At 47.7% G+C, this 134,971-nt stretch overlaps 48 protein-coding genes across 48 annotated transcripts; 21 read left to right on the top strand and 27 right to left on the bottom strand.

Moving 5' to 3' along the window:
• Positions 1–514: 514 nt before the first annotated feature.
• On the top strand, positions 515–1,944 carry Aspvir_008110 (putative phosphatidylglycerol specific phospholipase C; the record flags this gene model as incomplete). The annotated part of the gene is made up of 2 exons (XM_043271286.1): positions 515–1,093; positions 1,141–1,944. 2 exons carry the CDS (start codon positions 515–517, stop codon positions 1,942–1,944), a joined length of 1,383 nt encoding a protein of 460 aa, XP_043127221.1.
• A 198-nt stretch (positions 1,945–2,142) lies between these two features.
• Aspvir_008109 (uncharacterized protein) lies at positions 2,143–3,120 on the bottom strand (the record flags this gene model as incomplete). Its single annotated transcript, XM_043271285.1, has 2 exons — positions 2,143–2,397; positions 2,455–3,120. 2 exons carry the CDS (start codon positions 3,118–3,120, stop codon positions 2,143–2,145), a joined length of 921 nt encoding a protein of 306 aa, XP_043127220.1.
• Positions 3,121–3,363: 243 nt separating this feature from the next.
• Positions 3,364–4,453, bottom strand: Aspvir_008108 (uncharacterized protein; the record flags this gene model as incomplete). Its single annotated transcript, XM_043271284.1, has 4 exons — positions 3,364–3,699; positions 3,754–3,965; positions 4,017–4,306; positions 4,359–4,453. 4 exons carry the CDS (start codon positions 4,451–4,453, stop codon positions 3,364–3,366), a joined length of 933 nt encoding a protein of 310 aa, XP_043127219.1.
• Positions 4,454–4,881: 428 nt separating this feature from the next.
• Aspvir_008107 (ketoreductase sphI) lies at positions 4,882–5,946 on the bottom strand (the record flags this gene model as incomplete). Its single annotated transcript, XM_043271283.1, has 1 exon — positions 4,882–5,946. The coding sequence occupies one exon, from the start codon at positions 5,944–5,946 to the stop codon at positions 4,882–4,884; it is 1,065 nt and encodes a 354-aa protein (XP_043127218.1).
• Positions 5,947–6,442: 496 nt separating this feature from the next.
• On the bottom strand, positions 6,443–8,187 carry Aspvir_008106 (cytochrome P450 monooxygenase sphH; the record flags this gene model as incomplete). The annotated part of the gene is made up of 3 exons (XM_043271282.1): positions 6,443–7,597; positions 7,657–7,929; positions 7,984–8,187. The coding sequence occupies 3 exons, from the start codon at positions 8,185–8,187 to the stop codon at positions 6,443–6,445; spliced, it is 1,632 nt and encodes a 543-aa protein (XP_043127217.1).
• A 418-nt stretch (positions 8,188–8,605) lies between these two features.
• Positions 8,606–10,508, bottom strand: Aspvir_008105 (transcription factor sphG; the record flags this gene model as incomplete). The annotated part of the gene is made up of 3 exons (XM_043271281.1): positions 8,606–9,215; positions 9,362–9,939; positions 9,999–10,508. The coding sequence occupies 3 exons, from the start codon at positions 10,506–10,508 to the stop codon at positions 8,606–8,608; spliced, it is 1,698 nt and encodes a 565-aa protein (XP_043127216.1).
• Positions 10,509–13,139: 2,631 nt separating this feature from the next.
• On the top strand, positions 13,140–14,368 carry Aspvir_008104 (uncharacterized protein; the record flags this gene model as incomplete). Its single annotated transcript, XM_043271280.1, has 5 exons — positions 13,140–13,169; positions 13,215–13,281; positions 13,335–13,468; positions 13,551–13,839; positions 13,911–14,368. The coding sequence occupies 5 exons, from the start codon at positions 13,140–13,142 to the stop codon at positions 14,366–14,368; spliced, it is 978 nt and encodes a 325-aa protein (XP_043127215.1).
• A 76-nt stretch (positions 14,369–14,444) lies between these two features.
• On the bottom strand, positions 14,445–15,989 carry Aspvir_008103 (acetyltransferase sphE; the record flags this gene model as incomplete). Its single annotated transcript, XM_043271279.1, has 1 exon — positions 14,445–15,989. The coding sequence occupies one exon, from the start codon at positions 15,987–15,989 to the stop codon at positions 14,445–14,447; it is 1,545 nt and encodes a 514-aa protein (XP_043127214.1).
• A 610-nt stretch (positions 15,990–16,599) lies between these two features.
• On the top strand, positions 16,600–18,372 carry Aspvir_008102 (MFS-type transporter sphD; the record flags this gene model as incomplete). Its single annotated transcript, XM_043271278.1, has 2 exons — positions 16,600–16,857; positions 16,921–18,372. The coding sequence occupies 2 exons, from the start codon at positions 16,600–16,602 to the stop codon at positions 18,370–18,372; spliced, it is 1,710 nt and encodes a 569-aa protein (XP_043127213.1).
• Positions 18,373–18,461: 89 nt separating this feature from the next.
• On the bottom strand, positions 18,462–19,442 carry Aspvir_008101 (monooxygenase sphC; the record flags this gene model as incomplete). The annotated part of the gene is made up of 1 exon (XM_043271277.1): positions 18,462–19,442. The coding sequence occupies one exon, from the start codon at positions 19,440–19,442 to the stop codon at positions 18,462–18,464; it is 981 nt and encodes a 326-aa protein (XP_043127212.1).
• Positions 19,443–20,047: 605 nt separating this feature from the next.
• Positions 20,048–27,723, bottom strand: Aspvir_008100 (reducing polyketide synthase sphB; the record flags this gene model as incomplete). The annotated part of the gene is made up of 4 exons (XM_043271276.1): positions 20,048–21,859; positions 21,925–22,218; positions 22,280–27,020; positions 27,083–27,723. The coding sequence occupies 4 exons, from the start codon at positions 27,721–27,723 to the stop codon at positions 20,048–20,050; spliced, it is 7,488 nt and encodes a 2,495-aa protein (XP_043127211.1).
• Positions 27,724–28,068: 345 nt separating this feature from the next.
• Positions 28,069–29,601, top strand: Aspvir_008099 (aminoacyl transferase sphA; the record flags this gene model as incomplete). Its single annotated transcript, XM_043271275.1, has 3 exons — positions 28,069–28,912; positions 28,978–29,120; positions 29,176–29,601. 3 exons carry the CDS (start codon positions 28,069–28,071, stop codon positions 29,599–29,601), a joined length of 1,413 nt encoding a protein of 470 aa, XP_043127210.1.
• A 416-nt stretch (positions 29,602–30,017) lies between these two features.
• On the bottom strand, positions 30,018–31,574 carry Aspvir_008098 (uncharacterized protein; the record flags this gene model as incomplete). Its single annotated transcript, XM_043271274.1, has 2 exons — positions 30,018–31,289; positions 31,350–31,574. The coding sequence occupies 2 exons, from the start codon at positions 31,572–31,574 to the stop codon at positions 30,018–30,020; spliced, it is 1,497 nt and encodes a 498-aa protein (XP_043127209.1).
• A 1,796-nt stretch (positions 31,575–33,370) lies between these two features.
• Positions 33,371–33,793, bottom strand: Aspvir_008097 (uncharacterized protein; the record flags this gene model as incomplete). Its single annotated transcript, XM_043271273.1, has 1 exon — positions 33,371–33,793. One exon carries the CDS (start codon positions 33,791–33,793, stop codon positions 33,371–33,373), a length of 423 nt encoding a protein of 140 aa, XP_043127208.1.
• An 11,059-nt stretch (positions 33,794–44,852) lies between these two features.
• On the bottom strand, positions 44,853–45,206 carry Aspvir_008096 (uncharacterized protein; the record flags this gene model as incomplete). The annotated part of the gene is made up of 1 exon (XM_043271272.1): positions 44,853–45,206. One exon carries the CDS (start codon positions 45,204–45,206, stop codon positions 44,853–44,855), a length of 354 nt encoding a protein of 117 aa, XP_043127207.1.
• Positions 45,207–46,626: 1,420 nt separating this feature from the next.
• On the top strand, positions 46,627–48,440 carry Aspvir_008095 (uncharacterized protein; the record flags this gene model as incomplete). Its single annotated transcript, XM_043271271.1, has 4 exons — positions 46,627–46,660; positions 46,829–47,113; positions 47,170–47,547; positions 47,608–48,440. 4 exons carry the CDS (start codon positions 46,627–46,629, stop codon positions 48,438–48,440), a joined length of 1,530 nt encoding a protein of 509 aa, XP_043127206.1.
• Positions 48,441–48,738: 298 nt separating this feature from the next.
• Positions 48,739–49,644, bottom strand: Aspvir_008094 (D-alanine--D-alanine ligase family protein; the record flags this gene model as incomplete). The annotated part of the gene is made up of 3 exons (XM_043271270.1): positions 48,739–48,882; positions 48,927–49,499; positions 49,624–49,644. 3 exons carry the CDS (start codon positions 49,642–49,644, stop codon positions 48,739–48,741), a joined length of 738 nt encoding a protein of 245 aa, XP_043127205.1.
• A 1,113-nt stretch (positions 49,645–50,757) lies between these two features.
• Positions 50,758–52,326, top strand: Aspvir_008093 (KamA family radical SAM protein; the record flags this gene model as incomplete). Its single annotated transcript, XM_043271269.1, has 4 exons — positions 50,758–50,934; positions 50,985–51,357; positions 51,404–51,954; positions 52,009–52,326. 4 exons carry the CDS (start codon positions 50,758–50,760, stop codon positions 52,324–52,326), a joined length of 1,419 nt encoding a protein of 472 aa, XP_043127204.1.
• A 1,985-nt stretch (positions 52,327–54,311) lies between these two features.
• Aspvir_008092 (uncharacterized protein) lies at positions 54,312–54,701 on the bottom strand (the record flags this gene model as incomplete). The annotated part of the gene is made up of 1 exon (XM_043271268.1): positions 54,312–54,701. One exon carries the CDS (start codon positions 54,699–54,701, stop codon positions 54,312–54,314), a length of 390 nt encoding a protein of 129 aa, XP_043127203.1.
• Positions 54,702–57,193: 2,492 nt separating this feature from the next.
• Aspvir_008091 (putative MFS maltose transporter) lies at positions 57,194–58,969 on the top strand (the record flags this gene model as incomplete). The annotated part of the gene is made up of 4 exons (XM_043271267.1): positions 57,194–57,412; positions 57,467–57,945; positions 58,001–58,338; positions 58,389–58,969. The coding sequence occupies 4 exons, from the start codon at positions 57,194–57,196 to the stop codon at positions 58,967–58,969; spliced, it is 1,617 nt and encodes a 538-aa protein (XP_043127202.1).
• A 644-nt stretch (positions 58,970–59,613) lies between these two features.
• Aspvir_008090 (GNAT family N-acetyltransferase) lies at positions 59,614–61,392 on the bottom strand (the record flags this gene model as incomplete). Its single annotated transcript, XM_043271266.1, has 5 exons — positions 59,614–59,836; positions 59,883–60,370; positions 60,660–60,680; positions 60,732–60,804; positions 60,848–61,392. The coding sequence occupies 5 exons, from the start codon at positions 61,390–61,392 to the stop codon at positions 59,614–59,616; spliced, it is 1,350 nt and encodes a 449-aa protein (XP_043127201.1).
• Positions 61,393–66,263: 4,871 nt separating this feature from the next.
• On the top strand, positions 66,264–68,054 carry Aspvir_008089 (ferric reductase family protein; the record flags this gene model as incomplete). Its single annotated transcript, XM_043271265.1, has 1 exon — positions 66,264–68,054. One exon carries the CDS (start codon positions 66,264–66,266, stop codon positions 68,052–68,054), a length of 1,791 nt encoding a protein of 596 aa, XP_043127200.1.
• A 380-nt stretch (positions 68,055–68,434) lies between these two features.
• On the top strand, positions 68,435–69,133 carry Aspvir_008088 (SDR family NAD(P)-dependent oxidoreductase; the record flags this gene model as incomplete). The annotated part of the gene is made up of 2 exons (XM_043271264.1): positions 68,435–68,516; positions 68,592–69,133. The coding sequence occupies 2 exons, from the start codon at positions 68,435–68,437 to the stop codon at positions 69,131–69,133; spliced, it is 624 nt and encodes a 207-aa protein (XP_043127199.1).
• A 130-nt stretch (positions 69,134–69,263) lies between these two features.
• Aspvir_008087 (putative dUTP diphosphatase Dut) lies at positions 69,264–69,779 on the bottom strand (the record flags this gene model as incomplete). Its single annotated transcript, XM_043271263.1, has 1 exon — positions 69,264–69,779. One exon carries the CDS (start codon positions 69,777–69,779, stop codon positions 69,264–69,266), a length of 516 nt encoding a protein of 171 aa, XP_043127198.1.
• Positions 69,780–70,259: 480 nt separating this feature from the next.
• Aspvir_008086 (uncharacterized protein) lies at positions 70,260–72,167 on the top strand (the record flags this gene model as incomplete). The annotated part of the gene is made up of 1 exon (XM_043271262.1): positions 70,260–72,167. One exon carries the CDS (start codon positions 70,260–70,262, stop codon positions 72,165–72,167), a length of 1,908 nt encoding a protein of 635 aa, XP_043127197.1.
• Positions 72,168–72,478: 311 nt separating this feature from the next.
• Positions 72,479–73,149, top strand: Aspvir_008085 (glyoxalase family protein; the record flags this gene model as incomplete). The annotated part of the gene is made up of 3 exons (XM_043271261.1): positions 72,479–72,913; positions 72,960–73,032; positions 73,082–73,149. The coding sequence occupies 3 exons, from the start codon at positions 72,479–72,481 to the stop codon at positions 73,147–73,149; spliced, it is 576 nt and encodes a 191-aa protein (XP_043127196.1).
• A 295-nt stretch (positions 73,150–73,444) lies between these two features.
• Aspvir_008084 (uncharacterized protein) lies at positions 73,445–73,777 on the top strand (the record flags this gene model as incomplete). The annotated part of the gene is made up of 1 exon (XM_043271260.1): positions 73,445–73,777. The coding sequence occupies one exon, from the start codon at positions 73,445–73,447 to the stop codon at positions 73,775–73,777; it is 333 nt and encodes a 110-aa protein (XP_043127195.1).
• A 593-nt stretch (positions 73,778–74,370) lies between these two features.
• Aspvir_008083 (glycosyltransferase family 69 protein) lies at positions 74,371–75,750 on the top strand (the record flags this gene model as incomplete). Its single annotated transcript, XM_043271259.1, has 3 exons — positions 74,371–74,973; positions 75,041–75,266; positions 75,335–75,750. The coding sequence occupies 3 exons, from the start codon at positions 74,371–74,373 to the stop codon at positions 75,748–75,750; spliced, it is 1,245 nt and encodes a 414-aa protein (XP_043127194.1).
• A 981-nt stretch (positions 75,751–76,731) lies between these two features.
• Positions 76,732–78,014, bottom strand: Aspvir_008082 (polysaccharide lyase family 1 protein; the record flags this gene model as incomplete). Its single annotated transcript, XM_043271258.1, has 4 exons — positions 76,732–77,292; positions 77,354–77,450; positions 77,497–77,622; positions 77,671–78,014. The coding sequence occupies 4 exons, from the start codon at positions 78,012–78,014 to the stop codon at positions 76,732–76,734; spliced, it is 1,128 nt and encodes a 375-aa protein (XP_043127193.1).
• Positions 78,015–81,698: 3,684 nt separating this feature from the next.
• On the top strand, positions 81,699–85,213 carry Aspvir_008081 (putative rhamnosidase B; the record flags this gene model as incomplete). The annotated part of the gene is made up of 5 exons (XM_043271257.1): positions 81,699–81,942; positions 82,001–82,197; positions 82,757–83,233; positions 83,283–83,998; positions 84,043–85,213. 5 exons carry the CDS (start codon positions 81,699–81,701, stop codon positions 85,211–85,213), a joined length of 2,805 nt encoding a protein of 934 aa, XP_043127192.1.
• Positions 85,214–85,381: 168 nt separating this feature from the next.
• Aspvir_008080 (uncharacterized protein) lies at positions 85,382–85,930 on the bottom strand (the record flags this gene model as incomplete). The annotated part of the gene is made up of 1 exon (XM_043271256.1): positions 85,382–85,930. The coding sequence occupies one exon, from the start codon at positions 85,928–85,930 to the stop codon at positions 85,382–85,384; it is 549 nt and encodes a 182-aa protein (XP_043127191.1).
• A 68-nt stretch (positions 85,931–85,998) lies between these two features.
• Positions 85,999–86,376, bottom strand: Aspvir_008079 (uncharacterized protein; the record flags this gene model as incomplete). The annotated part of the gene is made up of 1 exon (XM_043271255.1): positions 85,999–86,376. One exon carries the CDS (start codon positions 86,374–86,376, stop codon positions 85,999–86,001), a length of 378 nt encoding a protein of 125 aa, XP_043127190.1.
• Positions 86,377–89,613: 3,237 nt separating this feature from the next.
• Aspvir_008078 (uncharacterized protein) lies at positions 89,614–91,044 on the bottom strand (the record flags this gene model as incomplete). Its single annotated transcript, XM_043271254.1, has 1 exon — positions 89,614–91,044. The coding sequence occupies one exon, from the start codon at positions 91,042–91,044 to the stop codon at positions 89,614–89,616; it is 1,431 nt and encodes a 476-aa protein (XP_043127189.1).
• Positions 91,045–92,027: 983 nt separating this feature from the next.
• Aspvir_008077 (uncharacterized protein) lies at positions 92,028–93,928 on the top strand (the record flags this gene model as incomplete). Its single annotated transcript, XM_043271253.1, has 2 exons — positions 92,028–92,236; positions 93,160–93,928. 2 exons carry the CDS (start codon positions 92,028–92,030, stop codon positions 93,926–93,928), a joined length of 978 nt encoding a protein of 325 aa, XP_043127188.1.
• Positions 93,929–94,234: 306 nt separating this feature from the next.
• Aspvir_008076 (uncharacterized protein) lies at positions 94,235–94,732 on the bottom strand (the record flags this gene model as incomplete). Its single annotated transcript, XM_043271252.1, has 1 exon — positions 94,235–94,732. One exon carries the CDS (start codon positions 94,730–94,732, stop codon positions 94,235–94,237), a length of 498 nt encoding a protein of 165 aa, XP_043127187.1.
• Positions 94,733–96,258: 1,526 nt separating this feature from the next.
• Aspvir_008075 (MgtC/SapB family protein) lies at positions 96,259–97,098 on the bottom strand (the record flags this gene model as incomplete). The annotated part of the gene is made up of 1 exon (XM_043271251.1): positions 96,259–97,098. The coding sequence occupies one exon, from the start codon at positions 97,096–97,098 to the stop codon at positions 96,259–96,261; it is 840 nt and encodes a 279-aa protein (XP_043127186.1).
• A 1,018-nt stretch (positions 97,099–98,116) lies between these two features.
• Aspvir_008074 (uncharacterized protein) lies at positions 98,117–98,485 on the bottom strand (the record flags this gene model as incomplete). The annotated part of the gene is made up of 2 exons (XM_043271250.1): positions 98,117–98,295; positions 98,368–98,485. 2 exons carry the CDS (start codon positions 98,483–98,485, stop codon positions 98,117–98,119), a joined length of 297 nt encoding a protein of 98 aa, XP_043127185.1.
• A 1,604-nt stretch (positions 98,486–100,089) lies between these two features.
• frdA (putative FAD dependent oxidoreductase) lies at positions 100,090–101,550 on the bottom strand (the record flags this gene model as incomplete). Its single annotated transcript, XM_043271249.1, has 1 exon — positions 100,090–101,550. The coding sequence occupies one exon, from the start codon at positions 101,548–101,550 to the stop codon at positions 100,090–100,092; it is 1,461 nt and encodes a 486-aa protein (XP_043127184.1).
• Positions 101,551–102,720: 1,170 nt separating this feature from the next.
• On the top strand, positions 102,721–105,110 carry Aspvir_008072 (Zn(II)2Cys6 transcription factor; the record flags this gene model as incomplete). The annotated part of the gene is made up of 6 exons (XM_043271248.1): positions 102,721–102,832; positions 102,884–102,964; positions 103,009–103,574; positions 103,619–103,821; positions 103,929–104,593; positions 104,641–105,110. 6 exons carry the CDS (start codon positions 102,721–102,723, stop codon positions 105,108–105,110), a joined length of 2,097 nt encoding a protein of 698 aa, XP_043127183.1.
• A 130-nt stretch (positions 105,111–105,240) lies between these two features.
• Aspvir_008071 (glycoside hydrolase family 154 protein) lies at positions 105,241–107,443 on the top strand (the record flags this gene model as incomplete). Its single annotated transcript, XM_043271247.1, has 3 exons — positions 105,241–106,111; positions 106,165–106,381; positions 106,426–107,443. 3 exons carry the CDS (start codon positions 105,241–105,243, stop codon positions 107,441–107,443), a joined length of 2,106 nt encoding a protein of 701 aa, XP_043127182.1.
• A 62-nt stretch (positions 107,444–107,505) lies between these two features.
• Aspvir_008070 (glycoside hydrolase family 88 protein) lies at positions 107,506–108,964 on the bottom strand (the record flags this gene model as incomplete). Its single annotated transcript, XM_043271246.1, has 2 exons — positions 107,506–108,786; positions 108,842–108,964. 2 exons carry the CDS (start codon positions 108,962–108,964, stop codon positions 107,506–107,508), a joined length of 1,404 nt encoding a protein of 467 aa, XP_043127181.1.
• A 290-nt stretch (positions 108,965–109,254) lies between these two features.
• On the top strand, positions 109,255–110,847 carry Aspvir_008069 (hexose transporter protein; the record flags this gene model as incomplete). The annotated part of the gene is made up of 1 exon (XM_043271245.1): positions 109,255–110,847. One exon carries the CDS (start codon positions 109,255–109,257, stop codon positions 110,845–110,847), a length of 1,593 nt encoding a protein of 530 aa, XP_043127180.1.
• A 431-nt stretch (positions 110,848–111,278) lies between these two features.
• Positions 111,279–114,051, bottom strand: Aspvir_008068 (uncharacterized protein; the record flags this gene model as incomplete). The annotated part of the gene is made up of 3 exons (XM_043271244.1): positions 111,279–113,539; positions 113,602–113,776; positions 113,809–114,051. The coding sequence occupies 3 exons, from the start codon at positions 114,049–114,051 to the stop codon at positions 111,279–111,281; spliced, it is 2,679 nt and encodes an 892-aa protein (XP_043127179.1).
• A 1,365-nt stretch (positions 114,052–115,416) lies between these two features.
• On the top strand, positions 115,417–116,472 carry Aspvir_008067 (uncharacterized protein; the record flags this gene model as incomplete). The annotated part of the gene is made up of 1 exon (XM_043271243.1): positions 115,417–116,472. One exon carries the CDS (start codon positions 115,417–115,419, stop codon positions 116,470–116,472), a length of 1,056 nt encoding a protein of 351 aa, XP_043127178.1.
• A 395-nt stretch (positions 116,473–116,867) lies between these two features.
• Positions 116,868–118,179, bottom strand: Aspvir_008066 (putative integral membrane protein (Pth11); the record flags this gene model as incomplete). Its single annotated transcript, XM_043271242.1, has 5 exons — positions 116,868–117,183; positions 117,241–117,716; positions 117,773–117,840; positions 117,886–117,942; positions 117,993–118,179. 5 exons carry the CDS (start codon positions 118,177–118,179, stop codon positions 116,868–116,870), a joined length of 1,104 nt encoding a protein of 367 aa, XP_043127177.1.
• A 1,424-nt stretch (positions 118,180–119,603) lies between these two features.
• Aspvir_008065 (O-methyltransferase) lies at positions 119,604–120,998 on the top strand (the record flags this gene model as incomplete). The annotated part of the gene is made up of 5 exons (XM_043271241.1): positions 119,604–119,789; positions 119,834–119,957; positions 120,002–120,125; positions 120,187–120,638; positions 120,691–120,998. The coding sequence occupies 5 exons, from the start codon at positions 119,604–119,606 to the stop codon at positions 120,996–120,998; spliced, it is 1,194 nt and encodes a 397-aa protein (XP_043127176.1).
• A 907-nt stretch (positions 120,999–121,905) lies between these two features.
• On the top strand, positions 121,906–123,250 carry chi3 (putative class III chitinase; the record flags this gene model as incomplete). The annotated part of the gene is made up of 6 exons (XM_043271240.1): positions 121,906–122,011; positions 122,058–122,123; positions 122,168–122,181; positions 122,231–122,358; positions 122,411–123,110; positions 123,170–123,250. 6 exons carry the CDS (start codon positions 121,906–121,908, stop codon positions 123,248–123,250), a joined length of 1,095 nt encoding a protein of 364 aa, XP_043127175.1.
• Positions 123,251–124,816: 1,566 nt separating this feature from the next.
• Aspvir_008063 (WD40 repeat domain-containing protein) lies at positions 124,817–126,091 on the bottom strand (the record flags this gene model as incomplete). The annotated part of the gene is made up of 1 exon (XM_043271239.1): positions 124,817–126,091. The coding sequence occupies one exon, from the start codon at positions 126,089–126,091 to the stop codon at positions 124,817–124,819; it is 1,275 nt and encodes a 424-aa protein (XP_043127174.1).
• Positions 126,092–134,971: the final 8,880 nt, after the last annotated feature.

The following is a 134,971-nucleotide window of genomic DNA, read 5'->3' as shown; positions in this document are numbered from 1 at the left end:
CAGCCAAATAAAGCCATTAAAGCTTAGCAGGCCCACTTCTGTGTATACCTTCCTGTTCCTGATCGGCTCTGGATATTATTGAAAATTTAGACGGTGACAACATCTGGGCCAATCTGGGGTTTGACTGTAGCGATGCTCCCTCGAGTACACATTGGTGATTAATGAAGCAATAAACACGCTGATCTCAATAGAAAAGAATCTAAATATCCCCACTTCCTTGATCAAACCCGGAAATCGGCATTAACTGCAAGATCCGACTGTATTACTGGCCATGAGGACATATCGCTTACCAGTAGATATCTCCGATAGGCTGTACTAACAATAGTAGGTGCACAAGTCCTGCCTGTAGGATGTGACGATCAGCGCATGTGCTGGCGAGTGTCACTCTTCATTTGTTGATCCTGACAGCAGTATGTTGTGGTACCAACAGGATAATCAAGGTACTTGCATTAATATAAAAGGATGTCGAACTGGCCAACAGGTGATAATGAGCAAGGACTAACTTCCATTCATCATGAAGGCCAACACTTTGGTGCCCTTGCTGGGTCTCTCTGGCAGCGCTGCCGCTGCGGCCGTGGCTGCGTCCAGCAACACCCCCTTTGGGTATGCCTCTGGCTCCAAGGAGTCCATTGCCAACCTGAAGGACAAGGTCGAGAATGTCGTGTGGATTCTGCTGGAGAACCGTAGTTTCGACAACATCCTGGGTGGTGTGAAGCGCAAGGGTCTGGACAACGTTGTCAACAACGGCCCCTTCTGCAACCCCCAGAATGTGAGCGATCCCAGCAGCACCAAGTGGTGCAGCGTCTACAAGGACTTTGACTCGGTCAAACACGACCCTGATCACTCGATCACCGGTTACAACATGGAGTTGTATGGTACGTACACTCCAAGCACCGCGGCCATCGCCAACGGGACCCTGAAGCCCAGCATGAACGGCTTCGTGGAGCAGCAGCTGGTGCACCACAAGGGCATGGATCCCAAGGTGGCCAGTGAGGAGGTCATGGGCTACTACTCCGAGGACGAGATCCCCACTCTCGTCAACCTGATTGACGAGTTCACCACCTTCAACTACTGGCACTCTTGTGTCCCTGGTGTAAGTCACTATTCCTGCTGAGAGTCCAACGATACTGACGAGAATAGCCCACCAACCCCAACCGCCTGTGCGCTCTTTCCGGTACCTCCGATGGCCACGGCAACAACGACAACAGCTTCGACGTCTCTGGCATCGACATCTCCAGCATCTTCCAGGCTGCCAGCGAGAAGGACATCACCTGGAAGAACTACGACGGCACCAACGGTGCCTTCCTTTCCGATGCTCTCTTCTTCAACTGGACCGTCCAGAACGCCAAGCAGAACGTCGTCCCTCTCGAGAACTTCTACCAGGACGCCTACCTCGGCCTCCTGCCCCAGCTCTCCTACATCAACCCCTCCTGCTGCGACCTCGACACCAACTCCATGCACCCCTCTGGCAACGTCTCTTTCGGCCAGGTCCTCGTCAAGCAGGTCTACGATGCCATCCGAACCGGTCCCCAGTGGGACAAGACCCTCCTGCTCGTCACCTTCGACGAGACCGGCGGTTTCTACGACCACGTCCAGCCCCATCTGGCCGTCCGCCCAGACAGCAAGACCTACACCGAGAAGGCCGCCGACGGCAGCTCCTACACCTTTAACTTTGACCGTCTGGGCGGCCGTATGCCTACCTGGCTTATCTCGCCGTACACGCCCAAGGGACACATTGAGAACTACGGTGTCGACCCTGCCACCGGCAAGTCTGCCTCGTACAGTGCCACCTCTGTTCTCAAGACCCTTGGATATCTCTGGGATCTGAAGGACTTTACTCCTCGTGTTTCGCACTCGCCTGCCTTTGACCATCTGATTGGTCCTAAGAAGCGCGATGCGCCTCCAACCTTGGCTAACCCCCATCCTTTCCCTGATGCCGTTTAAGAGTTGATTGCGAACCTACTCAAAATTATGAAGATGCCTTAAGAGATTTAAGCATTGGATATTGCTCTTTGCCTTCTTGTATATGATGTTCTCATTCTGATCTTATAAAATATGACCTTATCTACTGAAGCAATTCATGTTCGAGGATATACGAGTTTGATTTCTGAACCACGAATGATTTTACAAGTGGTGGCGGAACTAATGCACCGTCCTTTTCGCATCGGTAGGTTTCTGTCCAGTAAGCACGTGGAAATAAGAATAGAGATGCAGGTTCTCCAGCTGCAGCTCTTCACGAACACGGGCTAGGAGCGCATCTGTATCCTCTTTCGACCAGCCTAATGTACGAGTGAACAGTCGCATAGAATACACCTCTAGACTTTTCAACAGCTGGTAGGTGTAAGTTCCTCCAACTCTCTTCCATTTGGGGTCCTCGCTCCATTCTCCCAGTGGGACCTATAAAGCTTAGTACGGCTCTTACACATGACAGATGGGTAGGGGAAATGAGCCTACCTTGAATACCTGCTCCGTTACCTCCACAAACTCAGCACTCTCCATCCACTCCCTCTGCTTCCCGGCAACATTGATCCTCTTCCCAAACTTCTCTGCCGCTTCCTCCAACAGCTCCTGCCACTGTCGTACTGCGTCTGGAACACCGCTATCACCATCATCAGAGCAAAGCCGAATATCATGTTCCTTGACTTCCAACCATCCACCAGGGACCAGATGCTTGTAGGCATTCTGATAAAAGCCCTCCCAATCTGCAAGCAGCCCACCCAGGGACTGCGCGTGGATGAGATGGAACGCCTGCTTAGCCGAGAACGGCCAGTCCCCTTCGAGATCATGGTGCACAAGCCAGGTGCAGTCAGACCGCTGCATGTAGGTAGGATCCATAGCGGTGAGGCGAGCCCCGGCATGCTCACTATCATGGAAGTTTTCAACCCAGACGGCACTCCGTGTAGCAAAGTCAAGAACCTTGTGGTTTCTCTTCAATGGAGTTGGGAGCGGCGCGACGAAGAGCTTATCATCTAGCACCATGCGCCAGACATAATCGACTGCGCCATGGCTCGCTTGGGCGTCCTTATCATCCGGAAAAGGGAATTCGGCCTTGAAGCCATAGTACCGATGTCCGTTCTCGTAGGTGTGATTGTTTCGGGCTTCCAGCCAGCTTTTCTCCATTTGTGCCGTATCGTGGGTATAATTCCATATCGAATAGGACGGGTGTGAGAGTTGAATTGGAGAGGCAGTGGGTATATAGCTATATATAGATGCCTTAATACTAAAGCCTTGGCTAAGCTTGGCTTACATTAAATGCTTGTCTGGGTGGGGGGGTACTGTTTATCATTTTTTTGCATATAAACCCTAACTTAAGGAATTACAATTTGCTATGGAATGTTCATTGTGCTCTGCAAATCTAATCCATTATGCCGCGAACCACTTGTCTTGCAGAAGCTCTGCGGCGGAAGGTCTCTCTCTTGGATCAAGCTTCATTACTTTTAAAACAAATTCCTTGTCCTCCTTGGATATTTCCTGTTCTGAAATCCGGGGGAAAAGCTTTCTCCTTTCGGGGGGAATGCTTTGCATGATATATGCGAGGGCATTCAACTTCTCCTGAGGGCAGATGTCGTGATATGTCAACGGGAATGGCCCAAAGAACTCACACTGCCTCTGAAGAATCTTTAGTTCGTAATCATCATGATCTGCGGGAACGTCTGGTTTGAATATGAAGAAGTTGCCTCCATATAGCAGGGTTATAAGCTGGTGGAGAGTCAGTGTTGCTCGATAACTTAAAAGAGGTTGGAACGAACATACTAATGCTCCAAAGGACCACATGTCTGTTGGTGTACCCCAGCCGATTCGGAGCTGTGCTTCAGGGCTCCTCCAGATAGGTGATCCAATCAAGTCACCATCCTTGGCATATGCAGAATCCGAAGGGACCGTACTCCCACAGTCTGCTACTTGAACATCTGTAAATCGCACATCCCCCTGGCCATAGTTGACAAGAATGTTGTCGGGCTTGATGTCTTCAAGAAAGATAAGATAGTGAATGTAGCCCAGATGATGATTGCACTTACCTGTGTGCACAAAATTATCCTCATGGAGAACCTTGAGGGCTTCTAGAATCCTTCTTGCAACATATCTGATCTCCAGATTCGTCAGTCGTTGAGTGACAGACGCGTTCAGAAGATGGTCGTCTAAATATCTCAAAACTATGGCTGGTGGATCAGATGGCCCGACTATTTCATCGATTAAAGGGCGTAGGAAGGGGGTACGAGATTGAAAGCGGTTCAACACGTCACGCTCATTCTGGAGGCAAAAATGATGGATGCTTTTCACAATCACGGGTTCATTGCTTTCGCACCTGCTAAACAGTCCATCCATTATAAACTGATCTTTAATGTTTCGTGCGTTCGTACCTTGCAAGCCAAACTGTCTCTTGTAGTTGTTTGCTAACGGTGTATATTCCATTCTGACCCCGAAGGAATTGGCCTATTCGGAGGGAAGACATCATAGCGACTTGCTTGGATCTGAGCTTTATCGTCTTTTCTTGCTCTTTGCTCTTGGTTTCTTGATGGAAGTGGAAGAGCTCTCACCAGCAGGCCCAAGGGGCAGATCCAATTATGCCAAGGACCAAGGTATCCGGGATCGGACTTTTGAGCTGGCGGGTACGGCGGACTAATTTATACAAAAATCTGTTAAATTCCAATGGCCGTAGCTGCCCATACAGAGTTACCTACTTGTATACCTGAAATACCGGGCAAGTGAGATTATTCATCCCACATCTCTTTTCTGCGGTGTTCCTCACCCACCCGCAAATTTCCCACACCGGCAAATTTTAAACGAGGAAGTTAGTTTCTCTAGGTACAAAAGTGTGACTCTATTCCCAACTCATCCCAAATCAGCTCAGCGAGCGTTTAGTCCCTGATTCAAGTCCTGCCCCTATGATTGAAGTTTTCTGAACTCCAGTTGCTGGTCTACCACATCCCGCACCATCTGGTCCCACGAGCGCCATCGCATCCCCAACTCTGCTTCTGCTTTGCTACTATCTGTTGAGAGAAACTCTTCCTCAATGTCTGGTGTGATCTTTGCCCCAAGGTCTGGATAGTTCCGCTGAATGATGTCTGCTACTTCTTTCCAGGTCCCGCCCTTCGCTGAAAGCAGATACCTTGACCCATCTGGGATGGCTGGATCCAGGGCCTTGAGGTGTGCTTCAACAACATCATCAATATGCACACCAGGAACCCGGGAGTAAGAGTGATGAGGGATGCCTGCCATGATAGCATACCACAGAAGACCATTTGAGGATGCTTGGATCTCCGCAGCATCGGTCTGCACCGGGTTGCGTCCGTACACAAACACAGGATGGAGTGTTACCAAGCCATACTGCGGCTTTGTGGTCTTCCAGAACTCCCATGCTGTTTTATTAGCGAGCAGTTTAGATGCGTGGTACAACCGCATAGGTATTCCCCGTGGGTCATTAGAGGCTGTAAAGTCCTCAGTCTCATCTACATCAAAGTCCCAGTCATTGTCCTCTGCGATGATGTCAGTCCAGTTACGATATAGGCGGCCCAGGAACCCTAAAATCTCACCTTTGATGACGCCACCAGATGGTATTCCGTCCAGGGGCATCAAGGCCGCAACCGATGAGGTGATCACGACCTTCTTGATACTTGGCACTCGAGCAGCCTCCTTGAGCAAGGCAGTCGTTGCTTTCACAGCGGGAGTGAAATAATACTCCTGATCTGTGCCACTGGGAATAGGATGTGCGAGATGGATGACATAGTCTGCTCCATCCAGCTGTCCTCTGAATTCGGCTTCAGCCGTCCAGTCGGAAACAGTAACAAATTCCACGTGTTCGCTATACCCAGACAGCAGATCCTGTAACTTGTCCGAGGGCTTTCGAACACAGATTCGCAATCGATATCCCGCTTTGAGTGCTGCGATGGCGGTGGCACTGCCAATGAAACCTGTTGCGCCGGTGATGAAGACCAATTGACGCGCCATAATGTGTAAAGCCAGGACTCAAACAATTTGGACAGTGTAGAATAGTCAGGTGTTCTTCTATCCTTTTGCGTGGATTTGGTCCTGGAATTACCACAGATTTATCTCCGACTGAGGCGGAGCGTGTTGGAGATGAGTCAGATGACGGATCTATAATCTTACGCCCCCCATTTCAACCATTGTAGGAAAAAGATCCACTCAGATGGTAATATTATACATCATGTGGAAAGACTTGAGGCTTATGTTTCGTGTCGGGGCGCCGGATCCCGCTCGCTGTTGCATCAGATGGTCAGACCGCTGCCGATTCGCCGTCCGCCTGGTGATGTTTGTGCTCTTTGTCTACACTGGTAGATTATGTAGATCTTCTTATGATAAACGATTGGATGACTGTTCAATGTCTCGATGCACTCCCAGACGTCCATATTTAGAAATGCCTTTGATCCATAGGACAAAAGCAACCAGAAAGAACTGAAACAATATCAGAGACTCCCTCACGGCTTCACCATCCTTCCAAATGAGTGAATTTGGCCAGGACGCCGTCCTTCGGCGCAATAGTCGCTCCCTCTCGCACCTCCAGTGGAGCGTCGGGGTATTGCAGTTCGAACTCAAAGCTCCCGACCACCGCAGCGAGGAGACACGCCAGTTCCGCCTTGGCGAACCCCTGCCCAATGCAACTGCGGGGACCGTGGAGGAAGCTCAGGAAAGCGTAGTTGCTGGTTGCGCCGCCGGTGTTGGCCTTCCCGGGGCCCATCCATCGATCGGGGTTGAACTGTTCCGCGTCTGTCCCCCAGAGCGCCGGCATATGATTGACAAGTTCCGGCGAGATGACGACTTGCGTGCCCTTGGGGATAGGCTTCCCCATCAGGGTGGTGTCTTTTAACGCCACGCGGACGGTATTTGGTACAGACGGGTGGAAGCGAATGACTTCGTTGCAGACGGCATTCAGATATTGGAGGCTGTCGATGGTCGCCGCGTCGATCGCACCGGGGGTCTCGACATTGATAGGCGGCAGGTTGGCGCGGACTTCGTCACGCAGGCGGGCCTGCACATCTGGGTGCTTGCAAAGCGCATATATGGCCCATTGAAGAGCGCCGGCGGTCGTCTCGTGGCCGGCGCCGAGGAAGGTCATCAACTGGTCGACGAGGTTCTCATCGTCAAAGTTGCCGCTGCGCATTGCGACGGAAATGATGTCGACCTCGGTGTCTGCGTCTGGATCTTCCATCTTTGCCTTTTGCTCGCGGATCATCCGCCGCGTGGCATCACGGATATTGCGGCAGCCCGTGTCAATGAGCTTATTCTGCTTGGTGGGTAGCTTTGCTAGCCATGTCGTATTCCCCAGGAGCATTCCAAGTATAAAAAGGATCTTTGTTCCCAGACCCGGTGTGGCGAAGATCATTTCGTAAGATTGGCTGAGACTGTTTTCAGGGTCGTGCAGGGAGCCGAAATCCCGGCCCATGCCCGCCAAACCAATGATATCCAGCGAGGATCGGCTGGCCCAGGTTCTCACTTGGATTGTGTTATCTTCGGGGGCTTCTCTGCTCTGCAGATCCTTTCGAATCAACTTGGCCATCTCGGTGCCCTTGGACCAGAAGACAGGATAGAGATCCTTGACATGGCGGTACGCAAAAGCTGGCTTGAGATTCTTCCGTTGAAACTACACGACTGATTGTAAGATTCAAAACGAGAAATAAAATGCACATTGCTGTTTCTTACCTTGTGCTCCTCGCCTTCGGCAATCAGGATTCCATTGCCCAGCACACGCCTCAATGTTTGCTGTATCACCAAGGGCTTTGCAAAGTCGTAGGCCTTGCTCACCAGAATCTCGCTCAGGACAGCAGGACTGGTTATCGTGAGCCTCTCCGTGTTTCCCACAATGTAGTAACGAAGAATTCCATCATTGGGAATAGTCTTGGCCCACTCCTTCATTAGCGCATGGGGGGTGTCGACGAGCAGACTACCCGTATTGCCCGTGAGCCAGTGCCGATTCTAGATGCAGTTAATTCGGAGTCAAGTGTGGCAACGGTGGATTCGATGGCTCACTGGTGGGGCCGGAAAGTGTTTCAACGGCGTGAAGAATTGAGGGTAGATAAATAGCTGATATAGCAGCTTTGATATGGTGATGCCTGTGATTAGAACGGCAATGGCCGCGATTCTGGAGCCGTGGATGGCGTATTCTGGCCGGAAGTAGACACCGGCTGCTACGCCGAGGCAGAGGACACCAAAGCAATTGTTAATACGTCCCATAATGGCGGTTGGTCTTCAAAGCCAATTCCGACAAAGGAAGTGAGGCCACCCTACTTCAATGATCTAGAGGATCAAGTCGCTGACCGACGGCTTGGGCCAACGCCTGAGCCTTGTCGCCACCTGAGACGAGTCGTATGATTGGTTTTTTGGTGTCACTTCTACCACAACCAAGCCTTGACACCCCTTATGCCACCGGGGCTCGGGCGCCGTCTCCGCGCTCGACTGTCAGGCAGTTACTCGGTATCTATCAGGATATGACAAATAGGGAGCAGAGTGCTGGGGCCCACTTTAGGCAGCTTGTCTATGAGCACATATTTGATTGCGCGACTAGTCTCTTGTAAGAGACTGCATTGGTTGCCCTTTAAAATTCTTCGCTGCCCCGTTTTCAGTGCCTACAAGTTCGTTCTAAGAATTCGTCTCATATATAGTTTAACCTCTCCCCCAAATCGCACCTGACTGATGGGCTATCAACCCTGGCACCTTGATTGACGCCCTTCCAAAAGAGAACAGACTCCCCCAAGGCTTCCATGGCCAGAGAATTGAAGTTTTCGTTCCCGGGAGCCGTCTTCGCGAAGCTCCTCAATTGCGGCAAAAACTCATCTGAGCCTCGAGCTAACTCCCCGCTCGTCGAGGTGATTGGGCCCATGGAGGCAAAAGAACCATCTGGATCTTGGAAAACAACACCATCGAAGGGTGAATCGTAGGTTTCGTGAGCCTCTGAATCCATGTAGTTGTAACCGCTTGTTGGGGGCGAGGGCAGCTCTGACATCAAATAAGGATTTGTTGGTCCTTCCGAGGTCGGCTTCTGCCGTTTGTGCTGAGTCTTCCTGGCCTCTATCACGTCGGTGACAATAAGTGACAGCTGGTATAGCCGTCGATTGTATGAGGCTTCTGCGCGGCAGTCGGTGATGGTCTGGAGCATCTCCACAAATTCTTGAAGCAGGTCGATGTCCCAACTGGACGCCTGACCGCAGACGATGGATGACAATACTTCGTAAAGGTATAGTGACGGAAGCGAGGCGAGAAAGCTATATCGGAACCAAACGGTCAGTCTCAGCCATCTGTGGTTCAAAATATACAAGGCAGTAGGAAAAAGTATCATTACAATGAGAAGACAGCCTGGCTCCCTTGGTCGGGTGGGGAATGCCACAGGCGTAACAAGAGTTTCAAACACATTCTAGCTACCTCGGGAGCCCGTTGAAACATGGGATCGGGATGGTGCTTGTGGGGCCAAATCAGGAGCAGCTGAACGGAAAGATATCTGATGGCCAACTGGAGATTCGAAGCGGAGCCTTCAAACGATTTCTGTATCTTGTCCAAGTCAACTCCCGATTCGGTGAGACAGTCTTGCAGTCTTGACAAAATCGTGGCTGCGAATTCTCGAACTTGCTCTTCGTCTCGCGCCTGCACATGAACAGCGTATATCTCCAAGTATACGGTCTCCTCTATCCTAGCCATCTCGGCCTTTGCAGCAAGGCAGGATGGGATACCGTTTTCCGAAGGCACCAGGTGTGCGTCGAAATAGACTTCGGAGACTGGTATACTGGGAGACGACCCAGCCGTCCAGCAAACGGCCTTATCAAGAACGTATAAGCAGTATGAAAGGTTTTGTCTTTCTTTGATGTCGTCGTCACTCAGTTGACCTTGAAAGGAGTGCCACTGGTGGATGCCAACGGACTTTGCACATCTGGTTGCTAGAGCAAGCAGCGTCTCGGATAGACCTATAGAGAGGTACACTTGCGCGACGATGTGCTTCTTGTTGTCAGTGATTCAGTGCAACCAGGAAAGGTGGGTAGTAGTCGGAGACGTACCAGAGATAAGAGTGCCTGCACGTTGATGAGGTACGGCGACACAAGTTGGTCAATATTGCTGACAGCGCGCTTCGCGTTTGTCAAAAAGCCCGCAATGAGGTCAAAGTCGATTGACGAGGTCTTGCGGGTCTGCTTGGACATCATTGACTCCCGCTGGTGGGAGCCTAGGGAGTCCGCTGACATGGCCAGGAGGATGAGGTTGTTGCAGCAGACGATAGAAGCAAGATCCCGTTCGGATGGCGCTGATTGCCGCAAAGTAGTAGCCAGTCGAGCGAACCTTTTCTTTGTCCAGATAGGAAAATGATCATTGGTCGTTGTAAAGTAGGGCTCGATCATTGCGTCCAAAATGGCAAAGGGAGGCATCGCGGGCGGTGACTTTTCCCCAGGAAGAATCACTTCCCCCCGGCCAACCAGAAGATCAATCTTGCGTTGTGCTTGCATCACGCATTCCTTCACGGAGTGCCTTTCGATGTCAGGACTTTGAGAGAGCTCATCCTTGATGTTGAGCATTAGTGACTCGAGAGATGTCGGGCCAAAGCATCTCTCGTCACTGTTTTGGTCCACGAGAAAACGACCAAGCGGCCTCGTGAATACGGGCGATTTTAACGAGTCAGGGAACCGTTGATCAGTCAATTGCGGTGTAGGGCTCGCTGGGCTGGCTGGGCGCCTTGAGAAAGGTGAGACAGTCGATGAACCCTCGAAAAGGCGCTTCAAGGACCTTTGAGTGTCCGCCAATGAAGTCTTCAAAAGCCGTCCGTCATTTAGAAATCGTCTACAGATGTATATGGACAGCGTCCAGCTTACCTCGAGTTGTTMAAGGCGACTACCCATTCCGAGGATAGTATGGCTTCTATGAATCATAAGCTCGGAACAACAGTGCATATAGTAGTGACTAGTACACACAGAAGAGTTGTTTGATTGCACTTTTTGCCTTGACCGGACCACTCACACTGCAAGCCCAGGCGGCCACAGTTCCTGCAAGAGGGCTTTTCTCGACTGCAGCGTATCTTCCTGGCCCGGCATTGGTCACACACTGCTCGAAATGATTGGTTACCTACCTATGGTTTGCTTGTTTTGGGGCCGACGCTCGCTTACCTGTGTAGTCGTCTCTACTAAGTTCCTTGGCCATTGTCGCAGTTTTGCCAGGAAGGAGTCGTAGGCCGCGCGAATCTTTGATTATCCTCGGGATAGGTAGAGATCGGGTCTAACGTACAGCTTGACACTTTACAATGACTGGGGTAAGAGCATTTATAGGGGAACAAGGCTCCGTTTGCCAGCCGCAGTAGGGATTACCACCATCCATTTCCTTTCTGCATGCTGACGCATTCTTACCGGGCCACTTGAACATCACCAGCGACTGAGAACCAAGGCCAAGTATGCACAGGGCCAACCAGGGCCCGTCAATGGAGAGTGGTTCGATGTCCCAACCCAATTCGACAACATCAGCCTGTTAAGAGGCTGAGGAAAATGTACTCTCCCCGTTCTAGACTTGCTGCTCATTTTTCAGTGTAAGCGCGGTTGGCATTAACACACTAATATATTAGATTACCGTAGTATCAAAGCCGAAAAGGGAAACGAATATAGTTTGAAAATATTAGACATGGAGGCGATGTAGTCACGATGTACATCGGGATCTGCTGGATAAATATGCTGTTGTAGTTGTCGAGTTTCGGCTGAATCCATCAAGCCATGATCGAATTCTCTTCTGCCGTTGTCCGCCATGGCTGATTGACCGAAATCTTATTTTGATAGCATAATAATATTCTCATACAGCTTTCCGGAGCTTGTACCGGTGCAATAATTCGGCAATTACTTTCTGAAGTGGTTGAGTTTCGTATATGGTTTAGGTCTGACCACCATTTGGATTGGCTGTATGAAATAGGTAGGAGGATAGACTGCCAACTCCGGAGGAGCTGCTGATAATCTACTGGCAAGACAGGACCTTGTGTGGTTCGAGTTGGAGGTATTTTCCGGGTCGCTGCTGGCTCCACGGGAGAGAAGTCATTCAGTCCTGAGCTACAGAGTATATTCACATATCTGTCTCGATAGACCTGACGGAGCTCAGTTAAGATGCGGGACACACCCAGGTTACACTGCGAAGTCACACCCCAAACAGATTCTGCAAGTTCGTCACACCAAAGAAGACTATCAAAACAAAAGTATTTGGTCAAGTGGAACCAGCCCAAAATGCAACGGCGCCATGCTGCGTTGTGGAACCTGCTAGCAGTTACAACAACCCTATGCATGATATAATACCAGACTGAAGGCAGTAAGAGGTCTGCAGAATGGTGACACTAGCATGAGGGGGGTGGCGCATCTCTTAGCAGATTGACGCCCGTGATGGCGTGTGCTTACTGCTTAGATGCAATAGCGCCCAAGCACGGACAACATCAGCCAATTGACTTCCGCCTCTGGAGAAACAAGACCTACGGCACATTCCGGCGGCGATCTTCCGCCGATCGTTAGTGAGTCAGTTCCCGAGCACAGTCAGCCTCTATCTCAGCTGGTGGAGGCGAACGGACGGACGTAAGCTTATCTGCAGGAAGGGTATTACCCCTCACCTGGCGCCAATATGTTCTTTGGTGTGGTTCCCATGCCCTCGGCCAAGCCAATTGGTCATGCTTATGATGCTTGCCTCGCTGGCACTCGGTTATTGTGCCGGCCGGTTGACTGGGTAGAGTGAGACTGGAACGGAGGGGTAAGTGTGAGCTAGATATTGGGGAGAGACTAGGTGCAGTAGCCTGTGAGGCGGATTAACCCCTTGAAGGGGAGACTAAGGAGTCTGGAATTCAACGTTGCTGTGCTTGAAACGAAGATAACGCGCTATCAGCTCAATAATTCTTAAGAGCGACTAGACCTTATTTGAAGACGCTGGAGCGATCCGGGTAATATTCCGTAGTTCCCTCATCTCGGGGACGGGACCCGTCATCAGCGCCCACTTGGTCAGGCCGGTGAAGGCTCCGACTGGCTCCTTGCATTGTCTGGCATCTCTAGCATAATAATTCATATTTCCCATAGAGCTTGACAAGATCGACGGGACGAGGTTCAATTGATCGTGACTTCGCGAGGCGTTGGTTGAATGTTCAATTGCGCCCTAGCAGAATCTACCTCACCTGGAAGACTCCGGAGTAGAAAGAAAGCATGAAACCAGATCAGGACTTGTCTGGCAAGGTATGTACGTCTTGCGGATACTGGTCTCGCTGACAGATCTCGTAGACTGCCTTTATAACGGGTGGCTCCGGTGGATTAGGAAAAGCGATTGCCAACATACTTGCTGCGCGTGGTTTGTGAATCCTCCCGCTGGAAAACCTAGATTTTCACTGATCCCAAGCTAAGGTGACCATGTCACAATATTCGCGCGACGGCCGGGTCCTCTAGAAGATGCGAAGAATGAGATAGTCGGGAATTGTGTGGATGCGGATCGGCAAGAGATCAATGCCGTGGCTGTGAATATGGCTGATGCCTCTGCGGTATGGTTGCTCCGAATCCAGAAAACCCAAATGCTCAGAGAGACTGCAGCATGCGAGTGGGCTTTCCCTAACCAACACACAGGTCTCGGAAGCATTCAGGTCCCAACCCCGAATGGCGGATTTCATGTATTGCTGCGCGGGGGGAAACCATGCTGAGAACGGGTTTTTCATCGATCTCAAAGCCACGCAGCTCGATTCTTGCATGAAGAATAATTATTATTCCACTGCTTATGCTGCCAAGGCCATGTTGGATATCTGGGTTGAGAACGACAAGAAACCTACCGCCATCGATATACCCAAGACCAGAAAGATTGTTTTCGCCAACAGTGCGGCGGCGTTCTTGGGGTTACCAGGGAGCGTTGCTTATACGCGTAAGCCGATGATCTTGATATGTTGATTCGAGTCTGTTGTCATCTTCTGGCTAACACTATCCAACTCAAAGCCGCCAAAAGCGCAGTCCGAGCCCTTGCAGACACCCTGCGCTTTGAAGTCCTCCGCCACAACTCCTCCAGTACCACCTACACAATCCACATCGCCTTTCCGGCCGACTTCATCTCCCCTGGGTTCGTCCTCGAACAAGACACCAAACCTGACCTCACGAAGCGGATACAGGGGACCAACGTCGCCACTTTCGCGGAGCTGGAGGAGAAATTGCCTTCTTCGGAGAATGTGGCTCAGGGGATAGTTGCGCGGGTAGATAAAGGGGATTTTATTATCTGCCAGGATTCCTTGGCTGCGAGCCTTTTGTTTACGAATATGGTTGGATTGAGCCCGAAGAGAGGACTTGGGATTGTGGATTCGTTGTTGAGCGTGGTGATGGGGTGGTTTATCGTGCCGGTGTTGAGGAGGAGATGGGAGAGGATGTGTAGGGAAGATGGTAGCAACAACCGGTCACGATGAGGGGAGGCTCACCAAGGTCCTAGGGGCATCTCGTTTGAGATTGAGTGCCAGATTTGTCAATTTATACATTCGATGATTATGTTGCATCTTCAGGCATAGAAAGAAGTTGTTGCTCTACAGCCGGCCAGACTTCTTTCCGCAAACTGTACAACAACCAGAAATTACCCGCAGCGTCTTTTCCAATCACCACGCCAGTGTTTCGCGTTGCGTAGCCTTTCGTCCCAGTTCCTTGGATGCAAGATGGTCTGCCCAGCTGATTGCTTCGCTTGTCCGTTGCCATTCCCTTTCTTTCGACGGCGGCGGAGAAATCAACTTGAAACAGTTTTGCTTTGACCCAGTTTGACATCATTACCGTGTACATACTCGGATTTCCGAATAGGGCTGGATGATGTGCATTGTCCAGCGTATCTCTTTGGATGGTGTACAGTGCCTGGAGTTGTTCGGCATTCCGTTGCTGTATAAGAGACTTGCGGATTTCAGATGCGGTGAAGCTTAGAGGTTCTTCGAGGACCTGGCGAACGGAAAGGAATGTCAGGGTTGCGAATACGGCATTGGTTACCAATGCACATGTAGCGGATGGTATGTGGCCAAGCTCTGCTAAGATTGACCGGCAACAGTATGTATTCCGCATGTTAACTGTGCGGCTGGGGCAAGGCTTTTCGGCTCGGAGAACGACGCGCGTCCACCAGGCAAACAGAATGTCACCCTCGCTGACGAAAAGGGGTTTGTCGCCGTCGTTGGCGTCGCGCGATGCAAGCTCCCCCATCGCCTTATATCGCATCTGTTGCAGGTATTTTGCGGGCAAGAAGATAATCCGTTCCTCCTCCCGGCGCTGCCAAAACAGCTCAACCGTCAGAATATACCGCAATGCAAACAAAAACCATGTCCACCCTATGAGTAGCGTGTCGGCAAAGACGTATTTTTGCAGCGGTTCGGTCTTCGACTCGGCGAGGCCAGCTAAAGGATCATGAGCGAATCCCACAAACGGCTTCACTTCATCTTCTCGTCCTCGCAGCACTGAAGACCAGGCGTCCAGAACGGCATCCAGGCCCATCATGTCCGTCAAGCTATGAAGGAAAGAAACGGTAACAAGTGTCGCGTCTCGGAAGGTGATAATGCGAACCCCCAGCTGGGGACAGTCTGAACAAAGCCAACCCTCCAAGCGATCGGGGAAAGCAGGAGTCCGGATTAATGATCTGAACTCGGGTGTAGTCGTATATGTAATGCCCAGAACGGACGGGCGACCAGCGGCATCAAGGTGGTGAGGTTGAGCTAAACGCGATGCTTGTGGATGGTCGGCCACCTTCATGTTATATGCGACCGTGGAGTATGCGAAGCCAGGCCGCTTGTCGTCGAAACATTGTGGAACATGGTATTCTAGTCCTCCCTCTGCATTCCTCCGGATTCGAGCACCGAGTTTCCGCCAGTCTCCTAACTCCAGCAGCCGGGATAGCGCACACCGAAGCTTCTCCGGGTCCAGGATGTCATCGAAGCGGAAAGTGACGTCGAAGGAAAGGCCTCGTGTATGATGGTCATCATCCCAGTAGTGGAAGGGAATGATTGTGTCGGTTGGTACGGTCGGCGGAGGGGCAGACTCTCTCCCAAATCCAAGAAAACCCATGACAAGTTGCCTCTTGGAGCCTCTGGGTCGACAACATAGGTATTCTGGTTGTGATTGTGATTGTGGTCCTGATCGTGGTCACGGTCGCAGTCACTGCCTTTCATGATAATGCTGCCTAGGTGAGTTTGGCGGCTTTGGCCCACCAACCGGGCCGAGCCTTCGAGCCCGGGGCCGGAGCCCGGAACCCGCGCGGACCGGCGCCTCATCGAGTCATCCACCAAACTCAGGTTACGCTTGGGAAAGAGAATTCGAAGGTTCAGTCAGCATCTTGGGCCACCCACATCTCTGTTACAGAGAACATACTCGTTCATCCTGTCATTTGGCTCCTTCATCCTCAGGGCACGTGATGGTCTGGATCTGCTGAGTAATATCGACCAGCGAACCAAGGGGTCTCTCTGCTTCCAGCTTCTTTGGCCTCTCAAATACAGAATTTATCACTCTCATAGACACGCTTCCATTACCTTATCTCCAGCACACTGCGGTGGACCAACTATTCGGTAAGCATCTCATCTCTGCAACTAAAAACTCGACTACTACTTTGCGAGTGTGTCTCTGATTGAGCTTGAGCCCTAAGCCGGCGTGGCCCGAGAGTTAAACTATCGTGCCAAGCATGGGCCAGGCCGAGATATCCGCATTCGCAGGTCGACAAGAATCCAACTCGGAACCCATATCAGAAACACAAGGAAAGGCAGAAACAGACACAGAGGCAGAGGCAGGCGGGACGGAAGTTCCTGCAGAGAAAAATGGCGAGGATGATGTCGAGCGGACACCAAAGAAATCACTGGCCTTTAAACTCGCTTTCATAGGCCTCGCTGCCAGCATGTTTGTGTTCCAGTTGGATGCAACGGCCCTCGGTATCGCCCTTCCAGTGAGCAATACCACATTTTCTCATCTGATGCTGAATCGCCCCCAAGACTAACCTCATCGGTAGACCATAGCTGCTGATCTCAAGGGCGAGAGTTTAGAGTCCTTCTGGGCGAACTTGTCCTACACCCTATGTGGTCTCGTCATGCAACCGGTGTGGGCCAGTATCTCGACCGCGTTCGGTCGGAAACCGCCTCTCTACGTATCCATGGCGTTATTCTTCATCGGATCCATCGTCTTTGCCGTGGCCCAAAATATGAACACGATTATCGTCGGCCGCGTACTTCAAGGGTTCGGTGGTGGAGGAATTGACGTGCTGGCGGAGGTAATTCTCGCAGATATGACGACGCTACAGGAACGCTCGAAATATCTGGGCTTGATGGCCGTTCCCATGGCTATTGGCAATATCATGGGGCCCTCGGTTGGTGCACTGTTCGCGACTTATGCGAGCTGGAGATGGATTGGATGGGTGAACTTGCCGTTGCTAGGGATCGGTACGCCGTTGGTGTTCTTCTTCCTCAAGCTACGACCGGTCCCCCTCGATGCATCGCTGGCCAAGAATTTGAACCGCCTCGATTGGATTGGTATGGTGTTGGTCGTCGTCGGGATCACGATCTTTGTGTTACCCCTCAGTTGGGCTGGCTCCTTATTTCCATGGTCTTCCTGGCAGACTCTCGTCCCAATGTTCTTAGGGGTTGCGGTACTGGTCATATTTGCTTTCTACGAAGCGAAACCCGAAGCCCCTATTGTTCCGCATCGACTCTTCCACTCGAAGACTGGAAACATGACGTTAGCCGGAGGCTTCCTCCATGGCGCGGTTCTGGTCTCGCTTTTGCAGTACTTACCCTTGCTTTACCAAGCCGTACAACTCGAAACAGCCATTTTGTCGGCCATCTTCCTGCTGCCCACCGTCATTACTAGTGTGGTGGTCGCAGCTGCCTCCATGATGATGGTTCCGTTGTTTGGTGGATATGTATGGATCCTTAGGCTGGCATGGATCATACTCACGCTGGGAACTGGCTTGCTGGCCCTGTTCGACGTAGGATCGTCGTCATCCATGCGGCTCGGACTTCCCATCCTCTGGGGAGCGGGAGTTGCCTTGCTGCGTCTCAATCTTCTTCCCATGCAAGCGAGCGTCAAAAACATCGACGACACAGGCCTAGCGATCGGACAATTTCTCACAATTCGCATGTTTGGAGGTCTCGTCGGCCTCACGATCTCTTCAACCATTTTCAACTCTGTCTTCTCGACATCCGTCTCCGCCACTACAGTCCAACTTACCGGTCCTCTGGCCCCTCTCAAGGACGTCGCCAATGCGGTTGCCTTTATTGACAAGCTAAGATCACTAGACGTTCCTGTTGAAACGCTTGATCAGGTTCTGAGGGTCTATCTAAAGTGCTTCCAGACGATCTTTTACACAATGACGGGGCTTAGTGGACTGGGGTTGGTGACTTCGCTGTTCGTGGATGAGATTGATCTGAAGTCGCAGGGTCTCGGGAATCAGCGCTTCGAGGAATAGTCGGAAAAAGGATGGATAAAGCGTTTGCAAAATATCAAGCAGAGTATATCATCCAAGTAGCCTGTACAATATAGCTTTATGTACCACTCCTAAATCTTGTCATAATCAATTGTATCCCATTGTTTGGGCTGGTTGAGAACATCCTGCAAATCATCCATCGCACCCGGAAGATCATCCAAACCCAGATGCAATGCCAACTCGATATAATCCTTTGTCCACAAGCCAGGCGAGCCCCGAGGGTACTGCGACCTAAACCCCACAAATCGCTGCGCGCGCTTCGACAACTTCCTCACGGTTTCCAGCGTGATGATGAAAGGATGTGCTTCCGCCGGAGTCAGGAAACTGGGGATGACGGTCAGCTGTATACATTTCCTTTCCATCTCGGTTTTGTTCTCGCCCATTGCATGGATGACCTTCCCCCCGATCAGGAGACAGTCCCCAGTCTCCATCTCGGCCGGGATCGTCTGCTCCATGTTCCCGCGTTGATGAAACGGCCATTTGTTGCTGCCGGGGATGATGCGCGTTGCACCATTGTCATCGGTAAAGTCCGAAAACGCAAAGAGGAAGTTGATCTGCGGTTCTGTGCCTTCCGGTCCGAGCTGGGCGTAGGGAGGGTAGGAGGTCAGATCGCGGTGCAGGACCTGCGCGGGCTGCGGTCCGGACGCGTTGAGCGTCGTCGCCGCCGAGAGCCAGTAGTCCCCGTTCTGCCCGCCTTCGCTGTAGCAGCGTCTGCAGATGGCGTGGACGAAGTCGTTTTCGAGGATGCGCGCGCGAAACGTCGCGCTGTGGTTGATGAGGTCGCCTGCGCGCTTGGTTTTGGGGCCGTGGAAGGCTGCCAGGTCTGCGTGGGGCACCCGGGAGCCCCGTTGGACTGACTCGATGCGGGCCTCGAGTTCGGTGGTGATCTGCTTCGCCTCAGTGGTGGTGAGCATGTGTTTCAGGATGACGCCGCCGCTTTCTTGCCAGTGCTTGAACACTTCGTCCAGGGGTGTGTCGGCTGTCACTTCTGCGAGCTTGAGTAGTCCATTGGGGACGGCGACCTGCGGGACGTCTGTTGGGACTCGCCACATTTGGAGTTCTGGAACGATGTATTGATGGTAGAGAAGATGGGAGTGGTGAAGATGACTGATATCCTGTTGCTTGCATACAGTTTATGAATAGGAGGTCCCATAACTTCATATGGCCTGGTCGTCAGACTCGGATCCCGTCCACTGATGCCTCCCGGCTTTCGGATTCCGATCGCCCGGTTGATGCACGCAGCATTTATGACATGCTCGGTTCGTTCTATCAGTCAAGGTCGTATGATTCAATCAGCCCTTTGCTTAGGGACAATAGAGACCTGGATGACCAGAGGACATGTGGCCTCCAAGACGTAGGACAAAGGATGAACTGAGACTTGTAGAACCATGATCTTTACGAGCGAGCTCGTTCCTACATCGTATACAGAGGCATTGGGTTTCCTATCCTGGGTACACAGAGGAGCCCATTATTCACTCCTCATAGACGCAGAAGATTATTATGAAGTCTCTGAGAACAAATAGATATAGATAATTGGCATTTCTCATAAAATGTACGGTCTTAGCAGGATGCAGAATGTAGAAAAGCATTAATAGATGCAAGAAATACTGTAACCGACCCTGTGCTTGATCCAGCTGCAATCCGCATGAGAGATGGCTTAGCTCTCGTTGTTTTCTGTCGCAATTCTATAAACCTCATTTGCCGCATACTGACCGAGAATGTCAAGCGAGCCAATACTCATCATCTCCAGCATGGGAAGATCAAACAAGAAGACCTGTTTGATCCAAGCGCGCAATTCGAGAGCCACCAACGAGTCAAGGCCGAGATCGAGCAGTGGCCAGCTCGTATTAGGCTCCTCATGAGGTTTGAGCAACAGGTCGAAGAGTCTCTTGCCGATCTCGACTGCAAGGAGCTTCGGTGCTTCTGGCGACTTGAGAATGGAAGGATCCGCTTTAGCACTGCTCAAGTAGGACTTCAGCACATCCGTCGAGGCTGCGGTTGCGGCCACCGTAGAGTTGTTGTGATACGAGGCCATGCGGCGGTCTTTCTTCCAGATCACGTAGTTGCTGGGATCGTGCAAGGGAATGAGCAAGGCAAGGCCGACGAGGAAAGTATTTTTGTGCACGAAATAAGACGTGGCGTTTGAATCGGCCGCAGGGGCTTCGTCGACGGCTTGACCTGGTTTGCTGTGGACCAACATGGATATTGCCATTGCGTCAATGACCTCCTGCTCCAGGACAGGCTTGAAGCCGCTCCTGGACATTTTCCCCATCATCCCTTGGTGCTCCGAAATCCATCCCACGTCCTCGACAGCTCCCATATCAACCACAGAGGCCGCCAAACACAAGCCGTTACGGTATTGGGCGAACGCGTCTAGGAAGCTGTTACCACTGGCATAGTTGGCCTGGCCAGCTTGTCCAACTATGCCCGATACCGAGCTGAACATCACAAAGAAATCCAGATCGATGCCCGCGGCCACAGAAGCATCGTGGAGGTTCCAGGTTCCCTGAACCTTGGGTGCCGTCGACGCCGTCCACTCGTCGAAGCTCATCCTGGTAAAGTTCTCATTGGCGACCACCATAGACATCTGTACAATACCTTTGAGGGGATATGTTGCCGCAGCAATGGCTCTCTTAACGTCCTCGAGCTTGGTGGTATCTCCGCTCACGAGCTTGACAGCGCAACCCATGCTCTGGAGCTCGGTGACAAAGTCGTCATCTTTGGGCGTCAGGCCAGCGCTACGCGACAGGTAGACGAGCTCACGGGCGCCGTGATCGACCATCCAGGTGGATACGGCACGACCGATACCGCCAAGGCCACCCACCATGAGGTATGAGGCGGACCCGTTGAAGGCAATCGTCAGAGCTCTCTGGGTGGTTTCCAATCCCAGCTGGGTTTCCCCTTCGGCCGGCTTGAACGACACGCCCACACGGCCGATGTGTTGTCCCTTCTCCATGAATCGGAATGCATCCTGGGTCTGGGCTGCGGGGAAAATTGTCATGGGTAGCGGGGAGATGTATCCTTTGCTGTAGAAATCCAAGATTGAGAAAATCAAAGCTCTGGCGACATGGATTCTCTTCCAGAGCCCGTCGATGTCGACACAACAATAATTGCGGTTCGCCAGGAAAGGCTTCATGTCGAGTTTGCCATCTCCGATCAGATCGCGTTTCCCGATCTCGAGTAAAGTTCCAAATTCAGCAACGCAGCTCCACGTGGCGTGCAAGAGCTCGCCGGAGAGGGAGTTGAGGATGAAGTCCATGCCACGGCCTTCCGTTTCTCGCATGACACCATCCACAAACGACTTGTCACGAGAGTGGAAGATCCTGTTTCGCGGGAGGTGGTAGTTCTCCATCAGATACTGGACCTTTTCTTCGCTGCCAACCGTGACATACACATCGGCCTCCAGCATCTGGGCTACCTGGATAGCTGCCAGGCCCACTCCACCACACGCGCTGTGTATCAGGACGGACTATGCAGGGACGATTGATCAGTAATGTACTTGCACAATAGCCTTAGGTCTTCCGTGCCGCTTACCTGGCCTTTTGTGACGCGTCCAACGTTGACCATAGAGTGAATCGCGGTGAAATACGGTATAAGCATCGTTCCAGCTTGATCGAAGGTGAGGCTGTCGGGAATACGCACGCAGACAGCAGCCAACGTGGTTGTATATGTGGAAAAGGCGTCCTTCCTGCAAAAGCAAACGACCCGATCACCTACCTGAAGGTCGTCCGGGCTGACGTCTGCCCCCACGCGCGTGACGATGCCTGCGGCTTCGATTCCGAAGAGACGGACCGGCAGTTCAACAATGCCCAGTGCGACCAGAATATCCTAGACGTGTCCTTTCAGTAACATGACACTTGCTCTGGGAAAGTCCCTTGGATTGACTTACTCTAAAGTTCAAACCGGCGGAGTACACCTCGACCTCCACCTCGTCCTTCTCGAGGTCCTTTCGTTCATGCCGCGCATAGTGTAGACTGTTAACCCGCCCCGGCGTACGGACATTTAGTGTGGCCATCTCGTTTGACCCCTCTGAAACCAAGAGCTCATCGGCCAGGATGAACGGGTGGAAGCGTGCGACTTGAACTCGGCCATCGAAAATGGCCCATTCGAACTCGGGGTTGAGTTCCTCGTCACCTTGGCGAGTCTGAAACCTGGCAAGCACCTGAAGGAATCGGCCAATGGACTTGCGGTCGTCAAAACTGTCGATCTGACAGGTTCCCAAATCGGCCAGCTGCTCTGTACGGATAGTTCTGGCGAGGCCGAGAACTTGTGCATATCGGGGATCACGGCATCCTATGTCGATGAGATGGGTTGCCCAGAGCATCCCAGCGTCGCGATCCTGAAGACCGAGAAGGAAGGCCTTGAATGATAGGAAGCGTGGTTCGTCGATCTCGTGGAAAAAGGGCTGTTCGACGTCCAGGAGCGAAATTACATCTTGGCCAGCCGGTGGGTCATCCTCTAATCTGCATCTGGTCACCTGGTAGCCCTCCTTTTCGAGCTCGCTCAAGATGTGTGTGACAGCAGGTCCTTCCTCCTCCAGAAGCACCGTGACCTTCTTCATGGGCGTCTCACGGACCTGCCTTACTACCATGGTGGTCGTAACTTGATGGGGTACTTCTGAATCCAGAGCCATGGCCTCGATATCGCCAAACCCTGCAGCTGCAAGCTTCGACTCCCACTCTTCTTGGCCCAGGTAGGGCGCCTCGATTGGCCCATCGGCAGGGCCCGACCACCACGTCGGGAGCACACCGAGCACATACTGGATCCATCTGGATGACGGGCAAAGCTCTTGCAGAAGCAACCGACCATCGGAACGTAGGAGTTTCCTCAGGTTGGCCAAGCTTTCCTGGATATTTTTGCACTCATGAAGAGCGTTGACAGCTATAATGAGGTCGTACCCGACTTCCTCGAATCCTTGTTCGAACGGATCCTGGCTGATGTCCAAGCTGGCGAACTCCATATTTGGGAATATCTTCTCCTGGGTTGTCGCCACAACGTAGCCTGGGGCAGTCAAAGTGTACTTGGCGCAGAGAATCTCCCCATCAGGTCGTGTCAGTTCCGCGAGGATATCTCGGTGCAACGACACGCCGTTTCCAGTTCCAATCTCTAGAATCCGGAGATTGGGCTTGGAGTGGCTCAACATTTGAATAAATTCCCTTCGGTCTAGCTGTCCAAGGAATTCATGGACGTGTGTTAGCGTTCCCCCGGCGAGAACACTCTCTAGGCTTTCGCCGGACATGAGGGAATCCATCTCTATGCAGACTTGACGCATGGCACTGGCGACTGGGGCTGCCGGAGTGTTTGCTAGCTGGCTCAATATATTGTCGATTCGAGCGGAGATAGCCTCGTTATCGAGGCCTGTCCAAGTCGAAGGCAATCTGAAGGCAATCGAGCTGGATTGAGACCCGATCCAAGCCATGTATTTCTGTAGATGGGGCAGAACTGGGTTGCTTGCTGATTCTGAAAAACGCCATTGGGACAAGAGCAAGCAGATGTCCCCGAGCTCCTCCAGGAGACGCAAATGGTCTGTTCGGCCTGCCGGTGGGCAGAAGAGCTCATCCACATCGAGGAAGTCAATGTCGGGTCTCCATTCACACCTGGATGCGGCATGTGTGTCCGAAATGTCTGTTGCACCAGCACCGTCCGCAAGTGACATCCGGATACCGACAGCTTCAACGACTGTGGTGCCCCCGGATGTACAACGGCCTTCTCCAACAACCGAAAAGTTACTCGACAGCTTAGCGGAAACGCTGGCGATCATATCTGACGAGCACCTATGGACGGTGACTTTATCGATGCTGGTCGGGAGCCAGGTCTTGGTTTTGCGTGCGTAGCCCTTGACTGCAGCAGCGCCCAGAATCTGCAGGGTCGCATCGAGGACGGTAGGATGAATGTGGTAGTTGGCTTCATCTCCCTGCCTTCCATTGACAACGTTGCCAACCGCCCGCTGTTCTGAAGTCGAGGTCGTCATCGTCTCAAGGGTCTGGAAACATCCTCCCAGATTGAGGCCACCTTTGCCCATTTTTTCATACCATTTTCTAACATTGAGCTTCCGGGGCAGGTCAGCAGGATCCTGGGTCTGCTCGGGCGCCGACGACTGAGCACAGGCCTCTCCTGTACAGTGCTTTGTCCAGTTGCGCCCGTTGTAGGCTGAAACAGTGAACTCCCACCACGCGCTATTTAGGGAGTTTGTCAGGCGGTGCGGCCGGAACGTGGCCATCATCTCCGTCGGCTTTCCCTCGCTGAGCACAAGCGCGGTGCTGACAATGATATTTCGAACGCTGAATCCCTCCTCAACATTGGTCAATTGTCTGATGGCCTCGCCTGCCAGGGCAATGTAGCCACAGAACGGGAAGACGATGTTCTCCCCAACCTTGTGGTCACGAATCCACGGCGTGTTTGTAACGTGGAACATGTTACGCCAGGCAGGTTCACTGTCACTGCTCTCAGCCACCCTAGCACCAAGGAGATCATGGTATGGGAATTTGCGGTTGCGCCACTCCTTGCTGAGACGAGACTCGTACCAGTAGCTCCCTTCGTGATTCCATGGGTACCGGGGAAGATCCGAAAGACAGCAACCCGTGGGAAAGAGGGCCTCGAGATTGACATCGACATTGAGTGAGTGAAGTGCTCCAATGGCGGACAAGAAAGATGCAGTGCAGTCCTGGTTGCGCGCCATGACCGACACATAGGGAGCTGGAGATGAAGCCTGAGTGAAGATCTGTCTCAATGGACCTGCGAGAGCCCCGTGGGGCCCAACCTCAAGGAAGACTGCATTCTTTCCCACGTCGTGTTTCAAAATGGCCGTGACGGCCTCGCGGAACCGGACCGGCGATTCCAAATTGTCCTGCCAGTACTTTGACCATGTTCTGTGCTCGGGGCCTAGGACACTTCCGGTCACACTGGAGAAGAAGAGCGCCGATGGTTCTCTCCCGACCACTTCGTCGCCGATCAAGGACTGGTAATCCTCTCCGATCTCTTTCATATGAAATGAATGATAGGCTTTGTCAACCTGGAGCAGCCTAGCCAGCATCTGTGGCTGTGCCTCTTTGATAGCAGCCACAACGGATTTGACGGCGTCGATGTCGCCTGAGATTGTAACGCTCTTGGGTGAGTTGTCACAGGCAAGCGTGACGTTCGGGACGAGGTACTTTTCCGTTTCCGCCCAACTCATTCCAATAGCCGCCATCGTTCCTGCTCTCTTCTGTCTGCTTGTCACTGCTCCACGGTGGTGGGCAGCGGTGATGGCCTCTCCAGCCCTGAGAGCCCCGGCGGCGTATGCTGCAGCAATCTCGCCACTGGAATGGCCCACGACTGCGTCTGGGCGGATTCCCGCGGACTTGAGCGTGTCGACCAGTGCAATCTGAACAGCAGTGCAAAGTGGTTGAGAGAACTCGGCCGATGACAGACGGCTCTTCTTCGCTGGTTTCTTGAGCTCCTCTTCAATCGAGTACTGCGACTTCTCCCCAGCAATGGTCTGCAGGTGTTGATCCAGAGATCGGATGCTAGACCTGAACACTTCATTCGATCGCAGCAGCTCCCGTCCCATCTGGGGCCATTGAGCGCCCTGACCGGTGAAGACCATAACCACGCCCGGCGGCTTCGCAGACTTGGAGTTTACAGGTTGTGAGACACTTTCAACCACACCATTACTGAATATAGCAAAAGCTCGGTGCGGCAAATGTTCCCTTCTCCTTGCCAGCGTGTAGGCTAGATCACTGACTTTGTCCGGATTTTGTTCCACCCATGCCTTGTAGTCGTCGATCATCCTCGTGATTGACTTTGACGAGTTGGCTGTGAACAACAGAAGTTGCGGTGTCTCCGGTGTTGTGTGAACCGCAGCTGGGATGTTATAAGTAGCGGCAGATTCAAGAATGACATGGGCGTTTGCGCCACCAATCCCAAACGAATTCACACTGACCCGTTCGAGTCTGTCCTTCGGCCACGGCAGGGGATCCGTAGGGACCGTAAGCTTACCGTCCGCGAACGGAATGTTTGGGCTGGGGCTGGTGAATTTGATATTTGGCGGGATGATGCGATGCTCGAGTGCTTTCACCATCTTCAATAGTGATACAAGGCCGGACGCAGCTTCGGTGTGTCCGAGATTGGGCTTGACCGATCCAATGTAGACGCCTTTGTCTCCAAACACCCGGGCCACAGCTGTCGCCTCGATGGGGTCCCCAGTCGGCGTACCTGTCCCATGGCATTCAACCATGGCCGTTTCCGCGTAGTCAGTAATACCTGCGAGTTCGTATGCTCTCCTCATCAGAGCCTCTTGTGCGTCCGTGCTAGGTTGCGACAGTGTAGGGGTCTTTCCGTCCGCGTTGTGGGACGTGGCTCTCACGACAGCACGAATTGGGTTGCCATCTCTCAGGGCATCCGCCAACGGCTTGATGAAAATCGCCGTAACCGCCTCTCCACGGGCATACCCATTGGCGTCGGCAGAGAAGGTCTTGCACGAGCCGTCACTGGATAGAACCCCCTGTTCCTGCATCGCCATCGACATTCCTGGTGCGAGAATCAGATTGACGCCGCCCACCAGAGCGGATCCACAGTCGCCTCTACTAATAGCAGCACACGCCTCGTTCAAAGCCACCAGGGCGGAAGAACAAGCTGTGCGAATCGTCATGCTATTGAAAAGTGATCAGCACAGAGCTGGTATTTGGAACAACTTTCCAGCAGAAGATCATACCTTGGCCCTTGCAGGTCAAACTCGTACGAGAGCCGATTCGCAACGACAAAATCTCCCGAACCGGAAATGCGATGGATACCCCATGGCTGGGTCTCCTTCCCAAACATCTCCAGCCAGTCTTCTCCAAAATTACCAATATACGTGCCGATAGTCTTGCCTCTCCAATTTGTCACGCCGGCATCTTCGAACGCCTCGCGTGCGACTTCCAACATAAGCCGTTGCTGGGGGTCGGCTCGCTCTACCTCGGTTCGCGTCATGGTGAAGAACGACGTATCCAACGCTCCGACGTCGACGCTCCCATCGAGGAAATATCCATACTCGGTCGAGACGGTCCCTGGTTGCTTCGTATCCGAGTAGTATGAGTCGATGTTGTAGCGCGATTGAGGGACGCGACATCGACCATCTTTCTTTGCGAGGAGGAAATCCCAAAGCTCGTCGGGCGTCGTCAGGCCTCCTGGGAGACGACAGGCCATACCACAGATGGCGATGGGCACTTGACCACTGCGAGGGACCCCATGCGCCAAAGTACCATTTGTGCCGTTAGTGTGCACACCGGTGGGATGCCCATTGAGAGTAGCCCCATTGATGATATCCGGACCCATTGTTACCCCCTGGCCATTAGTGCCGCTACTTTCGTCCATAGTCATTGATGTTTCGAAGTAAAAGTAAGTTGCTTCGCAGTCACCTGGCGGACCATCTCTGCATTTGAGTTTAAAATGACCGTTAACATGATTGTTGGCATGCATTTCCCATGTGCTGGGTTCCGCAACGGCCATGCGCCCCCCGTCCGCTCGCAGGCCGGAACCCGTGTTGGCGACGACCTGCAGCACCTCGGCCCGGTACGCCGATGGGCGACTAGATCATCTTTAAATGGATTTATGAATTGACTTGATGTATTCTTGAGCGTAGTTTCTTTCTCTTTTAGGTGACACAACGCTGGCCGCTGCACCACTGTCGAAGACTATACCTTCCGCAACCTCACCACCATGGCAGCTAACGGCAAGATCGTCTCGGAGATGGTCTCCTGGATCAAGAGCCAGAAACTGGTTGCTCCCCGCATGAAAGATGCCCCCACATTCTACCGAAATCTCGAGGAGGCTCTAGATGTTCGACGGTCGACCCAGTCTCTGATGAGCCGCGGACAAAGCACATGGAAAACAGGAGACGCGATAGACTTCTGCTCCAACGATCTTCTCTCTCTCGGGCTCACAGGAGAACTGCGACGGGAGTTTCTGGCCGAGTTGGCAAGACATCCCGATTTCTCGCTGCATTCCGGGGGTTCTCGCGTGATGGGCGGCAACTATGACTATATCGAGGAGGTGGAGCAGGAGATCGCCGACTTCCTCGGGGCAGAGACGGCTCTCATGTTCAACTCGGGCTCCAACGGAAATATTGCCATCTACACGTCTATCCCACGGCCGGGAGACGCCATTGTGTACGATGAGCTGGTTCACTTCAGCACGCACACAGGCATGGCCGCCTCGTTGGCCACGACCAAGGTCGCCTTCCGGCACAATGACCTCGACGCCTTTCGAGAGGCCATGTCCTCCACCATGGACTCGCAGCCCATGCTTCAGGACGGTTCACGCTCGATCCTCGTGTCTGTAGAGTCGGTGTACAGCATGGATGGAGACATTTGCCCTCTGGTGGAGATGCTCGAGATTGCTCGAGAGATCTGTCCCAAGGGGAACTTTGCCTTCATTGCGGACGAAGCTCACGCCACTGGAATCGTGGGTCCTAGAGGTGTCGGTCTCGTCAAGCTGCTGGGTCTGGAAAATGAGGTTGCAATCCGACTGAATACCTGCGGCAAGGCCTTGGCCTGCACTGGATGTAAGATCACCAGCCCTGGCAGTAACTGCTTGCTCAAGCGGTATCACTGACGCAATTGTATGAAGCTGTGGTTCTTGGAAACGCCACGGTCCGGAACATGATGTTGAACTATGCTGGGTCCCTGGTGAATACCACAGCCCCATCCTTCCCGTCGGTTGCCGTCATTCGCGCAGCCTATGACCTGATGAGAACTGGTGCCACGCAAAAGGTATGCAACGATTGGGTGAAATGACTGAAGAGTCCATAATGACAGAAGAATCTAGGCTCAGGATAACATACAACATCTCGTCAAATACTTCTTCAAATCCATCACCTCTAGCGACATCTGGGACAAAGCCACCGATATGGGTATCTTGTCTATTCCCGTAGCCGAGGACTATGAGTCGCTGGACTTTGTGACGCACATTGTACCAATCTGGACCCGGCAAAAGTACAACTGGTGGCTCTTCTTTCACCTGCAACTGGCGAAAATCGCAGTCGTTCCCATTGACTATCCCCAGGTTCCCAAAGGCAAGTCTCGCGTCAGGGTCATGATCCATGCCGGAAATACGGAGAAAGAGGTGGATTATTTGGTAGCCACGCTTTGCGACTTTGCGAATGAGATGATCGATATCGAGGAGGGTGGCGAAAAGGGCAAGGTACCAAAAGCCGCGCAGGAGATTTACGCGCTGATGGCGGCGAATGCATGAAGCTGAATGTTTGTCAGCATAGACTGCAGATGAGGGCTTTAGACGTGTTGTCGTAGGAATAGACGTTTGGATTATATCATACTACGAGACGGCTACAGTACCCAAGCGAAGCCTTTCAACCCTTCCTATCAGACCTACAAGGGGTCGCAATTTTTTTCCAGGAATGGCTTCTCAATTAGGAAACAAGGGACCTATTACTACACTGTTGCAGTTTTCATGGGATGCCGCATTCTTGCTTGAAGTCTTCTGGAAATTCATGCGAAATAACATATGTCTATAGTCATATGTACGTTTAAATAACTCCCGGATTCAGTCACCAAAGGAGGAGGGAGATGTTATATCAGGAGAATAAGAAGCAGCAGCTGATGCTGAACAGCAGGTCCAGCCACTGCTAGCATCCTAAGGGCTAATCGATATCACTGGGTCTTTCTTGCGCCTAGCGCATTCAATTCCTGTTCGATGCCAGACCAGGCACTCGTCCTCACAGTGCACGATAGCCACCAGTTCCCAGCTGCATCCTTGCCAATGATGGGCCCCAGGTTTCGCAAAGCAAGGCCACTCGAATGATGGAGAGGAATCACGCACGATGGCCTGCCCAGCGGATGCACACGGTCGTGGGGCGGCGGGGCAAGAACCGCAGGTGAGAAGTCTACTTCAAAGAACCGACCTCGGTGCCAGTTACTACAGCAGACAAGAAGGGAGGTCGGTTCGCCGAACACTGGTAGATGTTTCTGCGAGGCGGATTTGCGCAAAGCAAAGAATGCTTCGATCTGGGGTAGAGTGCGCTGTTGGACGAGCGAGCGGCGGATGTGGGAGGCCACGAAGCTGACTGGTTCGCGGAGAATCTGGTGGGTGCGAAGAAAGGTCATGGCTACAAGGATAGCGTTCGTGATGAAGGCTGTGTTCTCAGATGGTGATTCCTGGAGAGCAGTCGAGCGGATGTCGAACACGTTCCAAAGGGAGACCAAGCGGCCGGGGGATGGATTCAGAGCCCTAACCAAGGCTTTGAGCCACCATGCTAAAAGCACGTCACTTTCACTAAGAAAGGGAGCAGGCCCTTCCTTGTTTTGCTCGGCTAGCTTTTGCTCGGCTAGCTCGTGCAATGCCTGTTCCCGCATCTCATCGATATATCGCCCTGGGATGCAGATTATACGTTTATTCTGGCCGCGGTGCCAGATGAGCTCGAAGAGGTAGCAGGCGATGAAACCCAAGAAACGAACGCCGGTTAGCAGAAAGGAGCCGTTCACATAGGTGTCGGCCGGGGTTCTATCAGTGAAGCGCGCTGCTGGATCTTCACCAACCTGCTGAAAGGTTGGGACCTGATCTCGTCCATTCATGATAGCAGTCCATGCCTTGAGGAAACTTGAAAGGCCCATAGCATCCATGAGCGTGTGCATGAAGGTCACAGTCAGCAGGGTCGCATCGCTGAACAACACCACATCGATGACAAGTTGCGGTCGATCTGAATAGAGCCAGTCATCGACCCTTGTGGGGGTATCCGCAGACAGACATACAGATGTGAGATCCGCGGGGTCGCCAAGCAGTGATGGCTGGCCAGTTGCTTGGGGGAAACTGGCAGCTAAAGGATGCTCCTTGATGCCCATAGGATGCTTAATAACTGTGTAGTTGAAGCCAGGCCGTTTTGCATTGTACTGCGCTGGTATGTGGTATTCTAATTTTCCGTCATCCTAATGTGTGTTAGGTGCCAGCGAACTACCATGTATGATGTGAGTGATTTCGATCCATACCTTCTTGCGAAGTCGCGCTCCTAGTGTCCGCCAGCCGTCCAACTCCAACAGACGTTCCAGTGATTGGCGTGGGACCTCTGGGTCAAGAACGTCGTCGAATCGGTAAGCAAGATGCAGGCACAAAGCGCGCAAGTGATGTTGGTCATCCCATGCTGGGATAGGTATTACAGTGTCCGTGGGGTTCCTCGGCGGCGGAAGCGGTGCCTTTTTCCCGAAAAAGCCCATTTTGGCGTATACAACGTTGTCGCTTGATCGGTGTAGGAGGCAGAGGAATCAGCGATGTTATCTATAATTGACTGCCCGGTGGACTACTTGGCCAAAAGGCGCACATCCTCTTTTTAGGTTAAGCTAGTAAACTACCTTATATTGCTGACCTCGACTACATTACGGCTTAAAGTTAGGCCGCAACGTAGTAAAGTTAAGATGCCACGTAATGTTGGTCTTTTGGCCTTGTGGGAATACTAGGATCTGGCGGGATTTCTGTCTTACTCCCTAAATGAGTGATATATATTCAACAACGTGGTCACAAGGGCTGCTACCCTAAAGCCTTCAAATTGAATCTTTATAAGTATCTGTATTAGCTAATTAGTATTAACTTACATATTTGCCCATAGTACGGTAATTGCGAGCTTGATTGGAATTGCGTATTTATGATTCGATAAAATAGGCTCATAGCCATGACTGGAACCAGGGTGAGGGCGGAATCATCCGGATGGTGCAGAAGCCACAGTCCGACTCTGAGAGTTCCCGTCGGAGATCAATCCGTCTTTCGGCGGAGATCGCTGCCTCCCGCTGTACAAAGGGGTGATTTTCTGCAATAGAAGCCATTCCCATGTGTGTTGGTCGTTCTTAGAGCAGGGAGGAGGTTCAGCAGTGAGCGCATCGTTCTGAACCACGGTAAACGGAGCTGAACTGTAACTGGCAAACCTACGGGGTATGGATCTATCTTCCGTGCAATTTAATGGTGATGTACAAACTGTAATCAGTAATAATGTCATAGGGATATGCATATGGCCCCTGTACAGGCGGTCTAAGGCTGGCTGGAACTTCCAGCCTAGAAGAGTCCCATGCAAACCACCCGGTCTGCCAACCGTAGTGTTTGGCGAATCTGGCAAACTGTCAACAGTCCCGTCACCTTCTTGTTCCTATCCTGCCATCCTGCAATTAAGCTGCCGCAAAGCAGCTTAATTGCAGGATGGCACTACCGCAGCCTAACATATCCTACCTAGGTCTAGCCGCCTATTGGTGTTATTCACATAAAGAATTAGATGCACAAATGCGGAGCCAGTTGTATCTTGTTGTTTTATGACTTTGCTGTTTTTAGAAGGGCCGCTGCACAGCAGAAGGGAGCAAGTGTCGGTTTTAGCAGCTGTTTGGTAGACTGTAGGTTATAACAGAGAGTAAGCATGTCTCCCACTACAAGTGAAATGATTCCTCGTGCTGCTGACATACCTGTTGACTTGCACTAAGTTTGCGACAACAAGTGTTCTGATCCTTATAGTTATAGTAGCTAGGCTGCAGGATTTGCTATAAGTATTATGGCTAGAGCCATAGTGGGAGATCCAAGAATTACAGTTATCAAACGAACATTGATGATTGAAGCCACTCGGGCTGGAACCTACAAAACCGAACATGAATTCGCTGTACAGTACGCTGGTAAGCCAAAGCTAAAATGATTTAATGGATCAATTGCTCTATTGTCTCGATCTTAAACTGTTCCAGCAGGTGAGAGTGCTCTGGAAGCTATGATAAGGGGGGTGGCCTCCGAGAAACAATCCTGCTGCTAATCGTCTCTGGGTGTAGGGCGGATCGATCTGCTCTTCGCGGCCTGGCTTAGCCATCGTGGCAGCCGCTGCGTGGCGCGCTGTAACCTCCTGCCGATGTTCTGATTGTCTGAGGGTGGGAGATTTTCGTTCTGCAACAAATTATGCTGGTCTCGCCAGTTACCAAGAGCATGAAGGGAAACTCTGGTGTCTGGATGATCCGGTCCTAATACCTTATTGCGCAGCCGCCAACATGCTTCAAGTAGAGCCAAGGCATCTGGAAGCCTTCTTTGAGATTTCCATGCTGGTCAGAGTGTCAGGATGCTCAGCGCCCAGCACTGTCTTAGAAGTCTCCATCACTTGCACCTCCAGCTTCTCAGCTTCATTCCATCGACCCTGCTTCCGGTAGGTTGATGCTAGATTGGATATGCTAGTCAGAGTAGAGGGATGCTCAGCACCTAGTACTGTCTTAGAAATCTCCACCACTTGCACCTCCAGCTTCTCAGCTTCATTCCATCGACCCTGCTTCCAGTAGGTTGATGCTAGATTTGCTATGCTGATAAGAGTATCAGGATGTTCAGTCCCTAGCACAGTCTTCCTCATCTCCATCACTTGCACCTCCAGCTTCTCAGCTTCATTCCATCGACCCTGCTTCCGGTAGGTTGATGCTAGGTTGGACATACTAGTCAGAGTAGAGGGATGCTTAGTGCCCAGCACTGCCTTCCTTATATCTATCACATGCACCTCCAGCTTCTCAGCTTCATTCCATCGTCCCTGACTCTAGTAGGTTGATGCCAGGTTGGCCATGCTGGTCAGTGTGGAAGGATGGTCTAGCCTAAGCATCCTCTTTCTTATTTCTAGGACCTGTATAATTACAACTTCAGCATCATCCTATTATCTGTCTTGATAGAGACATAGGCTATATCTCTAGATAAGATCTATTTGGTATATCTAATCTTTATTGAGAGATCTGCTTGCAGTATATAATATGTATATAGGAGGTATCTCCTCCAGATACTTCTATTCTTATAATTATTATGCAGAAACACTTTCTGTAGTTGTATAATTACTCTCTCTGTCCACTGAGCAAGCTTCTATTCTTTTTAAAGCCAGTTCTGCGTAGCTAAATACACTAGTGGATAGAGATTAAGAATAGGCTCTGCTGGATATCTGCTAATAAAAGAATAGGTATTTAGTATTCTAATGGTGTCTGTCTCCTCCTTCTGTGATGACCCTGGTGGAAGAAGAGATTGCAGAATCTCCTTTAGATCTATACAGGATATGAATGATAGATACTAGACTGTGAGAGGATAGCTCTGCTGAATCTACTTAAATAAGATTAGTTATGTTATAGCTACTAGGTTTTTTATATTATAATATCTCCCATCATCCTTAAATTCTTTACTAAGAAGAGTGATAACCTCCTCTTCTTACCCTACTAGGAGTAATAGATAATACCTAAGTATTATTCTATTCTTATTAATATACACGGCTGCATGGGTAATAGCTAGTAGGAGATAAGTAAGCTCTTTAAGAAGGATAGCTATGTCATGCCAGTTATTAATAAGGTCTAGATTAATAAGATACTTCTATAGTAGCTGCCTAGCGGCCTCTTTATCCATCTTAGGAATTTCCATAATATTTTAGTGTGCAAGCTTGGCTGCTGTCTTTCTATTATATATTATAAAGATAATAGATCCTTGACCACTGCTTAGTAGGTAGTTAACTAAACCCTAGAATCTCTGTTATAACTCCTACTTTAATCTGGCCTTGGTGATCTACATATTAATGTTATTAGCATTATTAAATATAACTAGCTACTAGCCTATATTATCCTTGCTCAGGTGTCCCTATATAAGTCTTTTTATATCTGCCTTTTCCTCTTCCCAGCTAGGTATTCTAAGCTAGCACATAACATTATGGTATGCTTAGTGTTGTTATTTTCATGGGTTGGGCTGGGTTCTCCTATTCAGCTAACCCAACCCACTGGGTTTAGGCCTTAGAAACCTAAGGCCTAAACCAACCTATAGACCCATGGGTTCTAGGTGGCTTAACCTACTGGGTTTAGTTCTACTAGGGGGGGTATTCTCTGCCTACTTAATCTAGTTAGTATAGGCTAGGTCCAGCCCATGAACCTACTAAGTAATTTTAAATAGGTAAAACCATACTAATATTCTATAAAGATAATAAATATATAATAGTAGAATCACTAATTTCACTATAATATTAAGTAAAATATTGAGTATTAAGTATCTAGTAGTTAATATAATATATATAATATATTAAAATCTAACTTAGGTTAGATTTCTATATATAATTTTAAGTTTATAATGATTTTATTAAGGGGTGTATATTTAGTAGTAAATATTAATTTATTAAATATATATTTCTTAAAGACTTAAAGTTAAAGTATTAAATAAAAAATATACTATAATCTATAATCTATTTAGTTCTATTTACTTTAAGTCATAAATAGATAGTAGTTATTAAATAATAGATAAGTATATATATATAATAATAACTTTTAATTCTTTATACTTAAATTAAACTCTTTTTTTTATTTATTTTTATTTATATATAAATACCTCCCTCTATATATAGAGCCCCTACTTATATATAGAGCCCCTCTATATTCTTTTTTTTTATATAGAATAAATTATAATTAATCTCTAGAGTCTTAATTTATTTATATTAATCTAACTTAAGTTAGATTTTATAATAAGTGCTAAGGAAAAGAAGAAGAGTCTTAATAAAGTAATATTAATAGTAAATAATAAACTATCTAATAAAATTAGAGATATATTACTAGGTGCTATAATTATTAATATTTATTATTTAAATACTAAGTAGCTAAATAGTAGGAACTAGGAGCTTAATACTAGCTATATAAAAAATCTCTATAAAAGTATAGGATTTAGAGTTTAGTACTTTAATATAGATATTAGGATAAAGGCTAATATAACTTAGAATAATTAAGACTAACTACTAAACTATCTAGTTACTAAATATATAGTAATAAATATTATACCTATACTAAAAAATAAAAATAAGATAGTTAAGAAGTAGAGCACCTAGATCTTATAAAAGATTATATAGAACTCTATAGCTAATCCTTCTTTAAGTAAGGATATTATAATCTATAATTAGCTATAAGGACTATTACTAATAACCCTTAATATAGATTAATATTAAAAAGCTACTCTTAAATTACTACTTTTAGATTAATAAGTAGTAGTAGCTAGGCCCTCTCTATCTATTACTAATAATAATAGCTCCCTACCTCCTGCTATTAAAATACTAATAGATAAGGTAAGTAAAATCTAACTTAAGTTAGATTTATATCTATTAACCTATATATAGGATTATATCTAGGCTATAGATATATATTATAATAATATATTTACTATAAAGATATAGATAGCACTATACTTAAACTATTAAGAGGTAAATAACCTAGATTCTAATAATATCTTTCTAACTTATATACTTAAGGTATTTAAGACTAAGAATCTATAAGAGAAGAAATAACTCCTCTTATCTAGTAAACTAAAGTAGTAGCTTATATAAATACTTAGTATTAAGCTTAATTAGGTTAGATATATTCTCCTTATACTTAAATATTCTAAGTTTAAGAGATTATTTAAGGACTATTATATAACTCTATATAGGGTATTATATTTTAACTTTATTATTATTAATAAGATTATCTCTAGTAAGCTTAACTAGGTAGGTATTCTAATATATATATAATTTAGAAATCTAACTTAAGTTAGATTTAGCTTAAGTACTTTAAAGAGTTTTTTAAATTTAAAAAGATTATCTTTAATAAACTCTTAGCTAAAATATTAGATATAGACTAGAGCTATTTAATAATACTTTCTATCCCTTAGAAATATAGTATTCTTTATCTACTCTTCTTTCTAATTAATAATAACTTTATTAATAATATACTAAATTATAGTCTTCTCTAATTATTAATAATATATACTAATAGTACTCTTACCCTACCTAAAATAGTATTATTTAGGGTTAATTTAGTTATATACTACTACTAATACCCTAATTTTTTTTTAGTCCTATCTAATATTAAGTATTATTAACTTTTTATAAATCTCTAAAATAATCTAGATCTAAAATACCTATTATAGTAGTCCTAGACTATTATAAATAAGGAGCTTAGGGAACTAACTACTAAAGTATTAAAGTATATAATATTCTAGTTTAATCTAGAATAGAGATATCCTAAGGCTACTTAGAAGACCTTATTAATATTTATTTAGACTAGTAAAGTTAAGTTAGTTATTCTTAAGAAGTTATCTCTTATTATAGATAATATATAGGGCTATGCCCCTAATAATAATACTATTAATATTATAAATTCCCTAATTAAAGATATTTAGGAAGAAGTCTAGGCTAAACCTTTATAGAGGGATATAGAGCTAGCTAAATAAGTAAATATTAAATTAAACTTAAATTAGATTTAAACTAATTTATTCTTAGCTTAATATCCTTTCTAATTAGAAATTAAATACTAAGGCTTTCCTTAACTAGATTAGCTATTTAGCCTACTTTAAGCTAAAGTATTAGGTAAAGATAGTTAAAATTATTATTTATTATATAAATCTAGCCTTAGCAGGGAAGATAGCTTACTTTAATAATCTTATTAAACTAGTATATAATCTAACTTAGATTAGATTTATTATACTACTAACTATTTATTAGTAGGAGAACCTAGTGAATTAGATAGCCTAGGGATATTTATTAGTAAATATTAATTAGTAGTAAAATCTAATAATCACTAATATATATATACTTAAGACTAATACTATAAAGAAGTTATTTATAGAAGAAGCTAATATTCTTAGGGCTATCTAGGGATACTATAATCTAAAAAAAATTATACTAGATATCCTTAAGTAAGGCTTCCTAAGTAAGATTACTTAGATAAAAGACTAGTTACTCTATAATAAGGTATATTATATAAATCTAACTTAAGTTAAATTATATTCTAACTATATCTAGACTAAGTAGAAATCTATAATAGTATAATTATATTAGTATACTCTAATTCTTTATAGTAATAGGTAGAGTCCTAATTTAGATAATTATAATAAAGATTTTTTAAATTATAACTTAAATCTTAATAATTATACTTAAAGAGTTATTAATAACTATCCTAGATTTACTAAAGTAATATCTAAGAGTATAGCTTTTATAAAGATAACTAAGGGTAGCTAGAAGCTTCTTATATATATATAAAAGAACTCTCTAGGACTTACTACCCCTTTATAAAATAAATTATAGAATAGGCATGAGTTAGAAGAGTCTAATAATAAAAAGAAGTTAGAAGAGCTTAAAAATAAAGAGAAGTTAGAAGAGATTAAAGATAATAATAAATAATAGTTAGATTATAGTAATAATAATACTAGATAAAAAAGAAAAAGGAAGGATGATAATAGCTAGATATATAAGAGGTTAAAGTATAAGTAATATAATATTCTATTACTAATAGATATAATTATAGAGGCTTAGAATTTAGAATATTTACTAATAGATATAATTATAGAGGCTTAGAATTTAGAATATATCTAATCTAACTTAAGTTAGATTATAATTACTATAGTAATTTAGATATCTTATTTCTATAGTAATTAAGTAGAACTCTAGTGCCTTATATTTACTTTTATATAGTAAAAAAAATTATTTAAGTATAGTAAATATTAAACTTTAGAGTAGAGAGTAGAGCTATCTTAATCTATTTAATAATATATCTTAATCTTTATTCTCTTCTRATTATACTTTAAGTATAATAATARTTAATTCTYTATYATYTAYTATAAGRCCCTTATCTAYCTCTAGTTATTCTAYCYCTTAATATACTCCTAGTCTATCTATATTAGCCTTTTCTTTATTATAGTTAGATAATACTCTATAAGTAAGTATTATCTAGCTAGTTCTCCCCCCTAGCCTTAAAATACTTAGTAAAAAAGAAAAGGAGAGATTTATATTATTTAGTAAGAAGTATAAATCTATATTCTAATTATAGTAGTAAAAAATAAAAAGGGCTAAAGCTATATATTCTTAAAAGTAAAAGATTAGCTAGAGAAAATCTTAAGTATCTTTTATATAGATAGATTTTAATAAAGATGCTTTCTATCCTAATAAGAAGCTAAAAATCTAATATAAGTATTATATTTATCTTTTTCTCTATCTTACTTAGGGTAATAGTAATTTAACTATAAATTAATATATCTAAAAATTCTATATAGTATTTAGGAAATTATCTTTTTTATAACTAAAACTAGGTAGTCTCCTTACTAACTAGATATATACTAAATCTAACTTAAGTTAGATTAATACTAACTCTCTAGTCTTTAATTATTTATATAGAAGAGGGCTTTAAAAATTAAATTCTTTAATTTATTTTTATAGGGTAGCTTCTATTTTAAACTATTAAATATATTTAATTTTAGAGATTACTTATAATAGTAGCTAGTGTGTGTACCCTTAATCTACTAAATTAATATAAAATTAAGGACTAGTTAATAAAGTAGTTAAATAAGATTTAAGCTAAGATCCTTTCTCTAATCTTTTATTAGTCTAAGATATCTCTAGTAGTTAATACTTAGATTAGCTTAGTATAAAACTTCTTTCTTATAATTACTAGGTACTTTCTTAGCTCTAATTAGAAGTATTATAAGGTACTTCTAGGGTTTAAGCTAATAAATATTTATTATATAGATAATAATCTTATATAGGTAGTTATCTCTATACTAGAGAGGATTAATCTATAGTAATAAATTATAGTAGTTATAATAGATAATATTTTAAATAACTTAATAATAATAAATACTATTATTTATAAGCTTTAGAGTAATCTTTAAACTTCTTAGCTTATAAAAGTACTCTAGGACTCTTTAATTACTAAGATTATTAATTTATAGATTTATATTCCCTATTTTACTTATATTCTTTAACTTACTATTAAGGAACTTTTTATATTTCTTAAGATTAAAGTTTCTAATAATAAGATTAAGAGGGTCTAGGATGCTAGTAACTAATATATTTAGTTAGATAGATTTATAGCTATACTAGAAAAGATATATAAATCTAACCTAAGTTAGATTTTATACTAATAATATTTATTTCTAGATTTAAAAATTTACTTACTTTATTAATACTAGCCTAACCTAGTATAAAAAATTTTACTATCTTAATTCTAATCCTAAATTACTTATACTTTTATAGGATTATAAGACTTAATAAAACTTAATATATATTATATTAAGATATACTATTAAGCTTTACTCTATTCTTACTAAGTTTTTATAGAGATAGAATAGAGATAATATTACTAATCTTCTTCCTTTAAGAGCTAAGTAATAGTATATTAAATATCTACTTTAGCTTACTTACTCTTTCTTTACTTTTACTCTTATCTTATCCTAGTTTAATAGACCTATAGTATATAAAGCCTTTAATATCTATAACTCCTTATTTTAATATTTAGAAGATAGTTAATAACTACTATAATTAAAGTATATAACTTAGAAGAAGAAACTATAGGCTACCTTATCTAAGGTTATTCTAAAGCTATAATAGTATTATAGTAAGATATATTTTATATAGAGTTATATCTATACTATTATAATTATTCTTACCTCTTAGTTTAAACTAAAGGTCTTTTAAGAAGATACTTAGAGTAATAATAATATTAACTAGTATAATAGATATACTAAGGCCCTAGAGAATATCTATATCTATTATACTATAGTTTTTCCTAATAAAGTAAAGATATATTATATATTAAATAGTATTTCTAAACTTAATTAAATTATTACTAGTATATATAAGAGTAAAAGTTAAGTACCTACCTAGCCTAATAATAACTTAAGTAAGATTAATAATTATTTATAAAAAGATATATTATATAAATCTAACTTAAGTTAGATTTACTAACTAATAATAGATCTTATACTATCTAGTATAAATATACTTAAGTATTAGAAATAGTATAAGAGATATTTTCCTATTCTTATATTAATAACTTAAGACTTCTTAACTATATCTATTAGTAGAGTTAGGGTTAAGTAACTCTTTAATATATCTTAAGATATCTATTACTATTATTAAAGTTATCTTCTCCTAAACACTATCTAAGCTATTATAATCTAGATATATACTAAAAATTTTAAACTTTAAGAAGAATATATATATATTTAAGATAATATTAATAATAATAATAGAGATATTTAAGAAGAAGAAGAAGAAGGTAGTAATAAGCTTAGAGATAGGCTAGATTATATTAGTAATAAGAAAGATATTAATAATATTATAGAGAAGGGTTCTTTAGATCTTACTAATAATAATATATAAGAAGATTATCTTTTACTATTATTAATATTACTTTAAATAATCTTCTATCAGCCCTTAGTTTTATACTAACCTACCTAATCTACCTAACTAACTTAACACCAGCATTAACTAGGTTAATATTAGGCTATAAATAAGGGTAGAGATATTAGTTAGTAGATTAATATAATCTTAATTCTTAATTTATTTAATTATAACTTATATAATTATAAATAAAAATCTAACTTAAGTTAGATTATAGTAGTATAATCTTTATAGACCTTTTTAATTCTTTCTATTAATAATATATAATTAACCCTATATTATAATAATATAGGTTTTAGGGAGCCTATAATTAGAACCTAGCCTAATCTAACCTAACCTATTTTTTAACCTAAAACCTATATAGGTTCTTATTCTCAGAACCTAACCAGCCTATAGGTTAGTAATGCCAGGCCTGGACCCAGCCCATCCCAGGTTTAGGCTAGTTTGGGTTCAGGTTCCTGGGTTGGGTTTAACCAGTCTAGGTATGCTTGATAAAGGCTTTCCCTGTTGGTTATAGGTATCTAGATAATTAAGTAATACTTATGGTTATCCTTTATTTAGTAGAGTAGTTTAAGCACTAGCTACATCTTTCCTACACCCCCTAGCCCTATAATTATAATTTTTATGGTATGATCCCTAGTAAAGAGCTTCCCTTTAAGCTTAGCAAGCTAAGACTTACAGCCTGTAAAGTAGGGATTTCTCTTGAATAATATAATCTAGGTTCTATAACACGCGGCTGCATAAGAGTTAGTAGGAGAAGTAGGAGAGCATCTAGATATTATACCTAACTGCTGCTAGATTATATATATAGTGTATTCCTACATAATTTTAGTAAGAGATGTGCTAATAGAGTATTACTAGACTTATATCTATATTATTACTAAAGGATGTCTTGGTCTTGTCTATTTATGTTAGTTAAAATAATACCTTGAATAGCTATGCAAAATTTTCAATATACACACTCTGCTTAAGCCTTAAGTTCTGGATATAGTCTTATACACAGTGCCTTTATACCAGGTAAGTAAGGTACCCTTCTATAGCTGCTTTAATAGGGCCCTTCTTCTTAAACTTATCCAGCCTAATATCCTGCAACCTGTGGTTAATATTAAAATAGAAATACTGGTTTTTATTAAAATATTTAGCCTATCTTTCTATAAACCTCTTCTCTATAACCTCTATCTCCATTACAATCTGCATAACTATCTTACTAAGAAACTTAATTATGCTGTCTTCAAATACCTTCTTGCCAGGATTCCCTATCCTAATTAATATAAAACACTTAACTAGTTCCTTTAAATCTTTTTTATCTAAGCCCTAGATATTTAATGCTTCTCCTTCTACTTCATCCACAGGATTATTTGCGCTAAACCCCCTATCCACAAACATGCGATCATCAACCCTAACAGGGTCAAAGAAGGTAGTGGCTGCGGACGTCACAAGGCTAGCCTGGTAAATTATTACTAGAATATCTAGCTAATCAGGTAAACTATAGCTTCAGAGATGGACCATGTCCTTTATATTATAATTAATCATACATATAAAGCTGTTCCTATCAGAATCCAGGCTTATTATATAGGGCAAGCACTTACATCTAATATTTGCACTCAGTGCCATTATTAAGTAAGTCTGCCTCAGACACACCCTTCTAGGTTATCACCTTTTTAATCGCGCTTTCTAATCTTGTAGAATCAAATCGCGACTTAACTCCACCTCTAATGTTGACTGGAACACAGCTTAATTTCTTACTAAAAATGTCTGCCGCCAGATCAGCGTACGCGGCAATGCATTCATTGATGTCCATTTCAAGCTGACTAAGCATGATCGCAATCAGCCTGTTATGATGGTTGGGTTAGTCACATTTCTTAAAGAATAGGTCAACCTACCTGCCGGTGCTGGTGCCTCCAATAAGGTCGAACACTTCGCATGGCTTTATAGAAGGAAGGCTGTTCTTTTTTTGTTCGTGGTTCAGTCAATCCATGATGCTTTTCAAGATGTAGAGCGATGAGAGCCCTCACATGCCGCCACCATCAAGGGCCAGCAAACAGAGGCCTGTACTGTCAAGAGGATTCGCCTCTCTAGCATGATTGGTCAACATCGCCTGCTCCATGCTTTAATGAATATCTGAGCTTGAACTTGCTCTTCCGAGCTCCAGCGAACATCGACCTAGGAGAATGCCGCTGGTAACGAGTTGGGCGACGAGCCAGCTGTCAGACACTTAAGATGATCTAACCCCTGCCATTCAGCCCCCATCCCGTCACGCGGTTCCCCGCAACTGCTTGGTTCAGGCAACAGATTTTGATTCGCTCAACCTTAGTACTACTGCTAAGACTCAATGGCTATTCTAAAAATAACACTAATCACCCTCCGATTCTCAAAAGTAGGTAGCGGGGAGCCTTCAAGCCACGAACTTCGGCACGCTAGCGGGCTCCAAAGTATGGGTATTGGCTTCCCATCGCGATTTCGAGGTATGAGGAACGAATTCAAAGATATCATGCAATTGAAGCTGTCAAAGTAACGATTTCACATGTAGTTGACTCGATGAGGTGCCGCTTTGTCACGGTGGGTGCTGAGCCAGATGATTTCGGTTGTCAGACTATTTGGTGGATTCGCTGTAGGAAGAATCACTTGCCTATCCAATCATCAATCTCATTTTACCGCGCTTCACTGGAATCCCTCCATAACAGAACCATTGCTAGGTATTCAGCATCGTGGCTGGAGCCAATGCAATAAGGATGTTCTGATTTCTGGGGGTCATGATGCAGCCTTTTGAGACCAGTACTATTGGATGCGTTTGTATTTAGGGATATAGGTTATGTAAATTATTCTCTGTCATTGGGTTGCCGTACCATTCAAAACGGAATCACGTAATAGGGCTCTTGAAAATGTTTATAAAAGTGGCTTAGTATGTTTTATATGAGGGCACCTAAGAGTATTCAAGAGGATAAACATTTGCACCAGTTTTACATCCAGCAGTAGCTGGAGTGAACGTTGTATCATTCATATGATCTATCGGTGTTCTACTACTTATGATCTTGAGTATAGAATGTTGATCTTTTAGCAAATGGCACACCTCATGGAATTTCTGTGGCATAGCTTCGATCAGAAAGCATAACTTGTTATACATCGTCTGTACTCGACATACTCTAGCCCTACAGGAAAGATGCAACAACAAATAGTTTTGGACTTAGATTTGATTCTGTAGCCCAAAAAGCGGTGATAGCACTCCCAGAAGCAGATTGAATGAGTAAAGTAAAGTAAAGTAAAGCTCCAGCAATATGCTAATCACCCACTCAAAAGCACGCTGAGAAAGATCCCACCAGTCTGCCCAACTCTGGACGCTCACCTAGTGCAGATACCTATAGTCAATCAGAACCATCCCCTCGACATACTGCTCCCACCTGATCATGTCCTTGTCATAATCCCAGTTCTCAATCTGCTGTGTGATGCACTGCAAGGCAGCATCGGTCAGTCCCTTGAGAGAATTATCCTCGGTGATGATCTCGAAAATCAGATCGCCTACCTGCGTGTCGGGAAAGGACTCCCGACGGGGGGAGAAGTTGCCCTGGCCGGCCTGCAGGATCTTCAATACTTCTTTGAGCATCGTCAGAGCAGGGAGGTCGGGGTCATCGGGGCGAATCAGGAGGAAACTTTTGTAGGTGCGGGCCTCGTGGAGTTTGAACTTGGGCTGCTTCGGCATTGTGAGTGGTGCTTGTGGCGGTTGTGGTTTTCAGGTTGCGTTGTTCAAACTGAGAGTGGTAGAGATAGTAGGGGTTCAGAGAAATGACGGAGATGATGGTGTTAATGATAGAATCGGAGTGATATTTATATTGGGACTAAGACATTGCTTCGAGGCATACGGCTGTTATCTTAAACATACAACAATGGACTATTCCTATGTTCTAGACACTTCATTATCATAGCATTGTTGGCCACAACCTTTCAACTACCCTTTGAACCCATAAACAGCGGAGGAACAAAGGCTTGTCTCAGGAGATAGAACGGACCACGACTTCTCGAAACTCATCGCCGTAACAAAGAATCTCAATTAATGCCGCGCTCAAGGGTCTCAGAATTCGGTTTGCCGAGTCAAAGAGATGTTTTACCCTTACAGCCATGCCGAAGAGCCCTTTTGAATTGAGGAGCTTCCGTTCAGTTGAACGTAGTACCGAGTCAAGGACACCGTTCGCTTTCTTGGTATGCCGCTTGTCATGAAACCAGTGTCACCACCCAGTAGTCTTGAATTGCTTTTCAAAGAGACTGAAATTAGTTATTGTGAGGTGCAGTGACACTAAGGTAGAATCCTATATCTTGTGCGACTCCAGCACCAGAAATGAATTTCGGATGTAAGACAAATCTGATAGTGTCTAGTACAACGTAAATGCTTTTGGCCCACAGGTATGGTGCAACGGCTTGAGTAAGCTTCGAGCAAGTCATCAGTGACATTTGATCCTGGAGGGCTGCGTAAGCGAATTAACAATAGTCCTGCGCTTGGCGTTGTTGCGATGGTACCTAGAAAATAAGTCTTGTAGTCCTAGGGATGAGTATATAGCATGGCAATACCATATTCAACCCCCTTTGTCGCTTGAGATCTGAGAGGAGGGTGTGAGTACTCTATAATATCTTGTTTGCTGATCATTTCACTGGTCATCCAGTTATCATATTGTCCCTTCTTGATATTCCCCTGAAAGCTGACCTTGATGACCACGGTGCCATGGTAGAGTATAAGCCTTGCAACACCGAAGACTCAAAAGAGTAGTAATTAGGAAATGCCTTATAATTGCTGTGTTCCAGCAGACTATTGTATATATATATAAGTAGCCTTGCCGCGACCTTTTGGCTCTTCCGTAACTTTACCCATAGTCTTTCTCCGCGCACGCGTCGAGACAAGTAAATCTCTTACCTCGGAATTGAGTCTATATATCCGAATTTGAGCTGTTTGTACACGAGGACGTATAACTAACATGGAGTGAGGATATGGGTGTCTATCCTTCCATATTGGGTTTAGCGCGGCCTCGCTTGTTGACAACAGCTCTCGTGACCTCGTCCATCTCGTCTCTCTCATAACATCAATTCTCATCGAATATCATGATCATTCGCTCTATCTTGTTCTCCCAAAGATGTTACAGGCTGTCCACAGCTTTGCCCATCGTGGTTTGCACGCTCCGTCCTTACCTTTTGTCTCCATCTTATTCAGTAAAGCTTTGCTTTCAACTTACCCATGCTTCCAGTTTTTCAAAGGTGCATGCAAGGACAACATCGGGACTTAGTAAGACGTCATCCCTGCAGCAGATCTGGTTCCTTTAGGCTGACTTGTTGAAGGGATTGACCCCTATGCTTACACGAGCGGTCGGTGGTTACGTCGCGACAAGGTGGAGCGTGACTCGCGCTACATCAAGTTCAATTTCGAAGCGCTTTGCCAGAGGGTTATTCATCTATGTCCTGGAGCAGACGCCATCGCAGCATGTCGAAAAATTGAAGGAGGTTTCAATAGGGTGTTTATTTTCACGTTGAATAATGCCAAGCAACTCGTGGCTAGACTTCCATTTCCGTTAGCTGGGCCAAAGAAACTGACCACTGCTTCTGAGGTCGCCACGATTCACTACCGTGAGTCTGTTATAGCAGGTTGATTAAGCAGGAGCTGATTGATCCATCCATTATAGTGCAAGCGAAGACCAGCATTTCCATTCCTAGGATCCTTGACTGGCATAATGACGCTGCAGATGCAGACAATCTCATCTGTAGCGAATATATAATCATGGAACACGCAGCTGGTGTCTCATTGTGCGAGAAATGGCATCAAATGGCTGGAGATCAGCAAGTCCGGTGCATAGATGCGATTTACCGAATGATCAAAGAGGCAGTTGACCTGGAATTTCCGGCATTTGGGAGCATATACTTCAACAATACTCTCAATTCTCAGTACAGTAAATACGTGGATAACAATTTCTGTATTGGACCACATTGCAGTACTCGATACTGGGACTGTGATCCTGGAGAAGATAGGTATTATGACAATGTGAAGCCAAATCATGGGCCTTGTAAGTTACAGCGGAATCTCGGTCCTCCAGGCAAGTTCACTTACTGTGATGAATAACCAGGGACTAGTCTTGACGAGTATTGCGATGGCCTAATTGATGCTGGCATTTCGAGGGTACCCATAGCCAATACTGAAGTCGAGAAAAAGCCACTCTATCATGGATCGGTTCAAACACACTTGCGCCTTCTCGACGACGCCCGGAGTGTACTGCGGCAAATCGCCGCGGATTCTCGGATTAAAAACGCTGCCTCGCCGCTATTCTTCAACCCCGACTTGCATATGAGAAATATATTTGTTTCGGAAGACGATCCTTCTCTCATCACCAGTATTATTGACTGGCAGGCAGCTAGTATCGAACCAGCATTTTGGTATTCAGATGAAGTGCCGGACTTTGCGACAGGAAATGAGATCTGCGCCAAGACTTTTGACCTCTCCTCACAGTTTCTTACACCGAAACTCTCTGGACCGAGATTGATGAATGAAAACCTCTTTCGACCTTTTCGCTACTGCTACAGGACGTGGAAGGATGGCGCAGTAGCTCTACGTCACGAGTTGATTGAAACATCCCGACATTGGAAAGAGCTAGGATTTGACGGTCAATGCGTATACCCAATGCCTACGGCAGAAGAATTAGCGAATCATCAGAGGGAGTACAGACTCTTTGAAGCAGCGCAGAATTTGCGTCGTGACTTGGCAGGCTTACTCAACACTGCGACAGATGGTTGGGTACCCTTAGACGCCTGGGAAGCGACAGAACTGGCTCACAAGGAACTGTTCAGTGGGATGTTACAGGCTGTCTTGACCAACCCAGACCAGGATGACAATGAGCCAGTAAAAGATGAAAGAACTCTCAGATCCATCTGGCCCTTTGACATTGATGGATCAAGTGGATAGAATGTAGACAAGTAGACTCTACTTCTCTTTTTTACACCATGCCTCACATCCCACACAAAATAACCCTCGTTTTCCGAGCTTGGCAGAGAGAAATCTTAAGAGAGGATTGACAGCTCGTGAGCGAAATTGGTTGTTTCTTTGCCTGCCGCCTTGATATATTCTATGTACCAACAATAAGAAACCCGAGACGCGCTGAGAAGACAAAACAAGCGAATATAATATGGATGGTGGCACAAGAGGTGGACTGTCCTCAGATTGATAAGGTTATGGAAATAAGCAGTGGTTTGTAGAGTGCAGACTAGTTCTTGCATCTGGCCTGCGGATATCGTTCCAAAGCACTCTCCAGAACTGCCTCAATCAGTTCTTGATGGCTGATACCTTGAGCCTCTGTTGTCTTGGTGAGGGTCGACCAGCTCGGCCGCAGACCGGGAATAGCATTTATCTGAGCGGGTGAGTAGTGGACTGTACATTCCAGAGGACACTTACCTCAAGAACATATGGATTGCCGTCTAGATCCCATCTCATATCAATTCTGCCAATATCCTGACCCTCGAGAGCTTGCCACGCCTGAAGTGCAAGTGCCTCGGCTTGCTGGACCTTAGGATTATCCTTGCTACTCACAACACGGGTGGGGTAATCATCTTCAACATCGGGGGCCCAGTCCGAGGTACTGTAGCACCCATCGGCAGGTCTCACCGATTCCCAGTCCAGATGTACTGTTCCAAGAATCCGGGCTGACTTTCCGCTCCCGATGATACTTACCGTGTATTCTTCTCCTGCTAGGAAACTCTCGATGATGATACTCTGATCTGGATATTTGGTTTTTAATTTTTGGGCCCCGTCTTGAAGTTCGGCGAGATTATGGACCTTGCTGAAGGAGTAGATGCCTTTTGATGATCCTTCACAATTCGGTTTGATGCAGAGGGGGAACCGTTTCAAGGCCTCCGCATGAGGAGACCGGCTCAGAATTTCGTTAATTGGCCGCCTGTCACGGTCTGGCCAGGCCGCAGGAACAATGACGAATGGTGCCGTGGGAATTTCCATATGCTCCAGAATCATCTATCATAGTCAGCCGGCCTTCTCAATGCCAATATATGTCAAGGTACCTTTGTCCTCCCCTTATCGTGCGAAAGCGACAACGTCGCCGCATCAGAGAAAACATGCGAAATATGAAAGGTATTACGAGGGGGGTTTTTGGGGGCATCTTGAGACTTCGGTATAGGACGGTCGAAGTTGAAGTAGTGAATGATGATAATACTCAAGCAATTTGATTTATGGGAGAGGAAGTAATTCTGTCGCAGCAATTGAAAAGGCACGGCGGCGTCACAATTTGGCTGCTCAGACTCGTTGTCCCGAAGGAAGAATGCTTTTTCTATTGACGCACACACACAGCCATATAGCGCCATTGCCAGCGTTCTTTTAAGCCAGGGATGTTGCTTGCTGCATGCGGCCAATAAATCTTGAATCTTAACCGCCGAGCTGCATTCCCCTGACCAGCTAGTACAGACTGCACAGTAGTCAGGACGTAGTACCGGATCGGGCAAGGAATGTCAACATGTACTCCGTACCTGGAGATCCCATATGTCACTGCTAGAGGACCTTATAACCTCGAAGTATGCTGGAGCACAAAATATACGGAATGTTACGTCTTCGTCTCTCTCCAAATAGGATACCTAGTGGATACTATAGCATAACTGCTGGAAGGTAAGGATATCATAAACAAACTCGAAAAATACTTGAACCACGCACTCCTTCTGACTTGACGCCATGGCACTTCAAAACAAGGGGAAAAATTTTAGAGTTGGTTTGTCAAGTTGTCAAGTAAATACAGTGCGCCAAATAAGACAGAATCCTCCGTCCGTTAGGATAGCCACAAATACCTCACTGTCCCCACAGCCCGCGCAGGGATTCAGCAAGGCCACAGGTATCTTCCATGTGCTGTGGGCCGGATCCTGATGGAAGCAAGTTCATTCAAAAGCTCTGGCTGACTCCCTATTACGTACACCGCTGGTAGGTGCACATTTCTAGCTTGGGTGTCTTTGATTTACGTAAAAGGTCGCACCAAGGTATGTGACTTCACTCTCGATGTGATGAGTCAAATCATGCAGCATTCCCGCGTTATATATACTGGGAAATGAACTCTAGTCTGAGTAACGAAGTAGAATACTACTTACACCGTAGCTTTCTGCTACAGCTCGAGTACTGGTCACTTGCTCCCGTACGGTGATATCTTTCATCCAAGATACTCACAATGTCTCCCCGTTTCTACAGTCTGTGGACAACTTCAAAATGCCTTCCAATTTTCACACGAGCCATTATGCAGCGCAGAATCACCACGGCATCAACCCTAGGCGCAGAGCCTGTAGTGGCAGAAAGGCAGGTCTTCACTCCGCCACCAATCACCTATTCCGTTGAAAGAGAAGATCCCTATTGGAAGAAGATCCCTAGGTGGGAAGATGTTACGGCAGATCAATTCCTGAGTCACAAGTGGCAGGTAGGTCGTGACCACAGATCGTGCTGGCAAAAAGCATATTAACGACTTAGATGGGAAACACGGTTCAAAGCGCAGCTGGCCTTGTAGAGTTCCTCTCGTCAGTCTTGCCAGCTACGATTCCCCCGCAGAGAGACATGGAAAGTTGGCTTCGAATTACAGATATACGCACTCGGGAAGACTTCATTGAACGGGTCCTAGAGGGAATCAAGAAGGCCCCCATGGCCATTCGGTTGTCCCCTCACATACTCAGCGTGGTAAACTGGTCTGATCCATTGAACGACCCGGTCAGACGGCAGTTTGTGCCGATTTCCTCCCCACTGAATATCGACCACCCAATGGCGGTGTTGGACCCAATGCATGAAGACAAGTATTCGCCTGTGGATGGGTTGATCCACCGATATCCGGACCGGGCCCTTTTTTTTGGTTCGTGCTGGACGTATCTAGTCGTTACTGCGCTAACAATGTACAGCAACATCTATCTGCCCTGTGTACTGCCGCTTCTGCTTCCGCTCCTATACCGTCGGTACAGAAACGGAATCGGTCAAGAAGAAGCGCTTCCTCCCTCTGCCGAAGAAATGGGCCCCTCGATTCGAGTACATTGAGAAAACACCGTCGCTCAGAGACATCGTCGTCTCAGGCGGAGACACGTACCTCCTTGAACCGTCACAGCTGCATTACATCGGCGACCGACTCCTGGGTATCCCCCACATCCGTCGATTCCGCTTCGCCAGTAAGGGACTTGGCGTGTCCCCTAGTCGACTTATCGACCCGAACGATAACTGGACAGATACTGTCATTGAGCTCGATCGCCGAGCCCGTAGGGCAGGCAAGCATATCTGTATCCACACGCATATCAATCACCCCAATGAGATCACCTGGGTGACGAGGCGCGGTGCGCAGCGTCTGTACGAGGCTGGGGTCACCGTGCGGAATCAATCTGTGCTCCTGAATGGGGTTAACAATACTCTTGAGACCATGACAGAGCTTGTTCATGCGCTTGGAGATATTAACATTCAGCCGGTAGGTTGGCTTCATTTAAAAATGTACCCAAAGCTCTTACTGAGATGTCTGCAGTACTACGTCTACCAAGGGGATATCGTCCCTGGGGCAGAGGATCTCCGCACCCCGCTGAGCCATGGTCTACATCTGGAGCGGCATATTCGCGGACGTATTGCGGGATTTCTTGTCCCGAACTTCATTCTCGACCTACCAGCCGAGGGTGGAAAGCGATTGATTCGATCTGTCGAGAGCTATGACCGGCGCATTGGGCTGGCTACATTTTCTGCGCCAGGCCTGAAGGGGGATCCCACGGAGATGCAGTATTGGGATCCGTTGTGGTCACTTTCCCAGGATGCCAGAGAGGAGGTCTTGGAGAAGTATGGTGGGAAGTAGTGTGTTGCAACAAGCTTGTGGATTTTGGACTATCGCTTAGAGACTACCTCGCGAGTTAAGCCAAATAGCCAAAAATAATCCTGGTCTGCAACTATATTTCTCCTTCTTCTTCGTCTTTTTTGGGGGCGTGTCAACGTGCTTTAACTATTTTCACTGCGGAAAAAGGAAAATTAAAACCTGTTATTGAAACTGGATTTGACAACATCTTTCCTCTAGCGCTGTTGTGTGCTGTCACTCACCGGATCCACCGTGGCACAGTGGAAAGAGCCTCTGATACAGTTGACATGCCTGAAGGGGCAAAGTATGCATTTCATCCCTAGAGATTTATACCACCTTGCAGTCTGCTGGTTACTGGCCTTAACTACAACCCTTTCCTGTCTAACACCAAGGCATTAAGACGCAACAGTGGGCTTGTTATATAAAGGGGCGGATCCTTCAGCTCCCTAATCCACTAGCACTATATGTTTGCGCAGTGCTCCTTCTATAACTTTATTTAGGTTATAGATAAGCAGCCCTTCACAAATTAGAAGGATCATCGTATTAATATATATTATATATAGCATGTGGGTCATTGACCTCAAGTATCTCTATCTTATATCCTGCATGCAGGCAGCACTAGATGTACTCCACTCTAGCTTGGTTTATAATATGGCTAAATTATCTAAGGATAGTCTTGCTAAACCATATAAAGTCTACTGTATTAAACACAGGGCGGCTGTTGTTAATCACCCACAGACTAGATTTACCCCCATCCTCATCCAGCAAGATATTAGATAAGGTGTGTGGCAGGTAGCAAATGATCTTTACCTAGCGGTCTAGTGCCAGCTTACTTAGGATAGTATTATAACTAATTTCAATCTCCTGATTGTAGCAGGGCTAAGTAAAGCAGGATTTAATTAACATGTTCTAGACACTCATAAGCCCATTATAGGGCATCACCCTGGTATATCTATTAATATCTAGCCAGTTGATCCCTATGGGCGGCTGGTAAACCTACACCCTCTCTGCCTGAAGGATCTCTGCTAAGTAGTCTAGTTCAGCTTTAGCCTTGGCAATCAGCTTTTAATTAAAAGGACATTAAGGCTTAAAGCAATAGACATGGTGTAAGGGTATTATTACTTTAATCATCACTGTGGGAGCATTGGGAAAGCATACTTGCCTTACTTGCCCCACAATTACCAACAGGAGAGGAGACCATTCATTATCAGCTTAGACAGATGGTTAAGAAGAGTAAACTATTGCAGTGTAATTGACAAGGCAATTAAAAATTGTTGGGAAGAGGCTAAGTGCTGGCTTTCTCTCTGGTGCTGGTCTCTCGAAGAAAAGATAAATGCAATCAATGGCCGGTCTCAATACTCGAAGGGCTACGATGCTTCCTGTTAAAAGTGCCTGCTATTTGGATCATTTCTGAACTGGGCTGTCTACGTCTTACACGCCATGAGGGCCTCCATATACGGCCACACAGGGTTACAACAGTATCCAGGGCGGGCGTAACCGCATATATGCGAAGCTATTTGGAATACCCACCAACATGCCCACCATTACTAAAGTACCATCATCCTTTTCGCATCCAGACGAGGGGTCCACTCCACTTCCGGAAAATAGACTCGGCTCCGGTTGGCTGATGACCCCCTTGAAGAGCGGACCTGTCAGCTAATCAGATCGACGGCAAGGCACCCCCCCATAGCTCGAAGACATGCGGAAAAGGGACGTCCGGTCGAGATACCTCACTGCTGCTCCACTGCTCGGGGGCAGTTGCATTGAGTATCGACAGCTAGGACGGGCCGTAGAGGACAGATCTCGCTCCATTTCCCTAGAACTTCCGACATCGGAATCTGACGACAGTGGGGTCTCCTGGCCGTGTATCTCAGCATTGTAAGCGGACTAAAGCGGGATTCAATCCCGTCAAGGATGGTCCTATAGAATGAGCGCATGTGAGCTATTAAAAGTAATCTTAATTACATTCAACTCGAGTACCAAACATCTCAATGAAATAAGCGACACAGAGCCCATCCGTAGGTAGCCCGTATAGTGGTCAGCCGTTCCCTGCGGATGGTGATCACTCGCTGTATCTGCTCGGTGGAAACAGACTCGACACTGGCCGATGCGATTGAAGCGTATTGCTCTTCGTAATGAGCATCCAGTATTGCTTGGAGTTTCTCTTGGTCGATCTCGGTCTCATCAGATGGAGTTCCGAGAAGTTGTTCGCACAAGTGGACGACTTCGGCTTCGAATCGCTTGGACTCTCGACAGATATCCAGCAATCTGGTCATGGCCTGGATGGTAATTGAGGCGGAGGCTCCGAATCTGGTCTCGGAGGTCTTGCGATACTGAACTGTGACGTCGTGTATCACATGGAGCTCTGCGTGAGTCATATGTAGACACTGAGTGTACAACTCGTAGACCGACTTGACAAATCCCTGGCCTCGAAGCTTCGGGTTAATGTTTGGGTGCTGGAGGGTATTGAACAAGGTTCTCCAGGTCTCTCTTAGAGAAATGATCTGCCAATCATGGGTAAGGGGCGTGATTTCATTGTCTGGATTCTATCTTCCCGACTGCACGTTGGAGATTGCATAGCTGGTGGTTGGATGGACTTCTGGTTCGCTAGTACCTCCTAGGGAGTCTCTTGCCAACTATGGGTGTATCCCTCAAGCAGCAGAGTACCCCTGGCCGATGGCTATGATCCTTGGATGAGAGACTTGCAGGTTTGATACAACTACAAACTGTTTATTCGTCCCAATTGCCCTTTTATTCATTCCCATTGTGAGACTTGTTCTCTTATTCCCATCTATACCTTGCTTGGGATGTTGATCCCACTGACCGATACCACAACATCTACGCAACCCATCCTATGCTGCCTGAGATTATCCCATAGAGCTTAGGTAGCCGAGAAATAAATAATCTTGGATATAGAAATGCTACAATGGAAGTTGAGGGTTCAGATTAAGGTTTATCAAATGTGCGGGGGATATCCGCATGCGGCAGTAACCACATAAACAAATGCCATCCATGATTCCAAATCTCTGAATGTATGTCATTGATCATGATTCTTATCTTCGCAACTCAAGCAATCGAACAGCAAGGAGAGTTCTCCTTGCTCGATGGCTGAAAATACTCGCCACCGTCTTTATGGGTTGCAGCAATTTCCCAGCCTATATGTCTTTGGCAACATTGGGGATTCTCCTTCATAGCTGTCGACCTGCCTTTACCTCGGCAGCGTGATCTATATATGAACAGCGGGAAAACTAGCAGCCAGACAAATGCACAGCTCTTTAGTTTCAGTGATCATGTCTGAACGGCGATCTGCGCAGGATTCGGGTTCTTCGGGTAGTTCGGTTGGGTCAAGCAGGCATGTAGACATGGTCTCCACTGCCTCGTGCCTGATGGGTTGAAAATTGAAAGAAAGTGTAGGACAGGGTGTGGTTCATGCACGTACTGAACGACTGCTTCCATAACTGGTTAGTTAAGTAAATGATTGCAAAACAGACAATCAAAGCATCACCTTCCCCAGTTTCTGCGCCAGGATCTCTTCCTCCACCGGACAGGATCCCTTACCCATCTAGCTCGGCCTTTCCGGTGGAGGCAGGTGGACTGGCTCGAGGTCGAGGGAATGAAGACTTGTATTCAGGAATTCCGGCGTCTAAGTCTGCTGAACACTTTTTGCCATGTACTACTAGTAATTATCCGATGTTTGTACCTAAAGAGCTAAGGACGTCGAAAAGTGTATACGAGGCAGGAGACACCTAGTAATCCAGCTCCTGCGCCATTCCTTTGCAATTTCGCTGACAGGGCTGAAATTATTTCCGAGGCAAACAGGTCCCCACTGCTGTGAAGCTGTAGGCTAACTGTATCGTACCAATGCAAGATTAGCATGCTTGAAACTAGTTAGGACAAACCCTTTTCACGACCAAGGAAGGCTTGGCAGCGGCCAATTGTCCCAAAGGAGAATCCCCCGAGGTGGCGCGCCCTAGCGTGTCTGGAGTTTCTCTCATTCTCATCTTGTCCGGGCTCGGTGAGGTGGCGACTGCTGAGCTCAAAAGGATCACTGTGTGCATGATATTCTACTCAGAACAATTGGACGAAGGACCATTTGGAATTCCCGTACTACCATGATAGTGAGATTATCTTGAAACCATCGACTAGGGCTCATTTAAACACCCATGTGGACAAGCTGTAACCGGTCGCAACGGCCTAAGGCCTCCTAGACGGCACATGATAATGGGTATGAACCAATCAGAAAGTGAGGCAGTACTAATTAAATGAAGAGCTAAGACAGAGAGCCAAAAGCTTCGGTAACAAGGCATGTGAGTGGCAGCTCGATAAGCACTAAGAAGACGCTAACAAGCCACCAACAAGTCTAGAACAAGTCTAGACAAGCCTAACAAGCACTAAGCAGCGGTCTTGTCTTGGGGCCCCGCATAATTTACCCTCAAACTGAAACATGGAGATTCTCCTGTGGAGGACAATACACTCCCTTCAAACTCGTGGCCTTAACCAGGCTCTCCCAACGCCACAATCCTCTGATCCGCAGGCCTCAGTCCAATAGGGTAGTTTGTGCAAAACCCCATGGCACAACTCCGCTTTGTTGGTCCGGCGCCTGGCCGCTTTCGGGTAAATTGTCTCCCATTGCAACCATTATCCCTTGCTTACGGGGTGGGGGAAATGGGAAAAAGCCCGGCGGCACAAGCTGCGGTAACATCGGACTCGGACCGCTACTTGCTGACTTGATTGCATATAATAATTAACCCACGTATCACCTATCACGCGCACACCCATGCAGACGCGCAGGTATTAAAAGATAACATCCCCTAAAAACCCAGTCGTGCCTGCCTCGTTTCATTTCTCACATTTCTCTCAAATCGTCAACATGGATAACGTCGTCACAGAGAAGCCGACCTCATCGTTGGAGCTCGAGGAGCAGCCCACCTCCAAGGGCGGACCTGTCTACGATGTCGGCGAGAAGGTCGACTTCGACAGAGCGGGCGCCATCAATGCTGAGGATATCGAGCATAAGATGACTGTGCTAGAGGCTGTCAAGGCCTATCCCGCTGCCAGTTGGTGGGCATTCGTCATGTCATGCACCATTGTAAGCTCTTGCCCATGATTGGCAGATCATTTCTCTAACCTAACGCTGCGATAGATCATGGAGTCATACTGCGTTTTCTTGATGGGACAGTTCATAGCCACACATAGATTCGCCCAGGATTTTGGTGTATGGAGCGACGTAAAAGGCGATTATATTATCGAAGCTTCATGGCAGTCAGCATTCCAGTGTAGCGGACCAATCGGTGCCTTCATCGGTGTATTCATCGCAGGTCCCATTACCAGTTGGATTGGATATCGATGGGCAACCATTGGCGGTCTCATGTGCCTGAACGGCTTCATCTTCATCTTCTATTTCGGAAACAGCCAGGGGATGTTTTTCGCGGCCCAGATCCTGGAAGGCATCCCGTGGGGCATTTTTATCGCCAATGCACCCGCCTACTGTGCCGAAATTGTGCCAATGAGATTGAGAGCTCCAGCGACGCAGATGTTGCAGATGTTCTGGGCTATTGGGTCGATCATTGTCGGCGGTATCACTTACCACTACCAATCCAAGAATGACTCCTCAGCATACAGGTTCGTCCGCTCCCATAGATGCCATCGAGGAGCACTGTACTAACAGTCATACCAGAATTCCCATTGCACTCCAGTGGATGTTTCCTACTCCTCTCGCTATCCTACTCTTCCTTGCGCCTGAATCACCCTGGTGGCTCGTACGAAAGGGCCGTCTGGCTGAGGCAGAGAAGGCTGTCAAACGCCTTGGACGCGCGAGTGCAAATGATAATCCCGCTGACGCAGTCGCAATGATGCGTCGCACGATCGATCTTGAGAAGAGCCAGAAGCAGCCCAGTCTCGTTGAACTGTGGAAAGGTACCGATCGCTACCGCACATTGATTGTGTGCGGTGTGTACGCATCTCAGAATCTGACGGGCAATCTGATTGCTAACCAAGCGGTTTACTTTTTCAAACGTGAGTCCAACCATTTCCTGCAACCTCATAGCAGACTAACACCAGCTCAGAGGCCGGCATGGCCGACAACACCGCATTTGCACTTGGTCTCATCACTTCTGCCCTCCAGTGGATCATGGTCATGCTCTCTTGGGTCCTCACCACATACCTCGGCCGACGCACCATCTATGTCTATGGTCAATTCATCAACTGTGCATTCTTGATCGCGCTTGGTATTGCGGCTTCAGTTGGCGGTGGTAAGGCGGCTAGCAATGCGCAAGCATCCCTTGGCTTGATCGTCTCCGTCCTGTTCTGCTTGGGACCCGCCCCTGCCTCATGGGTCATCATCGGCGAGACATCTTCCGTTCGTCTCAGGCCACTGACAACCGGTATTGGACGAGGTGCCTACTACTTGGTCAATATTCCTTGCATCTTCCTTGCCAGCTACATGCTCAACGATGATAAGTGGAACCTGGGCGGCAAGAGCGGCTATGTCTGGGCTGCCACCGCCTTTATCTGCACCCTCATGGCTTGGATCTGGGTTCCAGAGATGAAGAACAGGTCCTTCCGCGAGATCGACATTTTGTTCAAGCGACATGTTCCGGCTCGCAAATGGAAGCAGACGGTCGTCGATATCGACGACGATGAGTAGATGGAAATTGCTGTTCGGAGAAGCCTGAGTGGCGCTGCTTGTGCCGGAATGGGTGGTAGGGACGAGTTTCTCACTAGATACTTACAAGTGATTATTTTCACAAGATGAGTTGAAGGGTGAGAATCACGTTGGAATGTACTGCATCCTCTACCCTCATTGGTAATGGCTGCTACAGTACCAGGCTTGCTTTTGGTATATCTGATTTATGAGGTGTTGCACGATTTATAACACGTGTACGTAGGGGTATCAACAAGGCAATAATAATACAGGTATTCACTTTCTTGTCTAAACTCTATGCATGGATGCACCTATATACTTTTACATACAAAATAGCTAATAAATAACATACTCCTCCCTATCCCTAATACATAACTAGCTAATATACTAACTATAGAGTCTTAAGGGGTTAATAGCTTTCTACTTAACAATTTAAACTAGAGATAGCTAATCTGTACCAATGCTAAGGCTATTAGCAGAATGAGTAGAGATTGGACAACTTCAAGCGATGGCCGCAAGAGGAAATTGGCCAACCTTAATGCTTGGAAAGATCGGCGGGCTTGGTTCCAGCATCAGTTCATGATTTCTCGATAGAAGAGGGCTTATTCTTACCAAAGCTTTGGTATTTTTCCGACCTCTCGGGGTTCTCAAGGTCTGAGTAGTGCGCTCCCGAACGCCAACGCGGCCAGGAGGAGACTGATCTGACCGACGGATCGATCTGACGACCATCTTTCCGAGATCTTGTCGCGATCGCGCAGTTCCCCAGACGCGTAGGATGCAAGGAACTGGCATACGACCAATTCAAAGCCGTCGATATCGACAAGGATTGGGTTGGATGGATGGGTGGAGGTGCGGTAGAAGTGAAAAAACCTACTGCCGATCAGCACCGGCACCCCGGGTTAGTCGCTCAACATACTTCAAAATCTCCTGCCTCTGAGGAAGGATCTCCACGAGAGCCTTCCAGCGATCTCTGGGTGTTTTGAGGTCGATGAACGGATAATTGCTGAAGCTGTTTTGGAGTCCCAACACAGAGCTCGCCTTGTGGGTAATTGATCCATCGGTGTCGTGTGAACCCAGTAGGGAAATGACTGTATTCTCTCCAGAGCACACGTAATTCGCAGGGTCCTCTTGATTAACCGATCCTGATGCAAGTCCGATATGCAGAGGAGATGCCGAATTCCTGATTGGAGGCTGATCATTTGCACCATCCAAGCCAGTAACGTGAGAGGCATCAGCGTTGCTATTCTGAGGACTTAACATGGCCCGCTTCCGCGGAGAAGATTCCTCAAAATCATAGACACAGATCTGGGGATGACCGCGTTTCTGGCAGGTCGCACTTGACTTTGCGCGAGCGACACGGGTAGCACGCTTTTGTTTCGCGTTGCTGCCGCTTGGCAGTGGAACCTGTCATCTCAGAGGAGAATAAGTTGAGGTCGCCGTAATGTCTCTAAAGCTCAAGAAGGATGGAATTGTTATAGTGAGAGATTGGAAGGCCATCATCGGCGGGTGAGCACGCTGAGGTACTGTTGACTTTTCGTCTCTGCGCGGCTACACTGTAATATGCCGGGACCATATAGCCTATTAATCAGGGCCCAGTACTCCTTGTTTAGCTTTAGATAGTTATAAAGCTTCCTAGTGAAGCCGGTTCATGCTTAAAACATCAAGGAAATAGAAGTAGCATTTCCATCCTTACCTCTTCCAGCGCTGGTTGAGTCTACGTGACTTTTAGCCTCAGAATTCAGCTCACAATATCAACATTACCTACTATATGAAACGACAAAAACAGCAAAACCCACCAATCAATGCCTTCTGGATCATGATCATTCTCTCTCCACCTCCTGCACCGCAGTCAGTCCTCACGCAGTTCACTCCACAACCAACTTCTTCTCCATCTCCACAAAACACAAATCCTCAGGCAACTGCATATCCTTAAATTTCTCAACCGGAAACGGCGTCAGCTCGCCCGTCCTCCGATATCCACACCGCGAATACCACAATATCAGCTCCTCACGCGTCGAAAGCGCATTTAGCCCTCCCCTGCTAACACCCCATTTCCTCTGACAATACCCCTCCGCGTAGGCAAGTATCTTCCGCCCGATTCCACCCCGCTGGTACGCTTCATCGACAGCAAGCATGAAGAAGCGCGCGAGTCCAGCATCGTCGTCCGCGTGCGCGCCGCGCCTGGAGATGCCGATGGAGGCGATCAGAGCACCGGTGGGGTCCGTTGCGAGGAGGAAGGCACTGTCCGGCGTGGTGATCGTGCTTAGGATCTCGGTGGTCTCGATGTGGAAGCTTGAGGAGAGGGTTGTGTCGCCGGTCCAGTTTGGTCTGGGGTCTAAGGCGCGGAAGGCGGATTGGATTAGTTGTTGGATTTGGGGTGCGTCGGATGGGGTTGCGAGGCGGAAGTTGAGGGCGGGGATTGTCATATTTCAGGATTTGCTTTGTATGCTGAGTTGATATCAGTTGATTATGTATGGGTCGTTAACTGAAGGAATCATACAATACTGGCATGGACATTAATAGGAGTGTCGCACTTTCTCGGGGTTGACTGTTGGAAAGCAAAGCTTTTGGTGGACTTCTGCTGCCGTCAGACAGTGCTCTGGTAGAGTATAGTCGAAATAAAAAATATCAAGTCTTATACAGCAAACATCTGGCTGGTTGCTAATGTTATATAGGATGTACAATCTGTGGCTGCCTAATTGCGGCTTTATTATGGTTGTCGTGGTCCACGCCCTACGCCCTGCGGGATACATGGAGGGAGCATACTGTGATAATCACCAGATGCAATGTTTTGCTTACATCTCTTATCAATCACTTAATATTAGCATTCCGTAAGTAGAGATGAAATAGATATTTGACTGCTCTTTGAGGAACCACTTACGTCCAGTTTGAGAGCCCATCAGCTACGGCGGACACTAATCAATGCAATGGCTCGAATGGTAAGACGACTTTTTGTTTGATGACAGACCTTTGAGTCGAATATAGTCCCTCTTGCCGAATCACTGGCTTGCTTCAGTGTGACACGTTCATTATCGATGCGCTGATGCAGAATGGAAATATTGCTATTGATGTTGTTTTGTAAGGGTAGGGAAGGCTGGACTCAGTAGAGATCAGTAGTAATAAATAGAATGTTACATCCAACAACTCAGGGTTACTCTTCTGAGTATGACTAGATGCAACCTTTGCCCCTATTTCTTATCTATTTAACGTCTGACTCGTTTGACTTGCGTTTCACCTGTTTTGGCTAACTGTTTTAGCAGGCGGATAAAAGTCCAAGCTTTAGAGACCGGGTCTCGAACAAGAACAGGCTACTTTAGTAGTCTATTATGACGCCACACTATCGTGAATGGCTTGAATGGATAAGGATGTGTCTCATACCCCTGCGATGCTTGCTACATACCACCCTCCCTTTAGCTTTCGGATATCATCTTGTCCAGTCTTATCTCTAGATGACTTTTGGGTTACTCCTAGATCACTCTCGGACCATACTTGGAACCGCTGCACTCATGGACGACGAAAACAGGAAACCCAAACTTGAAGCACAATCGTCTGGGTTGGCACCTGACTCAAGCAGTAGCTTTGTCACTGCTTCATGGCTACTCACTGCTGCCAATAGCAGTGGCGTCTGATTATAGATATCGTTTGACTCTCTCTGCTTCAAGGAGTGGCTGACTCACTGCTCCGTGCCCCTTCACAGCTGTCCCATGTCTCTTCACTGCTGCCCCATGACAGCGCCAGTCTAGAGCTATCCATTGACTTTGGGTTAGCGCCTGCCTCAAGCAGTAGCTGAACCACTCCTTTGTGCCTTTCCGCTGCCAATAACAGTGGCGTCCGATTATTGATATCCTTTGACTCTAGGTTGGCGCCAGGCTCAAGGAGTAGCTTAACCACTGTTCCATTCCCACTTCCTGCTGCCCATGATAGCGGCGTCCGGTTAGAGCTATCCTTTTCTGCCCTAAGGAGTAACTGAACCACTGCTTCACACTCACTTCCTGCTGCTAAGGACAGTGAGCCATCATGCCCACTTCCTGCTGCCCATGACAGTGGTGTCCAATTAGAGTGATCCTTTGACTCTGGGGTGGCGTCTGCCTCAAGGAGTAGCTTGACTACTCCTTCATGCCCATTCGCTACTGCTAATGACAGTGGCATATCGCCCGAGTCATTCTCTGGGTTGGCACCTGCCTTAAGAAGAATCTGAACTACTGCTTCACGCCCATTCGCTGCTGCAAAGGACAGTGGTGTATTGCTTGGTCTGGTCTGGATGTCTACCAAGCTCTTGTCTTTCCGTAGGATAATTTCCACCAAATCTGACAGGTCTTTCTTAATGGCCCTAAACAGGCCTCTCGCCAGCCCTGCACTTGAAGGTTGAAAACTTCCTTCTTGAATGGGGTTGCGAAGTTGATGGAAGATGGAGTCCACAAGGTGAGAAAGACACATAATCAAATTGATCAAATCAAATGAAGTGTTGACAGTCAAGTAGCGCTGTCAGTCCACCTTTCAACAAGGAAAATGAACTCCTAATCAGTCCTGTTTGTCTACCTGTCTACATTCCGCAGAGGTCTTCTCTCCTCCATCCTATGGATGACCTGCGCACATATCTAGAGCAAGATCTGCGGACACTCCGTCTGGACAAAATCCATCAACATCTCTGGCTCGCAGGTCTTCCTCGGGCTGCACGGCCATTGCATCGACAAAAACTGCTTGATCGCACAATCATAGTCACCGAAGATCCGAACGAGCACCTTGTTTGGCATGAGTCTCGTATTTTCGTCAAACCGCTTCCAGAATATATGCTCTCCTATCAGTTCTGGACGGACCATCTCGAGAAGGAATTTCAAGACGAATCTTTGCGCAAAGCTGCTTATGGGCTCCTCCTATCCTACAGCTGGCTTATATGCCATAAATCTGACCTCAGCGTAGCGCATTCCAGCGGTCTTTTGCCTGAATCAATCACTTGGGAGAATTGGGTAAACTTTCTGGCCGACTTACTAAGTCACGTCGATATACACTCCCTTAGCAATATCTCCATTCGGTACCGATACGGCGAGCTACGACTCTCAAGATTGCACCGCATATACAAATTTTTCCCTTCMGTCTTCTCCACAAAAAATTTTATCAAGGGATTCAAATCCGAGTCGACGTGGTATAAAGCCTTCTTCGCCCGCAATTTCAGTTGGATCTTTGCGGTTTTTGCGTACGTGACCGTTGCATTAAGTGCGATGCAGGTAGGGCTTGGGACAAAAAAGCTACAAGATAACCACAACTTCCAGCAAGGATCACAGCGATTCGCAGTTGCAAGTTTGATTCTACTCACTGCAAGTCTGGCTCTGATCCTTATCATCTGGCTCTTTCTATTTTGTTTTCATTGCCTATGGGCCATGCAGAGTCTGAAGCATCGAATGGATTAGAAAAATGAGGGGTGAAGCCCTGAGATACTGGTGATCGTTGGATTTACACTACAGTTGCTGTCTGCTTCCTCGGCAGGACGTCTCTCTGCATCCTGCCGCAGGATCATGAGACGTGTATGCCTCAATCGGCCAACAACAGCTTCACTTCCTCATTGTCTTCGAAGGCGCGGCACGGAATAGCCATCCGTCTGACCTGGTTTTCGGGGTACTCGAGTAACATATTGAAAGTTGTAACATCAGCCGATGACTCCCACTCGCTGGATTGGCAACAATTGGTAGCCCCTCTCCACGAAACATATCATCACCACCGGAGCCAGGTCAGCCCCATAGTTCGGGCAGATGTCGGAGGAGAACTTCAGCAGCTGTCACGGAATCAGAACTCTTCCCGCAGATGGGAAGGACTAAGGCAAAGGGAGAGGCGTGTGTTCCAAACGGATAACTAAAGATTCTGGATAGGGCTGGGGTCGCGTCAGAAGTGAAGGCTGACAGGAAAGCCTTCCACTACTATTTGCCGAGATATTATTCTGTTATTTCGTCAAAAGTAGATTGGGTACTCTACATTAAACAAGATTATCAATCCAAATTCTTGAATGAGCATACTATCAGATTGAGAACTATAGGATGCCCTAGTGTCCATCATATAGATAAACGCTCAAGTTAGCGTAGCATTGGTTTGAACTTCTATCGCTTTTAATACAATAATATCCCTATTATGGGTTTTACACACCCAACTCCACTCCCCACTTATATTTGCTCCAAGCGAAGATAAGAGTGCGGTTTACCTTTTATAGTGGCGCCAGGACATGTGACAGGACCAGGTTGAATTTGTTTTAAATATAATAATAGTATTGTATAATTCGCCGAGGTCCAGGCACTAGTGCTTTTGCACAGGCACTAACGAGGATCGACTAATGGTCAGGACTCAGGGCCCAAAAATAAGGATCTTCTAGATTTTGTTATCCATGCTTACTTCCTAGATCATTAAGGTATGTTTACCTTTCCAACAGTGGCAGGGAGTAAGCTGCCACTGGATATGTATTTTTAATGTTTCTATCTCAAGACTTTTATACAGGTGAGGTTAAGACCCAAGCGAGAGATGTCGAACGTCTATATTTGGGACTATAATTAGAAACTCTGAAACGGTGGGGACAGGGGACAGGGGACAGGTATCAGACCCACGGTTTGAGCAGGATATTCAGCAACCTGAAACTGCCGATGTCCTATATCATGGGCCATATTCAAGTCGATAACTCGATTTTTCTGCTTCCCCGCCGACAGGATACAACATGAGAATACAACCTTATGGAGCAACGAATGTTTCACCATCCAAGGCGGTTCCCATGGAAGGGTTCATGTCTACACGGACATCTCCTTCTTCTTCACAAAATCGTCTCACACTGAGTCAAAGTAGGAGAAGCTTCTCATCCGAAGCACCCGGGCTTCCTTTACAGGACAGGAGGTATCCTTCACAGATAACAGGAGGCAAGCTGGAGCAGCTTTTGTCGTGGATGACCCTCTATAGGTTTCACCAAGACCCTGAATTGTCGGTTAGCGGTGGACACCGAATCCAAAAGTCTTCCCTCGAACGATGGAGAACGATAGATGCCTCTCATTTGTCTCTCTATCCGTCGACAAGCCGGATTGACCAGGTTGACAGCCGCGATGGTGTCATGGAACCGGGACAGACCCTTGCCATCCCCTGCATCAAGCTATGGCATGGTGTGCTACCCCTAAAAAAGAAACATGAGGGAAATCCCAAATGGAGTTCTTCACACTAATGTCCTGGTGGATCATGCTGTCATGGACTCTTAGAGTGATAGGCGGACTTTATATACAGAGTGAGCACACTGCTGTTGATCATCTTGAGTCTAATAACCTGCATCATCAACATGGAGTCTAATCAAATGGTGGATTACGCCACGGGCCATGATGGCCTCAACACTCCTCGCGATGTCCTTTTTGTCCAACTTATCTATTCATCCACGTTGGCTTTCGCCGGGATCGTCCTACTCGCACGGGTGGCTCAAATCGGGCATGCCTATCTTCGCTACATTGTCTGTTCCGGTGCAACTGAAAAGCAACAATCAGTCTGGAGCATCACGGAATCATCACTCTGGGTTCGAATCAAAAGCCATCTGCTCTATGCGCCATTGTTCGGCAAGCGCCATAACCGAGAGATCCAGCTCTCGTCGGCCATGAATATGGGCACTCTGCCTTCCCGGTTTCAGTCACTTCTTATTTTTGGGTATATTCTCAGCCAAATCATCTACTGCTGTGATCTCAACTATCAGAACGATACGCCCGCCGTCATTGCAGAGCTTCGGGGACGTTCCGGTACATTGGCCACCTTAAACATAGTCCCTCTTGTGCTCTTTGCCACACGCAACAACCCCTTGATCCCTCTCCTACGGATCAGTTTCGACTCATATAACCTTTTCCACCGATGGCTAGGCCGTATCGCCGCCATCGAGAGCATAATTCACATGGCTGCTTGGGCCGTCAACACCGTCCGAGAGGCAAACACGGCCGCACTTGCTCAGCATCTTGCTGAAACGCCCTCCTACGCCTGGGGAATGGTTGCAACTGCAGTCATGGGCTTTTTTATTCTGCACTCCCTCTCGCCTGTACGGCATGCCTTCTACGAGACCTTTCTCTGCATTCATCAAGCTGGCGCCTTCCTGATTATCTTGGGCATCTACCTGCACCTCGACATGCACAGCCTGCCTCAAAAGCCATGGATCCAATGGGTCATTCTCATCTGGAGTGCAGAACGATGCACTCGACTCCTCTGGCTCGTCTTCCTGAATGTGTCGCGGCGACACGGCATGACAAAGCTGCGAGTGGAAGCGCTTCCTGGTGAAGCCTGCCGTCTCACATTCTTTCTCCCCAGACACTACCCCGTCCCCGCAGGCAGCCACTTCTTCGCGTACATCCCCCAACTCTCCTGGTGGATGTCGCACCCCTTCTCCGCCGCCTGGACAGAAACCTCCGGCACCTCCCGCCCGAAAAGCATCCAGTCATTTACCACCGACGTCAAATCCCTCACTCTCGAAAACCAATCCTCCCCATTCAACCACACCGCAGTGACACTTGTCGTCGCAGCCCGCCAGGGCATGACCCGCGCGCTGTACACTCGCGCAATGTCCTCCCCAGACGAAACATTCACAACAACCGGCTTCCTCGAGGGCCCCTACTCGTCCCACGCAGTCAACATGGCCAGCTATGGCACCGCGATCCTCTTCTCCGGCGGCGTCGGCATAACGCACCACCTCCTCTTCATCCGGGATCTACTTCTCCGCGCCGCAGCCGGCCGAGCCGCCACGCGGTCCATCACGCTGGTCTGGGCGGTCCGTAGCATGGACAGCGTACGCTGGGTGCTGGAGTATATCCAGGAGATCCTGCAGATGCCGAACGCCGAGGCAGTTCTGACGATCATGCTGTTTGTGTCGAAGCCGAGGAGTCCCGGCGAGATGCGCTCGGCGGGGGGTGTGATTCGGACGTTTGCGGGGCGGTGTAATCCGACTACTGTGCTGGAGGAGATCATACCCAGGAGGATTGGGGCGACGGTGGTGTCGGTTTGTGGGCCGGGGGCGTTGGGGGATGATGTGAGGGAGGCGGCTAGGCGGCAAGTGGATCGGGGGGTTTCGGTTGATTTTGTGGAAGAGGCGTTTACCTGGTAGGCTGATTTTTGGGATATCCTGTTTTAGTAACAGGAAAATAATGTATAATACTGTTGCTGTGCAACGATAACATTGTATCTTATTCACAGCTCGCTATCAAGAACGTGTCAAGTATGTATAGTACTACAGCTCTTGCGTATATCTGCTCCGAGTAACAAAGACAAATTCTCTACAGATGACTCAAGTATAAGCAGAAGCATTCAGTACTATGGACCAGACCAAAGCTACTGCATCCTCTGCGGTCTTTGAATATGATAATTTCCAGGATTTGATTATAACGTAACGTTACGCAAATGAGGCAGATTGCGCATATCAGAGAGGTAAGACACCTTCTATCTTCAAATCCATACCTCACACAGAGTACAAATCGTCTACTGAAAATGAACCTTCAAGGACAAATCGCCATTGTCACCGGCGCCGGGATCGCCCTTGATCTCGCAAAGCAGGGTGCAAAGGTATACCGTATACCACCTCTTCATCTCTGCGACAATATCGCTAATTCCACCAGCTCACCCTAACCTACACATCCACAAGTAGCGCGCACGCAATCGACGATCTATGCAACAAAATCCACGACCTGGACAACGGCTCCGCATCAACCAAAGTCCAAGCTGACCTCCGACAGCCAGACGCCCCAGCCAAATCCTCGCTGCCACGTTCGAGGCCTTCCCGCAGACAACAAGATCGACATCCTAGTCAACAACGCGGGTGTCTCCCAATGCAAGAATCTGGTTGAAACAACCCACGAGGACATCTCCTCCGTCGTCGACATCAACGTCTACGGCTTGATGAGCATGACCAGAGCCGTGATCCCGCATCTCGCCCCGGGCCGGATCATCAACCTCAGCTCTGTAGCTGCTCGGCGCGAAGCATCTGGTTTCTCGGTGTATTCTGCGTCCAAGGCTGCCGTGGAGGGATTCACGAGGTCGTTGGCGTATGAACTGGGTCCTGCGGGGTGTACGGTTAATGCTGTTGAGCCTGGAGCGGTGGGGTCTGATATGCAGCAGAATACGCCGTTGGGTGGGGGGGAGAGTCGTTGTGCCCGAGGATATTGCTCGCGTTGTGACTTTCCTGGCTAATGAGGGAGCGGGATGGGTGACGGGGCAGAGTATTTGTGTTAGTAGGGGGATGCATATGAATTGATTATCAGTCTGTACAAAACGAATCACTAGAGTTTAGATGAGTGTATTAATGGCAAAGCCAGTTAGGTTAGAGCGCCGTCCTCCCCTGGTAAACACCCGCGTACCCCTCGACCTCCTCGCTCATCTGATGAAATACAAGCTGTGCCAGGCGCGCAGAGGGATAAACCCTCAGTCCAGCTGGATTAAGCACCTGCATCAAGGCACCGACTGCCCCGACATATCCACTGTCCATAACACCGGCGGTGAGCAACACACCAGAGCGGAAGAGTGAGCTGCGCACAAAGATCTGGCCCATGAGGTCAAGAGGGACAGACACCGTCTCGTTGAATTCGACGAGGTAGGATCCCTGCGGGAGATCGAGGAAGCGTTCCTCTGGAGTAGTGGTACTTGATGCGGGGAAGGGTATTTCACTTGTTGCCGCAGTCTGGCGACGCTGGTTTTCTAGATCAATTGTTCCAGGCGATGTCCAGGTGAGGACTCGTTTGAGGGTCAGGTCCACGCCGCAGGGTTGGACTTGCAGGGCTGGATTCTGGACATTGCGGATGATGGTGCGGGTGAGGAGAGTGCGGCCAGGGATGATCATTTTAGCTCTGTTCAGTCTCGAGTAGTCAGTTGAGAGCTGTCAAGGACAGATAGCGCAGTGTAATAGCAAATGAAGTCTCATATAATAGTGGGCTGGGTGTTTTCAATGACTGTAAACATCGATTCATAGAATGGAAGGCTAAAGGTACTACCTTGGTGTTAGGCCAAAAGATAAAGGTTAAAGGTGGCTGGTCGAACCCCAAAAGAAATGGTCCAACCCAGCTCGCTAAATTAAAGAGGCATTATAGGCTATGCTCGGACTATCTACTCCTTACAGTGTATGACAGCGGCGATTGGTGATGGAGAGTTTAAGCTTGGCAGGTCAACCAGCATGATTGAAGCATACTGCTGCGCCTCAATGTGAGTCACAATGTGTCACAATGATACATTATTTTAGGGGCATCTACGATGTTAAAGAGATACTCCATATAAATATATATTCCCTACAAATCCGTGCACGAGGCACTCTGCCGATCATATAATGGATGTGCTCGACAAGTGGGACCCAGAATTTGACGATGTCGGCACGCTGAGTCTGGACGAGATCTATGAAGAACTGAGTCGCCTCGATGCTTTTGAGCGGTTTATAAGTTCGAAGCAAGGAAAGGATGATACCAACGCCAAAAAGGATAGCGAGCAAGCTCCAGCCCAGGACAACCCAGAGGAGATCCGAAAGAACACTGTACTCAATGACATCGACACACGCCGCATCGCGCTTCGAGCTGGGGCAATGGAGCTTTCCCGCGCGAAGATCCGACCGATGACGATAGTCGATTTGCCTGCTGATATTCTGCTCCAGATTTTTGGTTACTTCCAGGACACAAGAATCAGAAGGCAGGCCCAAATTGACTGGGGGTTGCTACCCAGTGAACAAGAAATTGCCCGCAGGACCGCCCGCGAGACGATCCGACATGTCCGCCTGGTCTGCAGCCTGTTCAACGACTTGGCGTCACCGCTGTTGTGTCCGATCCTCCGGGTAGATCTTGACCAGGAATCGCTGAACGGGGCTGTGGAGTTGTGCAAACGCCCCCGGATAGCTCAAGGTGTGCATGCTATTCAAGTGGGGCTGCAATATCGTCCAAAGGAGCTTGTCTCGGACTGCCCGAAATTCAAGGACTTCCGCAAGAAGCAATTGCAAGAAATGGCCAATCGCTGTGACTATTACGCTGAGAAATGGTTCCTCGGAGGGCATGAATCGGACGATGAAACAGTCTGCCCGCTGCCCTTGAGGGTATATCGAGAAGCGACAAGCAATTACGGCAAAATCAGTTGGTCGTGGGACTCCTATTTTGACTCTGACGAGAGTGACGAGAACGACAAGACTGACCATGTCGCCGAATCAGAGGCGGATGAGCACATGGAGATCCTCGTCCGAGGCTATACTGAATACCGCAAAAAGCATGAAGAGCAGCTGCAACTCATCACGACGGGATCCTTCGTCACCACGGTTGCATCCTGTATCTCCCAACTGCCCAGCATGGTTGCCCTGGGCTTCACCGACAAAATGGAACGACTATTTGATTGGAACAACCCGACAGTTGTGCTGAGAGACAAGAGTTTGCTTCCCGGAATGCTGAGCGCAGCGTTGGAGTGGCAAAAGATCGAGGATTTTGGGGATTTCAAGCTCGCGCCTGCCAGGATCTTGCTCGAATTGCCGGTTGCCATACACAAAGCCGGAGTCAAGCTGAGGGATCTTTTCATCGGACCGTTCCCATGCCGGGGCAGTTTTTCTCTGCTCTGTCCCGATACTATGAGCAGTTCCACTGATCCTACAGCATGGTCAGATCTTCGAGCCGCGTGCAGCAGTCTCCGGAGAGTCGATTTCGGATCCTGCCTCAACCACCGTTCCATCCGGCACGAGCATCTCCGACCGGAAGAAAAGTACTATGTCAACCAGTATCTCAACACAATACTGTGCAGCGCAGGGCTGGAAGATGTGCGGATGAGCTTCTATCCGTTTGGCCTCAATGATGGCCGGACCACGAAGGTGGGCTGGTACGACCTAGGTCCTGTTCTTGCTGCCGTCAAATGGCCGCGGATCAAACATTTGGCGATCCTCGATGTCTCCTCGAAGCAAGATGATCTACAGAGGTTCTGCTCCGGGCTGAGTGACACAATGAGCTCCCTTCAATTGTCCAGTATACAGCTTTTGAACGGTAGCTGGGCAGGGATTCTGGCCACATTGGACGAGAAGGTTGGGTATAGATTCCGCGAACAGAAAGCCACTGGCTATTTGAGTTATCTGAGGGGAGAAGAGTTTGAAGAAGAGGAGGTCAGGGAAAGGAGAATCTTCGAGGACTTTGATAGTGGCTGGGATGAGCCTGAACCACTTCCTCCGGCAGGGCAGCAGTTGAAGGAGCTACACCCTTCACTGTTCACTAACTGGTAGCTGGTGTCACTGCCATATAGTGTGCCTTAGAGTCCTACAATCGAGGACCAATAGCTATGATTATTATTATCATCGCTGCATTTTACATTGACTTTTAGAAACCCGTCTGGACCAATTTGTCGGGCAGTTGTAGGTTTATCCATTCCATGGTTCATAGCTACACAGCATCACCATCCGACAGAACCAGCAATACAGATGAGCTTATCGATCATATGATTCTTTGCGCATCATCACGGCCATGGCATCTATTCCCATAAGACACCCCAACACCTCATATCCATCACCATCAACCTCCTCAATACACCAACACAATGTCCACAGAAAGCGACGACCCCAACGCCATCGATCTCCTATCCCGCCTAGCAACTCTACTCGCACGAGTCGCCAGCAACCTCCATCACAACCATCTCGACCGAACCACCATTCAGACCCTCCTCCTCCAGTACTCCTCCCGTGCCGAATCCGACGGCCGCCTCATCAACGCCTCAAGACAAGACTCCCAGTGCGTAGAACACGGCGTCTTTCTCTCCTACGTCCACGTCGAGTTACTCTCCTGGCTAACCAAACACAATTACACCATCCCTCCGTCCTCAGTGAAATGGTACAGCTGGCGCAAACTCGTTTCGAGAAAGTACCGTCTCCCATCGCTATTCTCCGCTCGGGCGCACGCGGCGCAATTGGAGGATCTACTGCAGAATGTGGTGGATAAGGGGGAACTGCTGCATGCGGATCTGCGAGCTCATGAGGTTTGTTACATTCCATGCGGATGAGCGTTGCTGATTGGAGTTGTAGATTGAGGTTCCGGATGTTGCGATTGATTATGGACAGGTGACGCCTCAGGCGCCGCAGGGGACATCACCAGAAGGTATGTATTCTATCTTTGTCTGTTCTAGGGTTCGTTCTAACTGCTATAGCTCTGCATAAACTGCTGCATCGCGCGATGCTGGCTGAGGTACTGCTCCGGGAGGGAAGGGTGTCATGATGATCATTACGGTGGGGGTGTTGGCGTTGCTCATTCTCTCTTTGGCTTGTAGTCCTCTTTAACAGTTCATTACTGCTTCTTCTGCATCTTATTATGTACTACCAACAACAAATAATCCTCTATCCGTATATAGGTACATTCATCTATGACTGGAGTGATCCTTAATAATATCTCGTATCCAGCTGACAAATAGAAGCCCCAGAACGAGGTCTAGCCCCGCGTAAACACATATATCATGAGCCTATCCCCATCATCCCGACAATCAAATAGCAAGCAGTCAAGCATCTAACACAAAATGTCCCACGTCCACGCCACCCCGCAGACCCCAACCCTAGCCACCACCCCGGGAACAGGCCGCCTCCCCACCGCAACCTCACACATCCGCATCGCGCGCCCCTGTCGTGATTTCACCGCCGCAGAGCGCTTCTACGTTACCGGACTAGGCCTCAAAGTCCTCTGGCGGAGTGGGCCCGCGCACGAAGTCGAGGGCGGCCATGAGCTGCTGATGCTGGGGTGGCCGGGCGCAGCGTGGCATTTGGAGCTAGTGCTGGTGACTGATAGCGAGGAGGAGCATGTGCCGCGGCCGACTGAGGAGGATCTGTTGGTTATTTATGTGGATGGCGATTAAGCCCGGAGTTGTGGAGTGGTTGGTTGAAGGTGAAGGGGTGAGGGTGAAGCATTCGAATGAGTATTGGGAGAAGTGGGGGGTTACGGTTAAGGATCCGGATGGGTATTTGTTGGTTTTGTGTCAGAGGGGGTGGACGAATGCTTAGTTCTATGGTGTTTGGGATTTGATGATTCAATGGTATGACCGTATGATGATCTTCTCACGAAATAGTAGTGGTAGATATACGTGCTTCCGCCGTCTGTGGTCGTCTCTCTGCGGTCATAGGTCGGGTCTCCCCATCATCGACATCGATCTGCTGCAGGTCACCGACCCTACCAGGCAATGAAGCATGGCCCCATCGCAGAAGCTATGGCAGTTGTGCTGCTTGTGCATATGATGATATGATGATATGACACTGTTGAACAAAGGCTGGATTTTCGCACGTGATACTCTGTACTCTGGCTCCTTGTTGTCGGTGAAGAGTGGCAGAATTAGCAACACGAGTCATGATCATCCTCCTTTGTCTCGTACCTCACGGCCTCAGGGGTACTCTACGCGATAACTCGCACCGTCTACTCTACTCATCCAAATAATGCGATTCCCGGCTCGCTCCAATGCACTTCATCTCTTCTGATTTCGCCCGGTGTTTCCGTTATGGTCTGCTTCGCCGGTACGGACCGCGCCGCCGTCTCGTTCAGGCCTTGTTTATTAGCTTCGGGCTATGGATTGCACTAGAAATCCTTCTCATATATCAGCGGGTCTCAACAGCGGACACGATCAAGCCCCGTGCGCCACAGAAACCGGAGCGAATATACATTGCGAGCATGCACTGGAACAACGAGGCGATTCTGCGGAGTCACTGGAATGACGCAATCGTTCAATTGGCTAGAACATGGGGTGCGGAGAATGTCTTCGTCAGTGTCTTTGAGAGCGGAAGCTGGGATGATACAAAGGGAGCGCTTCGTGATCTTGATGTCGAGCTGGATCGTCTCGGTGTGAGACGGAACATCACGCTTTCGGACACGACTCACGAGGATGAAATATCGGTTCCTCCTTCGAGCGAAGGCTGGATAGATACTCCTCGCGGCCGGAAGGAACTCAGGCGTATACCTTACCTGGCTCGGCTCCGCAACTTGACCCTGCGCCCTCTGGAGGATCTCGAACGGGAAGGCATAGCATTTGACAAGATTCTCTTCTTGAATGACGTGGTATTCACCGTACGTACCTATCCTACTCAAGCTTTGCTAAAAGAATGACCTCCAACCCTACTCGATGCTCGCGCAGGTAGATGATGTTATTGAACTGCTTAACACAAACGATGGGGTATACGCCGCGGCTTGCTCTCTAGACTATTCCCGACCTCCGTTGTATTATGATACTTTTGCTTTGCGGGATAGCCGCGGCGATGAGCATGTTATGCAAACGTGGCCTTATTTTCGTTCTACAACATCTCGGCATGCGCTCTTCAACATGTCCCCTGTCCCCGTCAAGAGTTGTTGGAATGGCATGGGTAAGCTCATCTTTGCTTGTCCCGTAGTATCTGTTCTTCCCTTGCTTTGACTCACCCGGCTTGAACAGTCGTTATGCCGATTGAGCCTTTTGTGTCGGGCACGCCGCTGCGCTTTCGTGGGATTCCCGATTCTTTAGCATTGTTCCATCTTGAGGCTTCTGAATGTTGCTTAATCCACGCGGACAATCCTCTCTCAGGACTCCAGGGCGTCTACCTGAATCCCAAGGTCCGTGTTGGTTATAACGGCACGGCATACGAAAAGGTTCACCCTGTTGGCTCCTGGCTGTCTCCACAATATATCGCCTTGGCTCTGTGGGAGAACAGATTCCGGCGGTGGGCTACCACGCCTATTTTCAAGAAGTTGGTCGTGCGACGGAGGGTCGCCCAATGGAAGGCTCTCTCTAGCGGCCGGCATGAGCCAGGCGACTTCTGTTTGATCAACGAGATGCAGGTTCTCGTTGCTAATGGCTGGGCCCATGTATAAACATCACTTCGGTTCCATCCATAGGTACCTAAAGTGTGACTGAAATTGTACTAGCATGGATACTAGTACGATGTTTGCCAACGACCGAGTAAATTGAGCGTCTCGCGCTTCCTGGATGGACACTGAAGCATTGAGACCGCGAGGAAATTTCGTGAAAGTTGTTCGTTTTGGAACGCCACCAATCCGGCAATAACGGCTGAACTGGGCTTTGATGTCTTTTCCGAGAGGGAGCTGACTTGCTCATCCAATTGGCGTCACAATCGCCGTGCTCCAAGCCCATGGATGCGGCTACGACACGGCGGTTGAACCAGCACAGGTCAGGCCGGGGATAGGCGTTCTACAGTGCAGGGGAACTCAAACCTGCTGCAATGGACTATCACGCAGATGTGATAGAGCTCTGTCTCATTCGACCGCTCTCCAAGTTTGACGCTAGTCAGTCAAAATGAACGATTCAGTCCCTGTCTGATTCGCGGTTTCCACCTGGAAAGCGATTTGAAGGTTGAGAAATATATTCTAGTCGCTTAGATCCAAGGTTCGAGACATTTAGCTACATTGCAAGGTCAAATATACTGGAAACATATATGTCTTACATTTTTGATTCTTTGACCATACTCGCCCTTTCTATCATATCAATGTCACATTTCTTGGAATTTGTGGTCAAGATATTGATCCGGAGCCGTGCCTCTTTACCACCGATGATTGAGCGCATTTTCGAAGATTTCTAATACTTCGTCCAGGCTACTTTTGGATATGCGAGTGGAGTCTGCTATTCCTTAGACAACTACTAGCAACACGGTGAAATCATCTATCTCTATCCACAGTCAATGAGCCACAATGTATAATATGCTACAATGGGATTGGTAATCCAATAGGTTACTATGTGTATACGTCTTCTCGCCACGTATAGTTAGACTGATATTAATAAGCTTGACTAGAGTACAGTCCATGCAACGGTTATTTCCCCCTCGAAACGTGCACCCTCTACAGATGGCCCTGACCAGCCGAAGAGGCAGGAGAAGTGCCAGCCGCACTCGCCGAGGCAACCGTCTCACCCTTGAACTTGGACAGCACATCAGTAGTCGACCCGGAGAGCGTCCCGGAGCTGGAGAACGAGTTGGCGACACAGCTCCGGCCGATATAAGACGCGCAGGTAGACGAGGCACTCGAGGACCCGAACAGCTCACCCGCGAAGCTGGAGGACTCGACGGCAGCGGTGACGTCGGAGAAGAGGTTACCCTCGGCGAGGACGTAGGCGCCGGAGCCGATCTCGAAGGCGTGGTTGGAGTTGTCGTTCCAGTAGTTGTTGACGGCGTGCAGGTAGGTGTTGCCCTGGACCTTGGGGGCGCGGCCGCTGGTCTTGTAGAAGTAGTTGCCCTTCATGGTGACCTTGTCGCTGGAGCCGTCCAGGTAGACGTTCCAGTAGTGGTGGTTGTCGCAGGTGGCCGAGTAGTCGGACTCGCCGTCGATGTAGTTGTTGGAGAGGGTGACGCGGTTGCTGGCTTCGGTGCCGAGGACGTAGTGTTGGCGGCCGATGCGAGCGGTCTATTCACTTGGTTTCAGTCTTCTGTATGTTCAACTTGTCTGTGTGTGAGGGGAAACGGACAGTCACATGGTCGACCCAGACGAGGTCGGCCTGGTCGATGGTGATGGCGTCGCCTCCCCAGACGTACTTGGGGTTGATGTCGGTGACGGCGATGTTCCTGCACGAGTCAGCACAATCCTTCGCCTTTATTTTCTTGCACTCACTGAATGATGATGTTCTCAGCACCGCTGACGATACGAAGGCCCTTGCCCTTGATGACACCGGAGGTGCCCTCACCGATGAGGGACTTGTTGGAGTTGACGGTGATACCAAGCGTGCCGGCATTGTCGCTACTTGTGTCAGAACCATGAAACAAAATTCAGATGGAAGCAACATACTAGGACACCGAAACAGAAGGAGCATCAGGCTCGTAGTTGGTGCACCAGTCGTTCTGGTTGATGGCTACCTGGCAGCCAGAGGCAGTACCCCAGGGAGCGCAACCAGTTGCGGTGGTGGTACCCTCGGTTCCAGTAAAGTCAAAGGTCTTGGTGAGCACAATCACACGGGCCTCATCATCACCGAGGTACGAGACCAGCTCGTCGGTGGTGGAAGGGTAGACGGCAGTAGCACTACCACCGCCGGTCACAGACGAGGCGAAACCCTCGGCGGTGCCTTGGACGCTAACCGCAAAGGCCTGGGAGGCCAGAGCGCCGATGGTGGTAAGGAAAGCAGCGTACTTCATCCTGGAAGTAGGCAAGAAAAGAATGACTGAGGTAATTGAAAAAAAGGGAAAAGAATGACAAGGTGAGATGTGCTGAGGAACGGAACATTAAGCCATGAGTTGCAGATCACTGGTTTTATATACCAGTTGGTTCTCAACCCCTGAAGGACGACCATGGTACCATCTCAAACACCATTCTATAATGGTCTGTCAGGAATTCTCCGTCGAGTGGAGATGTAGAATTACTCAGTGAATGCCAATCCACTAGTAATCCACCAGTTGGTTGAATCGGCGACGGCAAGGACAAATGTCTATACAAGGCGATTCGGATGCCGATCTCTCCCCAATCTATGTAGGTTCCGGTAAGTGATCCGATATCTATGCGAGACAGCTCCACCGCGTGCGGCATGGATAATGTCGGTTGATTCGTCGGGCCGGCTGCTTTGATTCGTGAGTTTCAGGTATATCATCGTTGTTGATGATGTTGAGGAGGTCATCACAGAAGAAACACGGTATGACGCGGCCTATCCTGCGATGACGAGTCAGGGGAGAAGCTTCTGCCATATTTCGGAAATATACCGAATATTGCGATCAATGTAATAATACTTTATTTGTATATGAACTGGTTAATAGTGTTTAATAGTAAGAAGACCCACAATGGAATATCATGCCATCGTGGCTACTGTTGAGCTCTCCATTCGCAGTATGAGACACGCCCTACAGCATTACGTAGACACTGACGAGTCAAGCGAGACATAATATCTCTTGTCTTTACATTGATCCTACGAGATATCGGTCAATAACTGTAACTGTTCACAATCAAGCATCATGGCTGGCTGGGCAGCCCTTTTGCCTGGTCGCTTAATTTAAGCTTAATCTATACTCAGGCCCATGACTCCATATGCTTTCATCATGCTGATTGATGGGTCCAATTACCGGATAACATGATCAATGCGGCAAGTGTCGCATTGTATTAAGGCGGATAATTGAGTATAAGTTTGAGGTTAATGAAAGCGTCGTGGTATTGTGATGCGGATATATAGTTGGCAGGCTTTGATCAACTTATCTACCAAATGATAAACTAACAAAATAAGGAATAAGATCACCCATTTCCTTCTATATTTCTGGTTACGTTTATACAGCTCTCCTCCTCGGAGCAAAATAGTATCATTGCCTGCATAGACAAGGAATATATCCAGATTCAGGGTTGGCGAAAGCTATGGAGGTACAGAACAAGCACTTAAACATAGCATGACTCTAAAAAATGTTACTTAACACGGACTATAGATTATGCATCCTATATCAACAGGGCAAATATAGCCCATGCTACCTTCTGTCAGTGTCACTGGTCAATGCAAATCTTCTCTACGTAAACAGCAGGACCTTCGCAAGGCTGAATCGAGGCACAACATTGGCTTATTCTCACCTTGCAAATCAACGTGCTTGTCGCTCAGCTCCGTCTTAGCCTCGTCCTGGCTGGAAAGCCCAGCGACCATCTCTCATTACCACCCTTAAACCACCAACCGAGCGGACTTGAATGCATCTTTCGAAGAAACAATACAAGTCATGGCGGAAAGCAGCAGCCTCATTGCAGATCCTTTCCCATCACCGGTTCAGGTGGGCTCCCACTCTTGCCCAAAGCTACGCGCTTATAGCGATGGCATTGCAGCGGGGAGTGAACAGATATAGAGATAGAGGTGGGTTGGGGAAGCTGTTGTTTCCGCTGGGTGATGCTATGGAGGAGTATGGAAAGACTAAAAAAGGACACTGCAGTGCCTTGTGCAGGTCATCATCTATGCGCGGTTAAGACAGAGAAAAAGTATACATATAGTTTCCAACAAAGGAAACTTACTGTGATTGGTGTACGGATGACAATCAGAGCCAATAGATCCTGATGGATGGATTTATACCCTGAGAAAACGAGCAGCTGCGACATAGGAGCGGAATAAGGCCAGGCCTGAAAGGAGGATGAGCGGGAGGCTTCAGAGTAGGCGGTCTTTAGATTTATCTGCTTGATGCTGAAATTTACACTCAATTTCTGCCAGATTCATTGTGATTCTTTCTGGACCGCACTCTCGCCAGGGGAACCAATGACAAGGATAAAGGATTTCCTGCCTGGATTGCAAGGAGTGAAAAATCTGATATGTAAACTCCCTCAGCCCGTCGACCGACTCGGTTGAATCGAAAATAATGAGGATCCGACGATAGCCATGTAACCAGTCGCGGATCACGGTCTGGACGTCGAGTGCCCTGGACGACCTCGTTCCTGCCATTCATCAGCTACTGACGCCTTAGCTGTGGCATTTGTTGCTGCTATGCGAAGCGCAAGAGTAAAGAGTAATGGGAGCGCGTGTTGTAGATTCGATGGTCTATCTTCCAGACAGGAAACCTCAATTCGACGAGGGTAAGCATGGACACAAGGACTACAAATAATGGACTAGGAAAATATCCTCAGACTCAGGGGTGATCTACCTTCGTTATCCCGAGCTCCCGCGGAGAACCACAGGAACCTCCCCGCTGGTTAAGCCACAAATGGATACAACCGGACACGCGAGGCACGTATCTCCAGTTAGGCTTTTCCATGAACCTCGTCTTTTCCCAGTCCTTAGGCCTACTCCGTTCCGGTGTCGGTACCGGTGGGGCACTGCCAAATGTGGAAGAGGCAATGTATACGGCATCGTACGAGGTTCATGAGCTATTGGACCTGTGGAGGAATGTCGACCAGGAGTCCTTCTGGACTACGGCTGAAGAGGAAGGAACGATTGGCCCTGACGAGCAGCAGTAAATAGATATTTATGCGTTGCGTAAGAATTAATATCAGTTCTCGTATCTGAGTCTTCCTTCGGGGTATGGAACTGAATTATACACTGCGGTGGATGGATTAACCCAGGGCCATAGAGATGGGGTCCATAATCCGGGACTGGAATGAGGCAGAGTGTATCAAGTGCTGCTATACTTGAGCCCCACTGCACACGAGTCCAAGAGAAATGGCTTCATCTGACCAAAGCCCTCACTGGAACTGCTTCCTGCGCCGAGAAATCTGAATACGCCTGCATCTCATGCGTCCTTTATAGGCCTTGGCAGGAGAGAAGCAAGTGATAGAATACGAGCAATATCCTTCTCATACACCATCGGTGCCCTCATTCCATGGAATCCCGATATACCTCCAAATCAAGAAGCCCAAGCCGCCAAGACGGAGCATACAGGAACCCGAATGCAGATGCGAGTGGGAGGCCTTGGCTCCCTTGGCGCTGGGCACACACACAACCTCGGAGCTTTTTATAGCAGACCTCGAACGGCTTGGCAGCAGGTAATCAAGATGCCAAGTCCAATACGAGGGACGGAGGGGGTCCGCCTCTGCAGGCCAAGCGTCCTGTTCTACTGGCAGGATTCCGCAGGTGAAAGAGATCCTGGGATTCGAAGCGCGATACGAGGTTGCATCGTATTCTGCTCGCTTGTCGTCGGCTTCATCTGGGGATGTTGAAATCAGCAATGGCAATGGCACCGAGGAATGCGAAGTCGTCTCCGTGATGAGGATGAACGCTTCGATCGAGGAGGGCTTCTGCGAGAGACCAAAGGTATATAAACCCTCGACATCCACGAGAATCGAGGAATCAACAGCAACTCAGCAGACCAGCAGACCAGCAAGCAAGCAAGCAAAGAAAGAAAGCAACAAGAAAGCACCACAGCTCCACCATCTTCAAAATGAAGTTCATCGTCGTCGTCAATGCCCTCATGGTGGCTCTCTGCAGCCACCTCGCCCTGGCCTCTACCATCGGCCACCCCTCCCTGATGCCCCGCGAGGATGCCTTGAGCGACAACAATAGCACAGTCGCGACTCCATACGGCAACATCGTGAGCTCCGTCCTCGACGACGGCAGGAAGAAGATGGAGTTCTTCGATGTTGACGGCACCCTCGAAGTGACCGCCATCGAGACCCCGGAAGGAAGTACGTCCTTTGCCCCCTCCACAAGCCCGCAAACGCAAACACAAACTAACAGACACAGCTGCGACGTTCTATGATGTCGAGGGCAAGGAAGTCAACCTGGCGGACGTGGATGACGACGACGAGGACCTGGAGAAGCGCGTGCCCAAGTGGAAGCTCGCGATCAAGTTCGCCAAGCTGATTGCCAAGTATGGCAAGCGGGCCTGGTCCTACATCTACTGCGTTGGCACTGCTCCGTTCTGGAAGTGTGGTGATGAGGTGAGTTACACTTTGCCTGGGGGGTAAAGAAAGTGGCTGATGAGATAGTTCCTTGACTGTGCTACTGCTGGCCGTGCTCCGTGGAACTGCTATGAGGGAGCTATCTGTGTTGGATGGAGCCTTCACAAGCACTGCAAGTAATTGTGTGCATGTCACATAGTGTCCAATGTGGACTTGAATGGTGGCTTGGATGCTAAGAAGAGAAAGTGAGCTTTGGCGGGAGATGAGATGTGCGGGGATGGGTTATCTGTTCCTGATTTTGGCTTTTTGGATTTTGATAAATGGTGAATAGTCGTGTAGAAATTGAATTTGACCTTTGAAATGCTGTTCCGGGTGTCTCTATGCTTCGTCTTGAACTCCCACAGTAGCAGTATGGCAAGCGGGGGAATGTCGGGGGTCATTCCCCCGATTACCCGAGCCATCAACCAGATAAATATCCTCTAAGCCCCTTCTCCGCATCAAATGTTTAGATCCAGGGATTCAATACAACATGATCTCTTCAGATGAACAAAAGGTGCCTCCCCTCTTCTAACCCAACAACGTCATACTAAATGTCCAGACCATAAACTCGCTCCAGTCCAACTGGATCTGGGCCCCAAACTGGATCGATTCCTCTCCGGCCAACACAGCCGGTAAAATCGTCCGATTCACACGTCACATATCTCTCTCTTCGCCCGCTACAAAAGCGCTAGTCCATTGCTCAGCGGATACACGCTACAAGTTCTATGTCAATGGCGTGCGGGCGGCAGTTGGTCCCGCGCGCGGCAGCCCTCTGATCTGGTACTATGACACGGTAGACATCGCACCGTATCTGCGTGTGGGAGACAACGAGATTGTCTTCGTTGTGGTGAGGTATTTCAATGCGTGCAGGGGTGCGATGCCCTTTGAGCGGACCGCCTTTCCGGGGTTGACGGTTGTGGGGACGATTGAGACGCAGACGGAGACGATGGATGTGCAGTCGAGGGAAGGGTGGTTGGTGCAGGTGGATGAGAGTGTCCAGTTCCCGATGGGACTTGTTGATGATATGTTTCTGCATGTAGGTATCTGTACCTTTGGCAGAAGAGTGGTCGAGGCTAATCGGTTAGATTAATGAGCGGATTACTCCGACTGTGTTGGAAGAGCCGGTTACGCCGATGGTGTACGGGATACGGACGTTGAATGGGGATCTGTCGCCATGGCGTCTACGGCCTCGTCAGATCCCCCTGCCTGAGGAGACTTCTGTGGCTGTTGGACCTGTCCGAAAGTGCCATAGTAGCAACCATATCGACGAGTGGACGGGGTTTCTGAACGCAAAGCAGACACTGACACTCCCGGCCAATTCGTCGCATGCGCTTGAAATCCAGGCAGAGGTTCATTCGACTGCGTTCCTGCGGTGGTCCTTCCGAGCTATGCAGGTGTCTCGCATAACCCTCAAGATCACCTATTCGGAAGGGTACGAGCAAGAGCCACGGTCCTACCCGTTCTTCCGCACAAAGGCTGATCGACTAAACGCGGTGAATAGGCGTCTCATTGGGCCGTATGACGAGGTGACCTTTGACTTACCGGCGGGAAAGACCGTCGTCTACGAGCCGTTCTGGTTTCGCACGTTTAGACTGATCCGCCTTGAGATCGCCAGTGGCCCTGCACCGGTTGAGCTCCTGTCATTCGACGCTACCCAGGTCAATTATCCGATGGCAGTCAAGGCTAACTGGCAGGAAGATGGCGACAAGTACAGCGAGAGGATCTGGGAGGTCTCGATCCGCACAATGCGCAACTGCATGTTCGACGGGTACTCCGACTGTCCGTTCTACGAGCAACTCCAGTAAGCCACCACTCTGCAAGTAAAGGCTCAACTAACGTCCTCAGATACTCAGGCGACAGCCGCTCCGTCGGTCTATTCCACTACCTCCTCTCCGGCGACGACCGCCTCATGCGCCAGGCCATCACCAACTTCGCCGCCTCCGTCAGCCCAGAAGGCCTCACCCAGTCCCGATTCCCGTCGCACGTCCCGCAGATTATCGCCGGGTTCTCCCTCTACTGGATCCTCCAAGTCTGCGACCACCACCTCCACTTCGGCGACACAGCCTACGCCCGCTCCTTCCTCCCCCGTATCGACGGCGTCCTTGAGTTCTTCCACGTCCACATCGACGCCCTCGGCCTCGTCAGCAACCTCCCAGAAGTTGTCTGGCAATACGTCGACTGGGTGACAACATGGGGCGCAACAGATACCCACCCAGACAAAGGCGTCCCCACGTCGGGCCGCCAGTCAAACAGACACACCTTCTTCAGCCTCCTATACGCCTACGGCCTTCAACAAGCCGCGCAGCTTCTCCACACCGTGGGCCGACCAGGCCACGCAGATGAGTACACCTCGCGCGCGTGGTCCGTCCTCGCCGCGGTCCGCAAGCACTGCTACGACGGGCGCTTCTTCACGGATTCCACTGCGGATATTGCCGACGCGGGCGCCTACTCGCAGCACTGCCAAGTGTTCGCTGTGCTATCCGGTGCGGTGGCGGAGGGTGACCGCGCGCGTCTGCTGACGGAGAGTTTTGCGGATGCAGGGTTCGCGAAGTGCTCGTATGTGATGCAGTTTTATGCGCTGCGGGCGTTCTCGCTGGCGGGGGATGAGGCGTATGAGGCGTATTGGGGACGGGTGTGGGATCCGTGGCGGCGGATGCTGGAGTGTAATTTGACGACGTGGGAGGAGGATGATGTGCGGCAGCGCTCGGATTGTCATGCTTGGGGGAGTGTGCCGATCTACGAGTACTGTACGGAGTTGGCGGGGGTGAGGATCGATGCGCCTGGGGCGCGGAGGGTGTTGTTCAAGCCGCGGTTGAGGTTGAGTCGGGGCATCTCGGCGATGGTGGCGGTTGGGAGGGACAATGTCGCGACGGTGAGGTGGGAGACGGTGGACAGTGAGAAGATGGTGGAGCTGAGGTTTGAGAGAGCTGTCGATGCGGTTTCTCAGATGCCGGGGGAGAAGCCGGTTGAGCATGGAGTGGTGCAGTCTCTTTGCTTTACTTGGAGAGACCATTAGAGTTCTTATATGTTGCCGCAGAAATAAGAGAATAACGTCACTGTATTCAACCAATCTAAGAATTCTACTGTCTAATCAGGCATCAGGTATGAGACTGGCTACTAAGGTCTAATTCTAAGCGGTTGGATCAGCAATTCACATGCAAGCGTTCCACTCCTCATTCTTCACCTATAGATGAATGGCCACGACTTTAGCCGGCTCAATGAGCTTACCCAGGATGGGTGAAAACTGTCCCCCGCTGGTTGTAACATACAGCACTGAACCATCTTTGTTGCCAGCAACCGCAGTCGATCCGCCAACCGCAATCATAAACTGATTCCCAGCCACCAACCTGACTCTCCCCTTTGGATCAACCTTCACCAGTCCATTATCCGGGTTTGTGGTGATGTACGCCGCCCCATCGCTCCCAACGACAAGATCATCCGGAGTAATGCCACTAGCAATGACCTCAACCGGGCCCGTAGCGGCAGCCACGCTATTCACCGGGACCCTACAGAACAGCATCTGCGTGGTACTCGTGTAGTAGACATACTTCCCGCGGACGTCTATGCCATTCACACCAACAGCATATGGCTGGCCCGCGGCAGGGAGCATCGAGGCATCAGACAGAGCCTGCGCGTATACTCCCGTCCTCACATCCAGCCGCCAGATCACGCCCTTGGCCGAGTCTGTGATGAGAAGGGGGTTCTCGTTAAACTGCACAATGCCATTCAGCATCTCGGCTTCGGGGATCCGTGCCAGAATACTCCCTGATGGTGCGGTGCCCGAGGCATCGAGTTTCCAGATCACGTATGAACCAGGGGTGCTGGGACGGTAGAGATGGAGAAGTTGCCGGCGACCACTGCGTAGGCGTCTGTGTCGATTTCGGTGATGCCCAGCAGACTAGTGGCATTGGGGAAGGTGTAGAATAAGGAACCAGCTTCCGCGGTGTTGGTGTTGGCTGGGTCGATCAGCCATAGTTCAGGAGCGTCAAGGCGCGTCGCGAGGAGGTTTCCGTTAGGTCGGACTGCAAGGTTTTCGAGCCAGGTGCCATTGCGAGTGAACTGGAAGACTGTCGATGTTGACGAAGGGTTGGTTGTTGGAAGCGAAGGCAACGCCAGTGTTGGACTGATCAACGTGGTAATTAGGGCATAGAGCCAAAGAAAGTTTGGATGGGAATACATAGTCAATCAAATGTAGGTACGCTCTTTATGTAGAGTAGTAGAAGCACGAGAGACGGTTCTGGCATGGATAAATGTCTATTCCTGCAGCTATTTATACTTGACTTCTGTCAAGCAGTTTACGTTCTGGTAAAGGATTTACAGAATTCTCTGGAATTTGCATTCGACGATTTTCCTCCGACTCGATTTGCTTTGCTTGCCTCCAGATTCCGCTCTCCTGTCTACCTAGAAGCTCTAGAATGAGCTCGGACTGGTTGGCAACTCCTGCCTCATGCAATGTCAGTATGGCTAAGCTGACATCTGTCTTTCCATTCTTTGTCAGCAAGATTGCATCTATTGAATGGATACAGAGTGAAGAGATTACCAATGAGAAGAGTTGGTTCTGAATCACTTGTTCTTTCATAATCATTGCTAGTCTATTATGTTAGTAGCGCTAATTTCTCACTACTTAGTAGTAATACTATCTAAGTATACCTAACGCACCACAGAGTTCCGAGCTAAGAATCCATCTGTTTCGTGGAGTCTCCAACAATGGACTCAACATTTAAAGCGATACGCTTCGCTCGGAATCCTTAAATGATCAACCGCCTCGGTGGACAAGACACAACTAAAGGGAATACTCCGGTACTCATCGTCATCAGTTGAAATACATGGAAGTGGATGTTCTGTGTGGACACCGAGGGCGATGGTCCGTACTAGAGGCGCTACTACGGCCGTCCATCCTTTGACGTCCAGGACGTAAAGTGAGAGAACAAGAAGGCATCTCATCACCTTTCCCCTGATTCTGTCTGAGCATGTTTCTCATCAGATTGCTCTAGCAGGTATCATCATGGGCATAATGCCAAGCTAGCCCTCTTCAGCCAAGCCGGACCCTTTCTACACGCCTGACAATGATTCTTGGTCAGACTTGGAGGTTGGAACTATCCTAAAGTCTCGGAGGTTACACTTGCCTCACTAATGCTTATAATACCAAGCAAAGCCAAGTATATCAATTATTGTACGTTACCCAGGACGTGGCCAAAGCAACCCGCCTACACAGTTACCATGATAGTCGTCCCCCAGGCGTGGATGACCAATGTCTTCAATGGGGTTCCGGTCCCGGGCTGCCGCGAGAGTGATTTGCAACCGGGCGAGCCAGATGATGAATTACTGGTGGATGGCCCTTTTGGGACCGAGGACGTTGCCCAGACCCCCATATGGAATATCGAACTGTGAGAGAACAACGACCTGTCGGAGTTTATCATGTTGTACTGTAGCGGACGTTCAAGTTGCCTTTATTATTCTCATGTGTAAACTTGGGGTTTTATATACAAGATAGACATCAGACTGATTTCTAATTAATCTGATAGTATAGGGGATAAATTCCATATATGAAGCTCCATTGTTTACGACTGAACTTCATTTCATAATAATTTACTTAGAGCATGATTGCTAGAGGGGTTTGTATTCTGTGATAATAATACCCTATCATGCTGTGATAGTACATTGCAGTTGGATGGCTTGCCTTCCACCTTGGAGATTAGGAGGGTATATGACCAGCATACTATGTAATGATGATACTGTGTACTTGGCAGATTGATCTAGACTATGAGTAAAGCAGTATTGCAGAGTTAAAAAGCTTACTATAACTCTCTCTTTCTTTTAGTCATGAGTACTAGATGAACTTTGTAAAAAGAGTTTATACTAGTCAGCTACCGCATGCAGCAGATGGAATACATCATCTGCTAGATACAGTATATGCAGATGCTTAACCCTGGAACACCATAATAAATTATGGCATAGATGAGCCCATTATGATGTACAGTACTATGCTCAACAAGCATAAATTACAGCTCTTTCTTCTCTTCATGAAATCGACTTTGCAATTCAGCAACAACAATATTTAAGCCACCAGCAACATTATTACCTAAATACATCTCTACAAATCACGGTATCTTCTTTCATCTTCCGTCTTCATTCAGATTTATTAGGCTCTTTCTAATAATTGATATAGATGGCTGAAAATACCGCTCGTGGGCAACTTGTCTGTGATAATAATAGGAATCTTAGGGGAAACTATATCCTGCCTGATGGTACCCCGAGGTCCTTTACTGGACGGCTTTACTCTGCTGTTCCAGCATTCCGTGTGTCCAACAGCACACTTCAATACCAAAACCCTCCAACCGGTACAGAATATATTATGCCAGAATCAGCAGCTGGTCCATACGAGGTAAAGGTCCAATTGAACAATGGTGAGGTTCTTAGTGGAAATGTTGACCCACCATTTGATATGCGTTATGATATTCAGGGAGAGGGAACTTGGTCTAACATAGTTTAACTGTACATGTAATTACCATGGTATGGATGCTGTTCAACACAGCTGACTTGAAGGGAAGAGTTAATAGTATGAGCACTGCTTCCCAAGCAGATGCAAAGTTTTTAACTTCTACTTACATGCAATGTACATTTTATGTAGTCGACAACACTATTACAGCTCAATGACAATTGAGCTGATACTGAAAATGGCTCCGGGCTGGTAAAGGAGGCAGGCTTGCCCAGCGCCTCAACCTAAGTGGGTTGAACAGTTTTAAGCTGCTGCTAAGCAACATCTGAGGGAAGAAAATTGCTGTCCGTCCCCATTGTGGAAGGTACCATTTGAAGTACCTGGGGGAGCCGGAACTGATACACTGCTCATTCTGCCATTCTCGATGGAAATGGCCAATTTGAGGAGCATTTCGGAATGATGGCTAGTCCGGAATGGGTTGAAGAAGACATTGTGAAAGGAATATTTATTGCCGAAAACCTTGGCCATGCCCCTAACATCTTGTGAGACTGAGAAGACAGTATACTCCACTTACGGGCGTGAAACATAATCAATTAGTGCAGGATGGTTTGACTAGAGCAGAGCTCCGATATGAGAGGAATCAAAAAGAGTAAGTCTACCGAGTAAGAAATCTCAGTCTGTGTCTGTCGCACGCCATCTTCGGAGGCAGTATATACTTCAGCATAGCCAGGTTCTGACCCATACATCAAAGGTTCACAACGGCTTTCCAGGGTCTGATTCGGATAATACATTCAATTAAGACATGCTTTCGGATTGTGTTCAGTACAAGCATGAACAAAAGCATGGGAATATCGGAAAATAGGCGTCTTGGTTCGAGGGCCAAGTAACAGCCAGGCTTGCAAGCCCAGAGCATCGAAAGGCCCAGATAGATGCCCCTTAGCTTCTTTCACAAACGTGAAATTATCGTCCAGGGATGTTCAACATGGCTCAGAGTCAAGCGTCCAGTCTATTAGTCTCCTCTCCTCTTTTTCCTTCATCTTCTTCTGCACAATGTCTTCTATCTCTTGCCTCTCTTCCGCAGTCAGTAATTGGAGACGATCGTCGAGGGCCCCCTCGCCAAAGAATCTTCTATCAATCTTCGCCCAATATATCATGTCGAAAGCCCAACTTCTCCTGGCTGCATAGTTAACCCAGAAATCTCCGCTCTCCCAGCTGTCCCTCATATATGTCGAGAGACGGTGTTCTTCGGTCAACAGTCCACGCTCGATTGCCACTTTCTCTCTCTCTTCCAGGACCCTTAGAAAGGTCTCCAGGCGTGTCTCATAAACCTTTGTCCAGTCATCCAACCCTTCCGGCCAGTATTCGGGCAGTTCCAGCAGAAGCCAGAACGGTGCGCTGTAGGCGAATTCAAGTGGTGCTGCATAGGTATATTCCCAATCTATTGCCCCAGCGACTTTGAACTCTGCATTGGTCAGAACATTTGCAGGGCGAAAGTCATCGCAGAATAACTTGAACGGGCCTCTGTCGTTGTACTTGCAGAACCGGCCCTCCCTTGCAAGTTTCCGGAATAGGAACCTTGCGATACACTTTGTTCTGCAGTCCTCTGGTGAGTCGACGGCATCGTTACGCTGAGTAACCAGGTGTGCCATGTGCATATCAGCAAGGGCCCGGTAGTAGGATGACGATGTCGTAAAAGGACCGTCGGGGAGAAGATGGTGGGGAAAGTTTCCCACTTGGACGAGTTCATTCATGTTTAACGTCAATGGACGGTGTTTCACAACCCACAGGTCATCAAAGTCATCATCCTCGTTTGCTCTGGCTATACAGCCGATTTCGGTGAACGTGTGCTTCGACAGCTGAAGCGTGATATCGGCCATTTGACCGTAAGCAAACACTAGCCGTTCCTCCGAGATCTGGGGATCCAGAATTGGTCGTTCATCGTCTGGGATTCCTGGTGTATTGAGCGCGTCAACGAGGTCGTATTCGTGGTCGATATACTCCATGATAAGGAACGGCCCTAGTTCATCTGGACTCTCCTTGGCCATGCCATAGTGAAGAATATGGGGCACTGGGATAGACGTATGGAACTCGAGAAAACGCATCACGGACACTTCTCGTTGGATTTTTTCTTCCGGAAACATCGACCTGCCATAGCAAGGGATTCGCATAACAGCTGAACCGCCATCGACAAACTTCAAACGCACCCAGACATTAAAAGCGCCTCGGCCAGGTGTAAGAAGGGTGTCAGGAACACCGCCTCTCCATTTATCGATCAGGTTTCCTACGGCGATTAGATTTTCCCGTTTCAGCAGCTTCTCCTTTTTCCAGGTATCGAAACGCTTGTCACTTTGCTCCCATGCTACATCGTCGAAATCCATACACTTTTCGGTAAGAATGGGGGACGACATGATAACAAAGCAGTGAGGGGATGCAAGAGATGACAAGTTGTCCGATCTGGTGGGAAAATGGGAAGGCAGTCGCAGCAGAGATGCTAATTTAAAGCCTGTTTACCTTCCTGGCTGTATGGGGGAGGAGAGGGCGCCAAACTGACCAGTCAGATTATAGAACCGCAAATGTCCTTAGAGAGGCGGTGAAATTTCACGTGATAGAAAACAGCGTAGACTTTTGACTTGATTGGCTGTCCCGCGATGGGGAGCCGCTGCATAGCCGCAGCATATGTACCTATATTTAAAAGTAGCTCAAGCGGCAACCAACACAGAGAAGGGCCAATAATACTTGGAGTACAGAAAAGACATCTATTAAAAGGCTTCGCAGACAACTACTTTAGTAAAGCACATAATGTTCTAGTGTTCATTAGCAACATGGTATTGGTTGTGTGATTGCTTCATGTTTAGGCATATGCTTGAGTTACAGATACAAGTGACCTTCTATTGGATACTTTAGCATTCTAGTTTTGATTAAGCGCCAACTGGTACAGTTGCCAGCATGCCAAATCCAGGTAGCTTTTAGAACTGATGACAGGGACTCATAGAATATTCCGCTTTGATTCGATGCCATATTCTAGGGCACAGTGATCCGCTGGATGGTGTGACAGGCAGAGGTGAATACTAGGGACGCTATAAAACAGATGATCCTCTCACTCAAACAACACAATCATAATCATCAGTTATCTCTTTTTTGAACTGTGGGTTATCCATCATCCTATGAAGCCATTTTTCTCATCCTCTTAACCAAAGCCTCGAAACATAAGGTATCTAGGGTCTATAAGGAGCTTTCCGCGCCAATCCAACTATACTTCTTCTTCTCCACATATCCCTTCCGTTGTGGTGAGAGTTCCCGCCAAACTCGCTTTTCTGAATCCTTTTCCTAAGTGAATTTGAGAAACTACTAGAAATTCAATCCGACATCACCGGCCCGGAACCCTGACGTTATGTCCCGCGAGGAAACCAGGTTCAATCTGGATATCTCCAGCGACACGGCGAAAGAAGCCAGGCAGCGCGGAAGAACTTCCCAGAAATCCCGTGGAATACATCCCAGTAGCGGAAACCTTGATGAGATGAAGCTTGCTGGCCCCGCTGAGGAGGAGCTTATGATCAATGCGGGCAGGGAATCTCAGAAGAAAAAGGAGCAGAACCGAAAGTGAGAGCTCCGAGTGTGGCTGAGCGGAGCTCGGCTCAGATTCGGGCTACTCAACGACTTGAAGGCTTGGGAGGATAGCAGAAGTGTTCTCTTTGTGTTTCTTGTTAATGCTTAGTGGAATTTATTGTTAGTCGTCCAATGTGACTGAAATATCACTAACCAGTGCATAACTACAATATACCTCAACTAAGGTTTCTAAGATGCCTATTTTAGTGCACAGGGGCAGGAGTGTTCTGTATCTAACTTTCGTTATATATATAGTTGCTCCTCAGGTTAAAAGAACCAACGCTATCGCTAGGGCCCTTGCAAAATGCAAAGGAGTATGCCCTTTTCTATCTACCACAGACAACTACGCCCCTTGGCTTGCACTTATAGTACTAGCGGTTTAGCAACTCTAATATCTTTGCTTAATTATTACCTCTCTCTTTACCACTTTACCTGCAGTCAACCTTTCCAGAGTCTGAACTTTGGTGATTGGCAAGGCGTGAGCGAGGGTACCTACTCATCGCCAGTTATCAGTTATCCAATCAGAGTTAGACACCCTGCAGATAATAAAAACAAGCATCCTATTGAATTATAATACCACTAGGCCAAAAGGGTGTCCGGACATGGTCCTCAATTCATCAGTCTAGGGTCTTATATCCATAGTCATAGTGGTATTATATTTTAACACATCCCACCCTGTGAACCTCTTCTCTTTCCTGCCTCTTGCACTTCCGTACTTTCTCTAATACCACCCGGCTTACAATGAAATTATCGTTAATCCCCCGCTGCTTCCTGCCAGATTTTACATGGGCAGACCGCATCTCACCCGTCATTACTGACCAAATACCTGCAACTCCACGCCCAACGCATCCACTGCTACGCCGATTCTGGGGCATCGTCCATAAATATCTTAGACGATTTTCTCGATCTTATTGCAGCTGGGTCGGGGCTACCTACAACAACCAAATTGCTCAGCTTCCATTTGGGCTGATCCTGAAGTGGTCCGATGGTACTCGGATAGAGGAAGTGTTGACCATGCAGGTCACCAGAAGAGCGGGTTTTCCAGTTCCCAGGGTCATCTGCTATGGGGAACACCCAGATACCGCGCATGCACCAGTATCAATTCTTATGACTCGCGTCCCTGGCGATGAGCTTGGCCGAGTATACAAAACGCTTAGCGAGACGGACCGGAACTCGATCCTACAGCAATTAAAGGGCTATCTAGAGGCGATGCGGAGATGGCGAAACCCCTGGGGCGGTAACAGAATGTGCTCTCTCTTAGGCACTGCAGTCAGGAGTGTCCGCATACCCAATCATCTCGCTGGTCCATTTGAGACGGAACAGGAGTTCAACGAGTATCTTCTGAGCCCGGCTTGGGCGGGTGGTTTCCAATCAGAATCGGAGTACAAGAATGCACTCGATCGCGCAAAGAAAATGGGGGAGATGTCTCACCGCATTGTTTTTACGCACGGCGACCTGGCGCACCATAATATCATGGTACAGGGCGGGCGGATCACTGGATTTCTGGACTGGGAGGCCGCAGGCTGGTACCCTGATTATTGGGATTTTACCACGCCTTTGAGGTTTGCTACACCTGATTCGTGGTGGTATGGCTTCCTGATGGAACTGGGGGGAGCCTCGTACTTGGCCGAGTTGGATTGTGAACGCGCATTGACGTCTTTGACAAGCGCCTCCTATTACTGGTGATCTATAACTAGTTCATGATGATGTGTACTGGCCCCTCGTAGGCCCGTGCGATGTATGTAGTGCTTGATAAAAAGGCAAGATCAACTCTTCCGGGCTAAAGGAACATTGCCAGTTTAACTTGCCAGTTCGTCTTGCCCCTTCAACATGCTCATTAATTCCATGAATGATGAGGTCTATGAAGTTTCTGCTTATGGCATATCCGCTGTAACAATAAATGCGTCCAACTGTTAGCCAGCCCTGCCACAAGTATCTTATAGTTAGCGATTAGCCGTTTTCAATGAGACAATAGAGAGAATACCTTGTCATTCACAATCCGCACAATGAAGAGGCTGCTATGGGCCTTGGCTGATCATTGTTGTGAGCACCCATCGCATTGGCATTACCCCAGTTCTTAACTTCATTCTCCAGCGCTACTAAGCTGTCACATTTCAGGATGACCTTTCCGTCAATGGGCTTCTGGAGAAGAGCCAGAACGCGTAGCAACCAAACACGACAGGTGATGGCTAGAGTGTTTAACTGGCTGTCGTATGTTGTTATGGTCCGGTCCAAGTGTCCCTCCCATCCTGCAGGGACATCGGCGATCCTGAAAAGACCCACGAGGAGAAATGATTTGAGAACTCCCGCAGTATGCCCGTGATCGGGGATCCAACCACTGCCTTGCTGCTTGACATGGTATTTTGTGCCACCGCTGTCAGGATGACGGTGAAAGTAGAGGGCCCAGTGGAAATCGTTTGGAATTGGAGGACTATTCCTTATAAATAGAATAATATAGAGCCCGTTGACCTTGAGGTCCGACAGAGACATGGCTGGATGCGGATTGCGATAACAAATAATAATAACAATAAAAGTAATTGCCCTTTGCAAGTCGCTTCTGATATTACCGAGCACTTGCTTGAGATACCACTCCCACTTTATAGGTTGGGCTCATTGCGCTCCCCTTGCTGACTCCGGGCCTCGTGAGCGACAAGGAGCGGTTTCCCTAAATTATATCCCATATGTATGGTATCCAATGGCTTTAGCCAAGCGTATAAACTTTGGGCTGCGCCTAGGTTACAACGCCGTTCCAGCGCTTCATGTGTGAGGAGGTCAGGTCAGACAATTGACATGTTCAGCCCAACCTTTCCATATGGAGCGCTAATCTGAAACGCGACCATGAGGGCACGATATTTGCATCATTGCTTGTATGCCTCTCCCAATCACTATCAAGCAAATGAGGTAAACTCTTTTGCCGCCGGCGAGGGCTGTGCTTTTGATATTGGAACAAGTCGGTTACGCTTGTCGGGATCCCGTTCCTTGTCCCAGCACCTAAACGCGCTTCTTTTTCCAATGGCTCTTTTCCAACCTATCAATACCCCCCTTGAAGAATGAATGCGCCGGCGTTGTTAGTGGTCCTCCAGCAATCTGAACCAGATATAATACTGAGCATACAAACAGCGATTGGCAAAACATCTAACCCAGCAAAGAAAGGTTTCCGGCTTCTCCAATCGAACGCCATACCCTGATGAGGCTTACGTCCTTGGATTATCCCCTATCCCACAGTCAGTTGCTGGGAGTCTGGCTGCGGGTTGCATCGTCCTCCTACTTTGCGGATCGGGTGGATTGGATATATGGGTTACCAGTCGAAACCCGGGTTAGAATAAAGGAAGCTTCTGCATTATATAGAGTTCTTATGAAACATAAGAAGAAGAGTCTCCGAGAGAGTTAGAAAGTGACCTTAAGCTCGAAGAGACAGGCTACATATAGCGAAGCCCCAAGCCGTAATCTAACGGGGAAATACACAATCTCCACCAGGAGACATCGATGCACTTGGAGTCTGACCAGCAATAGGCGAGGAGAGCACAAGAACGAGACGGACGAAATAATCAAGAATGCCTTTTGACAGGGAACATTAGCATCGGCAAAGCATGCATATATCCCCAGGTCTACCTCTGACGTCCAGTGACCTATTACTGCGACGAGCTAGGAGATAATATACATGGGCTCTTAGGTGAAGAGGAAGAATGATTAATTTGTCGCTTTAGCCCTATTCCATTACAGTATACCGCTGCAGAAGCGATCTGGCATATCCATTTGTATCAGTACATCACCACATCCAGTAAGCACTCCAGGACTATTAAAGCACCGTATCAACCGTCACTAGTGGACGCATGAAAGCATCCTCTCAAAAGGTATATAAACTGGTATATTCGTCAGACTGCAGCTTACAGGAAACTTTTAACTGCACTAACACTCGTCCAGGTTCTTCCACCTATCTCCTATGCAGTCCTTTTCTCGTCCACGTGTGTCATACTGTAGAGAATCTGCAGAAGTGGTATGGGGAAATCTGACTGTCAAACTCTCTGGACGAATTCTCCTTCATCGTCCTCAATGGAAACCGAAATAACCGAGTCCAGCTGGGATAGAGCATGCATCAGACTATCTGGACCTCTAGAGCCATCTACCGTCAGATGGATGTCAAAGATCCGCTCGAGCCTCTCAATATGTGCCGCAGGTGTCTTTGGTGTCCTAGGAAAATTTGAAATCGACGGATGTCTGTCGTCTGCCGCAGCCCCGTTACTGCCGGCTTGATTAACAAGCACCTCTTCMAGTCGGGTTATCACCCGTATGTGAAACCCTGCCTCCATCATATTTATGAGCAGGGTTTGCAACCCATCAGCCCCGGTCCGGTAGCGGATCACAGCCGAGATCTCCATGGTATCCGTCCGCTCGAGGTATTGCCGCAGAACATGCATCACGTTTGGATAGACGAGTACAGCGACGAAATACAACGCGGTGGAAACGCTTGCTAATCTGAGCAGTCCAGCGCCGCAAGCAGCCCCAACCGCTGCACTCAGCCAAACACCGGCGGCAGTCGTCAGACCTCGGATCTCGTTGCGCTGTTTGAAGATGATCCCTCCCCCTATGAACCCAATCCCGGACACGATCTGGGCTGCGATCCGGCTGGGATCCAGCACCACCAGCCCTTTATCCAGGACATCAAATGACCCCAGTTTCGAGATCAGCATGAACAAGGCAGCGCCTATCCCGACCAGTGTATTCGTGCGCAGCCCCGCGCTTTTGTGTTTCCATTCTCGTTCAATTCCGATTATGGACGACAGTCCCGTGGCTACCAGTAACTGTCCCACCTGTGTCCATGCCTGCTGGTCGCCTTGATCAAAGGGGTAACTCATATTCGAACTGTGGTTACATATCCGTCAATCTTTCGTTTCTCCAAGTTAGGAACGATAATCAAGGTTTGCAGGCGGTACTGACATTACCTTAGTGAAAGACAGTGTGTTCTTCAAGCTGTCTCTTGTGCCGTTGCTGGGATTTATGTGTGTCCGGAGGCAAACCCAATATCACCGCAATATGAATTAGCCACCCTGATGTAACCCAAGTACTGTCTTCGTCGTCCACTCAAACTCTGGCCGGGGAAGCCAGAAGTCTTTAATATATAGTTGTTGAAGCTGCAAGGCTCCGTTCGGACTCTGAGCGCATTACGTCAGAATTGTATGGTGCTCGGGAGCGCTCCAGAAAACGAACCACAGTCATTTAAGATCCTCGGTTTGTTCCATATTTGCGCTCGTAACGACGTCATGTGAAAATACAATGGCCGGATGAGAGGACCCGGGTATGTGAAAAGGCGTCCCTGCGGCTTGTCATCTTCTCGCAGTTTCAGCTCACCACAATTTCAAATCTGATCTTATTTCTTGAGGAATCGGCCCAACGAGGGCTTTGGCAGCTCAAGCTCTGTTAGCTAGAACCTTTGAAATAGGCTCGTTAGGCTCCGGAACCACTAAATAGAGCTCGGAGGCTTGTCTAGAGCTCCACTACAAGTGGGACATAGTCGGGCATAGTTAAGAGTTTATTAGCTCATAAGTATAACAAATACTGAGACACTAAGGTCTTGCTATAGCCAACAATGCATGTTCCTCGGATAAATTATATATAAGTGAAAGATGTCCAGGAGCCAAATCGCGAAGACAATGCCTAGCCCCAAACGGTGTACACGGGTACTGGCCAAAGAAATCTGTATTATTAAGTAACTAGCAGAGCAGTCAGGAAGAAATATCACTATATAAGGCTGATCAGTTCAAAGAAACCGACCGTCCGCCTCAAATCCTCGCGAGACGACCAGCGGATTCGCGGATATGGTCTCTAACATTATGAGTTCAAGTCACAAAATATACATATGAAGAAGACAGTTACCTAAGGTGCCGTTGCACAGGTATCACCATTTGGAGGCTGAATGCAACCCAAATAGCAGAAAGTACTTAGTTGCAGGCCACCGTTGGAATCTTTGCATTTGAAGAGCGCATCGTCCGGTTTAACAAGGGCATCCAGGTTGCCCATGATGACAACCGACATGAGCTCCTGAGTTGAGTATCCTTCGATTGCAGATTTAGCAAGAGGATCAGACAGCTAGTCTTCCGATTCAGCAGGTCTGTGTCTGTACGTACCATGATACTGCTCCAGAGTTTTGCCACAGTATAGCAGGCCCTCTTTGCATGCATTCGTGAAGGACAGGGCACCAGGAAGTAAGCTAGCGCAAGCGAGAAGAGTGACGGGCAGCTTCATGGTGCGGTGGAGTAAATAGTAGCCTATGACCTGGAATAGTACGAAAATCGAGTGAGACATGAAGACTGGGCTTAGTCCACTGGCTCTTATACTCCTTAGTCTTGGGGCCCCAGAAACGGTACTATCCGCAAGGGATGCATTCCAGAGCGGAGCCAACAATGTCTTGTTTGCGAATGGGCCAGTGAAGTTACACGGAATGTTCCGAGACACGAGAATGCTACTCCTGTTAACATCCAAAAGAAACAGCTGGTTGTACTGTGGGGACTGGGGCATACAATGGTCAATTCAAATAACCCAACCACCTTCATGCGCTCGCAACTTTGGCTCTTACTACTTCTATTACATCCCACGATTCACATAAGGAGACTGAAGTGGTCTCACCGAAAGCCGGAGCGTTGTCGAAACATAATAATGTCTCAATTCTTCGGACGGCCTTACCGTGAAGCATTTGGCAGGCTTTGCTGGCTCATCGACCCGGCCGTCTCCCTGAGTCATTCAGTCATAATGCTCGAATCTCGATCCGTATCATGTTTCCAGACAGCACTTTGTCGATTAGCCCGGTACCTGTCATAAAATTCCCGCACCCTTGGGACATCCCTTGAGCTGCTCGAAGGTGTTCGAAGCGTCTAGACCAGATGGTTATCTCAACAGGGTCGCCAGGCTCACGAGAAGAAATCACAAAATCGAATGCTTCTGTCTAGATAACGCTTAAGCGGAGGTCATCTGATTCTTCTAATGGATGAAAATAGAAGGTCTCTTTGATAGATTGCAGTGTAGCGAACTCTGCACTAGTACCACCAAGTCAGCTATAACTCTTTACTATTACACCTTCTTTTCACTTATCCAGCATGAGGTCGCTACCTGGCACATTCAGAACTTCAATTAAAGAAGGGGGTTGATGGTGGCAGTTCAAGAATGAGACAGAATACATGTTAGGATTCCTCCCCACATACTGTATCAGGCGACCCAGTAGCCTTATCTTTCTACATTATTATATCATGACACTCTCAGGTCTACTAAACAGGGATAGCATATATGCAACTGAGGCTAGGATGGACTTCTTGGTTGCAAATCTATATTCCCTCAGGACTTCCAGGGCAAACCCCGACATACCAAGTTAAGCCTTATTACGGGTTTCGATTAGATATTTCAGCCTGGATAGACTGAATTTTATCTTAATACTCCGGGAATTTCTAACGATATTCCTTACTTTTCTGTCTAATAAGCAAAACAGGCTGGAATCGTAGCCTGGGCCCAGTATGGGCTCCTACCCCTAGCTCCAGGCCCAACTCATAGCAGCTTTAGACTACAATGGATACGTTCTTCAGGCTAGTCACTTAAGATAGTATATGAGTACATACATATGTTACAAAACAGCAGAATATATCCACAATCCTTTATTACTATCGTTTACCATATAATTCGATAGCTGAGAGTGTATAAGAGGTGTAAGCCAGCCTTGTCCTTTGCACTAGCCATGGTTCGAGGATTTGGCCTGAAATGCCAATGATCAGGAGCAGGAAATAACGAATGCAGCCAGAGAGTTTGCTGAAGCAGCTGACCCTGCATTAGCCTAACCAGACCATGCTCGGTGCCTTGTATGGTCAGTCGACGGAGGAACTGCCGGGATAGTGTTCCTTGTGCCATGCTGCCGCCTCATTCCCTGCTATACGTCCAAACACCACGCACTCCAGGAGGGACGACCCTCCCAGGCGGTTCTGGCCATGGACACCGCCGGTCACTTCCCCTGCAGCCCACAGCCCTTCTATCGGGGTCCCTTTTGCCCCTATCACCCTGCTATGCTCATCAATCACCACTCCTCCCATCGTAAAATGAATGACAGGCGTCACCTGTCCGGTATAAACCACGTGCTCCGGCATTACTTCAGTCAATTTCCAATGGCCAAAGGATTTACGACCGAATGGATCCTTTTTCTGGCCGGACACAACATCCCCATACTCCTGGAGGGTCTTCACCGCGGTCAATCCAAGCTCCCCGACTGTCATCTTCTGCATGAGCCCCTTCCCGACGTAAAAATCCATATGCGAGCCCGCGGCCGCTGCGGCACTTTCATCAAGTATAAGGGTCACATCCCACTGGCGCGTAGACGTCTCCATCCGACAGGTCGACTGCAGAATCGCGTCAACGACATGTTGACGGGTCTCCAGCTCATTCACGAACCGGCTTCCATCGCCATTGAGTAGAATTCCGCCCTCACCGCGGAGCATCTCCGCCGCCAGGATCTTGACCAGTGCAGCCGGATCCTTGGGGTCCACGAACCCAGTCGGATGAACCTGCACGCAGTCCATATCCACGACTGACGCACCCACCGCCTCGAGAATCGGCTGCGTGCCTTCCCTCTTCTCATTCGTCGACGGGAAATTAGCCAGATCAGGCCGATACCGCGCTAGCATACCCCTGGAATCACCCGCAAACCCGCCGGTAGCAAAAATTACTGGTCCATTGAGCGTGTGCTTCTCCGTCTGCCCCTTGCCCTTCTGTCCACCTTCACCCTCGACAGTCACATACTCCACCCCCTTAACGCACCCCCCCTCCTTTACCACCCGCGTAACTCTAGCCCCGCTCCGCAGGCTAAACAGCTCCTCCCCCTTCAACTGCCCCAGCAACGCCCCCACAATCGAAAAACCGGGCGGATCCCGCCCCGCCCCCCGGTGCGTCCGCGGGAAGCTATGCCCCCCCAACTGCGCAACTCTACTCAGGTCAACCCCCTTCTGATCAACAAGCCAGTGCACCGCTTCCGCGGAGCGATCCGCAAGCGTGGAAATAAGCTTCTCTCTCCGGGTGCACTCGTCACCACTTGCCTGGTTGAATGCGTCACCGGCGGACTTGAGCGTGTCTTGGAAGAAGATATCCGCCTTGTCGTCGTTGTCTTGGAACCTTGTTCCGGCGCCATTGATCCCCGACGAGGCTTTGATGGAGTTGCCGCCTGGTTTGGGGGCGCGGTCGAGCATCTGGACCGGGATGTGGTGTGATATGAGGGTGCTGGCGGCGGAGAGGCCGGCTAGGCCGGAGCCGACGATTATTACCGGGGGTGGAGTTGCCATCTTTAGCATTTATTTCAGTGGATTGAGTTTGTGTTTGTTTGGGAGTGTGTACGTATATGAATAAGTATAGGTACGGAGGGTGAGATCAGGCAATGGTGGGCTGATCGGTATCCGACGATTCCATGACGCTGACATCACGCGGCATAATTTTATGCTGCTATCAGCCTACTTCACCACCTACCCTGAAACGCTAACATGGAGAGACATCCAGCGGAAGAGAATTATGGAATTCTTCTTGCTAGTATGATTTCTGCCGACTGGATTATGTGCCTTTCGAGGTTCGGAATACTGAACAATTGGACCCCAGGTTTCTGTCATATATGGCAGAAGCTGACTGCTAGGAGCACTGTGAAAGTCAACAGTCTCCCTTCAAGCACAAGGGAGCAGTATGAGACCTCAGATATAGGTCATGGATTGAACGACGATTATATTGGACGGTCACAGCCACTAACTGGACGTATGCGTCGCTTCGACATCCCACGAGCTAAATAATTATCGCCGGGACCCCAACGGCTATGACCTGATAGACATGCGAGTATGGTAGATAGCTGCGGGTCTTCACCTCCCAAACACATATCTGTCAACTTCGGTGTCTTCTGTTAGTTTGCACTGATGAACGCACTGCGCTGCAGCTCATGACTCGGCGGACAGTGATAGACACATGGAATGTCACAGGTGTCAATTAACCACGGCAGAATTGGATGGTAAACTTCCACTCCGTCTGCCGAAGAAAACAGTGTGATGTCAATATCATGATTCGGGGATATACTGGACTACTCCGGGTCCAGGCTTGATATTATCAGCCGAGTCATTGGACTTTGCTTGGTTATTGAGTCGGTACATATCAACCCGATAGGTCAAAATTTCACAAATGTCCCCATACTCCACTTCTTCTTTGGGCGAGTACCTCTCCTAGGCGTGCCCACAATGGCTAAATCCGCGAGGACCAGTCTCATAGCGCAGAAGCTTTCAAGAATTAAATTAAACTCTCCCATTCGAGGCTAATTACCCCGCGCGCAGACACCCCACAGGAGCCAAACGCAAGCGAATTAGCCTTCAGTCGGGGAACTCGGAAGGAAGCCGGCCCATCTCCACCGGACAACGGGGTATTTAGCCTACCCCTCGTCCGGACTGTAGGGCAAGCTCACTGACACCCAGACCAGCAACAGAATGGAAGCCGAGGCATCGGTGCAAGACGATCGCCCTGCCTGTCGCGCATGTCGCAAGCGGAAACTCCGCTGCTCGCGCGAAGTCCCGCTCTGTGCGCATTGTCGGAGGATTGGTAGTTCCCTATCCCTATCCTCATTGGAAGCTCACGTGCTAAGGGGTATAGGGACGACGTGCGTGTATGATGGGGAGCGAGAGAAACCGGGTCTTAAGGCTGGAGCGGTGGAGGCGTTGAGGAGACGGGTTGGTAGGTAATTTCTTGGTCTGTAGGTTCCATCTGACGGCGGGTAGAGGCGCTGGAGGATGCCGTGTTCCACCAGGAACGACCTGAAGAGCATAGACCAGTGTCTGATAGTAATGCGGTGGCTACTGCACTGCGAGAGGGAATGGAGCTGCTGCTCGGACAGCTGCAGCAGCAACAACCTCATACCCGCAAACGACCATGCGAGGACTTGGTGTCTGATGTGCCGCGCTCACCATCTAACAAACGGAGACGGTTCGATGGTACCCTAATTGAGCCTGATGAGTTCTCCGATCTTTTCTCAAGTCTACCTCCGCCAGCCGTCCTAGAGGCCGTGGTCGATGCATATTTCGCTCTTGTACAACCCTGGATCCCGATCTTCCACGAAAAGAGATTCCGGCGGCGGCTAAGGAGCCCGGACAGGTCTCGCCTGGAGGTTGTGCTGCATGCGATGGTGGTTGCGATGCTCAAGCACGTCGATCAATCTGTGCTTCCGGCGGATCTGAAAGATATCGAAGCTGTGTGTGAACGGTCCCGGAAGATCGTCGTGCTGACAGCAATGGATGATCTTTACGTGGAGAATTTGCAGGCATTGATTATCATCTGCTTTGAGGATGTATGCTTTATTCCCTATACTACTTGCACAAACTGACGGTGTAGATTGGATCCGGGAGGGTCTCTCGAGCATGGCCGATTGTCGGGTCCTTGACGAGGACGGTCGAGTACCTCCAACTGAGTGTCGAGTCAGAGAACCACGATACAGGACGGGTCTTGCAGCCTCGACCATCCCTTCCGGTGGCTGCAGACTGGGTGGAGGAGGAAGAACGACGGCGGGTTTTCTGGACTGTTTTCAACTTAGACAGGTATGTCAATATTTTTCATGGCGTATCATTACTAACATCACAGATTCTGCTCGGTGACTACAGGGTACGTCTCCTTGACTGCAAAAGAACTCCGCTGAGAAATACAGATGGAACACGAGCCTCACCTCCAACGACGTCCACCGCCGCCTCCCCGCCGACGGCGGCCTCTGGCACAACGAGGAACCCGTCACAACCCCCTTCTTCGGCATCTGGGACCGCTCCGCCGGCAAGATCGGCACCCTCATTGCCTTCCTACCTACAGACAAGCCGTCGCCCACCGCACAAGTCGACATGTCAACCGTAGGCGCCTTCGCCTACCGCGTCGAAGCCACCGAGTCGCTAAGCCGAGTAACGACCTTCTTCCTGCAGCAGCGGATCAACCACCGCGACCGCCAGGAGATGGGAAGCTGGCTGATGCGGTTCAAGGAGCTGGATCTGCGGCTGGTCAGCTGGAAGATGTTCCTGCCGCAGAAATGGAAGGACACGAATATCTCGCGTCAGCCAACGGTCGTGACGATGGATCCGAACCTGACGCTGGCGCATATCACGCACAACACGTCCATGATCCTGCTGCATCAGCGGATTGCGTATCCGCCGCCAGAATGGTTGGAGGTGGTGAAGTTGCCGACTCTGTCCAGCGCGGAGACGTGCGAGGCGGCGGCGGCGGAGACGGCGAATATCACCGAGAAGTACCTGGGGAATTGTCCGCGGGAGGGCGTCGTGGATAGTCAGTTTGCGTTTTGCGTGTTTGTCAGTGCGAGGGTTTTACTTGGTGGGTTGCCTTCCTCGGAGATTCCGCTACTGCTAACGAACGGATAGTACATTGGAGATACTATGGCACGCCCCTGTCGTCAGATTACTGGACACTGATGAAATGCCTCGATGCCATGGCGACGCGCTGGTCCGGCCGCGTACAGGCGAGTCGTCAGAACTCGGCGGCTAGGTATTTCGGCCAGCTCAACGCCATCCACCGGGCGTGCCAAAGCGACGAGAACTTTAAGCTGGATGTTCTGGGCTACTCCAACGAGATTGAATGGACGGGGGATACCCAGCAAACAGTACCAGAAGCAGTACCTGAAAGCACAGCTGGACTGTCTCGGGTCGCCTTTACTCCAGATCTACCGCCGATGCTGCAGTCTAGTCCGGCAAGAATGAGCTACAACACAGGCAGCCCGGATGAATTGACGACAGTCACATCAATTCTGCTGGATCAGCAGTATTCGGAGATGGACCGGATTATCAGTCTAAACAATGCGTATTTCGCATCAGATGTAGCCTATAGTACATGACAAGCAAATCGTCCGAGATTTACCCCGAGCCCCGATAGATATATCGCCCCTCTTTGGCAAAGACGTAATCCTTAAATAAATATAAAATGTAATCCTTAAACATACTAAGTCTAAAGACACAAACAACGATATGCCTCCCCTCCCCAATTTCAGCAACAACCCGCTCCTCACCCGAAACGACCTCCTCCACGCAGCCCTCGCCCTCGTCCGCCCTCTCCACGCCCACTTCTCCCCCGCACACGCCTTCATCCGCCTCCCAATCTCAACAGGCGCCCACTTCGACGATGGCGCCGCCCTGCTCGAGGGATTCGCCCGCCCGCTCTGGGTCATCGCTACCCTCCTACACTCCTTATCCTTCACTTCCGACCCTACCACCATCGAAGCCATAAAAACCGCCTCCCAACCATGGATCGAGGGCATCCGCGCCGGCACAGACCCAGAGCATGAAGAATACTGGGGCACCATTGCCAATGGCGACCAGCGCATGGTCGAGGCAGAGGTCCTAGCCTGCGCGCTGCTCTTCGCGCCGGACGCCTTCTTCCACGGCCAGGATGCGACCACCCGGCGCAACATCGTTGCGTGGCTGCGCGGCATGCACGGGAAGGACATGCCGGTTAACAATTGGCGGTGGTTTCGGGTGTTTGCGAACCTGGCGCTTGTGCTTGTTGCGGGTGTTCCGTATGGTGAGGTCAAGGGGAAAATGGACGCTGATTTTGAGGTGCTGGATGGGTTTTATCTTGGGGGTGGGTGGTCGGGCGATGGGCCGTGGTTGTCTGCTGAGGAGGAGATAAGGGAAAGGGAGGAGAGTATGCGCACTGGGCGATGGGATGCCGTAGGGTGTGGGCGCCAGGCGGATTACTATTCTGGGAGTTTTGCGATCCAGTTTAGTCAGTTGCTTTTTGTCAAGTTTGCGAGCCATTTGGACCCCGAGCGGGCGGAGAGGTACCGGGTCCAGGCGAGGGAGTTTGGGGGGAGTTTTTGGTGGTATTTTGACAGTGATGGTACGTCTCGTTGTTTCTGTATAGTTGTGAAGAGCTGAAGCTGACGTGAGTAGGAGGCGCAATCCCCTTTGGACGCTCCCTGACCTATCGCTTTGCGTGCGGAGCGTTCTTCGCTGCACTGGCTGTCGCCGATATCCCTGATATGCCAGACCCGTTGGCTTCTCTCGGCGCAGTCAAAGGCTTCCTCCTGAGACATTTACGCTGGTGGGCGACTCACTCAACAGATATGTTCTACGCCGACGGGACGATGAACATCGGCTACTTGTATCCGTACGTCTCCCCCATAACCCCTCAGTGTTAGCTAACAAATGCAGCAACATGTACATGGCCGAAGACTACAACTCCCCCCAGTCCGTCTACTGGAGCCTCAAATCTCTCATCGTCCTTCTCCTCCCCGACTCGCATCCCTTCTGGACCACCCCAGAAGCACCCTACCCATCCATACAGCCAGCAGTTAAGATCGTCTCCGCACCACAGCAACTCCTCTGCAACCACCCATCCGGAGGCCACCACTTCCTCCTCAACCCAAGCCAATTCGTCGCCTGGCCGATGAAAGCCTCGCAGGCGAAATACTGCAAGTTCGCGTACTCGTCCGCGTTTGCGTTTAGCGTGCCCACAGGCCCATTAATACAGCAGCTCGCGCCGGATAGTACCCTTGCATTGAGCCGGGATGGGTGCGCGACCTGGGCTGTGAAGTGGAAGGCGTCGCCTGTTCGGTTTGGGACTGCTGTCGTACAGGGACAGGAGGAGAAAATCCCAGTGGCGGAGGTCAAGTGGCGGCCGTGGGTGGATGGGGAGGTCACGGTGCGGACTACGCTGGTTCCGCCGACGGATCGGTGGCCGGATTGGCATGTTAGGGTTCATCGGATTTATCGTAATAAAAATCTGGAGAGGTTGTATTTGGTTGAAGGGGGGTTTGCGATTGAGCGGGTGCCGAAGGCGAATGCGAAGACGCCTGGTCGGGAGCGGATTCTTCCTGCTCTCGAGGGTGAGGATTGGCTGGACACGGATATTGGGGTAGGGGAGGGGGTTCACGTATCAGAGGATAGTGTGCTTGTTCTGTCTGCGGCTGGGGCGAGCGGTGTCCGTGGGATAGCTTCCATGGCAAGGACGGAGCATGAGGCGCTGAAGCCGGACTCGAATACGAATCTCATGGCGCAGCGGACGTTGATTCCTGTGGTGAGGCACGAGGTTGGCTCTGAGGAAGTGGTCCTGGTGACGGCTGTCTTTGCAGTTGCAACGACACAGGACCAGAGTCAGCGGAGTCTACGGGAGAGATGGATGGACTTTCCACGGGTCGATTTAGAGGACGACACTATCACGCTGCAGTAGTCATACGAGGTATAGAATCAAACATTCATATGAGAAAGGTCAACCTTCTATAGGAGTACTGTCTATATCAATCCCAGCTTCAACAGCTGATTCCCAAACTCCAGCAGATAGTAATCCGCATACACAAGCCCATGATCACTGTACCGATCCAGATCTTTCGCATTATGGTTCGCCGTCGCATTGCGCAGAATGGCATCAAACCGCTGCCCAGACACATCCTCCACTTGCTTTCCTCCCTCCACCAACATCGCCTCCTCCCTCGAATACGAAAACTCCACCGTCTCACTCACAATCCTCATCGCCGCGTCCCTGAACCGCCGCGCGAGCCCCTCGTCGTCCCCAACCAACGCCTGCGAGAGCAACAACATCCCATTTGCGGCAAGCACGCCCGCAGAGGAATCCCGTAACGGACTCGCCTCGTCAACGGGGGCATCAAAGTCCCACAGCGGCACGTACCTGCCCACCATCCTCCCATCGATCATCTTCTCCACGCAAGCCGGCGCCCCCTCCAGCCTCGCCAGGAAGTACTCTGCCAAACCGACTGCCACATCGAGGAACTGCTGGTCCCGCGTCCAGGCGTACGTCTGCGCATACCCGGTAATCGCCCACGCCTGGCCGCGCGCCCACGTCGAGGTAGCAGAGTACCCCTGTGCAGTACGGCGCTCCTTGATTGCTCCCGTCGCGGGGTCGAAATTGACGACGTGGATGGTAGAGTAGGCCTCTTTCACTTTCCCTGCTATGTTTTCCCGGCGGAGATGGGAACTGATGAGTGTTTTCGCATGAGTGGTAGCAATGGCAGCAAGCTCCGGGCCGAGATGCGCAGCAGCGTAGAAGAGGAGGTCGAGGTTCATCATGCTGTCGATGATGACGAGGCAGTCAGTCTCTAGGGAAGTGATTTCCACGTCGGACTGGCGGAGGGCGTCCCAGCTGCGGATTGCGCCGGTGGAGGGGACGAAGCGCGAGGCGAGGCTTTGGGCGCCGGTTAGTAGGGCCTGGAGGCTGGAGGGGTTGGAGGTCAGTTCCCAGGAGCGGCGGAGGGAGGGGGCCAGGATGAAGCCTAGGTCGTGAGTGTCTGTTCGGAGGGACATGGGGTAGATGGGGGCGGTCCATTTGGTGCACAAGGTGAGGAGGTGATCTCGGACCGCTGCGATGTTTGTGCTCTTGGGGTTTTGGTTGTGCCCGAGGTATGGAAAGGTCGAGGGGTATCGGATGGCTCGTTCGAGGAGGAGATATAACAGCCCCGGGAAGAAGCCGCAGGTCCAGAAGGAGGATTCGCGGAGGATGTAGCGGCCCGTTGAGGGGCCTTTTTGAGGGACGAATTCCGGATACTCGGTTGGAGGGTCCTATAGTCAGTGTCAGTATTAGTATTTAAATGATCTTGTGGTGTGGTGATGGTACATTATTGTTTAATTCCTCGACGGCCACGCGGAAAATCTTGGCCAGCACATTTTCCGAGAAGATTTTCTCTAGAGGCTGGGATCCATTGGACTGGATTCGGTGGTGAGCTATGTCTACAGTCATTTTGCAAAATTGTCAAGGTAAGAACCGTAGGATGATGGATAACCTCTCTGATGATGCTTATGCTGCTTATCACTGCCACTATTATTATCCCTCGGAGGAATCATGCCCGAGCACATTCGCCCGCCCCGAAGCCATCAGAAACCCCAGAACAGATCGACGGTCATCGGACGATTGACTCCAGAAATGGCCCGATGTTCCCCAGATTTTCCCCGCGTCAGGTGGGTACATAAAGCAGGTCTGGCAGTTGTAGTAGTCCGTCCAACAACAATCAGTCAGGCAGTACCGACAAGATGACTCAACAAGATCGACAAGGCGAGGACAACTTTGAAGGCCTCACTCTCAAAGATGTCACTCCCAAGCGTCCTCCCTTTTACAAGGATTGGACCCTCATCAAACTCAACACCCTCCTGCTGTGTGCCCTGCTCACGCAAATCGCCTCCGGATACGACAGCAGCATGCTCAATGGCATGCAGGCCCTCCCCCAATGGAACAAATACTTTGGCAAACCAACAGGCCCGCGTCTCGGCGCCATGTCCTTTGGTCCAACCGGAGGCACACTGATCTCTGTCCTGATTTCCTCGCAGCTCTGCGAGCGCTTTGGCCGCCGGTACCCCATCTGCGGCGGCTCGCTCATCATCATCCTGGGCTCGATCCTCCAGGCCGCTGCGGTCAACTACGGCATGTTCGTGGTCTCGCGCTTCTTCGTCGGCTTCGGGCTGGGCATCGTCGCCACGGCCGCCCCGCCTCTCCTGACGGAAGTCGCCTACCCCTCCCAGCGAGGCAAGCTCGTCTCCTTTTACCTGACTACTTGGTCACTGGGCTCGCTCATCGCCGCCTGGATCACCTACGGCACGTTCAAAATGACCGACTCCAGCTGGAGCTGGCGCATCCCCAGCGTCCTACAATGCTTCTTCTCCCTCATCCAGGCCGTTCTGAGTCTCTTCGCCCCGGAATCCCCCCGCTGGCTCATCTACAACGGCCGCCGCGAGGAAGCCCTCGCCATGCTAACCAAGTACCACGCCGACGGCGACGCCTCCTCGCGCCTCGTCCGCTTCGAAATGGCCGAAATCACCGCCACACTGGAAATGGAGAAGATGCAGCGCCTCTCCCGCTGGACGGAGTGGGTCGCCACGCGAGGAAACAAGCACCGCCTGTTTTTAGCCTTGTACATCCCCGCCATGCTGCAGTGGGCCGGCAACGGCCTCACCTCATACTACCTCTCCAAAGTCCTCAACACCATCCACGTCACGAACCCGCGCACCCAGCTCATCATCAACGCCTGCCTATCCGTCTGGTCGTTCCTGACGGCCGCCTGCTTCGCGACGCTGGTCGATCGCGCAGGTCGCCGCCGGCTGTTCCTCTGCGGCATGGGCGGGATGGGCGTCTCCTACGTGATCTGGACGGTGTGCTCGGCCCTGAACCAGGAACACGGCTTCAAGGATAAGGGGTATGCGGCTGGCGTGCTGGTCATGATTTTCCTGTTCAGCGCCGCGTACCATATGTGTTCGCCCGTCGCGCCGACGTACATCATGGAGGTGGTGCCGTACTCGCTGCGCGCGAAGGCGAGCATGATGTACCAGCTCACGGGCAATCTGGCGGGGATCTACAACTCGTTTGCGAACCCCGTGGCGATGGATGCCATTACCTGGCGGTATTATATCGTCTGGTGCTGTGTGATCTGCGTGCACTTTGTGCTGATCTTTTTCTTCTTCCCGGAGACCAAGGGGAAGGGGTTGGAGGAGGTGGCGGAGATTTTTGATGGGCCGGATGCGCTTTCTGGGGTTAATGCCATGAGGCAGATGGGGTTGGATGTCCATGCTGACAAGGCTGTTGCGGTTAAGGGTGGGAGTGCAAGTGCGCATGTCGAGAGGGTTGAGGCTTAGCCAGATTATATCCAATTTTGATGCAATAGCACCCTAACTCCTCCAGCTTCAGCAAGAGTATAAGCGTCTCACAGTAATGGAAATAAAATAGCTATTCGGTCTTGAGAAAGGCTTCTTCGAGAGTGACGTTGGTTGAGCTTACCCACAGCCTGATTCCCTAGGACCTCCAGTGACTTTAACACGTAATCTTGAACTTACTATTATGCTTATCCATGCAAAAGCCTCTCCCTATCCTTGAATAACCCTTGCCTTGGACGCCACAGAGTCGACCCTCGAAGACGTATGCGGTGGCGGCAGCATCATAGGCAACCTGCAGTGGTTCCTGGAGGAGAAACGAGCCTATAGTCTTTCTTGAAGGTCAAAATTTAGGAACTAGGATTATAACTAGTGGATCAGAACAGATAGCATTCAGCTGAACCAAGTCATTATTATTAACCCTCAAGTTTCCAATCATTCAGTGTTCTAAGAGAAGACTGTGTCATATGATGGTCTGGCCCCAGCTTCTGAACCCATAAGGGGTAGCACTTTTCCATAACAGCCACCGCATTTTCTCGCTTCCCCTGGCTCTTGAGTAAGGCTGCAAGGTTCGTCAGGCTGATGAGTGTGTTTGGATGCTCTTTGCCGAGCACCTTTTCCCGCAACTCCACTGTCCGCCGAAGCATGCCCTCGGCCTCCTCATACTTCCCTTGATTTCTAAGCACTGCACCAAGGTAATCCATACTTCTGAGCGTCTCTGGATGCTCTTCGCCAATGACATTCTTCATCAATTCCAGCGCCTGCCGACAGAGGCTCTCAGCTTCCTCGTGTTTTCCCCGGTTGCCCAGCACTACTGCAAGCTCACTCATGCTTGCGAGTGTGTCCGGATGGCCTTCGCCAAGCACCCTTTCCCGCACTTGCATCGTCTGCTGAATAATGCCCTCAGCTTCCTCGTACTTCCCTTGCGCGCCCAGCACCTGTCCGAGGGTCGCCATACAGTTGAGCATGTGTAGATCCTCTTCACCAATCCTGGTCCTCAATAGCTCCAGCGCTTGCCGACAGAGGCCCTCAGCTTCCTCGTGTTTTCCCCCGTTGCTCAGCACTACTGCAAGATTGTTCATACTATAAGCAAGGTAGGGGTCATCTTTATCTAACACTTTCAGGCTTTGATCCAACGCCTGCCGGTGCATCTGCTCAGCTTCATCATATTTCCCTAGGTAGCCCAAGAGTGCGGCAAAGTTACTCTTGCATTTTAGCGTAGACGGACTCTCTTCGCCCAGGGCCTTCCGCTTTAGCTCCAAAGCCTGCCGGTGCATCTGCTCAGCTTCCTCGTACTTTCCTTGTTCGCTCAGGACTATCGCAATATTCTCCATGGTGTCGAGCGTTCGTGGATGCTCTCTGCCAAACAGCTTCTCCCGCAGCTCCAGTGCTTGCCGCGTTTTCTGCTCATCTTTCTGATACTGCCCGAGAACATAATAGCACTGTCCTGCGATCTGAAGTAGAAATGATGCTGCTTTATCTGCAGAGCCTTCTCGAGACCCAAGCGCAGCCTCTAGATGCGGCAGGTATTTGATCCATGTATTTTTATTGTCACTTTCTGGATAAGGAACTGCTTGCACCAAGCGCTGTATCACCTCCGTGACACATTCCTCGTGTTCTCCTTCTTCGTCCAACCAGTTCCGCGTCGCCAGTCGAACGAGTCTGTGCATGTCAAACGAATCGTGACTGTCACGATTGGTGATGAACGCGTATGCTTTCAGAATGCCGATCGCTTCGTCCGCCTCTAGCTGGTCGCTTGCGGGTGGCAGGAGAGAGACTGGAATCTCCTTTCCGGCAAGGAAACATATAAACTTCAGATACCGCGCCGCAACTGGGTTGTCCCGTGAAATATGCTGGAATGAGATCAGCCAAGTCGTGGCTACTGGATTCCGAATGCCCTTGTAACGTCCCCGATCTTCAAAGTCCTTGCTAAGCAGCTTGATCAGGGTTTTATCGCTTGACTTGCAGTGTTGGAGGTATTTAACAATGGGCATCCCCGTCTTGGCTATGTATGCGGATGCCTGTTTGATTGCAAGGGGAAGATTGGCTAAGAAGACAAGCAAGCTTTTCGCATCTTCGAGGTTGCATCTCTGGCTGCTCAAGCCTTTCAGTAATAGATCCGTCGCTTCGGCGACGTTCATTTCCGCCGCGGTAACAATATTCCTTTCGGGAATATCGAGTTTCACAGCGGCTTCATGGCTTCGGGTGGTAAACAGGACAGAGCCTTTCCGGCTGAACGGGAGGCAATCGGAGAGGGCCATATCACTGAAGAGTAAATCTGGATCATCCGCATTGTCGACGATCAAGAGCCAGTGACCACTGCTCTCCCGGCTCAGAGCTTCTCTAACAATTGTTTTGACGTCCGCCGTGTCTTCATCGATTCCTCCAACGCCGAGTTGGCGTCCTATTTCTCGATAGGCATTCTCAAAGCTTGCAGCATTCACAGCTGGAACCCAGAAGATAGAGCAACCGGGGTGTGCGTCACGGACTCGAAAGGCAGCCTCGAGCGCAATCTGAGTCTTTCCGACTCCTCCGAGTCCTACGATGGCTGTCCTTTGGCAATCATCCACTTCTGCGGTAGGAGGAATGGTCGTGAGAAGCTGTGCTAGAATTGATTCACGTCCGACAAAATCTCTGTTTCGTCCAAATGGTACACAGAAGTGAGATTCTCCGGCAACTAACCGGAGCGTTAGAATGATTTCAAGCTTTACCACACAGTGTGCTTGACACTTGGCTTACGATTCTTCCGACGTTCCATCAAGTCTTTCGAAGTAACGACCATTTTGCCAATCTCCTCCGAGACGCTTATGAAGGATCGGTCCTTGGGGCCGGAGAATTTGTTCAACTTCAGGTGGTCGGTTTGCAGAGCGAACCTATTGCGGCCGGGAATGCAAGCGGAAGCCTCGTGGACAACCTGTCGTCAGGATTCAGTTAGACTTTGTTCACCCACTCCTCTGAAATACGTGCCATTCCCTTGATTAACCCAGGCATCCGGATCTTCCTCCCATAGTCTGTCGCGTAGAGCTCGAAGAAACAGGACGTCGGTATCAACATCCTCTCCCGGAGACGGCAAAAGCTGTGCAACTTGTCTGTCATGGTCGGACTGTCGTATTCAAGGTCGTTGATGATTCCTGCATGCGATTGAGCGAGAGACAGGACCCGTGCTGCGAAGGAGGCCACGGGTTGCATGGCAGATCCCCTGAAAGGGGAGCCCAAGAAGACAAGGCCGATGGTCAGTTTCGGCAGGTATGAGAATTCTGCCTCCGAGTCGGCGTATAACAGAGCCTATCTCGACAAATGAGCATCAATCAAGCCCCAGAGAGCCAGACCAGGACTCACATGTTGGATAACATTCCCGCCCAGGCTGTGACCGATCAAAAGAATTGGGCGGTTTGTCATGTCATTATTATTACGAAAATTGTGCATACTTCGTATTAAATCTTCGCCGCAGATCTGTAGACGGGTCTGTGGAGCGTTCGAATGCCATTTCGAGTCGTAGTTGTATACCATGATTCTTGACTTTGGCACAACGTTCGGAAGCATGTCCGTGTCCCTTAACCAGTGGATATCTCGGGCTTTGCTCTTCCAAGTCCACGACCAGTCCACATTAGACCCGAGACCATGTACAGCAATGATGCTACAGCCTTTTCATCAGATGCAGAATTTCAAAGGATTTTGGTGACAGAGGGAGAGAGAAAGACCTACTCAACCTCGACCTCACCGTTGATCTTATCGCTGGGGTCAGGGTACAAAACTTCTAGAGGTTGCCGAGTGGTTGATGGCTATAGCTATTCGCATCAATAATCCGCTCTAACTGATTGGCAAAAGCTCCTCACCCACCTGTTTTCCTTCTAGCTGTTCGTCCCTTCTCTTCGGATATTCCCGTCGTAAGGCACGATTTATCTTGAGCAGTCGGTCCCGTGGAGAACAACCGAGAAGCCATAAATAGGCAATCATGACAATTCCAGCAAGGAGGAAAAGCTGGCCACTATTGAGCGGATCCATTACTATTGTGTGATATCTAGCTAGGTTAGAGACAGCGAGTCCGACAGCCGCGGCTTTTGGTGTGCGGCTGCAGTCTACCTGCACTCCAGAAAGTCGTGCGGCGGCGATGATCGGGCTTATGCAAAGTCTATCGAGGCTTTCCAGTAGAACACCACGGAGATATAAGACATTACACTTCAACAGAGGGAGTGGATATTCAGACGGTTTCTTGGAGTAAGTTCACTCCATCAGAGAGGGGATTGTGATGTGATTCAGCCGGCCACATGCATATCGTGGCGTAGTGTCAGCCAATAAGTTCACTTGCGGAAAAAAAAGCATGGTGTTTGAGCACGCCTGGTCGGGAGGAGTAATAATGTATCAAGCCGACCTTGCAGGACACTTCAGACCTTAAAATATCGGGTGATGCTAAAATTCATACAGCTGAAATGCTCAATAATGGCAGGAATATAACACGCGTCGAAAGCAAGACAAAATGGAACAGCAACACGAACAGGTACCTGAACTGTACCTACAGTCAGGCCAGCCGAGCTAACGTCTTTTTCTTCCTTGATGCAGTCTCCTGACTCTCCTCCGTTCTCGGTCCGACTTCTGAGGGCCGACGACGACAAGGGCGACGCGTCTCACCCCGGAACTAAGCAGCTCCTGTCAGCGTTCCCCGCGTCTTATCGCACCGAAGCCGATCATCTAGTGTCCCCGAGCAATGATGTTATGGGCTGCATCGAAAACGAGCTCGATCTGCAAAGATTGGACAAGGTGGTTGACTGGCTCTGGCTCGCGGGTCGGCCCATGCCACCTCGTCCGCTCCACCACCAGCTCCTTCTTGGCCGGGAGATCTTCATCACAGAACGAATGGACATGCATCTCGTCTGGACACGGGACCGGATCTTTCTCAAACCAATCCCACGCTTCCTGCTTGAGCCACGCTTTTGGACCGACTATCTTAGTTACAGCAAGGATTGCGAGTGCTTGCGCAGCAGGGAATATACATATTCCCCCAGAAGCACCCAGCAGTTCGCGCGTCAGAAGCTGTGGAGATCTGCGCTCGGCTTTCTCTTCTCATACGCCGCGCTAATCACCCACGAGAGTGACTTTTATATCGCAAAGGGAAAGCAACTGCTCCCACCCGACGAGGAGCTCTCATGGCAGGGGTGGAGGACACTCGTTGAACAACTCCGTACAGAGTCCATCTACCAAAGAATCAACCCGCGTTTCATCTACGGAGAGCTGCGTCTGAGCCGTCTCAATAAGATGTATCGTCTCTCCCAACGGCCGTTCCTGCGCGGCTACATGTCCCACTGGCACCAGTATGGCACCTTCTTCCAGGAAAACTTCCAATGGCTGGCGTCGGCGACAGTGTACATCGCTATCGTCCTTAGCGCCATGCAAGTCGGGCTGGCGACAAAGGCTCTTGCTGGCAATGATGCATTCAACTCGGCTTCGTACGGGTTCGCTGTGTTTGCCGTCCTGGGTCCTCTGGCGGCCGCGGCCTTTATCACCCTTGTGTTTTGCTATATGTTTGTCAACAACTTGATCGTGGCGATAGCTTACAAGGAGAGAAGGTTCCACGAGGTCCGAGTTGACTCTGGGGGACATAAGTTCTCTTAACTGTCTCGCAAGTACTAGATATCCAGATACATCGAAATCATTCAAATTTCAAAGGCTAGCTAGCACTGCTCGGTTTAGACTTGCAATGTAGCAGAATACGCTTTCGGATACGCATATCTATACACTCAGCCACTTTTAGACCAAAGAATCCATTTCCAGAGCCACAAGGCTACCGTTAATGGGAGCCTTGTACGTACTTTATCTGGCCTCTTGGTCGATCATTAGTGGCTAGACATTGTATTGACACATAAATACTAAGCAGCATTAGGAACATGGAAACTGTATATGATTGACGCAATGAACTAGTCCCGCACTACAGCAATTAAAGACTGACACTAGAGTACAAGAGTACAAATTTTGCAGAAACTATCCCGTAGCCCCGAAAATCCGAGACATCAATGATACGTAATCTTCATCTCAGTCGACATGATGATCCCCTCCTGGCTGTCGCTCTTCCCATTCGGCCGCACATTGATACTCTCCACGTCGTCCTCGCGCGGATTTTGCGTCCCCACCGTCGTCAGGTAATCCCAGTTCCGGACGCCCTTCTTCTTCTTCCTGGATCCCGTGTCCTGCATGTTGTAGCTCTCGTCGGTGTGCTTATCCGTGCTGGAAATCTTGGTTCCCACCAACCGAGGGACGATCCGCAGCAGCAGCGGCCGCAGAACAGGCAGACAGGCGCAGATGATGCCCACGTTGATCTCGACCATTCTGTTATCATCATCAGCATCCTGACCCAACAAAAGGGATAAAAAGGGGAAAACGTACGCCCACTTGGCCAGCGTGACCTTGTACCAGGTGAAATCCATCGAATGAACGAATGGCATCATGGTGACAATCCGCACAATGGCAATCACGCACGCGAAAGAACCCATCGCCAGCACCAAACACAGCAGAACCTTTTGCTTCGTTGTCGTCTGCAGCGCCCAGCACAGCTTGATCGGCAGGATGAGCGTCATCAGGTCAGAGAGCAGATTGAACGCCGCGTTGGCGTACACGAACGCCAGCTGGTCGACGCACTTGGCTGTTGCCATTTGCGTCACGTCCCACATGGCCGTAACGGGGATGCAGCCGCAGGTGAAGACGAGGATGCTGATGAGCGAGTAGATGAAGACAAAGGCGATGATGCCGTAGGTCCATTGGCGGAAGCGGCGCTCGGGGTTCAGGCGGAGGTAGAAGAGGAGGATGGAGGTTTTGACGAACCAGATGCCGAGGGCGAACATGTCTTCTGCGGCGAGGTCGTTCTATTATCGTCAGTTGGGCTGGGCTCTGTAGGGTTTGGAGCAACCGGGCAAGGTACCTGTTTGAAAGGCTTGAGTTTGACGAGGTGCAGGTCCCAGATGTGCGAGCCGTAACCGTTTTCGATGTCTATTTCGTTAGTTTTGATCGTGTTATGAAGGGGGGAAAACGTACTCGCAAAGCCGAGGATGGCAAAGATCCATGCGCAGACCTGCGCCGCAATACAGAACCCTACTCGGTCAGCATCGTGTTACCATGGTCGAAGGCAGGCATGAACATACAGTCATCTATAGCCACCGTCCGCAGGATCACGCCCCGCGTGTACATCCGCAGCGCCAGCACAAATGTGCCTGTCAGACACATCGCAATGCTGACCGAGTAGATGTCATAGTCGGACCGCTGGGGGTTCTCGAAGTTGGGCGTCACGCCCGGTGGGGGAGGGAAGGCGGGCGTCTTGCTTGGATCCATGGCGGTTGCAGTCAACGAATTGACGATACTGGAATGGATAAAGCTGAAGTTGTGTAGGTTTGATTGAGGAGCTTGACTCGGGAGGCTTTTCCGGTTTATATGCTTGAGTTGAGCTCCTTGTCTCCTGTTGTGCTCAAAAAGTACGATCAACCGGAAGGTGATATATCTCAATTAGCTATCTCTGCTTTAATTATTGACTAGCACTATGGAGCTATGTCACGCCATCCAACGACATGTCAGACGCATCGACCACTGTTAATATCTCCCATGCACCTAGCTAGTTCCTACAGACTGGTCCTACCTGTAACGTATATAGAGAGAGCTGTCAAAAAACGCCATCTCGTATCCTGTGACACCTTGTTTTTGCTTCATCAAGCGCGTGACAATTCTATTTCCGGTCTGACTGTAGCATATGAGGTATCTGGTGTTGGCGATCACTATCAGTGCAGCAGCACTATCCACGGCCCTTGCAGACGTACCATAACCAAGACCTATCCCAGCGAGGTAAATAGCTCGAGATGAAGCATTGATCATTCGGATGCAATCCGCGAGTCAATGCTTGCTTCTCCGATCTTGCCTGCATTATCTACGTATCTACTTTGTAGAAGAGAGATATGCACGGCGGATCCGGTCCGGCGGGTGGGATAATATGCAGATAGAAACCCAGTACGGAACAGCTAAGCTGCAATGACCTGTAAATTTGCCTCAGCGGGGAAACAATAATATCGATTCTCCTTTGCCTAGTGTCTGTCAAAGCAATGGAGATCAACAGCGGATTAGGCATTCAACGTCGGACATCTTGTACATAAGTACTACGACTAGTCCTTGTGGCTGTTTCACAATAGCATTGCTTTTGAAACATACTCCGTAATACTGCCATATTGTCATTCGGTCGCTGTCTGTCAGTCAGCCGGTAATTACTTTCCTCTGCAGACTCATCATCGACGGCTCTTTACTTAAACAGGAATGTTAGTCTATATGACCGCTCACATACTGTTCCGGCCATAAGCAATAACTGCAAAGCAATATATGACAGGCGAAATCTCGCTTGGACCAGCCGATCATTGAGTATCCTCCTATCAGAACATGAGCATGTTTAAAGAAACTCTCGGGGAGGAGTCCCAAGCAAGTGTCCCAGCGGAGAATAAACTCACCTAATGCTGCAGCTAAGTGCGCCGCGCCATCCCCGGCCAATGAAGCCCATCGCAGCGCCGGGCACAGACAGAACAATGGGGAGAAAGAGGAGGCAATTGTGATGCCTCACATTAGCGACGGCCGCATCTGTGATGATTGGCGGAGGGAGATCCGAAGCCATTCCCCGCTTATACTCGTCAATATTATAAGAAGTACCGCTGCACCGGGGGTCTGAGGTGATATGTAACAAATGTTCCTGCAGACCAAGCAGACAGGGATTGATCTCAAAAATGGGCAGCATGGAGAACAACATCGACGCCATCCAGAAGGATCTGGACGAGGTTGTCAATGCCACCAATGCATACAAGACCTCCGACAATGATTACATTGCCCGCTACGACTTGATGGTCAAGGCCTCGCGCCTGCTGCAGACCATTCGCGGTCCGGTCGATATGCTCTTCACCAATTTTGAGAATGTGCGTACTTTGGTCCATTTCATGTTGACGACTGACAGAAATAGATGGCCAGCATGGGCGCCATCCGCACCCTCCTCGAAGCCGGCGTCTTCCATGCCATCCCCACGGGCGAAAGCATCTCCGCCAAAGAGATTGCTGCAAAAACCGGAGTCGACAAGGAGATGATTGGTACTTCCCCTTCAGCCACTGAAAGAAGCAAGCTGACGAGATAGTCCGACTGATGCGCGCCCTCACGCCCCTCGGCCCCTTCCGCGAAACCGGCGAGGAGGAGTACGCCCACACCCCCTTCTCCGAGATCTACATGGCGCCGCAGATGAACGCCATCTTCAAGGTGTTGTACGTCTTCAAGCCCTCTTATTATTTATTCCGCTCAGAGTAAATACTGAGTGATGGACAGGGTTGACGAGTACTGCCCGCCCATGCTCCGCAACCACGAATTCCTCGCCAAGCACAACTGGAAGAACACCATGACGCTGACCGACAACCCTTACACGCACGTGCACAACTGCACCGGGCAGACCATGTTCGACTACATCTCCCAGTTCCCCGAGCGGCTGAGCCGGCTCAACGACGCCATGATGGCGCAGGACTCGGCGCTTGTCGTGCACGGTCTGTACCCGTTCACGCAGGAGCTGGGGGCTCTGGCGCGCGACGACGGCGTGACAATTGTGGATGTCGGCGGTGGACGCGGCCATATCCTGCGACAGATTCGCGAGACTGAGCCGGGCCTCAAGGGCCGGTTTATCCTGCAGGATCGGCCTATTGTGATTGAGCAGAATGGGCGCGAGCTGGAAACGCATGGGATTGAGCCCATGGCGCATGACTTTTTCCAGGCGCAGCCTGTCAAGGGTACGTCACTCTAATCCCTGTCTTGTATATACCTGGGGAACTGACAGATTAGGTGCCTTGGTTTACTACGTCCGCCGAGTGTTCCACGACTGGCCCGATGACGAGGTCCGACAGATCCTGGTGAATCTGGCGGCGGCGATGGGGGAGCACTCGCGCGTCCTGATCGTCGAGTTCATCATGCCCGAGGTCGGAGCGACCATGTCCAATGCTTACATGGACCATACGATGATGACCTTTGCGGGTGTCGAGCGGACGGAGAAGAATTTTGCGAACCTGTTGGACCAGGCGGGGTTGAAACTGGTCAAGACGTGGAGGGCGCCTGGGGTGCCTGTCGGGGTCGTCGAGGCCAGATTGAAGTAACTGTGTCTACGAGTGGTTGATATACTCTATTAGGCTTTTCAGAATACTACAATGTCAATGCCTGCATGCAGCTATGTACAGACTACAGACTACAGCCGACTTCAATTGTTACACATGGCCCGCGGAATGTTACCTGCAAGGGGGTATCCTGCCCCGGTCAGCTATGCACATGGCTCGAAGTCGTCTCATCGCATGCAATTTCCGATTGAAGCCAAACGAAAGTAAGCGAGATGGCTTTGATCGTTGGATATTCTGACTGGTGTGTGTTAGAGCGGTGCATAGTATGTGGCGCATGATCGATGCAGATGGTCAGGCACAAAGCACACCTGCCGGCATTATTAGTCTCGGATGATAACCGCTGTAAACTTCCATTGCTCCGATGAAGAGCATCTAATCTATTACTAGTCAGTTGCTAGTCTGCTGCTAGTAGTTTATGACTGCTACAGTAGCAGCACTACTGGATAGATAAGGAGGGGAACAATATAGCTTTATATTGCTGCATGAAACACCCGTCTCGTCATCTTTTCATGCTTATCTTTCTGCAGGTACCTTCATCAGTCACAACCCCTGACAATATCATACTCCACACTCCTACTGTTGCAACTGATGCTATCTAATCCTCTATCTCATATCATGCGACATCAATATCTGCAAATCAAGCATTATACTAGCCTCCTCTCAGGAATGGGGCGGGCATTCCTGCGGATGGCTGACACCTTGAGGCCGCCAATATGGCACAGTCACATTCCTCACTCTCACTATGGTTTCATACCGTAGGATGCATGCAGACGTAGAGGCAATGGTCAAGATATAAGAATCGGAGCCCAGAGCACTCTGGATCTGCCTTGACATCATCCGATCATCCTCCTGTTTGTACTCGATCAGGCATTCTGTAAACATCATCATCATGGCTCTGTACAAACTCGGTGTCTGGACAAGCCTTTTGGCTACATTCCACACTGCCTCTGCCAAGTTGAACCTGAACAGCCAGTCCAACATTGCCATCTACTGGGGTATGCTCTGTCCTTATCACTCTGCCCTGCGTGTCTGATAGAATAGGCCAAAATTCCCATGGAGCATCCACCGGTCTCGCAGCACAGCAACGGCTGTCCTACTATTGCCAGAGTAAGTCACCACAACCTATGGCATACCACTCACTAACCGCGTAGACGCCGATATTGATGTTTGACTCCTGTATCAACCCAGCCCTACACCCACCCTAACAGTCACAGGTCTACCAACTCGCCTTTGTCACCAGAATCAGCGGCACGGGCGGTGTCCCCGAAGTCAACTTTGCCAACGCAGGCGACAACTGCACCACCTTTGCCGGCACGAACCTGCTCAGCTGTCCTCAGATAGAGTATTCCCCCATCATCCTCCAACAAGTGCAAGCAACAACTAACAACCAACAGGGAAGATATCCCCATCTGCCAATCCCTCGGCAAAACAATCCTCCTCTCCATTGGCGGCGCAACCTACACAGAAGGCGGTTTCACCAGCGAGTCCGCCGCCATCGCAGGAGCCAACACCCTCTGGCAGACCTTCGGCCCTCCCACCAGCGCCTCCGCCCTCCGCCCCTTCGGCCAAGCCGTCATCGACGGCTTCGACTTTGACTTTGAGTCCACCGTCTCCAACATGCCCACCTTCGCCAACCAGCTCCGCTCGCTGTTCCAGTCCGACTCCTCAAAGCAGTACTACCTCACCGCCGCCCCGCAGTGCCCCTACCCCGACGCCGCCGACGGGCCCATGCTCAACGGCGCCGTCTCCTTCGACGCCATCTGGATCCAGTTCTACAACAACTACTGCGGCCTGCAGGCCTACGTCCCCGGCTCCTCATCCCAGAATAACTTCAACTTCGCCACCTGGGACACCTGGGCCAAGACCGTCTCGCTCAATAAGAACGTCAAGATCTTCCTCGGTGTGCCGGGTAGCTCTACCGCCGCAGGCAGCGGATACGTTTCTGTCGACACGCTGGCGGGGATCATCTCGTACGTCAAGGGCTTCTCGTCCTTTGGCGGCGTCATGGCCTGGGACGCGAGCCAGGTGATGGCCAATAGTGGGTTTTTGGCTGGGATTCGGAGCGCGCTAGGCTCGGCCGCGTCGACGACAACTGTGAGTTCTACGACTACTTCTTCTACTTCCACCGCTCCTCCTACTACTACTACGTCCAGCACGACGAGTGTCCCGACGACCTTGACGAGTGTGACCTCGACCAAGACCACGACGTCGACGACGGCAACGCCGACCGGTAGCTGTCCCACGGCCGGTGGGTCGTGTTCGGCGGGCGCGTCTGGGTGCAACGGGGCGAGCTTCGCGCTGTGTGACAACGGCGCGTGGGTGCTGCAGCCGTGTTCCGCCGGGCTGGTTTGTATCCRGGGGGGRGGGGGGGTGTACTGCGGGTATCCGGCGGATAAGGCTGCGGGGGCTTGTTGAGTGGCAGATGTTTATGCTTGGTTGCCTTGCACATATTTGATTGGTGTCTATACTTAACAATACGTTTATTTCAGTATTATGTCGTTTCTGGTAAGTCTATAGTAGTAGGATGTGACAGCTGGACTGGCACATTCCCTCAATAGGTAGTCAACGGGTCTGAATCATGTGGGTTTATTATCGACTACTGACGCTGGTACGGTGGCAAGTAATTGAGGCACGACGCTAGGCTCGCTGTTCGGCAGATGTGAAGTTAAACTGGCCAGCAATTCCTCTGTATATAGGCCGAGAAGAGTAAGTGGTATAAAGTGGAGTCAGATATTATATGTCTCTCTGGGCTTTATTAATTAACTAGTTTCATAAGTGATTAGCGGTGTAAGCGCTTTGTTTCTAGAGGGATTTGCGTGCTGGAGAGGGTGTACTGCTGCTACCTATGGTCTCTGAATGGCAACAAAGTGCATAAATCTAATCTAGGCAGTATACTATGTCTCTTATTAACCCTACTTAACTAGAATCCTGTTTGGAGAAGGAGTAGTAGTCTATACTATAGTCTATAATATGCCCTCTCCAACTCATCATTCACTAGAAGAGGAATAGATAAAGAGTGTATAAGGGCAAGTTATCCATAGATTAATACTTTATATATACTTAGTCTAGAAACAGTCCATGCTAGAGTTAGTCCTACCTCTCTATCTTAGAGTCATAAATCTTTTCTTTAAGAGGCTATACTACAGAATTAGCAGGGGGTTAACCGCTCCATAAGATGACTTGAGTGAGTTGGTTACTACAGCACTAGTACATGTCTTGACGGATATTCTTGTCCGCGTCGACGAATAACTCATTCTCGGAGATGGTGTTACAGTTTCAAAAGAAACTCTGAGCCAATCTAGGCTCCAGCATAATCATGTTCCGAACATCAGTAGGATCAATCGGGACACCTGCTGCTTCCGGGGCCTCTACCAGACTGGTATGAAGCTATGCGAAAGTCCGGCGAGATCGCTGAATCGATACAGCGAATTTAGGTAACGTTCCTGGACCATGGTTGGGGTTAACAAGACCGGTACGTTAATAGTTTGATTCTTCGACATTACCCGATAGCGTCAATAATGGACTAGACATGTCTCCCATTGTATATCCCAATTTGGCAATACAAATGGAGCGAATAAATGTCCTTCCTTCATAAAGAGTTATAATCGCATACTTGCGGCTTTGGGATGAGTAGGCCATTAGGCATAGCATCCAGAAGCATATTGCTTCGGCGTTGGAAGATAAGTCAACGTGTTGAGTTAAAAGTTCTACGAACGGGTACAAAAGGTAAATTTCCCGTTCAATTCGTACCGCCAGTGTCTTGAGATAGGATCTTTGTCATATTACTGACCGTTGGCGCCTTAAGTAAAGACACGTACGCATGAATCGGCGCTCCCAGTTGCAATGACGCATTGAAACCCAGGCCCGTTGACATCCTTGCTGACTCTTCCGTCGGCCGTATCCGATTCCACTGTTGAGTGGTCACCTATGCTGCTCGGCCCCCACTGAATACAACTGACAAAATGTGCGTGGGCATTGTCGATTGTCTTCACTAATCTCCCCTCTTGGGAGAGGTCCCAGCAACGTATTGTCTTATCATCGGCGACACTGATCAGATACTTCCCCCCGGGATGGAACACCAGTCCTCTTACCCAGTTGTCATGGCCAACAAGGGTCTTGATCAACCTTCCCCGGGCATCCCATAGCTTGATTGTCTTGTCTCTAGCTCCCGTCGCGATAAACTCGGATGAGCTATGTGCGGAAGGCGGCTTCTTCAATCCAGCAAGAGTAGCTAGATTTTTATAACTCGCGGGAGGAGCAAACACGCAACACTCGAGATAATGTTCGTGCCCAAACAACGACACCTTTGACTCGGCTGATGCGACCTCCCAGATTGTTGCTGCTTTGTCGCGGCCACCTGAGACTAGCCATTTACCGTCGAACGAAGGCCACACGTCTTGAATCCAGGCGCCCTCTGAGTCAATCACTTTCACACAATATCCTGACGACACATCCCATATTCGAATAGTTCCGTCTCGGCTAGCCGAGACAAGACGATTCCCTGTGGGTGTGAGGAAACGCACAGCCGAAACGGAGTGATCGTGACCGACGAGGGTTCGAATGTTCGCATAATTCTCGTTAGGATCCCAAAGCTTGATCGTAGTATCGCTCGAACAGGACGCTAGCAGAGTGTTCCCTTTCTGGCCGCCGAAATCAAGGCCAGACACCGGTCTCACGTGTCCCTTGAGAGTCCGTTCCAGTTGACCAAATTCCCAGTTCCATATTTTGATCATGCAATCTTCAGACCCCGAGGCGAGCGATGTGAACAGGGGATGGAAGGCAATGCACGTTACGGTGTCTCTGTGTGATTCGAGTAGATGCGTTGAGGACAATCCGGGAAGCCAATCTGCGGGGTCTATATTCTGTTTCGACCGTTTCCGGGGTGCGACGGAATCGAGCTCGGCTTTCAGGCCGGCGATGCTGGACTCTAATTCTAATATCTGTGAATCGATCAGCCCCACTCCTTGCGAGTGGCCTAAGGAAAAGCTCCAGGAATCCTGCCTTCCTCTGTAGTCGAGCCACTCCTGTCCATTTTTTCTCCAATAGCCCTTTGTACTTTTTGCAAGTTTCTTCATCGAAATTGTCGCCAATGCCAAGCTCTTCCCGCACAGCTGCTGAGCTCCCACGCGCGTTTATTGATGAAAGGTAGCCAAGTATGGACTTGTGCCTGATTGCGCGTTAGTACATGAACTGAAAAATTTCAGAACCTTGCAGGTACGTACAGTTCCTCTGCTTGTCTAGGAGTCAATAATTGGCTCATCGCGGTCATGTATGTAACACGGGACCATAGAAGCTTGCCTTCCTGGGAACACGATAGCACTTATACAGTTATACCACAAGTGGGATGCTTGACGTGGACTGATTCATCTTTGAAGTATCTAACACGGCCCAGGACAGGAATAGAATTCAAGCCGTAGAGTGTCGTTATAGAATGTGGAGAAAATGAAGTTTGATACTCCAGCATTACAATGTGTTCCCTTGAATAGGAGTGGGCGAAGGTCATGTCACGTGCTCTGGTTGCCGTGGTAAACACCTGATTTATTCCTCAGGTTTTTGGAGGCCATAACCTGCATGTAGGCCCCTAGCAAGTGTTATCTGACAGTTGATCCAAGTCGGTAAAGACGCAGGACAAGTCCTGTTACATGAGAGATTCCCGGCAGGACCTGGCGCCGTCTCCTGGGGCGTAGATCTCTTCCTTAGTCAATCGTTAGATAGAGTTTGGGTTCCGCGCTAAGTACCACTCTGTGACCCTTATCAGCGCAGTTATCCATGACTAAGGCCCCCCCTCACTGCTCCGCGTTGAGGGTGAGCCACAGCAAAACCACTAACCACACCAAATCCACTATTTTTTGATAGAAATCATGATTTTAACTATTTGAAGCTATTCCAACCACCCAGTATGCCTAAATCTTCTAAAATTAATAAATCTTACCTCCTCAAGGCCTGCGAGGCTGCTTAGGCCTAAAAAAAACTAAATATCTCTAAGATTACACATGAATATAGTGTTCCTTATGCTACCCTATGTGATCATATCAAGAAGCATATGCATCCTTAAACAGCTAATAAACTAGTTAATAGAGCCCTTAAGGGATACCAGGAGGAGGCCTTAATCTAGTAGATTATTAGTATGCATGATTAAAACATGCTAGTAATGCTTAAGCTACTAGAAGAGTATATAAATCAGGTACTTTAATGCGCAGGGGAATCTAGATAGGTTAGTAAGATATAGGTATATTACTTTAAGAAATAACTCCCAGAACACCTTAATCTAGGCCTAGTGAGGCAGAATACAAAGGAATTAAAGTGTATCTAGGCTAAGGATGCAGGTTTACTAGGATATTAGTATAATTAGCTTATGAATATGATTAAAGATACTCCAGTGTGCTTAGTATATAACTTTAATAAATATGGATTCTAACCTGGCGAAGGCAAATCTAGGAATGTAATTAGTATAAAGATTACTATAAAAGATAAAGGGAAAGCTTCAGTCCCTAACCTTACTAAGGCTGAAAGAGGAGAGAATATTATAGCTATTAAATATATTACTATAGATAGATGGTATATAGATCCCTAGTTTATCTTTAAAGGTAAGATTCTAATAATTCTTCTCTTTAAATACTAATCTATTCTCACTTCCTAAAGGTAACAGAATCTTCATAGAAACCTAGTTTAATAAGAGTAAGGCCTTACCACTAGATACTATAATAGTAACATCTCCTAATAGCTAGATATTAGATAAGCTTGCTATTTAATGGCTTTAAAGCTTCATTAAGGTAACAGATAAACCAGAATATATAAGGAAGGGAGAGAAATAGATACTTATATTTAATAGCTATAGCTCCTACCTTATTGTAAGATCGCCTACTAAGGGTCAATATCAACTGGTAAGATCAGCATGAAGGGAGCAATTATCTGTATGTTACCTAAGTAAGGAGAACTAATTACTAAGTTATAGAATACTTAGCTAATTATAGAGGTATGTATAGTAGATTATATAATCTTCTAGGTCTAAACCCTCTATACTATTAATATTAGTAGTATATAGTAGCTTTATAGTTTACTATAGCCCTTAATAATTATCTCCCTTCCTTATAGGCTTTACCCTTAAAGCTATAATACTTCCTAATTTAGAAATCTAAAGAGCTTTACCTTCCTAGGTTAATATTATCTTCCTATAGTTATTTAAAATGCAGGAGTGAATCTCTTATTAGTAGATAATATATTCTATTACTATTATAGGTTATAGTATTTATTTTAATTCTATTATAGGTAAATAATTAATAGTAATTATTATAGACCTATAAAGATATATTATATTTCCTATAGTATAAGTAGATTTATAGATCTCTAGGGAACTTCTCCTTCTTCTCTTCTCTTATTAGTACTATTAAGATGCCTACTTAGTAAGATCTCTTAATTAATTTAGTAATATAGATTCTTCTTTATCTTTTATAGCTTCCTTACTCTATTTATTACTCTCTAGCCTGTATCTAATAGCTAAATAGTTAATTTTAGATAGTAAATTCTATGTTAAGTAATTAGTTTAATAGATTAGACTAATAATAGTTTAGATTTATAGGTCTTACTTCCCTTTATTAAATAGTTTCTTATATATATTTAATAATTCTTTATCTAAATTAAATAGCTTTATTAATATCTTTATTTATTTATAATTCTATTATTCTCATAATTTAATATTTCCTTTATCTTATAATTCTATTATCTTATAACTTATTATTTTTCTTTATCTTATAATTCTATTATCTTATAACTTATTATTTTCCTTTATCTTATAATTCTATTATTTYATARTTAAGATTATCTAAAGTTTATTAGATATAGGTTCTTTATATTATATAATAGTAATTTTACTTATTAATATATTTCCCTTCCCTATTATAAAAGGGGGAAAGTCTATAAGAGAGAGAATTAATATTATTAATACTAGTAAGACCCTAGCTTTATAGAATTATATACTAATAATATCTTATAGAGTTCCTTATATTTTATATCTTTAGGTAAAGCTCTATAACCCCTAGTACTACTACTATAACTATTTTATAATAAATAGCTATATATAGAAGGCCTATAATTACTATACTCTAAAAAAGTATAAGTATATCTATATAAGTATCTCCTTCTTCTATATTATTACTAATCTAGCTATATTTTATTAGTATTTAGCCTATTTATAGTCTTTTATTATAGATTCCTTTTATTTTATAGTTATATCTTATAGATTTTTAATAAAATCTACTTTTTCTTTAGTAATTCTAGGTTAAATTTAACTTTTCCTCTTAGATTTTAGAGTTATATAATTCCTCTTTTTATAGATTTTACTAATACTTTACAGGTGCCTTTAGATAAATAGTATTATATTTATATAGTATTTTATATCTACCCCCCTCTCTAAAGAAGGGTAATTACTAATACCTTAGATTATATCCTAGTAATACTAATTATATAGGCTATACTAGTAGTCTAGATTATTATATCTATAGCCCTAGCCCCTACTTTATCTCCCCTAGCCCTAGCTTCCTTACTATCTCTTTCTCTAGAGTGGTTTATTACTCTATCTCTATAGGCTATATTACCTCTCTCTACTCTAGGATTCTCTATAGTTTACTATATAATTAGTTAGCTTAGTTTTTAGTAGTATATAGGCTAGATAGGTAGAAGGATATATTTATATAGCCTATATACTACTTTTCTATTTTTTTATATATATAGTAATTAAATTAAGACTTTTTCCTATATTATTTAGGTTACCTTATAGTAGTACTCCTAGATTATAGAGTTCTAGATATAAGATAGTGCTTAAGAGCTTCTATATCTATAATATACTCTTCTAGCTCCTATATATTATTAGAATCTAGCTATCTAGTCTACTTAACTAGATATTAGTATTTTCTATAGTATAATTAATTATCTAAGATCTTTTCTACCTACTATTCTTAGTATCTATTAAGCTTAACTAGTCTAGGCTTTAGATCTATATTAGAGTCCCCTTAGAATAGTTTAAGTAGTAAGATATAGAATATTAGATATAGCTTATAGAATTATAGTAGGAGCTTTAGCTTATAGACTTATTTTCTTATAGATTTACTAATCTAGAATAGATCTATTTACTAGTAGTCTAGCTTCTTACTAGATCTACCTATATTAATATTTTTTATGTATAGCATAACCCATTTACTAATATAGAATATTATATTAAGATAATTCTAATTATAGTAATGCTTTATAGCTTCCTTTACTATATTTAGTTAATTTAATAGGAATTCCCTTATAGCTTAGAGATCTTCTATATATATAATAGTATTTAGGTTAAGATTATTAGTTATTTATAGAATATTAATCTATAGTTCTAGTTTATAGCCTATAAGTACTTATACTAATGGAATTTCTAGTACTAAATATTTAGAATTATTATAGATAAATTAGATATATAGTAGCCATCTTATCTAGTCATCCTAATAGTAGTTTATATAAGTATAGAGATAGTATTCTAATATTTAGTTTTACCTTTCTATCTAACTATTAGTTTGTGGATGAAATACCATAGATAGGTAGTATTTAGTAGCTAGTAGGAAGTACAGACTAGACTAAAATCCTAATATAAATAAAGATCCCTAGTTACTGATAAGGTTCTATAGCATTCTGAAGTATAATATAAATCTTATATAGATTAGTTTAATAAGGTTTTCTATAGTTATATCCTTCCTAGAGGGGTAATAGACTATATATTTAGTATATATATCTACTATAATTAGAATTAAATTATAGACTTTATTTTCCTACTATAATAGTAGTAAATCTATAATAAAATCYATRYTAACCTAGTCYATTAGCTTTTCTAGGACTAGTARGGRTTATAAAAGTCTRTATAGCTTATATCTATATACTATAATTTACTAGTAGACTATATATTATTAGATATATTCCTTAATATCTATAGTAATATCATGCTACTAATATTAGCTTTAAATAGTATTTAAGATATAGTTCTCTCTAAAATATCTACCTTATAGATTACTATAGTTTTAATAGAGAATCTCTTATTAAATTATGGGTATCTTTAGTATAAATATATAATTCCTAACCTAGAGAAGTCTATCTTTAGATCTTAACTAAGGTAAGCTAGCTTACTACTCTAGAGTTATTTCTACTATTTTATATAATACCTTAATATATCTTAGGTATTTAGCCTATGCCCTATATAGTAGGTCTACTATAGTTAGTTCTAATTCTAGAGTATAAGTAGCCTTATACTGCATAGCAGCTTTAGCTATAGTATATAATACTAGAATATTTAGAATATCTATATTATTATTAGTATAGCTCTAGAGGGTATTAATTATTAGGTCTGCTATTAGCTCCTAATTCTATACTAGTATTCTAATCTATATTAGTTTCTCTTCTTAGAATAATAGACTATCCTATATTTTAGCTTATAATTTCTCTAATAGTGAGTCTGCTGCATATTCTTTAGGATTAATAGTATAGTCTAGATAATAGCTAGGTATATCTATGGGATTATTCTTCCTAGGGTAGTATTTAATTTAGATATTAAATATAGATAAGAATTCTACCTATCTTATATAATGCCTATTAAGTATTTTTATTATTAGAAAAGCCTGTAGGTTAGCATAGTTAGTAAGAATTTTAATAGTATTATTATTATCTTTAATATAGTGGCGCTATTACTTAATATATTCTACTATAGTAAATATTTCTCTATTATATATATTATATTAGGTTTTAATATCTTACATTTTCCATGACTAGTATATTACTAAATACTATTATCTATTATCTTAGAGCTAACTAAAGATACTAGTAACTATAGTCTTTAAGATATTAGGCTTAATATAGCTTTTCCTCTTTAGATTAAAATAGTATAGTACTAGTATAGAGATAAATCTCTACTTTAGTTTATTAAATATCTCTCTAACTTTTATAGTAAGAAATTCCCCTTCCCTCTTTAGAGATTCTTAAGTATATTATTTTCTGCCCTTTATTATATATCCTTTAGTTAGGTTAGTTAGAGGTATAGTAATCTTAGAGTAATACTTAATAAATCTCTAGTAGAAGTTAGTAAAGCCTAGGAATTACTATACTTTATAGATATTCTAGGGTTTAGGCTATTCTATAATAATAGTAATATAGCTAGGTTCTATCTTAATACCCTCTATGCTAATATTAAACCCTAAGAAATTAATTTCTATAGTGTAGAATTTATATTTACTATATTTAGTATAAAGTCTATATTTATAGAGTCTGGTTAGGACCTCCTAGACCTGCTAGATATATTCTTCCTTAGTGTTAGAATAAATAATAATATTATCTAGATATATAATGCAGTAAGTATCTAATAGATTACTTATAGTCTAGTTAATATATAATTAGAATATAGCTAGTATATTTACTAGGCTAAATAGTATAACTATATACTTAAAATATCTATATTTTATATAGAATACTATTTTCTATTTATTACCTTTCTAAATTTAGATCTAGTAGTAAGTATCTTAGAGATCTAGCTTTATATAGATCTTAGTACTAGATAATTAGTTTATTAGCTTACTTATAAGTAGTAGTAGATAATAATTTTTTACTATAATTTTATTTAGACCTTAGTAATTAATATAGAGTTATAGACTACTATCCTTCTTTAGTATAAATAATACTAGGGCACCTATAGAACTCTTAGATAGCTTAATCTATCTTCTCTATAGATATTCCTTAATATAATTCTAAAGGACTTAAAGTTCTTCTTATAATAGTAGGTATAGTAGCTTATAAGGTAGCTAAGTCTCCTCTTTAAGTTCTATTATATAATTATATATAGTATTCTTAGGTAGGATACTAGCTTGCTCTTTACTAAAGATATCTATGAATTCTATATATTCTAGAGGTAGAAGTGGTGTATCTTTAATACTCTTTATAGTAGCCTATAGGTGGATGGTTTTTTCTATCCTAATAAATATAGTAATTATATAAAATAGCACTTTATAGGCTTATAGTTCTTCTGCAGCAGCAGCAGCAGATATTAGTTTAATATTTAGCTTATTATTTTTATTAGAGGACCCTAGATAGTAGTACTAAGTAAGGATTTTCTAGTTAATATCTAGATTAATAGCTTTTAGTTAGTCTATTCCTAGAATTAAATTATATTCTACTATATTGACTACCTTAGCAACTAGTTAGTAAATTCTGATATTTCCTATAGAATTAGTAATCTTAATTTCTAGATTATATTATTTATAAGACATCACCTTATAGCTATTAATAGCCTGTACTAGTTATGGTAGACTTTCTATATTAGGTAGGAACTCTTTTATCTATTACTAATTAATAAATAATTATTTAGCTCTATAGTTAATTAATATTTAATATTAGTAGTAGCTTCTCTTAATAAGGATATTTATTAGGTAAGCTAGTGCCTAGCTGCTATTAGAATTTCTTCTAATACCTAATACTATAGCAGTACATAGCATAGGTTAGCTTAGTTTTTTAAATACTTAGGAACCTATAGCTTAGTATAGTATTTTAGCTAGTAGCTATATTCTCTATATCTATTATAGTATAATCTAGGATAATCCTAGTATAGAGAGTAGGAGTATTTCTACTTCCTAGATTCTAATCTATAGTTATTACTAGAATATCTATTACCTCTAGGCTAATAATCCTTAGTATGGCCTAACTAGTCACTATAAGGTTTAGAATTCTACTAGTTATTATATTAGATATTATGTTATTTCCATAGGGCATCTTATTATAATAGGATTCTATCTTTAATAATAGCTAGGTAGGAGATATATACCTCTAGTAGTTCTAGTAGATTAGTAAATCTAGTAGCTTTACTCTAAATAATTAGTAAAATACAGGCATAGAGGAAGTCTTTATAGATAAAATCTAATAGTAGTTAAGCTAGTTAGCTATAAATTCTATTAATAAATATAGAGAACTCCTATATACTTTAGTATTCTAGCTAGATAGTAAAGAAATATTATACTACTACTTCCTTATAGAGTTATTCTAGCATGGAAACTAGATATAAGTAGAAGTCTTAAAAGTCTAACTATCTAGATATTTTAGTAAGCTTAGCCTTATAAGTCCACTATTTATTATAGTATATATCTATAAGCTAGGCTAAAGCTATATAGATATAGTTTTCTTTATTCTTAAACTAGTCTAGATATTCTTTAAGTATACCTCTAGGTAGTTAAAGAAGGTAATATATTCCTATATAGAATATATAGTAAATTACTTAATATTTACTAGCTTCTATAGTCTTTCTAGTCTAGTAATCTTTACCTTAATCTCTATAATTAGTTCTAGTAATAATCTAGCATTCCCTACTTCTTATCTAATAAGGTTATCTACCTCCTAGTATAGTATAGATATAGGATTTTTATTATAGTTTCCTTATAGTTAGGATTCTATCTCTTAGATATATCTCCTAATTTCTACTTATCTAAGCTTTTACTTAAGCTAGTGTTCCCTTTCTAGAAGCTTATAAGTAATCTTATTATTATTATTAGAGATAATACTTATTAGTTACTTCCTCTTTTCTATATACTAGGCTTCTAATTCTATAGGGGTATTCACCCTTTCTACCCTTTTAGGGGTAGGTTAGTTATTTATATATAGTAGGTAAATACTATTATAACTATTATCTAGTTATTTAGTTATAGATTCTATAAGATTAGTTAGTTCTTTATAGATAGGAATTATCCTTTCTACTATAGATATAGATTTGCAGTGTGGGTTTAGAGTTCTAGATAAAGATCTAGTATTAATTATCATCTTGCAGTGTCCTAATAGGCTAATTAGATTTTTAAGAGTAATTAGAACTATAAGATCACCTACTAAGGGTTAATATTAACTAGTAAGATTAGTATGAAGGGAGCAATTATCTATATATTATCTAAGTAAGGAGAACTAATCAC

Source organism: Aspergillus viridinutans (genome assembly GCF_018404265.1).
Source record: "Aspergillus viridinutans IFM 47045 DNA, scaffold_6, whole genome shotgun sequence".
Lineage (NCBI taxonomy): Eukaryota > Fungi > Ascomycota > Eurotiomycetes > Eurotiales > Aspergillaceae > Aspergillus > Aspergillus viridinutans.
Note: the sequence above shows the minus strand (reverse complement) of the source record. Positions and strands in the feature narration are given on the sequence as shown.